This window comes from Megalobrama amblycephala, linkage group LG24, assembly GCF_018812025.1.
Source record: "Megalobrama amblycephala isolate DHTTF-2021 linkage group LG24, ASM1881202v1, whole genome shotgun sequence".
NCBI classification, from domain to species: Eukaryota; Metazoa; Chordata; class Actinopteri; order Cypriniformes; family Xenocyprididae; genus Megalobrama; species Megalobrama amblycephala.
This window is the reverse complement of record NC_063067.1, coordinates 4,802,089-4,946,267: the sequence shown is the minus strand read 5'-3', so window position 1 is coordinate 4,946,267 and position 144,179 is coordinate 4,802,089. Positions and strand designations below refer to the sequence as shown.

Here is a 144,179-nt window from a genome sequence, read left to right as displayed (position 1 = left end):
GAGACCAGACAGGAAGAGGCCCCAGGGTGGAGTCGCAGGTGGGAGGCAGAATAGCGCCCCATTGGAAATACAGGGTAGAATCACCTCTCCAAAAAAGTCTATCAAGATCACTTCAACAAATCCTTCAGTTCATCAAAATATTTGCCAGAGTTTGACATACACATTTCCACAGCAGTGGTGTTGGGGGCAGAGTTTTTTTCCCAGCCCTCAAACTCCACAATCACTAACTCAGTGATGAATGGTGTTGCCAGCTTGCACACCTGGTCAGACTCTGTAGTTGGTCTGAGCTACAAAACACTCTGTCCTTATCATTGGTATGGGCTTGTCTCTCATGGTGGCCGGTCTCCACTGTCTGCGGTGGGCTCAAACAGCATCTCCGTCACATCGTTCATCGTTGGTGGTGGTTGGCTGGCCTCTGGCACTGGAGTGGGACTGGTGGTGAAGTCAAACAAAGGAACTAATAAGGGAGTAAATGAACACTGGAGGAAACTAATTACATAATTAACAGACTGACAGAAACTAAGTCAAACTAAGAAACACAACACAGCAGACATGTGACACTGTAGTCATGTTGACAATTTTATTGATGCTATTACTACTTCTCTGGACCTTGACTGTTGCAACTTTGTTGCTTTCAATGGAGGATAAAAAAAACTTTTGGATTTTGCATAAATATCATAATTTGACATGAAACAAATGTGATATTTGGGTGAACTAACCCTTTAATATAACTCTGATTGTGTTCATCAAAAAGACAAATGTCATTGAAAAGAACATTCCTCCTCCTCTCAATGCTATAACAGGTGCCACTCTCCCACTCCAGCATGAGATGCAGCCTGTAACACATCAAGCAAAATTTTTGCATTCTCACGAAAATAGCATTCCCCTCCTCTCAATGCTGTGACAGGTGCCTCTTACTTGCTTCAGTGCGAAACACAGCCAGTAGCACTTTAATAATTCGCCACTCAACTCCGGGCATGGCAGGCCATCCCCATGCTGTCGAGCTGGATATCAGAAATAACAGAACGAGTCTACTAGCTCCATTTCGCTCGCAGACCACCACGCTTCTTGGGCATGATTTACTCCTCAGTCTCAGGCAACAGGTCTCATGTCCTCCAAGCCAAAGTGCAGTCTCTGCTAGAAAAAGGTGATTTGGAGATAGTTCCCTCAGAATGTAGAGAGTCAGGCTTTTACAGCTGCTACTTCCTCGTTCCAAAGAATGATGGTGGTCTCAGGCCCATTCTTGATCTGTGACGTCTGAACCGGATCCTCATGAGATTAATTTATATTGGTCAATCTGAAAGACTCTGACTTTCATATCTAGAAAGCCCCCCACAAAAGGCCATTCTTGAGATTTGCCTTTGAGGGAGTGGTATACGAATTCCTAAATTCCTTCCATTCATACTCTCTAGAGCTCTGCATAACTTTATGAAGTGTGTAGATGCGGCCCTCTCTTTTTTGCAACAGAACAGAAAATCGGGAGCATGGCAGCCTTTTTCAAGTTGGGGACTATTCTTCCCCTCAATAGATTTCAGAAGCTGCAAGACCATTTGCAACCACTACAGCACTGGTTGAAAGACATGTTCCACCTCGTGAGTGGCACACAGGCCTGCACCTTCTTAGAAATCGCCACCACTGTGTTCTTGGTCCCCTTGAAATCGTCCCATTTTTATTAGAACAGGATAATGCTGGGCTCTGTTTCCAGAAGGAAAGTGGTCATGACAGACATCTCCAAGATGGGTTTGGGGCCCTGTGTGACTGCAGAATAGCCTTCAGCTCATGGGCGACTCCCTTGATGAATTGGCACATCAACCATCTGATGGGATACGTTGGCACTAGATGTACTAGATGGCACTTTGATATTTAGGGTAAATTCGCCTTTAGTTTTCTCCCAAACTGTACAGTAAAAATATATGACAATAAGTACAGTAATAGTCAGGGTGACCCTGAATAAATATCAGTTGACAGAATGAGCTAACCTATAAAGAAAAGATTTTTATGAGTGTTTGAATATAGGCTACAGTGCAAGTGCTTGAATGCACTTTGATATTATAGGTGAGTTTGACTTTAATTTTCTCCCAAACTGTACAGTAAAAATATATGAAAATGAGCACAGTAATATCCAGGGTGACCCTGAATAAATATCAGTTGACAAAATGAGCTAACCTATAAAGAAAATATTTTTATGAGTGTTTGAATATGGGCCACAGTGCAAGTGCTAAAATGCACTTTGATAATATAGGTGAGTTTGACTTTAATCTTCTCCCAAACTGTACAGTAAAATTATATGAAAATAAGTACAGTAATAGCCAGTGTGACCCTGAATAAATATCAGTTGACAGAATGAGCTAACCTATAAAGAAAATATTTTTATGAGTGTTTGAAAATGGGCCACAGTGCAAGTGCTAAAATGCACTTTGATAGTGGAGGTGAGTTTGACTTTAATTTTCTCCCAAACTGTACAGTAAAATTATATGAAAATAAGTACAGTAATAGCCAGTGTGACCCTGAATAAATATCAGTTGACAGAATGAGCTAACCTATAAAGAAAATATTTTTATGAGTGTTTGAATATGGGCCACAGTGCAAGTGCTAAAATGCACTTTGATAATATAGGTGAGTTTGACTTTAATTTTCTCCCAAACTGTACAGTAAAATTATATGAAAATGAGCACAGTAATAGCCAGGGTGACCCTGAATAAATATCAAGTTGCTTTACATTTACTAATATTACTAATATTGACATAAATTAGTATATATATATATATATATATATATATATATATATATATATATATATATATATATATATATATATATATATATATATATTGCCATTGAAATGACTGGGAACACACACCCTACACCCTACACACACACATCCCAGAACATTATTTTACCTACATAGCATTACAATATTATCTAATATAAATATATGGTTAAGAATATTCAACTGTGTGGTAACAGTAACATGACATGTACCTGAACACTTAATAAACACATTTACAAAGTAAAAAATAATAAGACAAGGGACGACAAATGAGTCAAATGAAATACTAACATCTGTTAAATCTGCAAGCAGCGATGAAAAGGCCCTCGCACCAAAGTGCCACACTTCCTGCTGCCAACAGGTGGCGCCTTGACTGTAACTGAATATTTCCATGTAGATGTTTTCAGGCCAGGACTCTTATCACACATGTGAAGTTTGGGGCAGATCAGACATAGTATGCCTGAGTTACAACAACTTCATTGTTCATGGCGAAACATCAGATTTTGTCAGTCCACCACGGACATGCCAATAAACGAAAACTCAAGATCTTCGCAATTTAACGTCGCAAAGGCCTTTAGATTAGACTGACCGTTATTCATAGTGTAAAACGTAATTTCCTGTTGCCCCCAGGTGGCGCTATGACTGTAACTGAATATCGTCATGAAGATGTCTTCAGGCCAGGACTCTAATAAAACATGTGAAGTTTGGGGCAGATTGGACATTGTTTGCCCGAGTTACAACAACTTCCTGTTTCATGGCGAAACATCGAACTTTGCCAGGCCGCCACAGACACACCCTTCAGTGAAATCTTCGCAATTTAACGTCACAAAGGCCTTTAGATTAGACTGACCAAATATGATGTTGATCTGATTAAATCTCTAGGTGGAGTTTATTAAAGTAAAACTAAAAAACTAAAAATGGTAAAAACTGCCAAAATTTTAAATATATTACTTCCTGTTGGGTTTTCAGATTTTGCACCAGGGGCTTTTTTGCAGGTATTGGGTTACATCTGTCTACCAAATTTCATACCTGTACATGAAACATAGCACGAAGGGCGCTTGATTGAAATTTTGTAGGTGGCGCTATCAAACCATTTTGCCACACCTAATTCTGAAACCCATAACATATGTACATTTTCACCACTTCTGACGTGTGTGCAAAGTTTCATGAGTTTTTGAGCATGTTTAGTTCCTCAAAAATGTGATTCATTTCGGAGAAGAATAATTGGCCAAGCAATTACAATAGGGTCCTCACACCATCGGTGCTCGGGCCCTAATTACAATGAACAGGAGAATAACAAGAAGATAACCACATATATCAAATTAAAAAAAAGACAAGACTGAAACTGAATAGTTAAATACTAGGCAAACAAAGGAACAAACAAGATAATTAACAAGGTAATTGACAAGGCACAGGTGAATTGGATTAATGAATAAAATTCATAGGGAAAACTGGGTCAAAGGAAAAACTAACAAAGAAGACAAAAATCCCAAAACACAAAGGCAAAACAAACATAACCCTGACAGCCTCATTTGCTAGTGTGCAACTGTTTTAATTATATATATATATATATATTATATAGGGCACTCTGATTAATTTCCTAACAGTTGCCCTGTCCAAATACCCACACTTGTGGTCTTTGCACTTGCACTTGTCTACTTACATGGCGTATTTCCTGTATTTGGCTCAAGTGTTCAAGTGGGAGTGAAGATTGCAAGTGTGTGTAGAACTTTTGATTACTCGATGGGACACACTTATAGTCTTTGCTTGCTATATAATAACACTCACAATATGGTGGAATAAGTCCCTCATTCTAAATAACAGCCAATCGCTGACTGGTAAAGTCATCGCATCACTGCAGCGGCTGTTAGAAGCTCCGGTTCCTATAGAAACAGTCAGACACGCGCCTCTGAAATGAGAGCCAAGAGATGTGCATTTAGAAGTGCCCATGCGCATTGGCTTGATCAAGCCTGAAAAATACAGGGTTTTTTTTTTTTTTTTTGGTCATGATTCGAGCATTTAGAAACAAAATTTATGATAAAGTTGTTGTCAGATTTCATTGTTGCTTTCAAATATGAAATTTAATCGAAAGCTTGGCAAACAGCTTTGGAGAATTTGATGTTTCCCCATTCAAAGAGATAGGAGCTGCACTTGCATGCCCAAGAGGCGTTTCAAAGATGGCCGCTGAGTCAAATGACTTTTACGTCTTAAAGGGACTCACAATTTGAGTGGACTGCCGAGTCGCTTTCACCCCAAAATTGCAGAAGCGTAGGACTGCTGGTGTTGCAATGGAACCTTCTATTGGCTTTGCCTTCTTGTCAATATAATTCTTTGGATTGGGTTTAGTGTGCATTAAGGGCACTGCATTTTAGCATTTTAAAGACATGGTACAGTTTTGCGCACTTAAGTAAGTTTATTTATATAGCACCTATCACAGACAAGGAGGGGTCACAATGTGCTTTACAATAAAAACAAACAAATAAATAAATAAACATAAATATACTCTACAAATACCATCAATACAAACAGGCAAATTGAATTGTTAATTAAAAGCTTGTCCAAAAAGACAGAACCCATAGTTCTCAATTTTAAAGGAAGAGAGTTACACAGCCTTGGAGCAACTACACAGAAAGAGAGTGTACAGGGCCTACTCAGTGAAATGGATCCCCAGATTGAGAGGCAAAAACACTTTTCTTAAATTATTGGAATCTATCAATCTATTTTGATGTCCTTACTATACTGTGACAAGCTATCCTGCTAGCTAGAAACAACAAATGTTAGACAACAGATGTACTTAATGGAGCAAGATGGCGCCAGTGTGTCGGTCGGCTTGCCGTCAGCTCCGATGTTTGTTTGTGTTGTCACTTACGCTATTTTGGTACTGTTCTGTTGCTGCTACAAGGTCCTATGATCGGAATACTTTGCTGGATCTCAGATATGCGCTGGTGAGCCCTGCTTTCTATGACGGATGTCACCCTCCGTTTACCTGCCCTATTGCTGATTGCGTCATTCGGTTACCTTGCTGTATCTCCGACCGGAGGAAGCGTCGGAGGCGTGCGGGTGAGGTTTAGGAGAGGAGCGAGTGCTTCTTCTGTACAGTTGGGTCCCTGCCAGCGCTCTAAAGACATTCTAGGTCGGAATGATCTTTACCTGGCTCGACGTTCGTGGGATTTGAGGTACTCTTGGCATGTACACATTGCCCTGCATCAACCCCAAATGCCCGTTAGCCCTGTTCAGCCTAGACTGCGTGTTCGTAGTGGTGGGGTAAACTTGCGGAATATCCGCGCTTTGCAATATTCTCGCTGCCCCCAGGCTGCGGGTTACTCAAATGCAAAAGTGGCCTTGGTCAACAGTAGGTCAGTGTCTAACAAGACTTTTATTTTGAATGACTTTTTTCTCGTCACAACTTGGATTTTCTGTTTTTAACCGAGACATGGATTAGTGCTGGAGTTGGCCAGTCGTCTGTTTTCGATGAACTTTGCCCAACTAACTGTTCATTTATTAGCACGCCAAGGTGTGTCGGAAGAGGAGGCGGCGTGGCTCTTGTTTTTAGGAACAATTTTAAATTACGGACACTACCTGCAGGGAGTTTTTCCACCTTCGAACTGCAATGTGTAATTATAGAATCTGTTATGTCACCATTGGTTTGTGTACTGATCTATAGGCCTCCTAAGCCTGACAAAGACTTTATAACAGAATTCTCTGATTTTATTTCTCATTTTGTGTCACTGTATGATCGCCTACTTATACTTGGTGACTTTAATATTCATGTCTGCTGTCCGGATAGACCCATGGTTAGCGAATTCTGTGGTGTAATAGATGCATTTGGCCTTACGCAACATATAGATAAAGCTACGCATAAACTGGGACATACACTTGATTTAATTTTATCGTATGGTTTTAAAGTTGATAATATTGTGTTTGAGGAGGCCACTTTCTCTGATCATAAGCCCATTACATTTGACATCACTCTTGACATCACTCTCAGTCCCCTGCAAACTGTCAGAGTTCAGGAACATTACTCTCGTCAGATAAATTCTCTTACTGCAACTCAGTTTTCTGATAGTTTTTTGAGTGGAAATGTTGCATCTATTATTGCAACAGCGGCATCGTTCTCCTCTAGTCCGGATGAATTGGTTACCCTTTTTCACTCATCTTGTTCTACCATACTTGACTCTGTAGCACCTTTCACATACACTCGCTCTAAATTAAAATCTCATTATTGGTTAGATGAGGATACGCGCTCTCTTAGGCAAGCGTGTCGTAAAGCTGAAAGGAAATGGAAAAAGGATCATCTCAATGTTTCTTTTCAAATTTTAAATCTGCATTAGCTTCTTTTCAGGCAGCAGCTAAAATAGCCAGAGCAAAACACCTCTCTGATTTGATCAGTAAACACTCAAATAGACCAAAAATTTTATTTAGTACGATAAACTCTGTTATCAATCCCGTAAATTCTCCAGTTGTTGATGTATCTACCGATACCTGTGAGAAATTTCTTATGTTTTTTATTAATAAAATTGAGAATCTTAGATCAGTGTTTACACCTACTTCATCTGCTATTTTGTTTGTTAGCTCAGGGGTACTGGCTACTTTTAACCAATTTCAGCCCATCTCTCTCACTGAATTGAGGGATTTAGTGTCACATATGAAACTTACCACTTCATCTTATGATTCTATCCCTTCATCTATTATAAAGGATGTTTTTGATGCAGTTGGCCCCTCCATTCAGGTCATTTTAAATTCATGTCTTGCGTCTGGCACTGTCCCTACATGTTTTAAACATGCGGTTGTCCAACCCCTGCTTAAAAAACATGATCTCGATGTTAAATGCCTAAATAATTATCGTCCCATTTCTAAGCTTCCTTTTATTTCTAAAGTAATGGAAAAAGCTGTATTGTCACAGCTGCTTCCCTTTTTGACCACTCACAATATATTAGAACCTTTTCAGTCAGGTTTTAGATCACTGCATAGTACTGAAACTGCTTTGCTTAAAGTAACCAATGATCTTCTCCTTACACTAGATTCAGGTGATAATGCCATCCTGATATTATTGGATCTTAGTGCTGCCTTCGACACTGTCGATCATAACATCCTTCTTACTCGCCTCGATCAGCAGGTGGGCATTAGGGAGACTGCATTACTTTGGTTTCGGTCCTATCTCAATGAAAGGACTTTCTCTGTCTCTATTGGCAATTTCTCCTCATCCTCAGCTTCTGTCTCATATGGGGTCCCTCAGGGGTCCATCTTGGGTCCTATTCTTTTTAGCCTCTATATGCTCCCACTGGGCGACATCATAAGGAAGCATAACATCTCGTTTCATCTCTATGCGGATGATTCACAGTTGTACCTGCCTCTAAAATCTAGCGATTCCATACAGTCTCTTCTGGCCTGTCTCGAAGACATCAAAACTTGGATGGTTAACAACTTTCTCCGGTTAAACAGTGATAAAACGGAAGTGATTGTGTTTGGTTCTCCCAAGGCAAGATGCACTGTGGTACAAAATTTAGGTCATTTCACCACATTTATCAAACCTTATGCCAGAAATTTGGGTGTCATTCTTGACTCAGAACTCTGCCTTGAAAAACAGATTAGTTCTGTTGTTAAAAACAGTTTTTATCAGCTCAGAATGATTTCACGCCTGAAGTCATTCTTATCTTTTAACGATCTTGAAAAAGTTATCCATGCCTTCATTACATCGCGGCTGGATTATTGTAATTCTCTCTATCTTGGCCTCCCACAATCATCACTTAGACGTCTGCAGTTAGTACAAAACGCAGCAGCACGTTTGTTAACTGGCACTAGGAGGCGCGAGCACATAACCCCTATTTTGGCTTCCTTGCATTGGCTCCCAGTTCCTTTTAGGATCCAGTTTAAAGTTTTATTGTTTGTTTTTAAAGCACTTAATGGGCTCTCCCCAACTTATATCACTGACCTTGTACAGCCATACTCAGTTCAAAGGTCACTGAGATCCTCAAACAATGGGCTCCTGTTTGTGCCACGCTCACGGCTTAAACAGAGAGGTGATAGAGCATTTGCAGTTGCTGCTCCACGTTTGTGGAACCAGCTGCCCCAGCATATTAGATCTGCCCCTTCCATTGATGCATTTAAATCCAGGTTAAAAACTTATTTTTATTCTTTGGCCTTCCCTGTTTCTTAACCTGGTATTTCTGCTGTTATGTATTTCTGTGTTGTGTGCTCTGATATTGAAGATTTCATTTCATTTTATTTTATTTCATTTTATTACTTATTATTCTTTATTTATCGATTTTATATGTGTGTTTTCATTGTACAGCACTTTGGTCAGTTTGCGCTGTGTGTAAATGTGCTTTATAAATTAAAATTACTTACTATCAAAACAAGACAGATTTAAATTCATAGACATTAATGGTTAAGACAGTATGAGGAAAATACTGTACATGAAATCACTTTTATACCTAAAAAAATTAGTCTTTGTAGAAAAACAAGTATGATTTAAAAACTTGTCTTTTGTCATGCAGAGAGGGATCTCCACAGAGCACATGCAAAATGAGTTTCATGGTTCTGTCTCGTTTCTGATTGGTGTAATTGAGATGTTATAACTGCCCGTTACATTTGGCCCTTTACAGTACTAAGTGGCATAGTAGCTAAATAAACTTGCAGCATGCTATTTGATGTGCAGGTTTGCCTAGACATAGGCGCTGAAAAGATTTGGCCAGTCATAAACCTTCATTCCAGCCATATTCCTACAGAAAAGACCTTTTAAGAGGTTTATGACTCATTGGAATGTATGCAAAAGACAGCTTTCCAGGTGAAGCGTTCTTTAACAGAGTTGGATATGTAGGTCTGTGCTGTCTTATTCCTCCATCTCTGTTTGAAATCCATGGATCACCACTCTGTTTCTGCTTGTTCATACACAAAAATACAAATGTATGTTACAAATGAATAAACAACTATATCCCGTCTCATATAGACTACTTATAATTTATCAATAATGTTATTTATTTAATGATATTATGCACTTTTGCAGAAAGTGCCATGGTTGCGGAGTTCTTGCATTTGACCAGCGGATGTCGCTAGCGTGTCAATGCTCCACTGCTTTGCGCATGCGTAGAAGTTTCTCATTATTACGAGAAAGTTTCATTATTATGAGAAACTAAGTCATTATTACGAGAAAGTTTCTCGTTATTAAGAGAAATTAAGTCATTATTACGAGAAAGTTTCTCATTATTATGAGAAACTAAGTCATTATTACGAGAACGTTTCATTATTATGAGAAACTAAGTCATGATTATGAGAAAGTTTCTCGTTATTAAGAGAAATTAAGTCATTATTACGAGAAAGTTTCATTATTATGAGAAACTAAGTCATTATTACGAGAAAGTTTCTCGTTATTAAGAGAAATTAAGTCATTATTACGAGAAAGTTTCTCATTATTATGAGAAACTAAGTCATTATTACGAGAAAGTTTCTCGTTATTATGGGATGTTAAGTCATTATTACGAGAAAGTTTCTCATTATTAGGAGAAAATAAGTCATAATTACGATAAATTTTCTCATTATTCTGACATACTAAGTCATTATTATGAGAAACTTTCTCAATATAATGAGATACTAAGTTATTATTATGAGAAAGTTTCTCATTATTATGACTTACAGAATTATATTTTTTTACTCAACTGTGGCGGAAACGGGCTTCCATAGATTCGTAAGTATGGCGGGCCGGAAGGTCCAAAAATATGGCTACCGACTTGTCGCGGGAATTCACTATACAATTGCCAGTAGCCACTGAGTTTACCACTGATAGGCCGGCGGTGCATCTGCATACACACTCTCCTCACGCAGCGAACGACTCACTTTCCTCACGCAGCTGACCACTGACTCTCCTCAGCCGGCGACTCACTTTCCTCACGCAGCGGACGAATCACTTTCCTCACGCAGCCGGCGACTCACTTTCCTCACGCAGCGGACGAATCACTTTCCTCACGCAGCGGACGAATCACTTTCCTCACGCAGCCGGCGACTCACTTTCCTCACGCAGCGGACGAATCACTTTCCTCACGCAGCCGGCGACTCACTTTCCTCACGCAGCGGACGAATCACTTTCCTCACGCAGCGGACCACTGACTCTCCTCAGCCGGCGACTCACTTTCCTCACGCAGCGGACGAATCACTTTCCTCACGCAGCCGGCGACTCACTTTCCTCACGCAGCGGACGAATCACTTTCCTCACGCAGCGGACCACTGACTCTCCTCAGCCGGCGACTCACTTTCCTCACGCAGCGGACGAATCACTTTCCTCACGCAGCCGGCGACTCACTTTCCGCAGCCGGCGAGTCACTTTCCGCAGCCGGCGACTCACTTTCTGCAGCCGGCGACTCACTTTCCTCACGCAGCATTAACTCTCCTCACGTTTCTTTTCAAATACTGTGATGGTGCAATAACTAACTACATCTAGTAAAATTGATCATTTTTGTGTTGTAAATGTAATTTATTCTGAAGCAGTATTCCCATCAGTGTTCTGTAAACTGTTACTGTTAAGATGTAAACTGTTAATCATCAGATTTGTATATGCCCCCTTAAAGGGATAGGTCAATCAAAAATAAAAATTCTGTCATCATTGACTTACCTTCTAGTTGTTCCGAACCTGTATGAGTTTCTTTCTTCTGTTGAACTAAAAATATATTTTGAATGTCAGTAAACAAACAGCTGACTGTAGAGAGTGACTTTCATAGTAGGAAAAAAAAAAAAAAATATGGAAGTCACTGGCTACCATCAACTGGTTACTGACATTCTTCAAAATATCATCCTTTTTCTTTCTTCTGTTGAACTAAAACTCATATAGGTTTGGAACAAACTAGACTGTAAGTCAATGATGACAGAATTATCATTTAGGTTTAACTGTCCCTTGGAATTGATTGTCATGGCATTTTTTAATTTTTTTTTTACCTTTATAAAAAGGTAATTTTCCCCTAACCTTGGCTATCAATCTCATGTTAATTAGAATAACTCACTCTAGGGCTTTTATTATTTTTTCCACGGCAGAGGAAACAGAATCTGCATCAGAAGTGGCATTTAGATGCATGTATAAAATTGAATATGAATGTGCAAAACAAGCATGAAAAACACTGTTTAACAACTTTACAATAAAGATCTATAAAGCTTTTGTGGATTTTACAAATTATCTTTATACAATATATACAATATTCTGAAAAAGTGACATTTCCCTTTTTGCAAAGTTCAGATGTTGATAAAATATATAACTTTAACTAAAGATAAATTTTTGATTTGCAGCTGTCATGCTTAAACACTGGTTCTGCAGATTTTTGACATTTCAAATTTGCATTGTTTTTGTAACCATCACATTAGTTTATGGTATACGCTACTTTCATGTTTTTAAAAAAAAAAAAATTTAATCAGCTTACAACAGATTCCTTATTTGATAACACTATTCAAAAGAGCATTCACTACAAATAACATTTTAAACAAGGCACCAACAGCTATACTGCTTGGGCCCCTAAACAGTGACTGTTTCACTGAGTCTAATGTGATGGTTACAAAAAAAATGCAATTTTGAAATGTCAAAAATCTGCAGTGTTTAAGCATGACAGCTGCAAATCAAAAATGTATCTTTAGTTAAAGTTATATATTTTATCAACATTTGAACTTTGCAAAAGGGAAATGTCACTTTTTCAGAATATTGTATATTAAAGATAATTTGTAAAATCCACAAAAGCTTTATAGATCTTTATTGTAAAGTTGTTAAACAGTGTTTTTCATGCTTGTTTTGCACATTCATATTCAATTTTATACATGCATCTAAATGCCACTTCTGATGCAGATTCTGTTTCCTCTGCCGTGGAAAAAATAACGGTAAAAGCCCTACAGTGAGTTATTCTAATTAACATGAGACTGATAGCCAAGGTTAGGGGAAAAGTACCTTTTTAAAAAGGTAAAAAAAAAAAAAATGCCATGACAATCAATTTCAAGGATCGTTAAACCTGTGATAATTGATGATAATAATGATAATGATAATTCTGTCATCATTGACTTACAGTCTAGTTTGTTCCAAACCTATATGAGTTTAGTTCAACAGAAGAAAGAAAAAGGATGATATTTTGAAGAATGTCAGTAACCAGTTGATGGTAGCCAGTGACTTCCATATTTTTTCTTTTTTTTTCCTACTATGAAAGTCACTCGCTACAGTCAGCTGTTTGTTTACTGACATTCAAAATATATTTTTAGTTCAACAGAAGAAAGAAACTCATACAGGTTCGGAACAACTAGAAGGTAAGTCAATGATGACAGAATTTTTATTTTTGATTGACCTATCCCTTTAAGGGGCATATACAAATCTGATGATTAACAGTTTACATCTTAACAGTAACAGTTTACAGAACACTGATGGGAATACTGCTTCAGAATAAATTACATTTACAACACAAAAATGATCAATTTTACTAGATGTAGTTAGTTATTGCACCATCACAGTATTTGAAAAGAAACGTGAGGAGAGTTAATGCTGCGTGAGGAAAGTGACTCGCCGGCTGCAGAAAGTGACTCGCCGGCTGCGGAAAGTGACTCGCCGGCTGCGGAAAGTGAGTCGTCGGCTGCGGAAAGTGACTCGCCGGCTGCGTGAGGAAAGTGATTCGTCCGCTGCGTGAGGAAAGTGAGTCGCCGGCTGCGTGAGGAAAGTGATTCGTCCGCTGCGTGAGGAAAGTGAGTCGCCGGCTGCGTGAGGAAAGTGATTCGTCCGCTGCGTGAGGAAAGTGAGTCGCCGGCTGAGGAGAGTCAGTGGTCAGCTGCGTGAGGAAAGTGAGTCGCCGGCTGAGGAGAGTCAGTGGTCAGCTGCGTGAGGAAAGTGAGTCGCCGGCTGAGGAGAGTCAGTGGTCAGCTGCGTGAGGAAAGTGAGTCGTTCGCTGCGTGAGGAGAGTGTGTATGCAGATGCACCGCCGGCCTATCAGTGGTAAACTCAGTGGCTGCTGGCAATTGTATAGTGAATTCCCGCGACAAGTCGGTAGCCATATTTTTGGACCTTCCGGCCCGCCATACGTAAGCGACAATGGACATCAGGACGCAAGAATTGATCGTTAATTTCATCTCGTATAGTGTGTCATAGTAAGACAGAAAGACTAGCATGTTGAATTTTTTTGCGGTCCTTCACGACGGGTTCCGTCACATGGGTGACGCTGACCAATCGGAGCACAGACGCTTTTTGTACACAACTTTCAAACATGGCGAAAAGCAAGAGAGATGATGGTGTGGCTAGGTGGAATTACGAAATGGAGGAAAAGTTCGTGGAGCTGTGGCAACAGTACTCCTGCCTGTACGATGTCTCATCGAGGGACTACCACGACAGATTAAAGAAAGAAAAATGCTGTCGAACGATAGCGGAAGCCCTTCAGCAACCCGGTGAGTACTAAAATTGGCTGTAACTTAAGCTAGAGAGAGAGAGAGAGAGAGAGAGGAACGTGTCCATGTTCGGGTTTTCTTTCTTTTTTTGCGCTTTTCTAAACATAAGACAGCCAGTACAAAACACGCCGCAATGTTTACGCTCTTGTTTCTCATGCGCGTCGTGACAACAAACGACAATTGGTCGCGTAGCAACGTGTAGTCTGACATGTTTCAAGTCCAGGACACGACAAGATTTTTGGAGTCAACATTGCGTAATCTGACACAGTGACTATCGTAACAGACAAAAAAAAAATCGTGTATTCTGAACCAGGCATTAGACTGAGCCCAACATACAGCGATTGTTTTCTGCGACTGAAGCAGATTTATATACTTAAGCAGGGTTCACACTGTGCGATTTATGAGTCATTCTACGAAACGGGTGCCATTTGGGTCCGCAACGTTTGATCAGATGCATAAGGCACAAAAAATGTCCCAAAGTCTGTTCCCAAAGCTTAAGGTCATTAATTCAAGTGTTCTTTTTAACATGAGTTGCGTCCCAAATGACGCACTATACACTATGCACTTATACACTATGTACTTGTGCACTATGCACTCATCCATGTAGTGCGTGAATTGTATAAGGTTATTTTGTCATTTAACAACGGAGTCCGATCCTCCCTTCCCCTCCGCTACGTAATTAAAGCTGCGACAGTTGAGTGCACGAAGTGTCCAACATTCCACACTTCAGCTGTGTCCGAAAGCGCCCACTCGTTCACTCATTCACTAACCCCTATATAGTGCGTGGCAGTTGAGCGCACTATATCAGCAAAGAGTGAACGAAAATGAGTGAGCGAATTCAGACGCTGACGTTAATAGCATGCGCCAGACAGCGCGGACAATTTCATCATTAACATTTCCTATACCCATCTGTAATATGTCCTGTTTAACTTAATGAATTGTATGGTACTGTTTATTTGTCATGTTTATTGAGAATAAAGAGAGAATAAAAACACCTGTATCATGTTTATTTAGTTTTCAAATTTATATTTAAAAATAACAGAACAAAAACACTACACTGTCACATTTGTTTATAAAAAAATATAAAATATAACATTAAATAAATACAATATAAACACATTAAAAATGTTAAAAACTGTCAACAAGAACACCAGTGTATGAACCATGGTATGAACATATATACTTTATTTAAACATTTTCGCGGGGTTTCCAGTCAGTGTCCTCCAGCTGACTCCTGAGGTAAACCTGGCGAAATATGTACTCCATCTTGTTAGTTTTCGTTCTGATGAAACTTCTTTTCCTGAGGAGAAGAAAACGAAATTTATCAAGAAGAGCAACAGCTCAAAGGCGTGATTTGTTAGCTCGAAGATGCCACCTATCGGTAAGAAGATGTTATACAGCACACATTTAGCTATTAACTGAAAAACCTATGAGGTACTTCCAAATCCTCAAAGAAACAAACGTTTACCAATTCAGTAATCATTGTTTCTTATAAGAATTGGGAGAACTAATCTTCTTATTTTTTGCAGCTGCCCAGGTGAAAAAATACTATAGTAATTTATAGTAAATAAATACTATACTACAGTATGGTTTAAAAACACTAAAGTGATTGAATTAATTTGTTGTGCTAATTCTATAGTTGCTGTGATAATATAAAACTATAGAAATATAATCAAATTACTTTACCCAATACTGTACAAAGTTTTCTACAACTATAGGGTATATTATACTACAATACACTACAGTTTACTGTAGTAACATTATTTATTAGTTTATCAGTTCACTGTAGTTAATACTACAGTATGCCGTAGCATTCATTCACATAATATATACAGTATACTACAATTTATTATAGAATGGTTAAAAAACACTATAGTATTTACTATAAATGAATATAATTTTTTTTCACCTGGGTGGATGTAGCTATTTTTCAAATATATAAAATCTTTAATTTTATATAACACTTTTTAACATTATCTGTGATTAGTGAATCCTTTTATGTTGACACGTTTCATTATTGACTATTTTAGTACATTTACCCTTTCAGTCTGGCACTCGAGCTCCATACTGCCTGCCGAACCAATCAGTGCCTGTCCTCAGGTTGTATCTGGATGGGCAAAGTGACCTGAGGCCAGACTTCCGACTCAACAGGCAAACACTGAACTACCTCATTAACACCCTCCGCGAGGATCGTGATCATGGCTGGGGTCAGGATCTAGAAATTCTAGTTTTCATATTCTGGCTGGCAAGTGCAACCTCATACCGAGTGGTTTGCAGAGCATTTGACATGCCCCGTTCAACAGTTTATATGATTGTCCACAAAGTCTCCAAGCTGCTCCTCCGGATAAAATGCAACATAATCCACTTCCCATCTTTAGAACAGCTTGGGGAAATCAGCACAGGCTTTGCAAACCTGGCTGGCAATCCTGTCTTTAGTTCAGTTGCTGGTAGCATTGATGGCTGTCACATTAGAATCAAGCCTCCATCTGCTGATTCTATGTGCTACTTAAATCGAAAGCTATTTTATTCCATCCAGCTACAAGCGGTCTGTGACCATCAAGGCAAATACCTGGACGTTTTTGTGGGTTATCCTGGATCAGTCCATGACTCCAGGGTGCTCAGAAACAGCACTATCTATTTGAAGGCACTGTACCCACCAGAGGGATACCACATTTTAGGAGATGGAGGTTACCCCTGTCTTAGCCACCCAATCTCTCTCATCACTCCATATAGAGAACCACTACAAAATGCAAGTCAGCGTCGCTTCAACTTACACCACGCAAAAGCTCGATCCATCATTGAGAGATCCTTTGGCATTTTGAAAACAAGATGGCGGTCACTTTTCTTCAAGGCCCTTGAAGTAAAGCCTGAATTTGCTCCAGAGGTCATCACTTGTTGTACAATCCTGCACAACATCTGCATCACAAATGGTGACATCATGGAGCCAGAGGAAGGACAACTGACTGACGATGATCCTGATGACCTGCAAGTGAGAGAGCCACAGAGTGGAGAACACACCAGAGACCGCTTGGCTGCAGCTGTTTCTGCTCCAGATGATGATCTTCCTCCAGCCCTAAGGCATCATGATTATTTATAAAATCTGTTAAAATACACAACCACTTACATATTATAGTTAGACATAACTACTATATTGTTAGTATGTAGTTAAAATAATTAAATAGCGTAATTATTTTAGGTTATGTACTTTTTTTTCCAATTTTAATTTAAATTACAGCTAATATAAAACATGTATTACAGTTCAGGGTTATAAATACCATGTGATTGTACTTTAATTTCATGTTAATATGTTTAGATGCACATGATATTGTTAATTTGCACTAACAGTTTATATTCTTAGTATAAATAATCCTGTTTTTTTTTTGTTTTTTTTAAAAGCAAACATGACAAATCAATTATTTGTTTAAAATAAAAAGGCTTATTTTTTCAACAATTTTAAAGTTTACTTTTTCAAACAATTACTTTTTCTCAACAATTTAACAGTTTACTTTTTCCAACAATTTTTTTTTTTTTTAACAATTTAAGAGTTTTTTTCCCGCCAACAATTTAATGATTTTACATCTTTTCGACAATTCTTTCTAGAATTGAGAGAAGTCTCTCCTCTCGCATATCTTCTCTTCTCATTCTCTCTTCTGTTCTTTCAGCTTCTCTTTCTAAAAATTCAAGCACTGGATCTGTTTTCAGCCTCTTCTTTGCTGGCCTTGCTTCCCCACTCTCTCTCCTGTCCTGCTGCTCTGACTCCTTAGGGACTGAATCAGGAGAACTTACTGCAGGAACAATGGAGTTTTCCTCTGATGAGGCAATTAGGATGGGGGGCTGGATAGATGGCCTCCCACCTATTGCCTCATCCATGAGGCTGAACCACTTCCACGTTCCTGCAGTAGACTCCCCTGATTCAGTCCCTACCCCAGTCGGTGGCTTCCTTAGCTCCTAAAAATAGTTTTATAAGCAAATGATGTACAACACAAAAGATTTTATATAAAAAAGATCTGACTGGGTAAAGTATGAATTATGAATACTTAAAGGGTTAGTTCACCCAAAAATGAATCACATGAGCTATTTTAAATATGTTTTTAGTAACTTTCTGGGCATCTGAAAGTGTTAATTATCAATGGAGGCCTCACTGAGTCATCAGAAATCAAAAATATCTTAATTTGTGTTCTGAAGATTAACGAAGGTCTTACGGGTGTGAAGCGACATGAGGGTAAGTAATTAATGACAGAATTTTCATTTTTGGGTGAACTAACCCTTTAAAGTATAATGGTGAGTAAGAGTTTTATTATGATTATAGACCAAAACAAATCCATCTGCTTCAGTCAAATGAATTTTTACAATCATCTGCCATATTTGTGACCATTAGTGGGGCAAAATAATTGCAGTCAGTTCAAAAACATGTGAACAGAGATGCCAAGGGGAAAAGTTTTATCCCTGGATTTGATACATATTAGGTATCAGAAAACATTTTTACAGATCTCAAGTTATCACAGACCTGACCAAACATAACATTATGCACATTTAATCCACAATCCATCTCAGTATAGTGGAGTTTTCCATATGTTGGCACTATACAGAGATGGATTGTGGATTAAGGCCCCGTTTACACGTATGGTTATTTTGAAAAACGGAGACATTTCCCTTCGTTTACACGCAAACGGAGAATTCGCCTCTGAAAACGAGTCTTTCTAAAAACTCCGGCCAGAGTGGAGATTTTGAAAATCTTCGTTTGCACGTTTGCTTGTAAACTGAGCCAAACGGGTGTTTAGGCAGCCAACGTCACAGTATGCGCCAGAGTTCGCACCTATGTCAAAAGTGCGACCTATGTTTACATGTGATCATGGAAGCATTTAGAGTAGCAGTCGCATTTATGTTGGTGCAAACTCTTCTTGTGTGTTTGCATTTGCAAATACAGCTGCTCCATTATGTCGAGGAGCAGAGACGAATGAGTGCTCGGAGATCAGCAATTTTGCAACAACTTCGAATCACTTCAAGAGGAATTCGGGATTCTTTTTCGGGATTCTGATTGGCTTACGTGGGCTTGAACTGCTCGTTACACTCTTGACGTCATATATACACGGGTACGTGTAAATGAACACTTTTCTGAAAACTGACATGTGTGCACGATGTTATTTTTGAAACAGGAGAGGTTGAAATGTCCGTTTATGAAAATAGCCGCCCATGTGTAAACGTAGCCTAAATGTGCATAATGTTATGTTTGGTCAGGTCTGTGATAACTTGAGATCTGTAAAAATGTTTTCTGATACCTTATATGTATCAAATTCAGGGATAAAACTTTTTTGGTGTCTCTTCATATTTACAAATGTATAATTCATGAATTATTAAAAAAAAAAAAAATAGATTCCACAAAGGTGTAAAGCAAATCTGTATAAAATAGCTTACCTTGTATGTTTTCTTTAGGTTCTCCCATTTTTTGGCCGCTCTAGAGGGGGATACCACACCCAGCAGGCCCATCTCCTTCAGTACTGTTCTGTAGTACATGTAATGATTTAACACATTAATAAATGAACATTAATAAAACCTCAACTGTATTAATTTATGAAAAAAAAAAAAAAAAAAAAAAAATATATATATATATATATATATATATATATATATATATATATATATATATATATATATATATATATATATATATATATTCCTAAAACTCACTCCCATCCTTGCTGGGCAGCGTTTCTCCGCCCAGAAAACAGCTGACCAAACACAGTTCTTTTTAAAATTAGCTGCCTAACATCCTCATCCGTCCCTAAAACAAATAAAAATCCGTCAATACATCATATTCTAAGACGTAGGTTAAATACACTGTACAACAGTTCACTAACATATGAGAAAAATCGACCAAATTATCATATGATAATATTTATATATATTATGATATAAACGTGTATCATTTCACTTCAAAATATCTTTACAAAGATGTTCTAATTAATAAAAAATTACACTTACATTTGTAGAAGTTGCCGCCTCCCGTATTGTCCGCCATATTTATTTTTCTTTCGCGCTCGATATCGGGAAACGGTGCTTTAACGAGTGTACATCGAATGTACACTCAAATTCAGAGAGGATTGTGGGTAAAAGTAGTGAACGAATGTAGGGAATGCAGTTGTTCACTCAGAATTCGGACAGCACTACAAAATGGCCGACACCCGATTTAGTGCACTATATAGTGGATAGGGAGCGGTTTCGGACACAGCTTTCGTTTTGTCCGTTAATTTAGTGCATCATCCGGGTATTTAAAGTGCACTTTTTCTTTTTGGAATTTTCAGTGTGAACGCACTACTGCACTATTTGTACTTAAAAACATCATAGAATAGTGCACAAGTACGCGAATTGGGACGCACCTATGATATATGATAAAATGCTTTTTTTTTAAGATTAGCATACTATTTTTAATTAATTTTCATTATTATATAGCTAATTTCACATGTCCGTGTTAACCAACATGACATTTGCATCTAAAATATCACCAAATAAGTCATATATTTTTTTCAAACATATACTATTTTCAGGATTATATGTGTGTCCCTGTTTACACAATATATACTTATTCACAATAAACCTTATTTTTTTTGTAAATATTTTATGTTTTGTGCGTGTCCCTCAGTTTGACTTACCACCCCGTCACACTAACTTGTTTTATCTATAAATAATGCTCTGTTCCTTTAAATGACATCACAAAGCCTAAGTGACATCATTTGTGCCTTATAGCCACCAAGAACTAAAGCAGGCAACTATGTACATTTTTTTTAACATTGTTTATTTGTTGCTTTTTCATGTTAGGCAGGGCCCGTCAAGCTTAACCTTACCACCCCGTCACGCAAAATAGATAGGGAAAACTGTTTTTTATTCATTTTTTCACATTATTAATACAAAGAAAATTAAATTTCAGGTTGAATGCATGTATGCTAGGTGAGAAACTTGACCACATGGGAGATTTGCAGACATTTTGTGATGAAATTTACCATTATTGTGACGTAAATTTCATCCCAAAATGTCCCTCGATAAAAATCACATTCTGGGGGGTAAAACTTTTTCTTTTTGGCAAGGTTCCCGTGGTAAAATGTGCATTCCAAGGGCTAAATAGCATGTTTTTTGGGCTCACTTCAACCTGTGGACATGAAAAACAACCCGCGGCAACCGTGTAAAAGTAGCCTAGCCCAATTTTGCGGGAAAAACACAGACTTGGCAACACTGTTTGGTTCATTAATTCACTCATTCACTCACTCACTATATCACTCTCACACTTTTTACTCAATTTGAATGTCTCCCTCCCCCAGTTTTTAAAGTTTAAAACCAGCAGATCATATAGAGAAACACTTTGTCCATACCACCCCGTCACATCATTTACCACCCCGTCACAGGGTCATTTTGTTAAAAGTTTATGGAAAGAAAATGAAATAGTACATAAATTAATGTTGAATTATGTTCTTGTTGTGTGGACTAATCAGATTAAACTTTATTGGACGGACTAAACGGACTAAACTTTATTTGAATTTTTTCAGTGAATTAATTATTTCAGTACAAACAATGAGGCCATTGAAAAGGTCAAATTCATATTTCAAGATTAAAAATCTAAGAATTAAAAAAAAAAAAAAAAAAAAATTACAGACTTTCCATTGATGGTTTCCAAAAAAGGGACATTTTACTATTAGGAAAACATTAGATTTTAAAAATCTATTTCTTCTTTTATTACTCCAATGGCATACATATTGTCCGTGACGGGGTGGTACAAAAATGTCTGTCTTGCCTAAATAAAAAGGATAATATTAATAAAGATTTTGTGCCTGAGGTGGGAAAATGTGTTTTTTTGGAGGATTAACATATCTTTCAAGTTGTATGTTTGTTTAAAAAAAAGTTTGCTCTTAATGAAAATTTTGAAAAGTGCAAAGTGGAAATGGCACCCGTTTCGTAGAATGACTCTTATAATAGTCCTTTACGATGGTTGCTTGTCAGACTGCACGAACATGATCCTCGTGTCACACTGTGGGATCTCAGCTGTCATTAATGTCAGACTGCACGACAGTCAAAACGCGTTAAAAACGGACACGCAAAAATTGTCCGGAGTTTTACATTATCAAAACATACACATTCGGTGACTGTGAGCTGCGTTACACACGGGACTGAAGTGGTGGCTAACAAACACATCTCTATCATTAATTTTGATCAGGGCTTGTCTTGAAAAACGAAGACAATTTGACGTTCGTTGTAGGAGAAGTCACACTAGTGGATTGTGCACCAAATCTTCTGACACTGCCAGAATTTCGTTGGAGGTAAAATTTGATCGCAGTGGTTATTAACAGGCTGTCGGTGAACATGTCAAACTAGAGATCAAAGACTACAGATTTTAGGCTAGGATTACAGGAATCTTTTAGGATTTGCAAAATTTGTCTCAGACGACCAAATCATGGCCAAAATCGCACAGAGTGAACCAGCCTTTAATCGTCAAGTGTGTGTGCAGCTTAAGGGAGGCAGGGCAATGCCTCATTTTGAGTCCGTGCCAGAAAAAAGCAAGGTGAGTGGCCTCCTGACATATCAAACCTTACTTCTCAATAATTAGGTTAATAAATCAATAAAAAACAAATGGAGATTTAGAAATAATGATTCATAACCCATGTCTTGATGGCCTCGAGATAATGCTGATATGAAAAGTGCAAACTACGAAAACGGAAGTAAAACAAGCGAATTGCACTAAAGATTGGACTCGAAAGTGTTTCTTACAACTTGTCAAATAAATCTAATCCATGGATATTGACATGCAGCCAGGAGTCATGTTTCCTGACATTTATATGTGCCTGATTTCAACGCTGGAGAAATACAAAGCAAATCTGTCTGTGAATATTTTATATAACTACAATATAGGTAGGTTTAAATCCGTGTAATCATTTATATCAGTGGCTCTCAACCTTTTTTGGGCCAACGCCCCCCTGTCCATTATCCAGGTCCTTTACCGCCCCCCAAACACCATTAGCCTACATCATGAATCCATTTTCCAAACCTGTGTTTTTGTCTTATCCTGAATCACTATGACACACATATAATAAGAGTTTATATTTTTATTGGGACTATTAGACTGGTTCGAGTCAGCACCGCTGCAGAGTACAGTACAAGACGCCTGCAATTTTGATTATTTACCGCTAGAGCTCCAAAAGTTACGGACTGCAGCTTTCATAATTAAAAAGCATGTCACTGAAAGCCAAATAACAGATTTGATTTGACTGAAAAGTGGCAGGCAGCCGGGACAAGCTGGAACCGGAACCTCCAAAATCTGATCCGGCACCTCATTTGGGGGATCCCCCTCTCATATAACACCAAAAGTGGTCCATGCCAGGTTTTGTGTTTTCCAACACATAAGCAACATATAAAGCAGTGGCTGTCAAACTTTTTTTTTTAAAGAACGACCTTTTTTTTTTTTTTTTTTTTTTTTCAAGTCAAGCATAAGAATACTAAAATGTATAATATACATATACAGAACAAGAATAAAAACTTGTAAGTAGCTATAAACAAGCCCAAACGAATTAATTTGAAGCGAAACTGAAAGTAAAAACCGGTGTTCTCAAGCAGCCTCTCGTTCATATTAGCAATGTATTTGGATGCTGAACTTTTATTTATTGTGTCAAATAGGATTTGTACTTCACTCCCGTTTCAATATCAACGAAAAAACTCATCCTCTTCAAATGAGCAAAAATGTGTTTGGCAGGACCAGTTTCAGCGGTGGTCACGCTGAACGGCACAGATAGGATACTACGGAGTATGTATGAGCAGTGTAATTTTTTATATGTTTGGCTGACGGTATTTTATTTTGATAATGAACAGGCTGCGATGTCAAGTTTGCAATGAATGTGTTGAGTGCGCACGCGAGGCGCCGGCGCGATCACTTCAACTGGTTTCCTAGAAACAACTTAAATACTCCGTAATTTACAGATATGAGTAAGACATTATTCGATACTGCGAAGTTTACTTTTATACACTCACACTAAAAACAGAACATGCTTTTGCAAAATAAAGAATACAGGATGCGCTTTTTGACATCTCGGTTTCCTTTCCTTGAACTTGTTTGTGGAGCGCCGCGCCTCACAAAAATGAATCAAACTCAGCAGTATATAGGCTACTATTGGGCACATTTTTTTCTTTCGCTTTGTTAATCAATTGAGTCAAATATAAAGAATAGGCTACATATAAATTATATAATTACATGAATTATAGACATATAAACTTCGATGACGATGTTTTCTGAAACAAGCGTGCAAGTCGCTTTGCATTATGAAGAGAACTTGTGACTACAGAGAGAGCTATTTGTTTGTTGTTGGATATCGTTTTATTGAAATGCTGTGAGGAGACGCAGAAGAACTGATGAAATACTGGTTAAACATGCCCATACACTGGCAGTTTCCACATGAACGCGCTCGCGCACAAAATAACTACGAGTTTAAACATCTGATTTCTATGTTGAGGGCTGTTTGTCAGACTTTGTTGGGCCTAATACATAATGCCATGGTGTTTTACGCACAAATGGTCACTACACACCATGAGTATGCCAATGGTTTCCATCACCTTAACGCGCATTTGAACTAACGCAAAACTCAAGATAATCTGCGTCTGCCTATTGAATTTCTTTGATAATTCTGGACAGTAAAAACGACCATAAGCTGCTATACGGTCATTTCAGCGCTAATGTGTGCACTTAGGATAAGTAAAAAAAAAAAAAAAAAAAAAAAATCTTCTAATAAGAATAAATACTATGAACAATTATTAATGTATTATTAATTATTTTTAACTAGCCTATCTTGAAATTATCCAAGCAGCGTTTTGCGCTCAGATGTGACGGCGAAATGACCTAAATGTGATTACAGAATATATTTAAATTAATTATCCATCAAATTGTCAATTGTCACTGTCTCCTTACAGTCTTGCGAGTTAACAATAATGCCCAGTAAATTGCTTTGTGAACAAAGAAAACTTTTTGGCATTAGGCATTAAAAATGTAAAAGTTTTACCTTACAAATATAATTTAGTTTCATTCATTTTAAAATTCGTCACCGGAGTGAATGGGAACATGATTTATTGAAAATATTTGAAAATACAAGTGGTTCTTAAGTCAGTACTTTTTTAATGGCTTGTCAACTTTCCATTCCTCGTTGCGTGGTTCTAGTCAGCGCTGGATTCAAGCCACCACCGGATTGTTGTCAGCGCGAAACACATTTTTGTGCACTTGAATTCATGTCAGCGCTTGAGCGCTGCTATGACTGGAAAAATAATTGTTGCAAAAGAAACGATACATAGCCTAGCTTACATGTTGCGTGAAACTGGCAGATTTTAGAATGTTGTAGGCAATTCTTTTGCAAGTAATTACACGTTTAATCTTGTCTTGCCTGGATCTTTAGTGTAAACTCGTGAACGCCCCCCAAGAACACCCGAACGCCCCCCTTTTAAAAATCTTGCTTCCAACGCCCCCCGTTGTTCTCTGAACGCCCCCGTTGAGAAACAATAATTTATATCAATGTTATATCGTCATATTGTCCAGCCCTAAAAACATATAGTTTTATAGTATAGTTTTTGTCAGTGTTGTTTATTTAAAAACACCCAATTATGCAGAATATAAGATTGAAAATATTTAATTGATGAGTTGTCAACATAATATACAACAATACAATGCATACGGTATGATTTTACCTCAAAATCCAACATTTTGACACAAAATGATAACTGCAAATCCATGTTTCTCTGCTGGAGTCCAGCTGTTTCTGTGAATTGCAGTGATCCATTTGCTTTTTTTTTCTGTTGCTTTCTGCAGTTTTTAAATATATACCTCAGGTTTTGTGTCAAAGCTCTTTCCCGTTTTGGATGTTTTGTGTGTTTTTCGTGACATTCACGCTGAAAACCAATGCTGCCACTCAGTCTTTTGCCACTCAGTGGGCGTGACCACAGTCTAACGGTCGACGGTGACGTAACGTGCATAACCTCTATACATTTTTTGTCATTTTCCCCTAAATTTCAACAGCATTAAAACTTTGTACACTAACAAAATATGAATTACTTTGCAAAAAAACTTCACCCTAAAAAGAAAAAATGATAAATAAAATAATGATTCTGATCCCAAATGTGAATCCACATTCCAATATTCAAATACACTTGATCACAAAAACAAATAACTTTTATAACACTTTTCTTTTTAATAAAAAAAACTCCCATAAAGATCTTTTATAAAAAAAAAATAATAATAATACCTTAAATTTAGAAGGGCTCTACATAGAATTTTACTATATAATAGTAAATCATCATATTATGCAAAATTTCATAGTCAGGGATGCAAACAGGTAAGGGGGGAAAAAGGTGAGAACATTGCGTGGGGCAGGGGCATGGTTTGCACAATATGTTTTTTTTTTTTTTTTTTTTTTTTTTTTAAATCTGCTTTACATGCTCATTTGTAGTTACTTTAAGGGATTTTTTATTTATTTTTAATACCGTATCCAAAATTGTAATGCAGGATATTTAAGACAATATTGGCTGATTAGATGGCAATACTGAGCTAAACTGCAAACTGTTTGCCATCTCTCTTCACCGTTCCCACATCTCAGAACTCAAATACATAAAATATTCCCCTTTAAAGAGATTAGTTTTTAAAGTAAGAGTAAAGGAAACAATGTACAGTACTTATTGAAACAACCAAGTACCCCCCCCCCACACCCATAAAAACACTTTCTCATTGGATGTACAGGGAGTGCAGAATTATTAGGCAAGTTGATTTTCTGATCATATTCTTTTTTCCAGTAACATTTTACCAATTCCAAACCACATTAAATCTTAATAACTACTATTCATTTTGTATTTAATCATTTATAAGTGATATATAATTGTTCATGAAGGCTGGAAATGAACCACGCCTTATATTCAAGTGTACATAATTACGAGGCCCCTTTTCTATTACTGATACAATTAGCAAAAAGAGATTTAACTCAGACTGAAAAGTCAAAAAATAAAAAATTAAATGTCCATGAGAAGGATGCAATACTAATGCAATACTAGAAATTGCAGTTAAGGCCTAACCATTGGACAGTGAAATGCTCATTGGGTCAGCGGGGTCAGACAAAAAGCAGGTAGAGAAGAAAATAAATGTTAACTGCAAAAGAATTAAGAATTAAGGTGAAGAATTAAGTGTGTAACCATCAGGAACAATTTAGTCTCCAGCACCACCATTTTCCAGAACTGCAACCTACCTGGAGTCTCCAGAAGTGCAAGGTGTTAGGATCTCAGAGACTTAGGTTAGCTAAAGAATCCTAAAAAATGACCTGCACTTGATAAGATTCACAAGCTGAAGTGTTATAAAATACATGAAGACTGGGTTTTTATAGGGCTTATAGACAGACAGCTTGAGAGTGACTCCTGAAGGACCAGCACCACATCCTCTTGTACCACTGTTTGAAGAATTTATCCAGAATCTGGCAGTAAGGTGTTTGAGTTCACTTTTAGTCCATCTCTTATCCTGAAATGTCTGTCTTGCAGAGATGGACTAAAAATGATCTTCCAAAACTTACTGCCAGATTCTGGAAGATAAATTCTTCAAACAGTGGTACAAGAGGATGTGGTGCTGGTTCTTCAGGAGTCACTCTCAAGCTGTCGGTTTATAAGGCCTATAAAAACCCAGTCTTCATGTATTTTATAACACTTCAGCTTGTGATTCTTATCAAGTGCGGGTCATTTTTTAGGATTCTTTAGCTAACCTAAGTCTCTGAGATCCTGAGACCTTGCACTTCTGGAGACTCCAGGTAGGTTGCAGTTCTGGAAAATGGTGGCGCTGGAGACTAAAGGGTTCCTGATGGTTTCACACATAATTCTTAATTATTTTGCAGTTAACGTGTCTTTTCTTTTCCACCTGTTTTTGTCTGACCCCGCTGACCCAATGAGCATTTTGCTGTCCCTTGGTCATGCTTTAACTTTGCAATTTCTAGTATTGCATTAGTATTGCGTCCTTCTCATGAGTATTTAATAATTTTTGACTTTTCAGTCTGAGTTAAATCTCTTTTTTGGCTCATTTTGCCAAAATTTAAGATTGATGTGGATTGGAATTGGTAAAATGTGCTTGGGAAAAAAAATATGATCAGAAAATCAACTTGCCTAATAATTCTGCACTCCCTGTATGCAAATCCCATAAGTGACCTATTTTAATCTCAAAAAGGTGAGTTGTCACTAGTTGCATAGTACATTTGAAAATCAAAAGCAAAGTAACTGAAGTTAAGCAAACAAATCATTGTGTTGATTATAAAATATAGACTCTTAATTGGCCATTGAAATGTAACTGCAATGAAATATTTTTTCACACAACATATAACAAAAATATTTCATTATAGTTTGTTTTTGGAGAGCCATTTAATTTAAGTCAAGTCAAGTCACCTTTATTTATATAGCGCTTTTTACAATGCAGATTGTGTCAAAACAGCTTTACATTGATAACTGGTACATAATTTGGCTGCACAGCAGCTCTTAAAGAATAGTGTCAATGCAGGCAGATCAGAAGCACTGTTGAATAAATGTCAGGAATACTATTGAATATCAAATGTCAAGTCAAATGTCAAGTGTCCCCAACTAAGCAAGCTAAAGGCGACAGCGGCAAGGAACCCAAACTCCACTCAATTTACATATTCTAAAAATAGAAATCTTTTCAGATTTTATTTTATTTATTTGTTTGTCTCAGTTGACAGGTGTGATGATAAGTGGGTTTGAGTTCTTACCTTTATCATTATGGCATGGGCCAAAAAATGGATAGAGTTTGTCAGTGAAAGTCTGACTAGTGAAAGAGTAGATATGAGATCTGGAGTCCACGTCATAAAAAGAGACCAGACCCTCCTCATAATCCACAAACACTCCCACCTTCTCAGGTTTCGCTCTCAGAGATAAAGGGACAGATAGATTATCAGCAGCTATATATTGATTCTCATTCCTCAGAATCACAGTCCAGTATCCATTATCAGGACTCAGTGTGATTGACCCCTTCCTGTTAATAGATTCTCTGGCCACTCCTAAATCCCACTCAGTCTTTCCCTTCACCTGCACCTCATAGTAAAATCTCCCTGAACTGAATCCCTCTTTTGCCAGAATACAAAGACTCTCAAATCTCTTTGGGTTTTTTGGGACATTCTGGTTAATGTTTCCATGACTGACTTGTTTTCCATCATCAGACAGGATGAGATATGGATTTGCTGTATCAGGATCCAGAGTCACTTCCACTGAGAGAGATCAGACATTATCAGTCAACTTCAGAACAAACATTTTCAGATGTAATACACGTTATAATAAAGTATTGTTGTATTGTGTATTGAAAAAAATGGTGTCAGTCACACTATACCTGCATACTTCTGTACACACTTCAACCCTGTGAACACAGATGACAATACAATGATGAATTATCTATAGGAATAATTCACATTCACATTTCAGATTAACAGTGAGTTTATCTATTAACATCAGTTAATAAAACAGAATGCAGAATGTGTTTACAGTAAATATACTATAATGGATGTCTATGAGACAAACATGATAAGGATATAAGAGAATGTGAAGCTTGTATTTTTTAATCAAAGCTCTATTAATAATTCAGTAAAAAATTGATTTGAGCTGTATTGTCCTTTTGAGGTGCGAAATCTTTTTAGACAGATTATATATTTTATAGTTTGTCACACATATTTACATCCTTCCCTTGTAATTAAAGTAATACTGCTCTAACATGAGTTAACATTGATAGAACTTTACACAGACGGGTTAGTTGTGTTATGATTACATTTTTGACAGTGTGATCCCTTACAAACTAAACTTAAAGTTGCAGTTCATAAGTTTTGCCTCTTTGTCGCCATCTCTGTTTGAAACCTGCAGTTATTTGTAGAATTATAATCTTTACATGGGTTGTGCCTCGGCACGGCTCCTCAGCACAGATTTATTTGATGTCAGTAACTACATCGGTGTGGATATTGTACTTTGCAATCACAGATTCTATGTCTTGGAAGTATGACCCAAAATAAGAATTTTCACTGGAAAATGGCATCTGAACAATTAAGTAACAAATCTGCCATTTTTGTTTTTACTAACTGAGAAAAAAACAAAATAAATTGTGCTGTCAATGATGATTAAATCTAAGGATCACTTAGCTCAGATAACATCAAGCCGTGCAAATTATTATTACTGTTATACTTTGTTCTCAAGTTGTTAATGTTAACAACAGCAGCATTGCCTTGACGATATGTATTTAGTGTGTATTGGCGTTACCTGTAGATTTCAATTTCAGTAGTCATTCCGCAGTCCAAAGTCTTTTGCTTTTGACTACGGGTGAATCTCCAGTTGTCACTGATGATTTTCATTTGGACTTTTATGGATTACAATTTAACATCATAAAGCCGCCTGCAGCCTCCTCACATGATATAGCCAACTAGCTGGGACTCATTCTTTATGTAAACAGACGCAATGTAATGGTGCAAGGATGAATGTCAGCATGCTCAAATTTCCTATGGAAATCCACCAGTGATGGTTTTATTATAAAACCTTATTTCAAGCTTACTGTTGTGAATCAGGCTAAGGTAAGGAGATTTTAAACACTGGCTGGTTATGTACTTTTTTTACCAAAAAACGTTATGGATTGCAGCTTTAATTTGGACTTAACCCAGAATAATCCTTAAAAATAAATATTTTCATAGATACTGACAAAAAAAAACTACTGTATTTGATATTCACATACCAGTTTGACTGAGTTTTTCAATTAGTGTCCCTTGAGTTTTCTTCAGTAGAGTCACAGCTCTATACAGCAAGTTCACATTCGCATCAGAGTCAATCCTGATCTCAGTCCAGTTCTTGGTGTGTGGACGAATGGACAGGGATAACCACATCTACAGCAGGAGAGAGAGAGAGGACTGTTAAATATGTAATTTTTTTATATTTAAAGTTAATGTTTTACACAGTACCTTTAAAACACAGTTAACGTCTCGGTTACGTATGTAACCCTCGATCCATGAAGGAGGGAACGGAGACGTACGTCAGTAGTGACCGACAAATTGGGATATCGCTAGAGAGCCTTATCAGCTTTGAGTGAACTAAAACAAGCCAATGGAATTGGAGTGCGATATTTGCATAATGCGCACCACCTCCGTCAGGTGTATATTAATAGGAACCAGATGCAATCGCACTGTGTTTTTCGCTGAGGAGACAAATGGTGTCCGCGCAACAGCGAGGGTACAGAAACTGTAGCGACGGGACGTACGTCTCCGTTCCCTCCTTCAGGGAACGAGGGTTACATACGTAACCGAGACGTTCCCTTTCAGTCGGTCACGTTCGACGTATGTCAGTAGTGACCGATGAATTGGGATCCAAAATACAGTGCCACAGTTACGAAACCCCTTCCAGTGCCCAGCGCAAGCTCTAGCCACCCGTCGCACCAACTGGGACGGTGAAGGGGGCGAGCTTACGCCGAGAGAGTTTACTGCTGTTTTAACCGAATACCCACTAAGTAAACTAAACTACACTGGGGAAGCGAACCCGTAGGGAACGCTGCGGAGGCCACTACCTACCCAGTGGGGGAGGAATTATGTGGAAAATACACATATGGACTGGCCCGGGGGGAAGTACGCATATGGAGTCCCTGGGATGGCTCCACCTGGTGGGGGGAGACGCATCTGACAGGTGACAAGGGAAAGAAACAGGCTCACCGTAGGGAGTTAGACAGTGGACAATTACACATATGGGCCCGCTCACGTAGAGGAGTCACAACATATGGAACCCAGCCAACAGACAACGTCAGAGACGGATGTTGGCCTGGCATCAGACACTCCGCAATGTCCGAGCCGAAGGGGGAGGCGGAGGAACTCGACAGGGTTTGCCAAGCGGGGAACACGACTGGAGTCAATAGATGCACGTATCCGGCCCAGGGGGCAGGAGTGGCATTGCAAGCTGACACTTAAAGCGGCTTCAACGCGTCTACCGGCTGGTGGAAGTGAGTAGACGGGAAGATACCGGCTCTACACATAGGCTATAAAACCTAGCGAACGTGTTAGGTGTCGCCCAGCCCGCAGCTCTACAGATATTTGTCAGCGAGGTGCCCTGAGCCAGTGCCTAGGAAGAGGCCACTCCTCTGGTGGAGTGGGCTCTCAACCCCAACGGGCAAGGCACGCCCTGGGATTCGTACGCCAGGGCGATGGCATCCACTATCCAGTGGGCCATCCTCTGCTTGGAGACAGCCTTTCCCTTCTGCTGGCCTCCATAACAGACAAAGAGCTGATCTGAAGTCCTGAAGCTTCGAGTTCTGTCAACATACACACGCAGAGCGCGGACGGGACAGAGCGACGCTAGGGCTGGGTCTGTCTCCTCCGAAGGTAGCGCTTGCAGGTTCACTACCTGATCTCTGAAGGGAGTGGTAGGAACCTTGGGCACATATCCGGGCCGGGGTCTCAGGATAATGTGAGAGTCACCGGGCCCGAATTCTAGGCACGATTCGTCGACCGAAAATGCGTGCAGATCCCCTACCCTCTTAAAAGCAGCCAATGCAACCAGGAGGACGGTCTTAAGAGACAGTACTTTTAACTCAACTGATTGCAGAGGTTCGAAGGGATGACCCCGGAGAGATGTAAGAACCAGGGTCAGATCCCTAGAGGGTATGGAGGGAGGGCGAGGAGGATTCAGTCTCCTCGCCCCCCTCAGGAACCTGACGATCAGATCGTGTTTCCCCAGGGACTTGCCATCAACTGCATGGTGATGTGCGGCGATAGCGGCAACATACACCTTGAGGGTGGAGGGAGACAGCCTTCGCTCCAAGCCCTCTTGCAGAAAGGAAAGCACAGATCTGACCGAGCATGATCGGGGGTCCTCTCGGCGAGAGGAGCACCATTCAACGAATAGGTTCCACTTCAACGCATAGAGGCTCCTCGTGGAAGGAGTTCTAGCAGAAGTGATGGTGTCTACAACCCCTTGCGGGAGATCACTCAGAACCTCCGCATCCCGTCCAGGGACCACACGTGGAGGTTCCACAGGTCGGGACGCGGGTGCCACAGGGTGCCCCGTCTCTGAGTCAGGAGGTCCTGTTGACCCGAAGACCCAACCGGCTGAGGTGAGCTAGAACCATGTCCCTGTGTTCGCACAACTGCTCTCGCGAGCTGGCCAGGATCAACCAGTCGTCGAGGTAGTTGAGGATGCAAACGCCCTGTTCCTTGAGGGGAACAATGTCCGCCTCCGCAACCTTCATGAAGACGTGGGGCGACAGGGCCAGCCCGAAGGGTAGGAATTTGTACTGATATGCTCGAGGCAGAATCGAGACATGAAAGTACGCGTCCTTCAGGTCGATCGCTGCAAACCAATCCTGGGGACGGACGCATTCGAAAATGCGCTTCTGCGTGAGCATCTTGAATGGCGGGCGCCCTCTTGTGACCTGGAGGTTGGGGAAACTGCTCTTTTTGTGAGGAAGTGGGTACCGCTGGTCTCCGGAGAGCCAGCGGCGGTAGACAGACAGACAAGTTCACAAATTCCCCCTGGCCCTCCTCCGGGGGTGGGAGAGATGATGGAAAACTCTCCCGAAGAGCAGGATCCTTCCCCTCCAGGTCGCCCATCTCAGGCCCGGGACTTCCTCGACTGCTTACCAGCTGGCTTGGTTGAGAAGGGCTGGGCACCGCGACCGGCACCCTGCTGTTTGGCTGGTGTAGGCTGCTGCTTGGACGACTTAGCAGGGGCGGAGGACGACGCGGGCTGGCGCCCTCAGCAACGAGCGGGCTGAGGCTGAGCCGCCGACGGCAGGGTGGAGGCAGCAGCGGACCGCCGGGGCATGACATGCTTGATAGCTGCAGCCTGCTTCTGTGCGGTGGAGAACTGTTAGGCGAAGTTCTCCACTGCGTCACCGAAAAGGCCGACCAGAGACACGAGGGAGTCCAGGAACCGATGTTTGTCAGTTTCCCTCATGTCCGCCAAGGTCAGCCAGAGGTGGCGTTGCTGGACTACCAAGGTAGACATTGCATGACCAACAGAATGCGCTGTCACCTTAGAGTAGAGTGGAGCGGAGCTCGGCGGGGAAGCCCTAACCGTGATCCTCAGATCACCCTGCACACAGGGAGTGACGCGATGTTTTATATGGGAAATTCAGTTTTATATGCGAAATTCAGTTGCTGTTAAAACAGCAGTTGAGAGCTTTAAGCTCAGGCTCCCCGGGAAGCTCGCGACCTCGCTGTTGTGCCTTCACACTAACACAAAAAGACGCTGGAATCTTCAAAGATGCTCTTTTAGTTTCACTTTAGTGAAGTCTGAAGCAGGACACCAAACGTTTGGCTCCTCAGCGAAAGACAGAGTGCGATTGCATCTGCTTCTTATTTATATACATCTGACGGAGGCAGTGCGCATTATGCAAATATCGCACGCCAATTCCATTGGATTGTTTTAGTTCACTCGAAGCTGATAGGGCTCTCTAGCGATATCCCAATTCGTTGGTCACTACTGACCAGTGATGGGAATAACGTTATAACTAACGCCGTTACTTTTTTCAGTAACGAGTAATCAAACGAATTACTTTTTCTCCCGTTACAACGCCGTTAGCGTTACTGACCAAAAAAATGCCGCGTTACTATAATTGAGCTCACTGAAGCGGTTTTCATCCGAGTAAGCTCTCTCTCAGCCATAGGACCTGCAAAGTTTTTTTCTCTGGTGTGTGCTGTGGTTAGTCATACACAAATATAATTTTAAACTGATGATAATGTATGATGCGCTGTGTGTGTGTCTGTCAGAGCATGCGTGCGAAGCGCGATCTCAAACCAGAATACCATTTTTGATGCTTGATCAAAAATATGTGAAATGAGTTTTTTTCTAGTCGACTAGTAGTTGTTCGTTTAAGCTATTAGTTGACTAATCACATTTATATTAATTTAATTTCTTAAATACTGGAGAGAATAAACCATAATAAGGAGCGTTTACATAGGCTATATAGCACTCAAGGGCACGCATATGTAGGGTCTGCACAGTCTCAAGGATGAGCAGGTCCCACCATAAACTGTGTTTAAGCCTCAATTCACGGAACTTTGGTTTGTAAATCTTACATCGATTCCGGCCCGGCAGACACTAATGGATCACGAGACTCTTTTTATGACTGTTTCGATAAGTCCCCTAACCTCTCCTCCGCGACTTCAAAGGGGGTGCAACACCACGGATCGGATTTCTAGGGACCAGGTCCAAATTCCAAACGGTCATAAAAGGAAAATACACGCACACACCCACAGACACACACACACACACGGCTCCCCTACATATGCACAAACATTATACCTACAAATATGAATGTATCTGCCATTGTAGTGCTCGCTGCATGTATGTGTTACTAGTGTAGAATTGTAGAATTGACTATAGTAGGTTAGTCTTCATGTGAAACTGTAGTAATAGAGTGTAAAGGGTATCTTCTTTATATGACGAGAGACACCTGTCGAGTTTGATTTCTCCGTAAAGCTGTGAATCCGAGCTATTCACTGATGTACGTTACATTTCTGTCAAATGCATCGTTCAATGTTTAATAACACTATGAAGAAAATGCACTGATTCAACATACCATAAATTTATTCGGGAGACAGGACAAAGGAATGTGGAAACCCGCCAAATTGCAACGCTAGCATTGGAGGACGTTATCAAGAAGGCGTTCTGGTCTGTTGTCTTTAAAACACCATGACACGCGTCTTTTGGTGGCACAAGTTTTCTGCACGAGTTCCTGCCAGCAAGACGGACTCTCTTCTTTATTTTCCGGTCATATTACAACAGTTAAACCTTCGTTTGAAACTTCGCCGAAACAACCTCCGGAAGAAGAAGCAACTATCAAACCGAGCGCTCCGAAACTCCAAGCACCCTGACTAACCTATGCAAGTATAAAGTTTTTACGATTTTAAATACTGAGTTTCCTTGCTGGCTCTTAAAGGTGAACTGTTGCAATTTGACCTGCTTTGATCATCTCTTTCGTTTCTGCCTCTCCTTCTACTTTGTATGTATTTGTATTTACTTGTGTCCATTTAGCCGTATAACCTGTGTATTACCCGTTTCGTATATTAAACTCATTATATCCATGCTTTTTTGTTCACTTGCTCATTTTAGCAACAACCGAGTCACTTTAACGTTCTGATTCTAATATCCTTGCTCTATATTTGGAGGCTATGATAGAAAGTTAGTCTCCCGGCCCGAGAATAACATTTCTGTCGTGATAATCTGTGGATAATTTTCCGTTTCGGTGGACGAACTGATAGTTTTCCACATAATTATTAAACCAGAACTAATCATATATGTGATTGATTATAATTCGTTGTAGTTAATTCACCATATATGTTTAATTCCCCGTTGGGTCGATATATGAACGTCATAAAGCTTTCTGAATTATGATATTCATATTTCATCCATAAATTGATTAATAACTGTACATCGCTACACATAATTGCCATAAAGAACCGGCAAAAGTAATGATTATGAGTGTGACAAAAACAGCAAGGATACATTTTAATTGTTTATTAATAAAGTAATGTTTTCTGAATCAGTGTCGGCTGCAAAGATGAAGTTGACATTGCTGATTCTCATTGCTGATCATCTGCTCATATGGACGTGCCTAGAGAGATAACGCACATTTCATTCGGATTAGGCTATATAATCAGAGTAGCCTCTTTATTTTCGTGTTTAATTACTTCATTTTCGTTAAAGTGGATATTTCAAGCATTCTATAGATATATTTCTCATGTCTGCGAGGCAAGCAGCCTCTGAGTTTTGGTTCATTTAGCCTATAAGACGCGCTCCAGTTCACGCGCCAGTGATCGCGCCCGCGCCTCCATGTCATGATTTTATTGTCTGCTATATTTGCTTGTTATATATTAAATCCAAGCAATTGGTTGATGAAACATTGATTAAATTAAGATACAATTTTTACAAAACGAAATTCACTTTAAAGAGAGGCTTTCTATAAAACAAAACTTAATGAAGTGTTTAAAATCATGTCTGACCCACTCCATGTCTCCCGATATATTTGCGCATCTTATGATGCATCTTAAAGGGGGTCGCACACCGGACGCGAAGCTCGGCGCCGCGCCGCGCCACGCCGCGTCTCAGGTATCTCACACCGGACGCGCACATTCTATACGCGCAAGCTCAATTTTGAATCGGCTTCTGACAGAAGAGCTGCACGATGAGTTCTTATTTCTTTTTTTTTTTTTTATTTATTTGTATTGAATAATAGCTGACTTTTGAAGGTTCATTAATGAAGATCACATTATGTCTGTTATTGTTTTGTTGTATCGGTTGTCTAGGCAACTATGTTACATTGTAGCAATATTATTTAACTAACGTTAAAGTCCCTGTAAAGTCATTTTAAAGTATGTGTTTTGAGTTTGTCACACCACAGAAAAATGTGTTATTAACCACCCTGCCAAATTTTAATGATTTAAAAAAATCTGCAAGTAAATTAAGTAAGTTATCAAAATCTCGAAAAAATAGGCAGCGCTCTCTGCTCTCAAACGCTGGGGGCGTGTCCGCTGTCGGCGCTGAAACCACACCCACTCGCGAGAGCTGCCGTCTCAACTTACTTGTCTAATGAGTCAAACATACTGTGATGCATATAAACAAAAGAATCACAGCCGAACTGTTGTCGAGTTGACAAATGACGGTGCCGCGAGACGGGAGGATAAAGGCCGGGACGGGAGAGACTCTGTCCGGCCCCATATATCATCGGTTATCGTCGGGACGGTAAGAAGGCCGAGGCGGGAGGGGGGCCGAGGTCTGTTCAGTCACATTCACCAAAAACAGCGGATTATCTGTGAATCCCAGCTGTCTGATTAAAGTTTATAAATAAGGAGACCGAGCATATTGTATATTTTAACAACCATGTAATATGCATTTGCGTGACGAAGGCATTATTAGCTAAATGTGCAAAGGGCTGTATAACTGTAATGACACTCGAGATTGAGCGAGTGAACCGCTGTAGAGGCGGCGCCACACTCGGTGCGTCATCGACAGTTATATAGTCTTAGGGGCGGGGCCATGCTCGGGGGACGATGTGCGTCATTAGACCCCCGTTTTAGCTCCGCCCAAAAAATCCTGAGCAGAGACTTGGTGAAAAACTGTTTAACGCTCTAACTTCACAATTAAGCATTACACAATTCACAGACTTTGTAATGTCTTTCAGCAATACATTTGTAACATTTATAAAGTGTTTAGAAAGAATTCTCAGAATTGACTTTACAGGGACTTTAACTAGCTAGTCCGAGTAAAAACGTTAGCAAAACAAGTTATTTCGGTAACACTTTACAATAAAGTTTCATTTGTTATCATAGTTAATGTATTAGGTTAACTAACATGAACTATGAGCATTTGTTACAGTATTTATTAAGCTTTGTTAACTTAATGTTAGTTAAAAAACAGTTGTTCTTTGTTCATGTTAGTTCAGTGCATTAACTAATGTTAAATACAACTTTGATTTTAATAATGTATTAGTAAATGTTGTCATTAACTTAAACAAAGATTAATAAAGGCTGTATAAGTGCAGTTCATTATTAGTTCATGATAACTAATGTATAATAATATATAATATATTTAATATTTCGTATTTTGTGGGGATTTCACAGTACTAAAGAATATTAACTTCTAAATTATGCAGTATTCAACAGACATAATTACATTATATTATATATTTATCCAATGTAGACTATGAAGGTTTTTGAATGCCCTGTTTTTTATGTCCTCCTCAAACAGATCAAATATTGACGGACAACAAAAAAACTGCTGCACTGCTACTGCTACGTCGAAGACTGAAAAATAGAGGCAATCGAATTTGCCTGTGCTTTGTTATTTCGCATCACTGAGGTTAGTGTATGGAAAAATGGCACAAAAGAGCAAAATAATATATTAGAAAGGGCTACGTTTATTATACATTTTCCCCAAATATGTTTAGACCCCCCTTAAGGGGGTCGCACACCGGACGCGAAGCTCGGCGCCGCGCAGCACCGCTCCACGTCTTTAAAATTCGAACACATTGTTTTCTATGAGAGTACGCACACCGGCGGCGACATTCGGCGCCTGTCCGCGGCGCCCAGCTACGACTCAGGAAGTTGTTCAAAATCGTGCCGCGCCACAGAGCGCCATTTCAAGGTTTTATATTAAATTTATATTATATTTACCTCAAATCGTCAATGTACATACTGATTTCACCCTGTGCTACAAGATACACTTGTTTTACATTCTGAGTTCAACAGCTTGAGTAAGGTCTAAACATATTTGGGGAAAATGTATAATAAACGTAGCCCTTTCTAATATATTATTTTGCTCTTTTGTGCCATTTTTCCATACACTAACCTCAGTGATGCGAAATAACAAAGCACAGGCAAATTCGATTGCCTCTATTTTTCAGTCTTCGACGTAGCAGTAGCAGTGCAGCAGTTTTTTTGTTGTCCGTCAATATTTGATCTGTTTGAGGAGGACATAAAAACAGGGCATTCAAAAACCTTCATAGTCTACATTGGATAAATATATAATATAATGTAATTATGTCTGTTGAATACTGCATAATTTAGAAGTTAATATTCTTTAGTACTGTGAAATCCCCACAAAATACGAAATATTAAATATATTATATATTATTATACATTAGTTATCATGAACTAATAATGAACTGCACTTATACAGCCTTTATTAATCTTTGTTTAAGTTAATGACAACATTTACTAATACATTATTAAAATCAAAGTTGTATTTAACATTAGTTAATGCACTGAACTAACATGAACAAAGAACAACTGTTTTTTAACTAACATTAAGTTAACAAAGCTTAATAAATACTGTAACAAATGCTCATAGTTCATGTTAGTTAACCTAATACATTAACTATGATAACAAATGAAACTTTATTGTAAAGTGTTACCGAAATAACTTGTTTTGCTAACGTTTTTATTAGGACTAGCTAGTTAACGTTAGTTAAATAATATTGCTACAATAACATAGTTGCCTAGACAACCGATACAACAAAACAATAACAGACATAATGTGATCTTCATTAATGAACCTTCAAAAGTCAGCTATTATTCAATACAAATAAAAAAAAATAAATAATAAATAAAGTAAGAACTCATCGTGCAGCTCTTCTGTCAGAAGCCGATTCAAAATTGAGCTCGCGCGTATAGAATGTGCGCGTCCGGTGTGAGATACCTGAGACGTGGCGTGGCGCTGCTCGGCGCGGCGCCGAGCTTCGCGTCCGGTGTGCGACCCCCTTTATACTCACGCTGTTCACTTTTCATAATCGAATAAATGGATTTAAAACATAACATAGGACTATTTAAACATAAATATGAACCTACGTTTTCTTTAATGGCTACCAACACAGTACAGAGAAATTTAATGTCGTGAGCAAGAGCGGATCATGAGTCAGGAGTCGCATCAAGAATAATTTATTCTTAGACTTAAATGTAATATTGGGGGCATTCAATTTATTTGGCATATTTTTTTTTTTTTTTTTTTTTTTTTTAAGTAACGCAATAGTTACTTTCCCTGGTAATTAGTTACTTTATAATGATGTAACTCAGTTACTAACTCCGTTACTATTTGAGAAGTAACTAGTAACTATAACTAATTACTTTTTTAAAGTAACGGGCCCACTGCTACTGACGTACGTCGAACGTGACCAACTGAAAGGGAAATAATCTTTTCAAATGTGACTTTTTTTTATTACATTATATGTTTCTTTTGTACAATTTCTAAAAGACTGGTACAAACAAAATGGTCAATCAGCTCATCAGGTTTGGTAACAGTGTTTGTCCTGTAATGCTGTAAATGATTAGAAAGATGTTCAGACCTGTATGACTTGAAAATGATCGTCAATGTGTGAGATCTGCTCCAGCTCAGTGTTTCTCTTCTTCAGCTCAGTGATTTCCTGCTCTAGCTCTTTAATTAGATCTTCACCCTGTTTCTCTGCTGCTTTTTGCTGTTTCTCCATCATCTTCAGAAGCTCAGACTGACATCTCTCAAAGGAGCAGATCAGATCAGTGAAGAGCTCAACACTGGAGGATTTCTCTTTCTCCATGTTCTTCTGATGAATGAGAACAAATGATAGATTAATCTATTAAGTTTTTATCAATTTAATTGAGAACATTAAGCAGATTCAAATATTATAATGCATTATCAATTTAACAATGTTTTAACTTCCACTCACCTTTCTCAGCTCTACTGAGTCCTGGATCTCTTGAATCTTCTCCATTCTGTCCTGGATCATCTGATAAATGTCAGTATGTCTCTTAGCCAGATTAATCTACATACAGAGAAAAACAGATAACTTAATCCTCTGAAAAAAAAAATTCTCATTAAAAGAGCAAATGAATTTAACATTTGCCTTTTAGTTATTGTCTTTGAGGATAACATTTTTATTCTTAAAAGTAGACAATGGAAAAACAGCTTTAAGCAGATATATATAATAAAAAACAATTTGCAGGGTAGTTGATTTGCTTCCAAAACATTTTTTGTTGTCGAGATCCCGATAGCAATCACTAAGTTAAGTAGTCTAAATGTATTTATATGTATTTATTAGGGCTGAAACAACTAACTGATAATAATAAATAATAATTGATAATGAAAATCGACAATGATTCTCATTATTGATTAGTCGTGTCTTCGCACTGTGCATGGAAAACTTCCACCAGTTGCGTCAAATTACAGCACTGAATTACGCATTTCTATGAACAAAATGCATCTAAAAATAGTGGAGGAAACAGAATGAGCTGCTGCGGGAATGGTACGTGATCCAAGCTGCCCAAAACATGAGAATTCTTTATTTTAAGCTTCAAGCTAATGCATTAGCGTAATGTTTAACATGGCTTGTCCTGCCAGCGCTTTGACAGATCCGTGTTTCCTCAGTACAAAGCTTTCATTGCACAGCTATATTCTTATCTATAAAATTCACATGAATGTTTAAATTTTGCATGAAGGCTCATCCTGACAGTCTGCGTGAAACATCAAACTTTATTGAATAAGTAAAACACATAAACACATAAAATTAAGTGCCAAAATATAAACTTAACTTAAACAAACTTTTTGGAAATATCTGTTGTTGGATGTTAAATTTAGGTTTAAAAGTCAACATGTAATTCAAGTATTTTATGAGAGTATAACTTAGTAATAATTCAGTTGGCACATTTTATGAGAGTAGTAACTTAGTAATAATTCAGTTGGCACATTTGTTTGAAAAACTGCATTGGGCAGGATGTGGAATAGTGTGTTTTGTCAAGAAAATAAAATAAAGAAAATTGGACCTTTTTTTATCCGAATAATTGAATAATAAGACAACTAATTGATTATCAAAATAAGGTATAATAATGTTTGTCCAATCATACCCCTCAGTCTGTGTTTCAATGGTAACACTATCAACACAGGAATGAATCTGTAGCAGTCAGGTGGTACAGGTCAGTGCTCTTTTAGTTGTTTACATTCATTATTATGTTATGTGCTTTGAGACATGAGGTAGTTTAACACGTTTGGAAATCATACAACTGCAGAGAGTCGGCATTTTTAAAAAAGGTTGATAAAAACAACACAAACACAAATGCAGATGGCCGGCAACACACACTGGCCATCTTGCTGCATGTCATAATAGTGCATATATAGAACGTCACGGGTTGCCATCTCGAAATTATGGTCACAAACTGTCACACTCATCAGCTGGAGTGCATTAATCTCCACATTGGGCACTCTTTCTGACTTCTGGGCTTGTCCTTTATGAACTTCACTTCCCAGTATCTATGTTCTGTTCAAATGTTTGTTTGATTTCGTTCAGCTGTGTTACCCTTGTTAAAGTCTAGAGTGCATCAAGCTTCGTTGGCCAACGTAGCATGGTTTCCAGCAATTCCAAGTCCAGTGCTCACAGCGCTTCCAAGTCTGGTGGTCCCAAATCCAGAATCTTCAGCCGTCATAGAGACAGAGCGACACGCGTCATAATCTGAAAACCACGCCCACCGGGGGGGAAAACAATCCAACCGTCTCCATTGACTTTATATTGCGTGAGGCTGCCTTCTTGTCTTTTCTGACTTATTATAAAAAACAAAACAATGTCTAAAAGCTGGGTCCGTGTACGTTTTGATAGTTTGTTTTCCAATTTGAAATGAAATACGCAGAAACGAGAAAACGGTCGTTTCCCGTTTTTTTGTTTGTTAAAAAAAACGGAAAAACGAGATTTTGACTCGATTTTCGTTTTTTCGGGTCACGGATAGAAAACGGAAACACGACTTCAAAACTCGTTTTCCACATGTGGGCGGTCATTACACGCCCCTTTCAGCCGATTGGTCAATCAAATCTGAGCCAGTGACGTCATCTTTAGTTCGTTCAACAAAATAACAGTCCTCTGCCGCTATATCAGTAGATGTCATAAATCGGCTTTCTTCTGTGCAATAACGCGTATTTCACAGAAATATTTATTTCAGAAATGTTAATCAGCACACAGACTGTTGTAATGCTGTTTGTAGTTTAATATGCATAGTGAAACTGCACTACCCACACAGATTTAAAAAAAAAAAAAAAAAAAAAACTAGTTTTTATTTTATTCTATTTTGAATAAATAGAATAAATCACAATAAATAAGTAGTGTAAGCAATTTTGAAAAACGAACAATAGCTCATCTCTCTTTATTTATTTATTTTATATAGCCTAACATTGCCTGCTGAATATAGGCTAATGTTAATAACCCTTTGGTTAAAAGATTGAGGGAATATGTAAAGATCAAACATTAAAGATCAAAATTACAGCTACATAGCTATTTTAGTTATGACAAAAATAATATATAAATGTTAAGCCAAAACGAATTAATTTAAAGCTGAATTGAAACAGAATCCGGCGTTATAACTACCTCTCTAATTTGACACAAATCCAAATGTTTCAATATTCACGATTCACTATTTATTATTTAAACGCTTTTATTGTAGCCTACACAGACTACTTAAAATGAGCAGTATAACTTTTTATATATTTGGTTGAATGTAGCCTATGTTATTTTGACATTTAACAGGCTGTGATGTCAAGTTACTAAAACTGATGTTGCGCGTGAGGCGCCGACGCGTTCACTTGAATTTTCTTATCCTAAAAGCGGAAACAACTTAAAATACTCAGACATTTATGGTCAAATATATGCAACACCATTCGAATCTGTGAAGGGTTAAATAGGCCTATTATTTTTGTACACTCACAATAAAAACAAAACATTGCTCGTAAAATAAACAAATAAATGTTCTGCCGTCTCGGTTTCCTTTCTATGAACTTCTCAAAAATGAACCGACACTCATATTGTCGCATTTTTTCCCCCTTTCATTTTGGTAATATGTTAATTACTTAAGTGAAATAAATTTCGCGCATAGACATAGGCTATTTATTCATTTTATATAATTGAATCCTTTGTTCTCCGTTCACAGAAGCGCAGCAGGTGCGTGATGATGATGAATCCTCATGTTCTGTTGTTTATTCTGCTATTTGTTCATGTAGGCTAAAACTAAACCCCTGGGATTTTTTAATGATTCACAGACATTTATCAAATTTCGTTTAATTCTAATTTAATATAATCTTGTCGGTTAATGAAACGATGATCGCATCAGTTGAAAGTCAGGGGGGAAAAACAGAAATTATATTGACAAAGCAACAATAATTTTCGTTTAGTTTAAGTTTTTCAAAACATCCACAGAACTGCATACAGTAAATTTTCCCGCTGTTTAAGCCACGAATATTTACAAAATAAAATAATTACAAAGATGATAAAAGATAATAAAATAATTACAAAGATAATAAAAGTTCTATGTTTAATATACAAGAGTTTTTGTTTTGCTGTTGTCCACTAAAGCAATTGACGCAGAATCGCCAATAGCCGTTAAATCGAAATTGAAAGTAAAATGTTCAGGGCCATTTATAGCTAATTCATTCAAAAGCGAAGGAAAGACAGAAAAAGTGAGGATAGCAAGTAAACTGTGACATATAATAATGTTCACTGTGTTCATAAAAGTGTTTAATTTAAGAGATAAAATCTGTATGGCCATTTATAAGCTAAGGTAAACTAAAAAGCCCCCCGATGGTGATACCGTTATTAGGTGTTGCCACCTAGTGCCTATTTTCTAATATGACTGCATAGTCTACTGCAAGGAATGCGTCTGCTAAATGATTGAATTTAAATGTATAAAATGTAAACAAAACATTAAAATAAGAAAAAAAAAATGAGTGCAGTAGCCACTGATCTATAATAGAGAATAGTCTATCATTATGTAGGCTATTGACCTTATGTAGCCCCGCCCCTTTTCAGCGTTGCGCTCGTTGTCTTTTGACTTCCGGTTTGTATTTCCACAGCGATCTTACATTTATGAATGAACTGCTCGTTTTAAAATCCTCCGGGTCTACTGACATTTGTTAAGACATCTGCTTTAAATATAACAATGCTCATGATAACTTTCATTAACTCTACAACAAGTAAATCCACTTAACCAACTAATTATTCTTTGACAACGATGCCATAGAAATGTACAGAGCTACCGCAAAGCGGAAGTTCAAAGACAATTTTATAAAGATGGCGGCGCGCTTGTTTCTCTGGAAAATAAGGTCTATAGCCTTATTGATCGGTGGTAGTAACCCAAAGGATGTCATGCGCTTGGTAACAGATGTAGAGGCTTTTACATTTTAAAAACACAATGACAGCTTAAAAACAGACTTAATTAAATTTACTGTAGGTTTTTAATCTTTTTTTTATCTGTGCAAACATATTTCTGTGAAATACGCGTTAGGTTGCACAGAAGAAAGCCGATTGATGACATCTACTGAGGACTATTATTTTGTTGAACGAACTGAAGATGACCTCATTGGCTCAGATTTGATAGACCAATCGGTTGAAAGGGGCGTGTAATGACCGCCCACATGTGGAAAACGAGTTTTGAAGTCGTGTTTCCGTTTTCTATCCGTGACCCGAAAAAAAAGAAAATCGAGTCAAAATCTCGTTTTTCCGTTTTTTTTAACAAACGAAAAAACGGGAAACGACCGTTTTCTCGTTTCTGCGTATTTCATTTCAAATTGGAAAACAAACTATCAAAACGTACACGGACCAAGCTGCTGTGTGACAAGGTGCACAGCTAACAAGCTAAAAAAAACAGAAATACGTTTTTATAAGCTTTCGACCCCAAAAAACGAATGTTTAAGGACACAAAAGTGGATACAGGCAGTGAGACAGAGCACAACGGGTCATATTACTATATGAAACGCATTGGAGGGGAACATAATCGGCGACAGGTGAAATAATTTTTTGACATGGTTAAAGGGGTGGTTGCATGCGATTTCACTTTTTTAACTTTAGTTAGTGTGTAATGTTGCTGCTTGAGCATAAACAGTATCTGCAAAGTTACAGCGCTGAAAGTTCAATGCACACGGAGATATTGTCTTTTAAAGTTATGGCAGTTTAATGCCTACAAAAACGGCTGGTTTGGACTACTACGAGCTTCTTCCCGGGTGACATCATAAACCCTTGCTATTAACATAAACACTGCCCCCGGGATCACGCAACAAAGTGGGTGAAGCCATGTGGCGCAGAAGAGTTGTTTACACCGGACGCGAGCGGCGCGATGCAACGCATCAAAAGATATAGAACCCATTATAATCCGTGATATTTTCTACACTGGATGTGCTAAGGAAGACAGCTTCCAGAATCTACACAAGTTCAATGCTGGATTTGCACAAAGGCTTTTACTGAAAGATGGAGCAGTTCCCACTTTAAAAGCAGAAGGTTCTGTTTATTGGCTTCAAACTGTAAGTACGTTTTATTGTTTATACATGTCTTTTAAACGTATAGTTCTGTTGCTATTTTTAATGCATCAAGCACATATACAAAGAGCAACTCGTTTCTGCTAGCCAGTTAGCTAAGTTCTAGTGCAAAAAACACCAACAAACTTCTATGTTCATAGACAAACAGTTGTTCATGCTATAAATTAAACACTACCTTTACAAAAATGCGACTACTCAGTCATGTATTCGGCTTTAGTAAAGCTTTAATCAGGATAAAACTGTATATTGAAAGCTAACAAACAGCAGTGACAGCATATCTAAACACTTTGACACAAATACTAAATGAAATAACATGCATAAACTTCCTTTAAAAGCCGCGATTGCAGAGGTTCTGCTTTTTCCTCTTCATCTGGGTCTGATTCAGCTCAATTTGATACAGCAATATAGACACTATTATTTATATTTCCTCTGAAGCGCTAACTACAAATGGTAAGGGGCGTGGCGTTTCCGGACGGTTCAGCGAATCACGATACACTGGGCCAGTTACCAACCTGCTAACCAATCCGAGCACATTGCGTATGTTGGAAGGAGTGGCTTCATAGAAGCAGGAAGTGAAATGAGCCGTTCATATGACAGTGGAAACAGAGGTGTAGAATAAAGGTAAAATATAAGAAAAATACAGCGTTTTAAAAAAAACGAAGCATTAAGACATGTTAAACTGTGCCCCCAAAACACAATCAAGCCTAGAAAAAAACCACTGAACCACCCTTTTAAAAATAATGAATGGTTTGGTTTTGTTTGTTTGTTTAGCATATGTTGTCGCCGATTACGTTCCTCTCCAGTGTATTTCTTATAGTAATATGACCCGTTGCGCTCTGTCTCACTCCCTGTATCCATGTTTGTGTCCTTAAACATTCGTTTTTTGGGGTCGACAGCTTATAAAAACTTATTTCTGTTTTTTTTTTTAGCTTGTTAGCTGTACACCTTGTCACACAGCAGCTTTTAGGCATTGTTCTATTTTTTGTAATAAGTCAGAAAAGACAAGGAGGCAGCCTCACGCAATACAAAGTTAATGGAGACGGTTGGATTGTTTCCCCCCCCCGGTGGGCGTGGTTTTCAGATTATAATAAATGCGCTCTGTCTCTATGGCTGCCACACCAGAGTCTCAAGCCATCATGGCCGCCACACCGGAGTCTCAAGCCATCATGGCCGCCACGCCAGAGTCTCTAGCAATCATTGCCGCCACATCAGAGTCTGCAGCCATCATGGCCGCCACACCAGAGTCTCAAGCCATCATTGCCGCCACACTAGAGTCTCAAGCCATCATGGTCGCCACACCAGAGTCTCCAGCCAACATGGCTGCCACACCAGAATCTCCAGCCATCATGGTCACCATGCCAGAGTCTCCAGCCATCATAGCTGCCACACCAGAGTCTCCAGCTCTTCAGCTCTGCCATGGTGGTCACCAGCCTCATCTACACCCCGTTCCAAATTATTATGCAAGTGATATATCAGTAAGATTTCAGTACTATAACCATTCAGATTTCAGTTTTTCTAAGAAAATGTTTGTTTGTTTATTTATCCATGTCTTTTAGATAACTGGTATCAATCTTAGACAAAAAAAATTTGCCAGGTCTATGGAAACCCTACTTAGAGGTTGTTCCACATTATTAAGCAAGTCACAGTTCTTATGCAATATGGGAGGAAGAAAGTTCTTTCTGCATTGTTGTGCAAAAGGCATGAAAACAACTAATATTGTGTGAAAACTGAATGGAGATTATCAAATTATCATAAGATTTGTGAATGATTTAGAGCACAGCAGAACTTGGTCAGATAAAGGCTTATTAATGAAAGTTCCTGTCAAAAAAATGAATTGTATTAAAAGGTCAGCTAAAAAAAAGCCAGTGTTGAGCAGCAAACAGGTATTTGAAGCTGCTGGTGTCTCTGGAGTCTCAAGAAGCTCTCCATGCAGGCTGGCAGTTGTGCGTAAAGATGCATTTTAGCCACCATTAACCAAACCTCACAAAGAAACATTTACCGTGATAAAAATGTGATAGAAATATTTTATGTCAACATGAAATGTACAGAAAACACAGACTAAGGATTCTCGTCATATGATTAGCTTAGATCATTACAAACCAATCACCAGAACAAATCACAGTGAAGAAGACATTGATATTTACTCAACTGTAAGACTTAAATGTGCATGTATCTTTCTATTCATGGAGAATCACTCAGTTGTTGTGACGAGTGATCTCCTGGACACAAATAAAACTTCATTTCTGCAAAGAGTAACTTAGAAGTTGTGTCAGGTATATGCTGCGCAGCTAAGAATTAGAAGATCCTACGCTTAAAAGACAACAAAAGTAACAGCCAAAGTGTGACTGAGGTAGTGATAGTAGCTTCTTGACGGGACGCCGTCACCATACTTCAGGGAAATATTGTATTGTATTGGAAGTATTCAGGAATTCAGGGAATTACCTTGAGATACTGTAGTATTATATTAACAACTAGGAGTTGTTTCAGTTGTCAGTGGTGAAGTCAGATTTGTATTGAGAATTTCCACGACAGTTTTGGCGAGCCTAGCCAGGAGGCCTGAGGATATTCCCTTCATCGGCAGGAAAAGGAATGTTGTTTTTCTTCCTCTTTTATCATTGATTTAAAGGATTAGTTCACTTTTAAATACACTTTTCCTGATAAATTTACTCACCCCCATGTCATCCAAGATGTTCATGTCTTTCTTTCGTCAGTCGAAAAGAAATGAAGGTTTTTGAGGAAAACATTCCAGGATTATTCTCCTTATAGTGCATTTCAATGGCTACCAACAGATTGAAGGTCCAAAATGACAGTTTCAGTGCAGCTTCAAGGGCTTTAAATGATACCAGATGAGAAATAAGGATCTTATCTAGTGAATCGATCGGTCATTTTTGAAAAAAATACAACTGTTTATGATTTATAAACAAAATATCACCTTGAACGTACTTTCCGCTTCCGCATTCTTCATAACGCTTATGCTGAATGTTCTATGCCTTCCCTATTCTACTTGCGGAACGAACGCGGCGCCAGTTTAGTTTTTTTTTCCGTAAGTAGAATAGGGAAGGCATAGAACATTCAGCGTAAGCGTTATGAAGAATGCGGAAACTGCAGTTTGGACCTTCAATCTGTTGGTAGCCATTGAAATGCACTATAAGGAGAATAATCCTGGAATGTTTTCATCAAAAACCTTCATTTCTTTTCGACTGACGAAAGAAAGACATGAACATCTTGGATGACATGGGGGTGAGTAAATTTATCAGGAAAAGTGTATTTAAAAGTGAACTAATCCTTTAAATCACAAGAGGAGACAAATAATAAGAATTATAAACAAATAATTATTAAACAGTGAGCACAAACTATGCAAAAGTGGCAGCCCTTCCAGCACGTGTGATGTCTGGGTGCGCAGAGGTATGGAAATACATATGTTGACAGGCAGGTGGAACATCGTATCAGGTCGAATACAATGATTAAATGAATGTTTTTCAGTCCTGAGTTTTCCACAGAAGAGATATGCATTTGTTGGTGAGGTGTGAATTAGCTTTATGATTGTTAGCATACCCGCAAACATTACACTTGTAGTAAAGGAATACCAAAATTTTACAAAAAATTGTTGGATAAAGTCCAAATAAATATCAAATTTTTAAAGCAGTTTTATAACACTTAACTCTTACTGTTCAAACAATAACCAGGAACGGCCATTGTGTCATCCTTATAAGGTTTAAAGTGTTTTGTCTGTATCTCTTTACCTTCTTGTCTCGACTCTCCTCCTCTATAGGAACAGTGTTGTGAGTCCTGTGTTCTCCTTCAGTGCAGGACAGACAAACAGTCGTCTGATCATCTCTGCAGAACATCTCCAGAGGTCTCTCGTGTTTCTGGCATATATAATCCTCCAGATTTTCAACAGCGTTGATCAGTGTGTGTTTCATTAGCCGTGGGACTCTGAGATGAGGCTCCAGATGATCATCACAGTAAGAGCTTTGACACGTCAGGCAGGACATCAGAGCTTTCTCCTTTCTTCCATCACAGATGTCGCAGAACACCTCAGATTCTTCTCGTTTGCGTTTCTTCTTAAAGTATTGCACAACCTCTCTGAGTGTTGTATTAATCTTGAGATTAGGTCTTCTGCTGAATCTTTCGTTACAGAATGGACAGAAGCAGTTCCGAGAGCTTGTCCAGCACTTGCTCAGGCAGGTACTGCAGAAGGTGTGTCCACATGAAGTGGTGACTGGATCAGTGAACACTTCCAGACAGATGGAGCACTGGAGCTCCTCATTTAGTGCTGGACCACTGGAGGATGCCATGACTGAAAAGAAAAGTAATGACAATATATTATCTACATTGCTGAAGAAAGGAAATTTCATAATACTAGTTCTGTGCACTGAGTAATTTAGTTCATGTTCTAAAATGGATGTTGCATGGCTAAAAAAAGTATTATAATTAAAAACTATTATAACAACTTAAACTATGAACCGCTGTCAAGCAGTCAAAGCAGGCATACATGACAGCAGTTTCTGACAGGAAGTGCCTAAATGACTAACCCTAACCTCACTGAGACTATAAGCTCTGACTCTAACTTCCAGTCTGAGACTGCTGGCCTTGTGCTTCACACGGCTGTAGTTAGATCTGTTGGGCTGCAGAAGAAGAATCTACTGTAAATACAGAAATTAAATATGTCTCTGGGAGCCACAGTACAGTAAATGTAACTGGTTTTTACAACAACATTTTATCATGAAAAGGTCTTTTTATATATAAACGACAACACAGAAAGGAGTGAAAGTGTAATTTTTCAAACAAATAGCCCACTAAATAAACATCAGGTGCCATTTTTCTTTAAAAGACTTTAATTCAGATTTTTTCTTAGGTGTGACATGACCCCAAATATTCAAACTTTTATTTACAGCCAAAAAAAAAAAAAAAAAAAAAAAAAAAAAAAATTACATACAGTACTTTTACCAACAATCTGATGCTGCTTCATGCTATTAAACTACTGAACAAGCTCTTACATTTCCATCACTTACCTGTGAGTGAATATCAGATCTAGTTGTTGATTTCAGAGTTACTGAAATGAAATGCTCTTTGATGAAGCTTCCTGTTCATCTGTTAATTTTACTTTCACTGAAGTCTTTTACACACTTGCAGCGACGCTATAGATCCGCCCATAATCATGAATATGGAACAATTCATAATTCATCCCTGCTGAGATTGTAAATGTGTTTAGAATATCAAGTTATCACTTGATAGAATCGACACACTAAACACTTTCACAGTCTTCTGTGATTTCCTGGGTCCTGTGCAAAGACAAAACAATGCAATTCATAAAGCCATTTGAAAAGTAGCAAAAAAAAAATGAAGGCATGTTAAAAAAAAAAAGTGTGTACACAAATTTTAATATTTGATAAGTTTACAAGTCAGTTTTACTTATAGTTATCAGATTATTCAGGTTTCTTTAATGTTGTTTTCTTTTCATGACATTTGTCTGCTGTCAGTACAAGAAAGATGGTTTCAAATCACTCAAGAGTTGCTTTAAAAGTTGTAATTAAAAAAAAAAAATGCTAAAGGCATATCTTTTTCGTCAGCACTTGACCCAGTAATAGTAGCACTTATTTCGATTTCTATTTTCTATTTGTGTATTTATAAAAAAAATATATATATTCCTTGCTACAAGCACTTTACTGATGTAACTGTGACTTCACACAACACTTACATACTTTTGTTCTCATGTTGATTTGATTGCTTCTCCTATTCTCATTTGTAAGTCGCTTTGGAGAAAAGCATCTGCTAAATGACTAAATGTAAAAGTCACTTGCTTTAATTACTATGCTATACATTGTTTTTCTTTACAGTATGTTTTTATTAGTCATTGCAGTCATAACATTTTTTATTTGAAGTCACAACAGTTCAGCAGGGTGAGTGAATGAAAACTATATATTTTGTGCATTTATCTTTATGTTTATTTAATGTGTAATTATATAAAATGACAAATGTTTATAGCTCTCATAGTTGACACAGGATGAAGACTGAAGATGAAATGTAGAAACATATTTATTAAAACAGAGAAGATAGGGAGCGCAACGGTGTATAAAACATACAACAACCGACAATCAACTGAGAAGAAAACGGTACTTAAGTACTGAATCAACAAAGATAATTATCAACAAATCAACAAAGATAACAAGATATCAATGAATGAATATAACAAGATAATTAATCAAACACAGCTGAAGTCAACAAACTCCTAATGACAGTGACCATGGCAAGTTCAGGAATACAAAGAAACACAAGAACAGGAACGATATCCCTGTGGCGAAGATGTAAACAGCCGATGGCACAGCCACAGACCCAGTGCTCCACGGTGCCAACAGCCCACAGCCCACGGAGTCAATGGAGGGAGGAGCCAAGATGTTGTGGTGGCTGACAGCATCTGGAGATGACCGACAAATACTGAGCTGGTGGATTCGAAGGCGCAGACTGAAGGCTGATGGAGCGGAGCAATGTCGCAGGCACTGTTGTGGCCAGTCTGCAGTGCTATAATTTGTTTCAAATGTCCTCTTAAAGAAAGCTCTGAGTCAGAAGTTCCAGGTCTTCAGAAGATAATCTATATTGCCAGGCAACAAAGATGCTAGCACCACATCTGACCTATACAGCACAAAAGAGCATGTTTTATATGTTTTTCTTATCACTATAATCCAATGGGGATCCCTCTAGCTATATTTTTCTTTTTTCTTTTAGCTCCACCCTGGCATTTTGCCACCACTGTTTATGAATCCTCATACATTTCAGTTATATTGGTGGAAAGTCCCCGGTCGTTCTATTTTTTAAAAACATTAATCTAATGGTAATTTTTGGTACTTTCCACAGCTTGTTATTGTTCCCATACTTTGAATACATTTGGTACTTTCCATGCAGTAAACCTGGTATTTTACAGTATTTCACACAGGCTATTTCTACGGTTAATACATCAATGAACAATGAATTTCCCCAACAGTACCAGGTACCAGCGATGAGCGTCAGAGGCAGAGCCAGAGTGCCCGAGGACTGGAGTGAAGACGGTGTGACTGAGGATAGAGGTGAAGCTGAAGGGAAAGAGAAATCCGCTGCAGCTATAAGGGTGGAGGGACGGAGCACAGCGAATAGTAAGCCCGTGGTGGAGTAGAGTGATGACTGACCAAGGGGGAGTTGGTGGACAAGGGTCTCCGGTAGAGCCGAAGTTGGGAGGAGCCAAGAGCATGACCGGTGTCTGAAGCACAAGTATAAGCACGACAATGAACTTGACATTGGCTGGCGAGTGCCTAAGATATCACTACTGATGCATCCGTGAGTAGAATACATCATCCACTTCTTGTCTGAAGGAGTTTGTCTGTGCAGGAATACTTGAAGCATGGGAAAGAGATAGTGTCTCATTCCCCTTTTCAGGGAACCATGGTTACATGCATAACCTAAACCATTCCCTTTCCAATGGGAACTCGCGACGCATCCTTTAGAGGACACTATGGGGAACAAATACCCACACAGCCACGCTGAAGGGATGAGTGCCCTATTGGCTGACATAAAGTCAAGACCTGGAGGAGTCCCCATCCCTAAGGTACACACTCGTGTCACGACTAATTCCCTATGGCAAGAGCCAGAGCTACAGATCGGCCGTCAGTCAGCGTCATTCTGTTCTTGCGTGGATGTTAAAAAAAGATTTCATTTTGCAGTATAGCTAGTAAGTCAACAGTTTTCTTTTATATGTATTTTTTGGCTTATCCTATAGTTGAGGGACATGTTGTAGACTATTTAATTTAGCCTATTTTTCTCTGTTATTTAACCTATTATTCTTTGTGACATTTTTTTCTGACATTTTTTTAGGGTGACAAATAACAAATACAAATCTTGTATATGCAACATTTTATATTTATTATCCCCAATCACTCTCTTTCTTTAGGGAAAGTTTAAACACGAAATTCTGGAAACAATCTTTATCGGGACCGTCGGGTCGGGAAGAAAATCACTATATGTGTATAGTGGGTGAACACAGAGTGAATTTTAGGCGGGAGTGGGTACGTGCGGAATAGAACCATTGTGGGAGCGGGTGGGAGCAGACCTCTAGACCAGAGCTTCTAAAGAACGGAGGCCTCAACAGGGTGACTCTAAAAGAGAGGAGGCCTAACTACATTTTATATTCAGGCCAGCTTCCAAGGAGGCTTACAGAGAACCTAACCACTCAGAACTTCTGTTCAGGTAGAGCCCTGAAGAGCGGAGGCCTCAAGCCTCAAGGAGGACTACTTTCAAGTAAGAGGCATAGCAACACTAACAAAAAGGCAGCAGCCAAGAGGGCTCAGCAAGAGTTGGCAACCTGGCATTACTACCGATTCCAGCTCTAAGGATGGATGCCTCAACAAACTGACTCTCAAAGTGAGAGAAAGCCTAGCTATGTCCTAATAGAGAACAGCTATCAAGGAGGCTACTGAGAACATCATAACCTGAGGAGGCCTGGCAACACTCCATACTAAGCCTAAGCCTAAATAGCCAGGTATACTCCCTGCCCGTGCTATAAGGACACAGGACCTTGCTTGGGGGAGCAGAGGCCTCAGCAGGATGACTCTGTAGTGAGAAGAGGCCTAATAATGCTCACTTTTTACAAGCAGTACCCAAGGAGGCTAACAGAGAGCTTAACAACTTAATCCCTAGCTGGACTCAGAGGACAGATTCCTAGTAGTATGTACAACACAACCTTATAATTAATACAGGCAGAGCTCAGGGGAGCGGATGGCCAAAAAAATTGTTGCTTTTTGGTTAGTAGAGACCTCAGCAGGATGACTCTCTATAGCGAAAGGAGGCCTAATAATGCTCACTTCTTACAAGCAGTACCCAAGGAGGCTCACAGAAATCCTAACAGCTTGGTCCATAGCTGAACTATTCTTGTAGTACGTCCTACACCTGCAAAGTAGGCTACACAGCGTCTTTATTAATACAGGGGAGCAGATGGCCAAAAACGACTAAAAATGCTCCCAACCTAGGGGCACCAAAGGAGGCTCAGACAGAGAGCCTACAACTCAGTGCTACTGCATAATCTGGCTCAGAGAACAGAGGCCTTAGCATGACTCTTTAAAATGAAATAAGGACTAAATATGTTCCAAGCTTTCAAGGAGGATCACAGAGAGCCTACAGCTCGAAATTGCTTTTCATGCAGAGCTCTGAGGAGCAGAGGCAAGGACAACTCTGAGGAGAGCCTAACCATTTTATACTACTGCCTAGTCGACTTCTAAGGGCAGAGGCCTCAGCATGATGATTCTAACGCAAGAGAAAGCCTACTATGCCCAACGCTAAGAAAAGCCATTAAGGAAGCGCAGAGAACATATCGCAACTTGATACTGCTGCCCAGACAGAGCTATAAGGAGTGGAGGCCTCAGCCTCACTCACTTTGTAAAGACAGTAGCCAAGGAGGCTTACAGAGAGCCTAACAACTTGACACTACTGCCTGGCCGAGCTCTAAGGATGGAGGACTCTGCATAATGACTCTCTAAAGCGAGAGCTTACATACTACACCCTACGCTCGAGACTGCTTCCCAAGGAGGCTCACAGAGATCATAAAGCCCCGGGCATATTTCACTTTCCATGCCCGGACGGGTCCGCGCATCTTTCAAGGTATACTAAACCACGGATGCGCCCAGATGACCGAGTTCGACACATGCGCAGTACAATTTTTTTCTATACTTTTACCTGACATTGTGTCATCAATGGGACATTCGCTGGGCAGGATCGGAAAAGAAAAATAGTGCATCCACCATTGCAACATAGTTCAGAAGATATACCAAGAGAACAGGAATCAAAAACGATGGAGAAGGCATGCCTTTGGGTTTACTTGTATTGTTTTTGAATCGTTCTTTACACACTCTTCTTCAAAGACTACACATTGTGCTCAGTACTGTGCGTATTGCCACCTAGTGGACTCTTCTGTCCTGCTTGTGCATGCGCTGTTGCACACGCACCGTCCGCGCGGTCTCGAAATTTGGGCTGCACGCGGATGGGGTGTGCGGCCGGCTGCTAGCCCTCCGCATGATGTAATTTTCGGTGCACGAACGCGGACGGCCGAAGTATACCCGGGGCTTAACAACTCAGAGCTGCTATCTCAGCGGAGCTCCTTCATAAGAGACCTATAAAAACCTGTGCATTTCTCTGAAAATGTGTGTTATTGAGCAATCCTTGTTTCACAGTTAAACGCACTAAATGTGAGCTGTGTGTATCTCTGTTCCATCCTGCTGTAATACAACATCAAGAAATACAGGCTGCTTTCATCATTTCAAACAAACATTTATTTCCTGTGGATTTGCATGTACATAAATTGAAATTTGAACTCTTATCTTTACAAAACACACCTTGGCACATTTTAAAACATCTGAAAACATTTAATTGTAGAACTGAGTCTTTTACAAGCACCTCAGTCCGTTTTCAAGTCATCTGATGGTGCGGTACATCATGAAGTCTACAGTGGTGCATCGTGGGAATTTGCCGATGGAGCTCTCCTCCACGGGCGTGTAGACTTTGATCTGCCGCATGTGCGTGTCTCGTCCGTTCTGGTGGTTAGCCAACACGGCGATCTGGATCATGAAGGTCCTGATGGGATTGTTCACCAGATCCAACAGAGGGATGTGAATCCACCCGCTTGGCTCCACCATCTCCAGCTGCTGCTCAAACACACACAAACTCGTGTTACAATCAAAAGGTTTATTCTGTGAAAATGCACATAATTCTGCTTATTACATGGTTGCTTACCAAATAAATGAAAGATTGATTTAAGTTATGAATAATTTTATTATGCAAAAACAACGAGAACATGTTAAAAAATACTGTTTAACATCATTACATAAAATTAATGTACCATAGAATGCCACAAATGAATCACAATCAACTATTTCAACTTATAGATTAAGGCTATAACATCTTCAAGTCAGCTTTATTTCTATAGCACTTTATGCAATACAGATTGTTTCAAAGCAGATTTGCAGTGATCAACAGAAAAACAACAGAATCAATTATGCAAACTTCATCATATATGAGACAGATCCAATTTCAGCAGGAAACCAGTTCTAAAAAAAGTCAATAGTGTTATTATTCAGCTTGAGTCAGTTCAGTGTTGGTTCAGTTAAAGGTGCAATATGTAAGATTTTTGAGGTAAAATATCCAAAAACCACTAGACCAGTGTTATATATTTTGTTCATTGAGTACTTACAATATCCCAAATGTTATTTGTAAATCGTGAGAAAATAGCAATTTTAAACAAGGCTCTGGGACGTGTGAGGAGTCGCCTGTCAATTGCATCATACCCGTGTTACCCTTGGTTTCCAGTTTTATTTTGTAGAAACCATGGAAACACCAAAGACACTTTAATATTTACATGTTTTAATAGACAAGGGAACAACTGTTTTGATAAATTTATAGACAGAAAACTAATTATCGTTATATAACAACACGTTTAGTCTTATTGTTTAAATCTTATTTTGCGAGTACCATGCTTTGCCATGCCTCAGAGAAAAACACTATTTTGTGAAGCAGCTAACATAACATAATCAGATGCAGCTTTATTTTTAGTAACAGTAATAAAGCATTTTCTCCATCATCCAATACATTTTAAAATGAATTGCATGCCATTTATCAACACAAGCCATCCAACATTTAATATGATATTCTAAAATCGATCTATCTTACTGCAGTGTGTAACAGTGTCTCACAGCAGCCGCCGTGCAAACGCACAGAGTAACATTATAACACTCTCAAATATATCTAATATGATAAACAGAGCTGCGTTACCTCATACTCATGACCGGAAAAGCGGAAGCAGCGCTGGCGACTGCGGCATAATAAAAGTTCCGCTGCTCGTGAGGCGTGTGTTGATCAATCGCTCCAGCTCCTCGTTCAGCTCAACAACACTCACTCCTGCTCTGCTTCATACTACAGTAACGTAGACCACATGTCCCAAGTTTCCGTGCTCAAACTTGGCGTCATCAAGCTATGCCTTTGTTTTGAATAGGCCTCTAGCGACCTCTAGCGGACAGAATTATTACATATTGCACCTTTAAGTTCAATAACTGTCTAAAGTTTTTGAAAAATCAGACAAAAAAATACAAAGGTACAAGACTGTGTACCAAACGGCTTTGGTGAGGGAAAGAACTGCAATCCCATGAAGCATTGCAAAGAGCATAATCGAATAAAAAAAAAACGATGGAGAAATATAAACCTACTCATTAAAAAGGTTGATTACATATATAAACAACATTTTAATTTTTTTGCAAAATATGCATATAGTCAAATATTTAAGTTTTTTGAGAGCGTAGAGAGATTGACACGATTACGTTCACGGTGCTTTATGGAGTGGGCGGAGCTAACAAGCTCTTTTGGAGCTTTCTGATTGTTGGAATTTTCTGCACAGCATCATGGGTAATGTAGTTTTTCACCATGATTTCTGCTGTTAAACAATATTATTTTAAAACTAAGTTGAAATAATGCGGGCTGGCAGCTTCAACAGAAGTAAATAATATCGATTAACAACATCGTAGCTCACAGTAGGGCTCTCTTTACAGCTTATAAGTTATCGTTAAAATTCCCCATGGAGAAACTGAATAAAGTTTTTACTTCCAGAACCCGACTGTTGCACTCAATTATGAAACAAGTTCAATTCAGCTATAAGCAGCTCTGTGTGTTTATTCAGCTCAAGTCAGTTCAGCTCGTGATCTGCGTCTCTCACCCGGATCTCCTGCAGGTTGTGGAAGTTGTTTCCCACTCTGACCGAGATCTTGCTGGGAGTGTAGCTTTCATCAGATTTATAATCGGCATAAATACACAGCATCTTCACAGTGTCTTCCTCCTAACAGGACGCAACACATTTACAGTCTTTCAGTATCTAGAACATTTAAGTTACAAACCCAAATATATATATTATAATATTCATCATAAATCACGAATGCATATTTTAAAATGTTAAAAAGACACATTTATTAGTATCAAAATGTCTAAATACTGCCAGATTAATCGATACAGTGGATCAATCAGGTCATTTAGTAGCTGTTTGAGACTCTACCTGAACTGAATGTTCACTAGATGTGGCTGAGAGCCATCGGACTGCCAGTACGTCTCCAGATTATCATCCCTCAACTGGTCGACTCCAAAACCTTCACACAGAAAGAGAATCAATGAAAAATGAAACAGAGGCAATAATCAGGTGTGCAATGAGATTAAATAAGACCCACACCTGGCTTGCACGAGGACAACGACCACACGGCTTGTGATCCGATCTCTCGGACGGTACCCGTGCGTTCCAGCTGCTTGGGGTCGGCACCTGGGGGGGTTTTAGTGGCGGTTGCCATGGTTACTGAGGAAGAAAATGAGGACAGACAGAAGGGATGGAATTTAAAAAACACCCACAGACAGCATTAAAAAACACTTATTAATAATAATGCAATGTACAGATGCTTTACATTTACTACTAATACTAATATCGACATATATTAGTAGTTTTTACTTAGAAAAAAACATAGCTCCAGTGTCCAAAACACTTAAACTATGGCAATGCATTTTTAATTTAAAAAATGTTATATACTGATGAATGGGAAAGTGTCCCACCCAATCAACCTGAATTCACCCTACACACACACACACACACACACACACACACACACACACACCCCAAATTATTTTACCTACATAGCATCTTACAATATTAACTAATATAAATATATAGTTAAGAATATTCAGCTGTGTGGTATATATATATCACAGTAACATGACATATACCTGAACACTTAATAAACACATTTACAAAGTAAAAATATATTTGAGTTTTACAATAACACGGTAGTTTAATCAAAAATATCTACCTTTAATCTTTTCAACAAAACAAATCCACAGTTACTCACCGGCGCTCAAAAACACTCCCACAACTGTGTCTTCTCACATTTGTTTCCACAATTAAGGTACGTTTAGGGACATTTTCTTAAAATATAGGTAAAATATAATCGCAAACATCCAAGTACTGTTCGCATTTGCCCGGCATTGGCGCGTTCTAATCACGTCAGGGCACTTCGATTGCGTCGCGTCCCTTTAGCGTCGCGCGCTCTGGCGCCATCTTTGCTACCGGTGTTGTCTCGTGCGCGCCGGAGTAGCACGCGCTGGTCGTCTCTTCACACAGTAAGGAGGAATTCCGAGCTTATTAACGCGTTATACTGCGCTGTTCCGATCAGCGGGAGGTGAGCAGCGTTTTATTGGCATTTTATAATAATTTAATGGCGATTCATAGGTAGTTTGACAGGCAAAAATCGCAGCAGCTGTGTGCGCATGCCGCCCTACGCGCGAGGCCTTTTCCGTTTTTATTTAAATATTCCCGTTATCCACGAATATTTAATGAATGTCATTCTGAAGAACAAAGTGTATGACAACTAAACAGACATTTTTAGAAAAAAATCAGTCACATAATGTGACGTGTTGGGGGTAAAATACCGGTGGGAACTCTCTGAGGTAAATTCTGGCGTCATCGTTATTCCCACAAGTGCGCGCGATAGAGGCACGACGAGTGCGCGCACAATCTCCACGTGTTCGAAATGATTAAATCCATCGATTTCTGATCATTTATAACCGTTTTAAACAGAACTCTGAATGTAATTTTTGTCCATAATGTAAAGGGGGAATACTAGTCTTATCAGATTCAAAGTGTGCTGTGGTGTGGTTACAAATTAACGGTCTGATGATTGAAAGATTGCAGGTTCGAGTCCCATCAGGAGGCTCATGAACTGACTATTGTGTGGTTTTTTTAAGACAATAAACCTCAGGTTATTATAGCAGAACTTTAATGAGCGCACAGTGAGTCACTGCATCTGATAAATGACTAATAAGTAATCAAATGACTAATATCTGTGTTCAGTAGGATGACAGTGCAGTCTATGTATGTTTAAACGAGCTGTCACGTGATGCCAGCGCTGCACTGTCAGAAATGGCAACTCAGCAACTTCATTCATCCAGATGGTGAGCTGTCTGTCAGTCTGACTCATGAAACCGTACATCAGACCAGGTTTTGAGATGGTTTTCTTGCCAGACTTATTCACGGGCACCATAAGGAAAGCATTTTGTGAGCGTGTAACATCTGGTTTCCATTTTATCTGATCATATTCATGAGATCGTGTGTTAACTAGTGATAAACTTGGGCGGTCGTTTCTTACTGGTTCAAATGAAAACTCCAGTCATCATTTCCTGCGCACTGTTGGCATTAATCTTTATCTCCTTCTTTCTAGTGAGGTCTAGACCTCCTCAGTTCCTGTAGATCTCCGTCGCCAGTGCGCGACATCAAACCAGCCAAATGGCCGACAAGAACACCAGAATCGCTATTGTAAACCACGACAAGTGTAAGCCCAAGAAATGCCGTCAAGAGTGCAAGAAGAGCTGTCCGGTGGTGCGCATGGGTAAGAGTCGCACGGTGAATTCGCTTGATTTCAGGTTTTGTGCGTTATTTATGTGTGCTCGTGTGTTTTCTCAGGTAAGCTGTGTATTGAGGTCTCACCTCAGAGTAAGATCGTCTGGATCTCAGAGTCTCTCTGCATCGGATGTGGAATCTGTATTAAGGTATTTGAAGGACCCAATCACACCTCTCCAGCATTAAACTATAGCTTAACCCTGTGAAGCTTGATATATGTGGGCAGTTTCCCAAACAGGGTTTGAATTAAGACAGGAGTAGGCCTTAATCTAGAATAGTTAGTCATGGCCTTCTGAAACACAGATTAAGTACAGATTAAAGGGTTAGTTCACCCTAAAATGAAAATAATGTCATTAATTGCTCACCCTCATGTCGTTCCACACCTGTAAGACCTTCGTTCATCTTCAGAACACAAATTAAGATATTTTTGTTGAAATCCGATGTCTCAGTGAGGCCTGCATAGCCAGCAATGACATTTCCTCTCTCAAGATCCATTAATGTACTAAAAACATATTTAAATCAGTTCATGTGTGTACAGTGGTTCAATATTAATATTATAAAGCTATGAGAATATTCGCGTGTCAAACTGCAGAAATCATGTGACTTTGGGGCTCCGAACCGCTGATTCGACACACTGATTCATTTATGATCCGAAGCTTCCTGAAGCAGTGTTTTGAAATCGGCCATCACTAAATAAGTTGTTGTTTTGTTTTTTGGCGCACCAAAAATATTCTCGTGGCTTTATAATATTAATATTGAACCACTGTACTCACATGAACTGATTTAAATATGTTTTTAGTACATTAATGGATCTTGAGAGAGGAAATGTCATTGCTTTGAATGCAGGCCTCACTGAGTCATCGGATTTCAACAAAAATATCTTAATTTGTGTTCTGAAGATGAACGAAGGTCTTACGGGTGTGGAACGACATGAGGGAGAGTAATTAATGACATAATTTTCATTTTTGGGTGAACTAACCCTTTAATAACATCTGGACTATGAAGTCCTGAACTAAAATAAATTATTTTTTAAATTAATTTAATACCAACTGTGCTAATCTGAATTAGCATGACCAAGGTTGTAAACCGAAGTTGCTTCAGTCCAATAATTGTTATTCTTATGTTTACTTGATGAAAATTAGGGCTGTCCCCGACTAAAGATTCTTCTAGTCGGTTAGTAGTCATTCATTTAAGCCATTAGTTAATAATCGCATGTTTATATTAATTTAATTACTTAAATATACTGGGAGTGGAATATATATTCGGAGTCAGTGTCAGCTGCAAAGATGAAGTTGACGATGCTGACTCTCATCTCCGCAGAAATCCACCTATAGAGAGAAATGCACCTTTCATATGGATTACATAATCGAGATAATTTGTTTTTGATTCGAATTGGTTCGTTTAAAAGTAAATGTTTCAGACTTTCTGTTATGATCAATATATTGTATTATCTATTATGATCTGTTATATTATCTATATTATATTATCTATATATTATGATCTATTACTCTTATCTGTATGACATAAAATGACAGAGTATTTTAAGTTGAAAAAAATTGCAAGTGATCGCGCTGGCGCCTCCATATCTTGCAGTAAAGCGCGTTATACTTAGCTTCTACACTTCGCACGATCACTTGGATTTATAATAGTGCATATTTATCTATGTTAACATTAGAGCCATGTAAAGTTGCTGCTACTTGCTTGTTTCAAATGATAAGCCAAATTTGAGGTTGCTGGATTATAGAAAAATCTTTGGATTTCCTGCCCGACATGCACTAGGACCCACTATTAACTATCTCTCCCTTACAGACTGCATGATTCGCCACTTCCTATGGTTGTTTTTTTTTTTTTTTGCAGCTAACTGACTCTAAACTATCAATCAGACAACAGAAGGCAAATAGTAGATTGTGTGCAGCAGTTTTGATAATGTTGATCATTCATTTAGAGGCTTTAGAAATGTATCAAATATGATTCAATAGGCTCTATAGGGTTAAACATGCAAATCAAACTACATTTTTGTTTTTATGCCAAATGCTCAACAACAACCATATACTTAAACAATTTCTTTAATAATATTTAATCTGGTTTTAATTATTTGTTTCATTTAAGAAATGTCCATTTGGTGCTCTGTCCATCGTGAACCTGCCAAGCAACCTGGAGAAGGAAACCACACACAGATACTGTGCCAATTCCTTCAAACTGCACAGGTACAAACATGCATCTCCTCTGAGTCATCAGAACCTTAATTATGATTCAGCGTGTTGTGAGTTTAATCTGAGTGTTTGTGTTCTTCAGGTTGCCCATCCCTCGTCCAGGTGAGGTGCTGGGGCTTGTGGGTACTAACGGTATCGGGAAATCCACTGCTCTCAAAATCCTGGCCGGAAAACAGAAACCAAACCTGGGGAGATTTGATGTGAGTTTCTTAACACAATCCAGATCTGATCTAGTTCATATGTGTATTGATGTTGTATTTGAGATCATGTTTGTGTATTTTTTTTTTAGGCTCCTCCTGACTGGCAGGAGATCCTGGCGTATTTCCGTGGCTCAGAGCTGCAGAACTACTTCACTAAGATCCTGGAAGACGACCTGAAGGCCATCGTAAAGCCGCAGTATGTTGATCAGATCCCCAAAACCGTTAAGGTCAGTATCAGTCAGCTTTTATTTTAGGTTTAATAATATTTTAAATTAGACTTTATTTTTAATATGTTATTCAATTTTTTTTGTAATTTGATGTGCTTTTGTTTGCTTTTTTTTATTATTATTGTTATTTAAGTATAATTTATTTTAGTTTTTATTCACTTCCAGTTAATAATTTGTGATTCAACTTAAGTTTCGCTTTGTTTTTCATTCGCTATAACTAGTATTTAATTGCAGCTTTATTTCAGTTAACAGAAATGTTAATAATAGTTTTAGTTAATGATGATAACCCTGGTCAGTATGTAATTTTTGTGTTTGACTTGATTTGTGTTGTAATTCTCTATTTTGTCCTGTAGGGGTCAGTAGGCTCCATCCTAAGCAGGAAGGATGACACCAAGACAGAGGAGCTGGTGTGTGAACAGCTGGGTATGTACACATGGGTTTCTTTTTGTGCAGTATTACCAAAGTAAATCCCTTTAAGGCAAATCATTTCACTCGGTGGCCATCTTTGAAATGCCTCTCGGGCAGTTCTTTCAGTCATGCAAATATCTCTTTGAATAAAGAAACATCAAATTCTCCAAAGCTGTTCACCAAGCTTCATATTTCACCACAAATCTAACAACAAGTGTCTCATAAATTGCTTCTAAACACCCAGATCATACAAAAAAAATGCATTTTTCACATGCGCATCTGTTTTTTTATAGCAACTGGAGCTTCTAATGGGGATTGGCTTTTATTTAGAAAGCGGGGTTTGTTCCGCCATATTGCGCGTTACAGTTTTTGCCATTCATAGACAAATGAGTGTGCTGTCTTTGTATATCTAATGTCTTTGGTATTATTAATATATTTAGAAATGTGACTGAATAATAGAGTTAGTTTGGTTGCATCATGTGCATCATGTGACTGGTTGTTCTGTTCCCTGATTGGTTAGATCTGTTGCACTTACGTGAGCGTAATGTTGAGGACCTATCAGGAGGAGAGCTGCAGAGATTCGCCTGTGCAGTCGTCTGCATTCAGAGAGCTGATATGTGAGTCCCTCCCTGTGCTGAAAGGGTTATTATCGTTAACTACAGTGATTACGAGCATTTTTGGTAACTGAAATGAAGCGCAAATAATTGAGAATATAAATATTAGATGAAAAACTAAATTGGAAATGCTGCCTTGGCAACTAACTGAAATACATTTTAAAGGGTTAGTTCACTCAAAAATGAATAATGTCATTAATTACTCACCTTTGTGTCGTTCCACACCCGTAAGACCTTCATTCATCTTCAGAACACAAATTAAGATATTTTTGATGAAATCCGATGGCTCAGTGAGGCCTGCATAGCCAGCAATGACATTTCCTCTCTCAAGATCCATTAATGTACTAAAAACATATTTAAATCAGTTCATGTGAGTACAGTGGTTCAATATTAATATTATAGAGCAACGAGAATATTTTTGGTGCGCCAAATGAACAAAATAACGACTTTTTAACAATATTTAGTGATGGCCAATTATTTTTGGGTGAACTAACCCTTTAAGATTAAACACTAAAATTACTAATTGGAAATATAAGTAAAGTAAAACATATAAATAAAAAATAAACCTAAATAGTAAAATTAAAAATAATAAAATTACAAAAGCACTAAAAAATGAGAACTGAAATTGTTAAAAAAAAACATAACCTAAATCAAAATAAATTATAATAGTATATAAATTTTAAAACAACACTGCTGTGCTACACACTTAAAGAGACAAGTTTAATAATTAAATTATATTATTATAAATAATTACATTTTTTATATATATTTATAATATACATTTTGGTTTTAGTAATTTTGTTTTGAGCTGTCATGTAATTTTTATTAGGTTTTTTTTAATACTTTTTTTGGTATTTTAATTCTTTTTGTAATTTAGTTGCGAAGGCTGCATTTCTAATTTTTAATGTGTGTGTGTTTATGTGTGTGTGTATATATATATATATATATATATATATATATATAAAAAATTAGGGCTGACCGATATATCGCATGCGATTGTCACGCGCATTTCGTCAGTAAAGCCGGTTCCCTGATTACCGCTAAATCGCCATCACCTGCTTTCAAATGGAGCGGCATTTAATAGACAGAGTCGTAGTTCACTGACAAACTACGAAAATCGCGTTCATTATCGCAGATGAAACGCCTTCGATAGTCAACGCGATATTGCGTGGCTTGTCAGTGAACTACGACTCTGTCTATTAAATGTATTATTAAATACAATACAAATGTATAATTTATATGTATAATTAAATATATATATATATATATATATATATATATATATATATATATATATATATATATATATATATATATATATATATATATTTTTTTTTTTTTTTTTTTTTTTTTTCAGCTTTATTTGACCAATTTTAATAGTTTTGTTTAACAATAACACTGGTATCAATGGTGTTTCTCTCTCTGTAGTTTCATGTTTGACGAACCGTCCAGTTATCTCGATGTGAAACAGAGGCTGAGAGCTGCCATCACGATCCGCTCCCTCATTTCTCCAGACAGGTGAGTCTCCTTTCATGTTGAGAAAGCGGCTCTGAAGCTGTCATCGTTACTGCTCTTTACTAGTCCCTAAACCTCGTATTCCTCGGGCTGTGCAGGTACATCATTGTGGTGGAGCACGACTTGAGTGTGCTGGATTACCTGTCCGACTTCATCTGCTGTCTGTATGGCGTTCCCAGCGCTTATGGTGTGGTGACCATGCCCTTCAGCGTCCGAGAAGGTTCGACCCCTTGCATGTGATGTTCAGAAATGTCTCTTTTGACTGATCTTAAAGTCTTACATTTAGTTTTATCGAATTTGAGGTCATTAAAAGTCTTTATATAATATTTTAATTTAATTGCTTTAATTGCTTAATATTTTAATTGCTACTTTTAATTCTTAAAATGATTTCTTTAATTCAACTTTAATTTCAACTTTGTTTTTTTACATGTGCATCAACAATGCTTCTATCGTCTGTTTCTATCGCCTGTGTTTTGATCCAGAGATACTCTTTCAAAAGATGTGTATCGTATAATATTTAAAACACTGATTGCCGGATATTTCCGTCAATGGCGGGGAAGAGTTGTCTCATAAATGAAGGGTTTTTTATTTTGACAATAACATTCTCTTTTTTTATTTCAGGAATCAATATTTTCCTGGACGGATATGTGCCGACAGAGAACTTGCGCTTTAGAGAGACGTCTCTGGTGTTTAAAGTGGCTGAGACGGCCGCTGAAGAGGAAGTGAAGAAGATGTGTCGTTACCAGTATCCCAACATGAAGAAGTGCATGGGAGAGTTCTCGCTCAGCATCACGGAAGGAGAGTTCACAGACTCCGAGATCATGGTCATGCTTGGAGAGAACGGTGAGATGAGAATGCATGTGGGTTTGTCCCCACACAACAGGATTTCTGATCGTAAATATGTATTTAATGTTGTATATTTACGATTTTAGATCTGTGCTGCCCCATCGCCGAGCACATTCAATCACTCTAACACACTTCACACCACTGGAGAATCTGATAAGAGAGTCTGTAGAACCATCAAGATAATCAGGACTTTACCTAGGATTTTCGGAAGGGAAGAATTGGGCCCAAAATCAGCCTGGTTATCTTGTAGTGTGTGGCTGCCTTTAGCTTCAGACACAGATGATAAAGTTCCACTCTCACCTGTGCCGTGTGTCGTTATTGCCTGAGGGCGACACACCTGCTAGCCTAATGTTGCAGCCTAGAAACATCCCGAACACAGGAATTCAAGAAGTTAATATGAGAATACAGGCACTGGGGCAGTGTCTCTGTACATACAAACACCACCACACATTTTTACTGGACCATAAGAAATTATTGAGAGGAATTGTTTTTTATTATGAGTCAATACTTAATATATTTGTTTAAATCCTGCATAGTGCACATTTTAAGGAAGTGATTATTGTGATTTGCATTTTCCTCTAAACAAGTCTTCCTATTTCAGGAACTGGGAAAACCACGTTCATCAGAATGCTTGCAGGCGGCCTCAAACCGGATGGAGGAGGTAAAAATCACCACACACCAATCCAATAGTCAACATATTTCATTTGTTTTAACCACAATTTTTTTTTTTTTTTTTTTTACTAAACCTATTTCATTGGGTTGTAATATTACTACTAGATTCTATTAGATTTTTGATTTTTAATCAAGTTAATCCAAATTTAGAAAAATGGATCTTGAATGTCATATTTAGTCCAGTATCTCTTAAACATCATTTATTAAATTGTGCTGGTTTAAGTTCTCTTGGGAAATTATATTATTACCCTTTTTTTTTTTTTTTTGTTCCACAAGATAACCAAAGCATCTGTCATGGTGTTAAAAAACATTTTTTCATTATTCTATTATTAATGCAAAGAATAATTACTAGAGTCTAATACAGCTAAAATACACTTTTTTTGACTTATGGAGCATTTATTATTTCTTTTTCTTTTGGGAAGTCACAGATTTTATTTTGTTTTTTGGGAGATTTGGAAATTTTCATCCCACAGGAATAGCAAATCTACACACAAACAGGTTGATTTATACATGCAAACAGATATACACACATTTTTAAATTTCTTTTTGTGGTTTCTGAGTGTCTGTTGTGTTTCTCAGGTGAGGTGCCCATCCTCAATGTCAGCTACAAACCACAGAAGATCAGCCCCAAATTTAAAGTGAGTTTGAACTGAGTTTATGAGTGTTCATCTGTACACTATACATCAAACTGCAGGAATCCTCACTCTGTGTGTGTGTTTCAGGGCAGCGTACGAGCCCTGCTGCACGATAAGATCAGAGATGCGTACACACACCCTCAGTTCGTTACTGACGTCATGAAGCCCATGCAGATCGAAAGCATCATTGACCAGGACGTGAGTACACCAGGGTTATTTATAATTCAGTTTAGGGGTGTAGCACCATTGTAGTACACTGCACAGACAGGTTAACTCAAACACAGGGTCACAGGTCACACTGGTTTCGTCTCTGTCTGCGTGTAGGTCCAGAATCTGTCTGGTGGTGAGCTGCAGCGCGTGGCTTTGGCTCTGTGTTTAGGAAAGCCTGCGGATGTGTATCTGATCGACGAGCCGTCGGCCTATCTGGACTCTGAGCAGCGTCTGATGGCTGCCAGGGTCATCAAACGGTAACATCTACAACACTTTCATGTCTTTTGATGCGGTTTGTGCTTATTTTTATATATTAATTTCTTTAATTGCCCGGCAGATTCATCCTTCATGCCAAAAAGACGGCATTTGTGGTGGAGCACGACTTCATCATGGCCACTTATCTGGCGGACCGAGTCATAGTCTTTGACGGAATTCCCTCCAAAAACACTAACGCCAATGCGTACGTACTTCATAATGTGCATTGTAATGGATTATATATTTTCATAAATGATTGTAACCAAAGTTAAAATGCATGTTAACGTGTAGGTGATTATGAAACTAATGTTGAGATGTGTTTATCATCAGACCACAGAACCTGTTGGCCGGCATGAATAAGTTTTTATCCCAGCTTGGGATCACGTTCAGAAGAGACCCAAACAACTTCAGACCAAGAATTAACAAACTCAATTCCATTAAGGTAAACATGCATTTTGAAACAACACTTTACCAAATAAACTGGCAGATATTTTTCTTTAGGATTACATTTAACCCAAAATTAATCACTTTTAAACTTAATTGCCATCAACTCTTGATAATGAAGTTACAATCAGCTTTATTTCTTTAGTGCTTTATACAATACTGATCGTTTCAGCAACTTCAGTGATAAACAGGAAAATAATCGATGCATACTTCAAATATTCTGCTGTCATTATTCGGATCAAATCAGTTCAGTGTTGATTAATTTCAGTAACTATGTAAAGTTCAATCATGAAACAAGTTCAGTTGAGCTTTAATTTGCTCTACAGAAAATGTTATTTAGCTCAATTCAGTTTAAGTTTTGTTCTCATCCGATAGTGTCAGTGCAGTCAAATCGATAATATTACTAATTATAGTCTTTTAATCCCTAGCAAAGATTTTTTTTTAAACATTTTTCACCGTAATATGTGACCCTGGACCACAAAACCGGGTCAATTTTTTTAAATTCTGGAATCTGAGGGTGCAAAAAAAATCAAAATATAGAGAAAATCAGCTTTAAAGTTGTCCAAATGAAGTCAATGGCAATGCATATCCACTCACATTTTTGATATATTTACAGTAGAAAATTGACAAAACATCTTCATGGTACATGATCTTTACTTAATATCCTAGTGATTTTTGGCATAAAAAAAATTGATAATTTTGACCCATACGACTTATGAATGGTTTTGTGGTCCAGGGTCACATATTAGTATCAATACTTCAAAGTTCAGTTGTAAAGCAGCTCTGAAAAGACTCATTATTTGGCTCAATTCAGTTCACTGTTGATTCAGTTTAGTTCAGTAACAGTGTGAATGTTGCAAAGTTCATTATTTATGAAGCGATAGATAATAGTGTCATTATTCAGCTCGAGTCAGTTCAGTTTTGAAAGTACTGTCTTTGATCCAAACTGTTCCAGACTTCAATGTTTGGATTGTGACCATTTCGAAACCTAGCGTGTTGCCTGTTTATGCATCATAATGGGGTTTCACACTTCTGTGAACTCTAGAAATGCTGTCTAAATAGATGCCTGTGATGGATCAATTGAACCAATTGCTTCACAATATGATTCAAATGATGTTTCAAAGTGCTTGAAATGCCACACGCTGGTGATGCTGCTGGTCAAAATGGTGTAAATGCAACTCAGCCAAAACATGCAAACTAATTGCAAATGTTTAAAACCAGTAGCCATCATTGTAGCCAATCACAGACACATCTGTTGAGCCTGTGAACACAGTGGCCAATCAGAATCCGCTTAACAGCGCTCAAAATGCTAGGCGGAAATCGCAATTTTAAAATTTCAGTACCGACTTGGTACCAAAGTCGGTAGTTTTGAGAATACTATAGCCAGTATTTTTGTACCTGTTCATTAAAAACACTTTTTCTGTTGTCATTTTCAAGGATGTGGAACAAAAGAAGAGTGGAAACTACTTCTTCTTGGATGACTGAAGATCCCAATTCACAGAATTCCAGAAGTTTAGCCGCTCAGTATGACATCAAACCGGCAAACGCCGGCACTGCGGACTTACATGTTTGACTGAATTACCACCACTATCACTCTGCCCAGCGGTTCCGTTTCAAACATACAGTTCTGCTCTCTCCTCTCGTTCATTGGTGCGATTCAACAAACAGACAAGACGGATCCTGTGAGATGAAAGCTAAGCTTGTGAAATCTTGCCAAAGAGAGGAGAGGACATGATTTGAGAATGAAACCTGGAAAATATGTACGTTTCTGGGTGAATTATTGTTGTCATTAACATAATTGAAGCTCTTTTCCGGTCACAAAGCGGAGTGAACGAATTTACACACGGCAAACATGCAACTGTATATTTTGAATAAAATATTTTAATCATGTTACACGTGTTACATCATATTAAATAACCTAATTTGGCTTTTGAGTTCAGCAGTCTTGTGAAGATGCAACTGAAGCTGAAATTAAAACCAGCTACATGAAATCTGATGTCTCAGTAATATTGGGTGACACGTCTGTGCAGTGAGAATGTTTACGAATAAACTGACTTTAAAAGGAAAGACCACAACTGAGAAAGATGTTCTTTGGCTTGCATTTGTTTACTTGGTGTCAAAACTACATCATTGTTTTTTTTGTTTTTTTTTCAAAAAAAGGATTTGCAACTAAAAACTGACCTCAAATGGAAACATAACAAAAAAAAATTTTTTTGACTTGGAATTGTTTATTTGGTTTCAAAACCACACAGGGTGAATTCTGGGATACCTTTTTCCCAGTCATCTCAATGGGAAAAAGTGCCCCATATGTACTCCATTAAAAAGGAGTTGCAACTAAAATCTAACTTAATGTAAAGAATACAGAGATGTTCTTTGGCTTTTATTTGGTGTCAAAACTAGACTTGATATAGAAAGATGACAACTGAGAAATATATCTTTAGGCATTTGTTTATTTGGTGTTAAAACAACATCTTTGGATCAGAAATTTAATTTATTTAGAGGCATCAACGTTCATTCAGCAGACCCCAGAGCCCTCTGGAGGTTGATAGTGCACAATAAAGAAACTCGAAGAAAATCAGTTATGTTCAATATCCCAAAAAATACATGCAAAACTTGACAAAAAGGCACTTTGCTGTGTCAGGTGAGATGCCAACGCCATTATACTCTTCACTTTGAAGCACAAGTTGAATTGTTTACAAGCTTTTAAGGAAAATTCAGATTTTTAGGACAGTCTTCTAAGAACCGGAAAAAAAAAAAAAAACATGTTAAAAGATGTAGAACATTCTTGACATACAAATAAAAAAAAATAAAAACTGGAAAGTAATCTGAAAAACTGTAATCAGATTCACATAGATCTGATTAGTTTTATACATTCAAAACAATATGATGGGTAATATCTTTTCCCTTTTAGTGAGCATGTTGGGGGCATTGCAGTCTGTGCTCAAGAAAACAAAATATTGATTAGATTATTTATTAGATTTTATTACAACATCTATGCAAACACATTTTCACTTGGGATTTGTGAAATCAAAACAGGTGAAAGCAAGAATGTGGGGGGGAAAAGACAGAAAACAGTTAAAACCATTGGATATATTACTAATCAACAACATGTACCAAAAGCCGCCCAGAAATTCAAACAACAGATTTTGTGTATCTGGCATCATTGTAAACCAAAAAAAAAGCAGTGTATATCCAGCATTTCAACATCACTGATATGGTGTCCCAACCCTTGGCCCTACACCTCGTCTCCCATACTGTCTATAGGATGACTGGTCATCCGGTCTACCTCGGCTAGGGTAATCTTTCCGCCCACGCTGGATCCGGCCTCGATATCCTCCTCTGTCATCTTGGCCACGTCTTCCTCCAGCCCTGTAGGACTGGCTGTAGAAGGACTGGCCAGTTCTGAGATCGACACTGGGAAACTCCATCTCTTCAACGGACCAACTGTCATCGGGAGAATATGCGTGGATGAGGCGGGAAGGATCCTCTGCAAATTGTCCTGCATGGAAGCTCTTTGCGAAGACTCCCCCGTGTCTCCCTAAGCTCCCATTGGCTAGGGAGGTCAATCCTGCCATATCTCCTTGCAGTGGGCCAAGCTGAAAAGGTTGTCCTAAAATAGAACCATAGGGTGGAGGTTGCATTGTGGCCATTGAAACAGGAATATCTACAGCACCACTCAACTGAGGTTGGCCTCCTGGAAAGCCAGCAATCTTCTGCAAGGACCCATACTGGGGGTTCACAGACCTCTGGCCATTCTCTTGACCTCTGTCCAATGTGAGATGAAATGGTGAGACATCCATCCGACCATGAGGGCCATGGTTTAAGGCTTCAAGAGGCATCGGTGGAGGCGGCATATGGTACCCAACTGATGATGGGGGATACATCTGATTCCCAGGAGGTGGACAGGGTGGCGATGAAAAATGCACTGGAGGGGCAGCTGGGTACGTCCCAGCATAGGCACTTGGACCAGAAGCAGCTGACCAGGGCATTGGTGGTCTTGGTGGCACTTGCATTGGAAGGGATGCAGGCTGATCATTGTACCCTCTGACCTCTGTGGGACCAACAGGACTGCTACTAACTACTACAGGTGCAACGGGAGGAGCATGGCTCTCCATTGAGGTGTCAGGGATGGAGCTCAAATTCTGAGGAGGAGAAGGGTTTTCTGGTTGCCATGAAGTCGGTGTGGGGTTAGCGGAAGAGTCAGAGGAAGGAGGAGGCCCTCTAAGGTTCATCTGATAGGCTTGGTTCAGTGGACCCAGATAAATGATGGGAGGAAACATTGGCTGAGAGTATGCCTGAGGAGAATTAGGTGTATGTTACACTTCTACGTAACTCCATAAACAGGGATAGCCATTAATAAATCAACAAATGCAAAGAAGAATTCTCAAAACTGTGTACCTTGACACCGAGGTTGAAGAAGAACTTGAGGACATTGATATCTGAAACATTACAGAAAGCATTTCTAAGATTAAAAAACATTAAGAAGAGAGAAAGTGACATTGAAGGCCAAGTATGGTAACCCATATTCTGAATTTGTCCTCTGCATTTAACCCATTAGGAGTAGTGAGTAGTAAACATACACACTGCAAACTTTGGACACACCCAGAGCAGTGGGCAGCCTTTCTTTTTTTTTTCTTTTTTGCTGTGGCACCCAGGGAGCAATTGGGGGTTAGGTGCCTTGCCAGTCTGACTCTAACCATTAGGCCATGACTGCCCCAACAGACTCAAATTTACTAGCCATTTAACCCTAAATAATGGGCTTCTGAGAGGATATTGTAATGTCAATTGTCAGATGTCAATGTCAGACAGGTAAATATCAGATCTCTGGGGTTTTCATTACCTTGTGGTAGGTCTTCTCCTTTTTGGGAGAGGGAAAACGGAGGTAGTGGTTCCACCTCTCCCTTCTCGTTCAGAGGGAACCCTGGATAAACCGGGTCCTGAAGGAGCTGAGACCATTGGAGATGAGGATAGGGGAGTTGTCTGGGTTGGGATGGGTTGTCAGGAGCAGGTGCTACACCTGGCGGCCAAGAGATGCTTTGTGAGAACTTGGTTAAGTTTACTAAAAAGCGAACATCTGAACCCAGATTTACTTCTGTAATATAATGCATTTCAAGCAATGTCATGTCTGAGCTTGATCTTTGTCATTAGACAAAACTTACCAGAAGCAGGTATGGCTGATGTTTCAGAGGGTTGTGGATCTGATACATTGCATGAGGATTGAGGTAAGTCTGGAGGTGGAGCTTGGGTGGGACCAGAGGAAGGGGAGATGGAGGGAGGAGGAGCATGGAGAAGGGGGATTGGTGTCATAGTGGTATGAGGATCTTCAGTCTTTGGGGTAGTTGATGGACCACTGCTTACATCAATGGGAAGGGTGGTAGAAGGGGGTTCTGGGGTATCTAGTACAGGGGCAGCTACCGGAGCTTGGACAGAAACAGGTATTGTAGAGGCAGGTAAGATGGGTGGAATGGAAATAAAAGCGGTTTGAATGGATGGGGTTGATTGAACAGGGGCATCTGGGACTGAGCCACAAGATGCCAGAGTAGTTTGAGTTGGGATAGCAGCAGGTAATTGGACAGGGGTGATCGAAGATTCAACCACTGTAATCTGAGATGGTGCTTGATTGGGCTGGGGAATATGTTCAGATGTGGGGAGCACTGCAGTAGGCACTGGGGCAGTTTGCAAAGAGGGTTGGGTAGGTTTCAATGAAGGGGTAGATTGAACAGCAGCAGGGGTGGTCACTGAGACTGCTGCTGCCACAGATACAGGCTGTGAAGGGGCTAAAGTGGACACCAGGGCAAAATGACTGTTGTAAGGGTTTCGAGCAGGGCTACTCTTAGGTTGAATAGGGGTCTTTTTAATTGCCTCAGGAGCAGACTTATCAAGACCAGGGGCAGTAGTAGATTCAGGCTGAGATGAAGATGGGACTGTTTTGGGGACAGATAAGATAGCAGGAGGTAGAGATGGAAAGGCAGGAATGGGTTTCTCTTGTAATTTTTCTTTTATTGTTGGAGAATGTCTCTGCCCTGGTTCATCAGAAGCCCTTATCTAGAACACAATATAAACCAGCGACAAAGAATTTACATTAACATGGAAGGGGTAGGATATATATTGCTTGTTTTGTTGCCATAGACTTGGGCATGGTGACTACAACACTTTTTTGTATACTTGGTTATATCTTGAGCCGTGTTTCCACCACATGACATTTCCCCAAGAACTAGGGACTTTGGGGTGGTATTCGGTGTGTTTTCAATCGCAGGAACCAGGGTCTAAATGAAGTTCCGGGTAAAAATTTCCCCCTCAGAAAGTCCCTACTCATGAGGTAGTACTTTTGGACTTTCGGGGGTGGGACTTGGGTGCTGAATATGCTGGTTGGTTGAGTTCACACAGCATTTTGATTGGTTGACTCCATGCAGCATTTTACAACAATGGCATTTTAAAAATCCGACCGATGGACCAACCACAAGGTTCAGGCTTTATTAAGCTTATATGCGGAGTACGAAATCCATCAGGAACTGGAAAGTCACATGCAGTCCTACATCACCGGACTAATTTGACTAATCTTCACGGTACTTTAGACCACAATGGAAATGCATACATCAACAGGTCTGGGGGAAAAAGTTCCTGGGACAAATTGTTTCAGGTAATTTCGTTGGAAACACGGCTTTGGTTATCTTAAAGACTTAAGTTGTGTCCCAATTGATACACTATGCACTTATACTATGTACTCAACCGTATGGTGTACAAATTTTATAAGGTTATTTTGTCCTTCAGCATCAGAGTCTGATAGCCCCTCCCCCTTTTGCTATCTTATTAAAACTGGGACAGTTGAGTGCCCAACATTAAATATTTTTCGGTTAATTAAGTGCATTATCTGGGAATTTAAAGTACACTTTTCACACTACTTGCACTATTTATATTACAAAATGGCATAGAATAGTGCACAAGTATGCAAATTGGGATGTACATATGTCAACAGTTTAAACCATAACAAATAGGCCTGAATCAGTTTAATCGACTGTTATCTGTGTAAATGACTCAATGTAACTCACCCCATGTTTTTCTTCAGTGGCGCTCTTCTGTCTCTGTACAGGCCTCTGGGACGTTTCTGAAAGCCAAAAACCAAAATAAACTTCAGGATAATCATTCCATTTATAAAAAATATATATATATGATTAACCATATTAGCAATATCAAGGCAATGCAATTATTTTTTTTAAAAGTGACTGCTCATGGTGCGGTATATTTAAGCTTATGTATGAAGCATATGTATAAATATACATTATAAAGATGCAATCATGTCAAGGTAGGTGACATCACCCAGAAGCCTAGAATTTCTTCATCCTGGAATTTTGTTAAACCGGCATATAATGGGGCAGAGCTTCACCGCTCACCTGTCTCCGAGACACACTCTTTCTGTTCCTTCTTCCGAGAGCCTCTCTTTTCCCCTCCTTTCTTTATCACCTCACCAACAGTGGCCTAAATTCAGAGGAAACTATTATAGTTCAAATATATGCATTTATATATAATGCATTTGTATTAATTGTCATTAAGTGAAGTACTTTACACAAGTACAAGTACTGAACTGAATCAACACTAAACTGACTTGAGCTAAATAATGGCACTACTATATTTTTTAGAATATAATTGATTCTGTTATGTTCTTTTTACTGTAAAGCTGCTTTAAAACAATCTGTTTTAAATAAAATGCTATATAAATAAAGGTACGTGAGAGAAAATAAGGGTGAATTGTATGTCAAGGCAATGAACTATGACACTAATTGACTTTCTTAATAAATGTCTCCATTTGTGAATGTACATTATTAAGAAAAGAACATTTGTTGTTATTGTTCTTTTTATCAAAATGTTTATTATCCTCAATGACATTTTTCTGCTGACATAACCATGGCCACGCAATAATATCACCATGCACCGGACAAATCAAACCCTCCCAAACATTACTTCTACCTGAATATCAAGATTCATCACACACTATAGAAGGTAAATGTGTTTGTAATGGCTGCACCGTTTGAGGGCTTGCTCCGAGTGAGGGGAAGTTGTGCTCGTCTTTGTGCAGAAGCTCCAATACGACACTTTCCTCTTCCTCCTCTGGAAGAACACCGACAGGACTGCTGCGCTGATCAGACCGTCTGCAAACAGTATTGTTGAGGTCAAACTCTTTACACAACATATCAAGTGTCTTTAGAAGCCACAAAATGTAGCCATTAAAATTAAAATGTGTCATATTTTTAAATACATGCCAGTGAAGCACACCTGAACTTGTTCCGTCCACCCGCCTGCTCATCTGGGAAGGCCTGCGGAGGCCAAGAGTTTTGCTTATGCATACGACCGCTGGATGCTGACTGAGGTGCGGTTTTGTTTGGCCTCCGACTTCCTCTGTTCTCCCACTCTGTGTAGAGAAACCGAGACAGTGAGTGTGTGGGAGTTGAAGTCTTTCATGTGCGTTTTTGATTTGGAGAGGACGTACCGGAGGGCGTCTGCGCGCCGTTATTTGGTACGCTATGTCTTTTGCCCTTGTCTGAGACCATCTGCCATGACGGCTCTTCAGATGGGAGACGCAAACTCAACAACGGCACAGTTTGTCTAAACACACAAACACAAGGGAATGTACATAAGTAGGGATGATCAATACATGAATATTGGATATTGTTTATATATCAGTCAGTCTCAAGACTTCGGCTATGTATGAAATTGATGATAATGTACTTAATGAAGTACATACTGCTATAATAAATACTGCATATTGCTTTTTTTGAAATAGGAAGGCTGGGACAATATATATCGATGCATCGTGATCTGATATTTTCCAAATGCATCCAAAAAAAAAAAACTTTTTAAACTTAGTTTTTAACAGCTCTAGGCTAATTTTGAAACTGCACACTCAAATGCTCACAAAGAAGAGTGTTCGTGCATTCGGCTGAGTCTAAGAATGTAATTGCACCTCAGAATGATCATCACCTTCATGATGCATCGATGTATTGTCCCAGCCCTATTAAATAGTGTGCTCTGGTTGTATACTGCACATTCACAGACCATGCCCAATATACATACTGCATACTACTTTTTCAAAAACAGTAGGTAAAATGCCTTTCCGAACAATGCCTTCCCAGAAGTCTCTGAAAGCACCTTCAATTATATATAGAGATACACAGAAACACATACGGTCTTTTGAGTTCCTCAATAAACACAGTGACTGGCCCATTGTCAGGACTGACTTCCTGAACGTAGGCGTTATAGAAGCGATTACTGCCACTCAGCTGCACCTGAGAAAGACAGAAAAGAAAACTAAATCAATATTGTAGATAATAATACATTTGATTGGTAGAGCATATTTCATACATAAAATGGATCAAAGTACTTTATAAAGGGTTTTGAACAAAAAAAAAAAATGGAGTGACTACATTTAAAAAAGGCAAATAAAAATTAAAATAATATAAGAGTATCAAATTAATAAAAAAAGTAAAGCAGGGAAATAAATTATAAATTATAAAAAATAAATAACAGCAAATACACAGACTATTGTTCAAAAGTTTGGGGTCAGTAAGATGTTTTGTTTGTTTGTTTTTTAAAGAAATTAATACTTTTATTCAACAATGATGCATTAAATTGATCAAAGGTGACAGTAAAGACATTTATAATGTAGCAAAATATTTGTAATATAAAATATTAACACTGTTCTTTTGAGCTTTCTGTTCATTAAAGAATCCTGAAAAATAAAACGAGTCATGGTTTCCACAAAAATATAAAGCAGCACAACTGGTTTCAACATTGATAATAATCAGAAATCTTTCTTGAGCAGCAAATCATCATATTAGAATGATTTCTGAAGGATCATGTGACACTGAAGACTGGAGTAATGATGCTGAAAATTTAGCTTTGATCACAGAAATAAATTACATTTTACTATATATTCACATAGAAAACAGTTATTTTAAATTGCAATAATATTTCACAATTTTTACTGCGTTTATGATTAAATAAATACAGCCTTGGTGAGCAAAAACATTGAAAAAATCTTATCCCAAACTTTTGAAAGGCAGTGTAACAGTATTAATCAAATGCTACTTAATCAAACACACGCTTGAACTTGCACTTGCACAACTAACCTTGCACTTGTCTCCGATAGAGTATTGCATTCCTGCGGCTATGCAGAAATCTCTCTGCTGCTGAACTAAACACACACATAGTTATTAAAAAATATGTAATTATTCAAATCAAGATGCTAACTACATTTCAAAACAGTAACAAGAAAAATAGATGAAGTACTTCGCTTAGAACGGAGCCACACATCATACTCCACGTTCCTGTAGAGGGCGGGGTTTAGGGACTTTTGCACCTTAGTGGACAGAAGGTCACGCCCCCTTCCTCGAGAGTGGCCCCTCCCACGACCCTGAAGCGCAGACAGATCTGTTATATATCATCCCACAAAGTCATCGAAAGTACTGAAACAAGCTGATTTCAATCTTCAAGAGAGAGGAAATCACCCTCTGCGGCTGTCTGACGTTCATCCCATTGGTCGACTTTTCTCTGCCTTCACTGGACCTAGTAAGATCAAACACACCAACGTTTTTAATAAGACTAATTATGAAACAATGTTTTTAACCTCTGTAATGTGAAGCAGAACAGGATTTGATTTCATGCACTGGAACTGACTGAATGGTTATGTTTCCATGCAAAATTGTGAATTTAACTTGCAATATCGCATAAAACATTTGTGAATAAAGCACTGTTTCCATCTCATGTGTTAAAGAGAAAAAAATTGTCACTTCCTGGGAAACTGGCACAAAATATCAGCAATTAAAATGGAAGTTGCTGCAATCAGAGAAGAAATTGTATATTATAATCCTCTAGATTAAGATATGCCAAAACCAGCCCAATATGGCATCATTAGCTCATTAACAACCATAATCACATTGCCCAAATCATACTGCGACAGAAAAAGTCTCATGCAAACATGCAAATCTGTACCAGAACTCATCTTCCTCCAGGTCAGACTCTTCTCCGCTCTTGCATTCTTCTGAGTCGAGTTTATCTCGTCCTCTTCCTCCTTTCATACATGAACCTATAACCCCGCGGTCGGCGCCACACACTCGATCATACAGCAGCTCGTACAGGATCGCTAGAGATGGAGAAACGGTTTGGTGTCATTCTGATAATGAAAGCATATCACAGCATTATATCAGTGAAGAAAGAAGAAGCACTCACACTGACACACAGCAGCACTTTTCTCAAAAGATTGTGGGTAAACACTGTCATAATGGTTTCCGTTGAGGAAGCACAGTCGCACCTGAGAGTGAAAGAGAGAGAGAGAGAGAGAGATATTTGAGTGTTATGGTGATTACCTTTTTTTAATATAAAGACTAATAGTCTTGCATGTATGATCGTCTGCACCTTATCAGCGAAGCCGTTCTCTGTGATGTTGACGGGAGGTTGATCAGGCTCCTGGAAAATAATGAAATCATGCCTGGAAGAAAGAAACATTACATTGCAATTTAAGGGTGTCGAGCAATGCAACAAAGTTGAGACTTGTTTAACTTCATGCAAATCAGCAGCAATGCGGTGCCTACCAATGGGAGTGAAGATATTGGAGTTCACAGTGAAGTTAAAGTGCACTTATTATGCTTTTTAATGTTTAATAAAGAGGTTTGTAAAGGAAAAAGGTCTGCAAAGTTATTGTCTCCCAAAATAAAGAATTGATTCTGAACTGCTGAAATGAGTCATCAGTAATTCCAGTCTCACTTCCTGTTACAAATCTACGCAAGTTTGTAACAAATTTGCATAAGGCTAGACTATGGTCTTCATTGGCTGTCGGTGAACAACGTCTACTTTGACCCTCAAACACTGTAGTTGTAGCTGAGACTGGACAAGGAATCGATACAAAAAATTGACGCCATTGTTACTGTTCGTATCACTGTATAACAAGTGCAGAGTAGACCAATCACAACAGACTAGGCCATCTGACCAATCAGCGCAGAAGTAGACCAATCACAACTGACCAAAGTCCCTTTCAAGGAAAGTCTGTTCACTCGGCAGCCATTTTGGGCATCCAAGACCAAGTCCTATCTATTTAAATGGGGGAATCCTGAAATCTCATAAACTGCTTTGTGAACTCACAATGGGCTATATGCATGGAGCGTTCTTTAGCTGGAAAATTTCCCAGTGAGATGTCATTTGTTGGTGTGTTGAGCATCAGTAGTGTAATACTTAGATTATAATCAGAATATAGTCACTTAAATATTCAGGCATAGCATTAATTTACTTATTCAAACGTAAGACAACATAAAAAATAAATAAATAAAGACGTACCTCATTGTTCCTCCTCGGCTAAATTCAATTCGACCATCAGTTTTTACACTTTTATGTGAAAAAAAAAGCTTCAAAAATTAAATATTTATTGTGCACTTTAGTTAGATTAATTGAATAAAATGTGTGTTTTCACAAGTGTGCTGAAATCATTGATCTTGCACTGACAGCTGCTGTGATTATAAAGAGAAGCGCGGTGCTCGCTTTCTGTGTCATTCATTCACAAGAAAAGTTATTGTTTTTCAGGAGATTTTTTTGGAGTATTTCATACTTCACATTGACAAAATGTATTTTTAAACCTAGTTATTTTATAATGTTTATCATTTGGTCAAAAACGGAGGAAATGGCTGATATGTGCGCAAATAAATGCTAATTTGCCGCCACCTGCTGGTTAAAGAGGTAATTATTGTCTTTTTTTTGTGTGTGTTCTATCAAATGTTGAATTTCCTACATTTTTAAATGTTCCGTTTTACAATAAGGACAATCTCAGAAGGATGAACAAATAATATTTGTGGTCATCACATTAAAAATAACATTTGAAGTGCTGAAGGGAAAAAATGCATGTGTGTGTCTAATTACAGATACGGCGTTTTTAAACAGTCCCAATAGCTTCGTCTTTATTGCAATCGATAAAACTGGTTTATTGAAATTAGGTAAATGTGATAACTGCATTAAAATATGAATACAACATTAAAAAGTCAACCACTGATGGCTTTGTGTTGATGTACAGCGATTACAGAATGAACGGCTAACAGTTCACCGGAAATTCCCGAGCTGGCTTAACGACATCCAGGAAGTAACTGTGCATATAGCCTATTAAATAACATATTTCAAAACGGCAACAAAATCTGACATGAAATGTCCCATAAATGTTGTTTCTTATGCTTAAAAAAAGCTTATTTTTCAGGCTAGACAAGCTAAAGTGTATGTGCAGTCCTAAGCGGGAGTCTCAGGTTTCTATGGGAACCGGAGCTTCGCAATGACTTTTTCAGTCAGCGATTGGCTCTTTTACTCAGAAGGCGGGACGTATTCCACCATATTGCGCACTGCAGTTTCTCCCATTCATAACTAATAGGAGTGAACCGTCTTTCTATACATCTATAGTCTTTGAACAGACTGGATCATCTGACCAATCAGAGCAGAGCAGGCTCCTGGAATGGCGGGGTTTAGAGAGATCGAATCGTTTCAGACACTGTGAAAAATGAGCTGATGCTGCAATGAATATTATGAGAAAATTGTTTTTTTGACCTTAAATGCATGTAAATCTATTGTAGGAGACTCCAGAACAAAACCTTTAAAATAGCATAATAGGGGCACTTCATGTTACTGTTTCATTGTTTTATATGATTGGTCTCACCCACATGCAGGTATGTCATTTAAAAAAAAAAATGATGCATGGAAAACTGTATCAGAAATCGCTTCCATTCATTTAATTCATGCACTGATAATCTTGTTCATCATATGATGCATTTTGCACTGCTGTAACTTACATGCAAACACTTTTCCCTCGAGGATCATCAACAAGAAAACCGAATCCTTGTCCAATTATAATTACATTTTATAAATCCCATTTCGAGCAAATGAGCATAATGCACAACTGGCCATAGCTTTTCAAAAGCCAATAACATCTAGCAGACAACCAATACTTGGTGACCGCAGGCGATAAAATCACCGTCAGACATCATTACAGTTCATGCCTCAAATTATGCGGTTAAAATCCATAAGTAAATGTAATATTCTCACTTATAGAGCTCAGCCAAAGCAGTGATCTCCACCTGCCCAACCCAGCTCTAAACAGATGGAGAAGAGAGAGTGTTAAAAACATCTACGTTTTAACATTAAAAGAGTCAATCACAACCAAGTGCAAACTGAAATGAGAAACTAAAGCTAAATCACTTTTAATAAGAGTGTCTGTCTGAATGAACAAAGTTTTCTTTATTGCAGTTGTTACCTGAGGATCCTGCAAATTCTCCAGGTACTTCTCAAAATTGCCTTCGATAAACTACGTCACACATTGAGAGAGAACAAAGACACCAAGTTTAATACAACAGGTCAGAGGTCGACTGACACTTCTGATGTGTTCATGATGGAATGTGAAATATAAATATATATGAATGTAAAATGTATTTCATGAAGTCTCACCAGCTCATAGGTAGATCTGTTCTGTCTCAGGTATTTCACACAGGCCGCCCGCACTTTTGTGTGTAAACCCTGACAGTGCAACACCTGTCAAACACACACACACACACACAGTCTGTTTATACTAAGAAAAGGTGTCTGAGTCATACGCATTCAACCATCATAACCTGGAATAACAGGTTTATCAAAACAAAGTATTGAATTCATTCAGAATGCAAAACGCAAACTTCAGGAGTGATGATTCAGCGTTACTTTAACTCTTTAATATTAACATTTATATTATTTATATTAATATTTACATTTATATACAACTGCCTCAATCCTAGAGTCCATTATATATTTTTTATTGCATTAACATTATTAATAATTTAATGTGAATAACATTAATATGAACTCAAATGCATACAACAGTTTCCAGACATATCCTTAAGTTCATCAAACAAATAATCAATGCTGTAAGGTTATATAAAACACCTGAAACTGCATAATAACTTCGTATATGAATGAATATATGTTGAATATTTAACATTCGTCTCGCATAATTTCATAAGAATGACGATTTTCTTCAAATAAAGAAATTAGTAATTATAGTGAGGCACCTGATCAATGATTATTAAATAATTTATTTCCTGCAGGGATTTAAAAACCTGCATAATATCTTAATAAAAATGAATATTTAATAAACAACTCATATCATACTTTATGAGAAATTAAGTAAAAATCAAGACGACAATCGATAATATCTAATGAAACATTAATAATTATAGTTTATATACTCAATTCATGCCTTTTAGAGATTAAATAAGTAATCATTTATTCAAATAAGTAAACATTTATTAGTATTTAAGAATATATAAACCACAACTATGTTGTTGTTATTATTATAAGTGCATATGTTAGCATAAACTGCTAGTATGCTAAAGCTAATTAGCTTCAGATAAACTAAAAAGTGATTTTGACAAACCGAGGAAACTACAAACCGTGACATTTAGATCACAAGAGGTATGAAAACAGGGCAATAAGTTTTACTTTAGTGACTTTGTGTGACATTTTAGATACTTTAAGCACACGGCGAGACACATTTAAGGCGTATTATGAACGTTTTAAGTGTTTTTAAGTAGTAGCTGTGTTTAAAATCGTGACACATTAAAAATTGGGATTATAAAGATCAGTATCGGTCTTCTGACCTGTTCTGCCACGGCCCTGAACAGACATGACCCATCCTTGGCGATCTTTTTGCGGTAAAAGCCCAGCGACCGCAGGTACTCGTCCATGCGGGACTCATGCGTCCTGTCACCGGCCAGCTGCTGCTGCGCGTCCGCTGATGACGCCCGGAGCTCCATGTTGATCCACTCCAACACAATCCCGATATATATCACACTATATCTGAAGCTTGAGTTTCCTTACCATCCCTGCACCCCAGCAAGCTCTCGTGAATGCTCCTGATGGACTGGATTTACTGGATTCGCTTTTGATTTCAGTGCAAAGGAAAGTTGCAAATGTTTAGTTCAGTTGCATCCACAATACGCGTCCGATGCTAAATATTGTATCCCAGGTGATCACGAGGCCGTAAAGCAGGTAAATGTGCAATTTCTTAAGGCATTATAACACAATTGAGAAAATAAAAGGAACTGAGTGCATTGTAGGAGACGCTGGGAGATGTAGGCGAAAAAGAAAGTGAAACTACACAACCCATCCTGCATCTAAAGGAGCAGAACTGAAAGAGAAACTAACAAGTAAATAAATAAATAAATATATATATATTTATAAAGCATTTATTTATGTATTCACAATAACGCAGTGACACTAACATAAAAAAATGGAGGAACAGTTAAAAATGATGAACAGTTCACTCCTATTAGTTATGAATGGGAGAAACTGCAATGCGCAATATGGTGGAATACGTCCCGCCTTCTGAGTAAAAGAGCCAATCGCTGACTGAAAAAGTCATTGCGAAGATCCGGTTCCCATAGAAACCTGAGACTCGCGCTTAGGACTGCACATCTGCTTTAGCTTGTCTAGCCTGAAAAATAAGCTTTTTTTAAGCATAAGAAACAACATTTATGGGATGGTTCATGTCAGATTTTGTTGCTGATTTGAAATATGTTATTTAATAAGCTATATGCACAGTTACTTTCTGGATGTCGTTAAGCCAGCTCGGGAATTTCCGGTGAACTGTTAGCCGTTCATTCTGTAGTCGCTGTACATCAACACAAAGCCATCAGTGGTTGACTTTTTAATGTTGTATTCATATTTTAATGCAGTTATCACATTTACCTAATTTCAATAAACCAGTTTTATCGATTGCAATAAAGACGAAGCTATTGGGACAGTTTAAAAACGCCGTATCTGTAATTAGACACACACATGCATTTTTTCCCTTCAGCACTTCAAATGTTATTTTTAATGTGATGACCACAAATATTATTTGTTCATCCTTCTGAGATTGTCCTTATTGTAAAACCGAACATTTAAAAATGTAGGAAATTCAACATTTGATAGAACACACACAAAAAAAAGACAATAATTACCTCTTTATCCAGCAGGTGGCGGCAAATTAGCATTTATTTGCGCACATATCAGCCATTTCCTCCGTTTTTGACTAAATGATAAACATTATAAAATAACTAGGTTTAAAAATACATTTTGTCAATGTGAAGTATGAAATACTCCAAAAAAATCTCCTGAAAAACAATAACTTTTCTTGTGAATGAATGACACAGAAAGCGAGCACAGCGCTTCTCTTTATAATCACAGCAGCTGTCAGTGCAAGATCAATGATTTCAGCACACTTGTTTTACACACACATTTTATTCAATTAATCTAACTAAAGTGCACAATAAATATTTAATTTTTGAAGCTTTTTTTTTCACATAAAAGTGTAAAAACTGATGGTCGAATTGAATTTAGCCGAGGAGGAACAATGAGGTACGTCTTTATTTATTTATTTTTTATGTTGTCTTACGTTTGAATAAGTAAATTAATGCTATGCCTGAATATTTAAGTGACTATATTCTGATTATAATCTAAGTATTACACTACTGATGCTCAACACACCAACAAATGACATCTCACTGGGAAATTTTCCAGCTAAAGAACGCTCCATGCATATAGCCCATTGTGAGTTCACAAAGCAGTTTATGAGTCAAAAATGGAGGAACAGTTAAAAATGTTTTAAATAATAGAGGCTAAATGCGCTTATGTGAATATTTTGAATCAGATCTCTTCCATTTTATAGTTTACTTATAGTTAATCATTAACCCTACTTTGTTTCTTATAACATTTCGTAATACATATATCAATCATACATATAAATTAAAAATATAAGCTATATAAAATGGCAAAGATAACAATGTTTTCTGATAATATAATGATCATGATAAAGACTTCGTATTTTGTATTATATATATATATATATATATATATATATATATATATATATATATATATATATTCGAATTTATAAAGTTTTATATATAGATATTTTTCTTGCAAAAACGCATCCCTTCGCTTCAAAAGGCCTTTATTAACCCCCTGGAGCCGTATGGATTACTTTTGTTATGGATGGATGCATTTTTTCTGTCTTCAGAATTTGGGCTACCATTCACAACCATTATAAACCTTGGAGGACTAAGGATATTTTTACATATATCTCGGATTGTGTTTGTCTGAAAGAAGATTGTCATATACACCTAGACTTGAGGGTGAGTAAATCATGGGATAGTTTTCATTTTTGGGTGAACTATCCCTTTAAAAGGGTGTGCATTGACGTCACTTTCCCGCCAGAACACACTCCCTCAGCTGGACTGAGTGGGAAAATAACTTGACTGGATTTAATAGGGGAAACTGCGAAAACTCGAGTAAAACAAACGATTACACACTAAAGGTTGGGCTCGAATGTGTTTCTTATAAGAGGTCAAATAAACCTAATCCATGGATATTGGCATGCAGCCAGGAATCGTGTTTCCTGACATTTATATGTGCCTGATTTCGATGCCGAGGAAATACATAAAGCAAATCTTCCTGTGAATATTTTATATAACTACAATATAGATAGGTTTAAATCCGAGTAATCACTTATATCAATGTTATATATCGTCATATCATCCAGCCCTAAAACTTGTATAGTTTTTTGTCAGTGTTTATTTAAAAACACCTAAATATGCAGAAAATAAGATGGTAAATATTTAATTGATGAGTTGTCAACATTATAACAATACAATATATAGGGAATGATTTTACCCCAAAATCCAACATTTTGACACAAAATGATAACTGCAAATTCATGTTTCTCTGCCTGGAGTCAAGCTGTTTCTGTGAATTGCAGTGATCCAACTCATCAATTAAATATTTACCATCTTATATTCTGCATAATTGGATGTTTTTAAATAAACACTGACTAAAACTATACAAGTTTTAGGGCTGGACAATATGACGATATATATAACATTGATAAGTGATTACTCGGATTTAAACCTACCTATATTGTAGTTAAATAAAATATTCACAGGTAGATTTGCTTTATGTAACAGTTATTTTCCCGGCGTTGAAATCAGGCACATATAAATGTCAGGAAACACGATTCCTGGCTGCATGTCAGTATCCATGGATTAGGTTTCTTTGACATGTCATAAGAAACACTTTCGAGCCCAACCTTTAGTGTAATCGTTTGTTTTACTCGTGTTTTCGTAGTTTCCCCTATTAAATCCAGTCATGCAGCAGCTTCTTTTGCCAGTTGCCACTCAGTCCAGCTGAGGGAGCGCGCCGGCGGGAAAGTGACGTCACACGTGCATACCCTCTATTGTTCTGTTGCTCAGTACTGGTTGTCAAAACAATTCAAAAATTGTTTCGTCGATTTACTTCGAACTGACTGATTCGCACATTTTACTGACATTTGGCTTATTATTCTCATCTGAATCTGACAGTATGAATGAGAATAAATCATATAAATGTCTTGATAGGCGTGACTGTGAGCAGATCAGGGTGTTTTCTCGGAGGTCGTGGGAGAAGCACGAGCAGCAGCGCGAGAGAAGCGCGACCACGTACGCGGCGGAACATCCACATAAAACAATGGACGAGCCCACAGCCGGGCGCGCGCGCCCCTGCTCGCCCACGCGGAGACACAGACCTCATCCCACACGGTGGTTATTAAATGAACGTATTGAATAAACGTCTTTTGTTGCAGATAATGAGATTGATTTATCTCATTTCAGGTCCCTGTACATGATCAAAGAACCTCCTCATAAAACACACGCTACAGGTAAAGAGTGTCTGTGAAAAGTATCATTTTAGAGTCAGTGTTTGGGTTCATATTAATCTTTGGAAGCTAACGTGTGTGTCAGTAGGTGAATGCTATCAGGTAAACAGCTATATACACCAGGTGAGCAATAATAATCTGTGCATTATTTTTATTGGTGATAATATCAGTGTTTCTGATGATAATAAGCCTTCTGACTTTGACTGACAGGCTTTGTGTTCACGTGCACTGCCCGAGTGTATGCCAGCTGTCAATCACTGGCTGAGAAGAGCAACACAACAGGGTACATGCTGTACACACTCATGATGCTCAAATGCTTGATATATTATATAATAATGTGCTTTATTGAATAATTTGTGTTTTGTTTGTGTTTCTCCAGATGTGCAGCTCTTGGAGAGGATGTTGAAGAATCTCTGATAAGAGATGAAATGTTTTTTGATCGATGTAAAATCAGTCTGAGAATAAAGTTTGACTCGCTGAGCTCAGTGTGTCTTTACTGGAGTCCATGAGATGGGGATTGTGTGTGTGTGTGTGTGTGTGTGTGCGTGTTTTTGTTAATTGTGTGTGTGTGTGTGTGTGTGTGTGTGTGTGTGTGTGTGTGTGTGTGTGTGTGGAGGAGGAGGATGTAGTAGTTCCTGGATCAGCAGCTGTTGCACATCCTGGACCAGAGAGAGAGAGAGAGAGAGAGAGAGAATAAAAGACATCAGGGTGAAAGGCAGAATTAGAAAAGAAAAAAGCTTGAAGTTGTGGGAAGTACGAGAGAGAAGAAGTTCCAGGATTGAAACTTTAGTGTCAGTTGTTTGTTTCGCAGACAAGCTTCTTCAGTGTAAGTATGTATTTCATTTATATCATTGATCACCTGAATGCATCATATGATATTATAGATGTAAATGTTTATTTTATATTTCTTTGATAACATTTCTTTGATTTAACACTAAATCTACAAATGTAAAATCATATATAATGTGATTATTTGCATGCATTTAGTCAGTTCTTATACTTTTGTGAACATTTGTGAAAGAATAAAGATATATAATACATGTAAATGTATATTTTTTCAAATATTTGTGATGAATTGACTAAATGGCTTCTTTTTTTTTCAACAATTTATCAAACTTTTACCATTAATTTCTGCAAGTGCTGTAACGGTTTGATTTTAGAATATTCTAACATATAAATGATATATAAAATAATAAAAAAAAAAATCAAAATAAATACATTTGAAAAATATATTTAAATAAACAAATAAAAATGCTGAGATGAATTTCCAGGGAATTCATAAAGTCATATTCATTTAGCAGACGCTTTTATGCAAAGCCACTTGCAAACATGTAAATGTGTAGATAGCAATATGATGTAACAAAAACACTAATGTACACACAGCTAATATCAGTCAAACACAGACTGGTCATAATGATGATGGTGTGTTTGATATTTCCTGTAATCACCAGAAAGCTCATGATGAAGATGATGCTGATGAAGGCAGTGTTGGCTGGATGTGTGATTATCTGTGTGTTTCCCGGCCGTGGCGTGTGTTTCTCTCGAGGAGCGAGCGTCTCGTCATGTGTGAACATGAAGCCCGGACACATCAGCTCCTTTCCACAACACACTCGCACACACTCCTCCATCACCATCCGCAGCAGCCGATCAGTGTACCTGCCACAACACACACTCACAGGTACACACAATATCTATCTATCTATCTATCTATCTATCTATCTATCTATCTATCTATCTATCTATCTGTCTGCTTACATTTGTCTATCTATCTATCTATCTATCTATCTATCTATCTATCTATCTATCTATCTTTGTCTATCTATTTTCCTTTCTATCTATCTTTCTCTCTATTTTTCTTTCTATCTATCTTTGTGTCTCTATCTATCTATCTATCTATTTGGCTATCTATCTTTCTGTCTATCTATCTATCTATCATTCTGTCTATCTATCTGACTATCTATCTATCTTTCTGTCTATCTATTTTTCTTTCTGTATGACTATCTATCTATCTGCTTATATTTCTGTCTATCTATCTATCTGTCTGTCTCTTTTTCTTTCTGTCTATCTGACTATTATTCTGACTATCTTTCCGTCTGTCTGTCTATCTATCTATCTATCTCCTTACATTTATCTATCTATCTATCTATCTTTGTCTATCTATTTTCCTTTCTATCTATCTTTCTCTCTATTTTTCTTTCTATCTATCTTTGTGTCTCTATCTATCTATCTATCTATCTATCTATCTATCTATCTATCTATCTATCTATCTATCTATCTTTTTCTTTGTCTATCTGCTTATGTTTCTTTCTGTCTGTCTATCATCTATCTGCTTATATTTCTGTCATTCTATCTATCTATCTATCTATCTATCTATCTATCTGCTTACATTTGTCTATCTTTCTATCTATCTTTGTCTATCTATTTTCCTTTCTATCTATCTTTCTCTCTTTTTTCTTTCTATCTATCTTTGTGTCTCTATCTATCTATCTATCTATCTATCTATCTATCTATCTATCTTTTTCTTTGTCTATCTGCTTATATTTCTTTCTGTCTATCATCTATCTATCTATCTATCTGACTATCTATCTGTCTTTCTGTCTATCTATTTTTCTTTCTGTATGACTATCTATCTATCTATCTATCTATCTGCTTATATTTCTGTCTATCTATCTATCTGTCTGTCTCTTTTTCTGTCTGTCTATCTATCATTCTGACTATCTTTCCATCTGTCTGTCTGTCTGTCTGTCTGTCTATCTATCTATCTATCTATCTATCTGCTTATATTTCTGTCTGTCTATCTATCTATCTATCTATCTATCTATCTATCTGCTTATATTTCCATCTGTCTGTCTGTCTGTCTATCTATCTATCTATCTATCTGCTTATATTTCTGTCTGTCTGTCTGTCTGTCTGTCTATCTATCTGCTTATATTTCTGTCTATCTATCTATCTATCTATCTATCTATCTGCTTATATTTCTGTCTGTCTGTCTGTCTGTCTATCTATCTATCTATCTGCTTATATTTCTGTCTGTCTGTCTGTCTGTCTGTCTATCTATCCATCTATCTATCTGCTTATATTTCTGTCTGTCTGTCTATCTATCGATCTATCTATCTATCTATCTATCTATCTGCTTATATTTCTGTCTGTCTGTCTATCTATCTATCTGCTTATATTTCCATCTGTCTGTCTGTCTATCTATCTATCTATCTATCTGCTTATATTTCTGTCTGTCTATCTATCTATCTATCTGCTTATATTTCTGTCTATCTATCTATCTGTCTCTCTTTTTCTTTCTGTCTATCTGACTATCATTCTATCTATCTGACTATCTATCTATCTTTCTGTCTATCTATTTTTCTTTCTGTATGACTATCTATCTATCTATCTGCTTATATTTCTGTCTATCTATCTATCTATCTGCTTATATTTCTGTCTATCTATCTATCGATCTGTCTGTCTCTTTTTCTTTCTGTCTATCTGACTATCTTTCCGTCTGTCTGTCTGTCTGTCTATCTATCTGCTTACATTTGTCTATCTATCTGCTTATATTTCTGTCTGTCTGACTGTCTGTCTATCCATCTATCTATCTGCTTATATTTCTGTCTATCTATCTATCTATCTATCTATCTATCTATCTATCTATCTATCTATCTATCTGCTTATATTTCTGTCTGTCTGTCTGTCTGTCTATCTATCCATCTATCTATCTGCTTATATTTCTGTCTGTCTATCTATCTATCTATCTATCTGCTTATATTTCTGTCTGTCTGTCTGTCTATCTATCCATCTATCTATCTGCTTATATTTCTGTCTGTCTGTCTATCTATTTTTCTTTCTATCTATCTATCATTCTGTCTATCTATCTGACTATCTATCTATCTTTCTATCTATTTTTCTTTCTGTATGACTATCTATCTATCTGCTTATATTTCTGTCTATCTATCTATCTATCTATCTGTCTGTCTCTTTTTCTTTCTGTCTATCTGACTATCATTCTATCTATCTGACTATCTATCTATCTTTCTGTCTATCTATTTTTCTTTCTGTATGACTATCTATCTATCTATCTATCTGCTTATATTTCTGTCTATCTATCTATCTATCTATCTGTCTGTCTCTTTTTCTTTCTGTCTATCTGACTATCATTCTGACTATCTTTCCGTCTGTCTGTCTATCTATCTATCTATCTATCTATCTATCTGCTTATATTTCTGTCTGTCTGTCTATCTATCTATCTGCTTATATTTCTGTCTGTCTGACTGTCTGTCTATCCATCTATCTATCTGCTTATATTTCTGTCTGTCTGTCTGTCTATCTATCTATCTGCTTATATTTCTGTCTGTCTATCTGACTATCTATTTTTCTTTCTATCTATCTATCATTCTGTCTATCTATCTATCTATCTGCTTATATTTCCGTCTGTCTGTCTGTCTATTTTTCTTTCTATCTATCTATCATTCTGTCTATCTATCTATCTGTCTATCTATCTGTCAACAAAGTGACTAATAGTTATGGTGTTGTTCTGTCAGTGACGGTTCAGAGCTCCCGGCCATTTATGGGGTTCCTGCTTCAGGCTCGCTCTGTTCTGGAGGACCGGGTCGTCGGTGGAGAATTCACGCTCCACCCTCCCAACACACACACACTGTCCTGCCTCAGCACGGACGACACCGTCACACACTCAGACAAAATGCTCAAGAGGAACCTGTCCTTCAGCTGGAGGGCCCCGACACAACCCAGCGGAGACCTGCGCTTTTAGTAAGAAAAACATCAACATGGCTGCAACATTGTGACTCTAGTTCAACCAGCTTAACCAGATAGACATGTGCAGCTTTGGATAAAAGTGCATGCAAATGCATTATTTTAAATGTCTAAGCAAGAAACACACGTCATGTCTTCATCTGCACAACATAAAACACACACAAATGTGAATTTAATTCATTTTTCAATCTCTCTCTGTAGCATCACACTGGTTCAGTCTTATTTTGTGTACTGGTCTCGAATCAGATCGGCAGTGGTGCATGATGGGACACGTAGTTCACAAATCACAGACAGCGTTACAGGACAACCGACAGTCAATACAACAGGTGATTATGACCAACACATAATATATGCACACACATCCTGATTAATTAGTGGCTAGTAATAAATAAGCAAGACAACTTAATGATAAAATGTAGTTTATATGTAATGCTTTGTGTGTTTATTTATTTTGCGCAGCTTCAATAGTGGAACAAACAGGCAAACACACATCCCTCCCAACATACACAACCACATCTACACACACTAACACACATGCACCATATAACACAAACACTCTCTCAACATATAGCACACACACAACCCCTTTATTTAACACACAATCACTAAATGACACTCAAACATCTCTGCCCTCATACAGACACACATCTACACAAACTTTCCCAATCACGTCTTCATCTCAGAGCATCTACAGCTCTACAAACGCTAAAACAGACACAAACACACACACAACAACTGCTACCAACACACACACTCTCCCGAGTCTACTGCCTCAGACCCACAGCACAGATACACACACATCCATGCAACAAACACACACGTATACGCCTTCAGCACACACTCGCAACACAGGGATCTTCACAGCATCCCTCCATCCTGAAGCTCTCCGTCGAGCCCTCTCAGACTTTCTCCCGTCACGTGAGCCGACAGAGGGCGCTGTTTCTCTGACCCAGCGCAAGAAAGACACTTCTAATCTGTATGGGGATGTTGTCAAACCGCCCAAACATGCTAAAGACCCGTCTGGAGTTCCGGAGAGAGGGGGCGAGAGGCCGGAGCGTGTGCCCGGGCAGAGCGCGTCCGAGCTGGGCCTGCTGCTGGGACTGTCGGCCTCGCTGGGAATGGCCGTCGCCGTGGGTCTCCGATACCTGCAGAGGAAACACTGCCGCAAACGCACCGCTGTGTCGCTTAACGACTGTAACCATGAGGACAGAGGCATCATCCACGTGCAGGAGTGTGGAGACCTGGTGCAGGTGCGCAAAATACGGCAAAATAGCTTCCTGGTGCTGCAAGCCGAGTACAACCTCATAACACCGACCGGAAACTGAACAGGCATCTTATTCTCACCACAAGGCTGCATTTATTTGATCAAAAGAAACTAAAATAAAAACAGTAATATTGTGAAATATAAAATAACTAGGGATGTAACGATTCACTCAACTCACGATGCGATACGATTCACGATACTGGTTTCACTACACGATTTTCTCACTATTATTTTTTTTTTTTTAAACAAAATAAGATTTAAAGGATTAGTTCACTTTCAAATTAAATTTTCCTGATAATTTACTCACCCCCATGTCATCCATGTTCATGTCTTTCTTTCTTCAGTCGAAAAGAAATGAAGGTTTTTGATGAAAACATTCCAGGATTTTTCTCCATATAGTGGACTTCAATGGCCTCCAAATGGTTGAAGGTCAAAATTACAGTTTCAGTGCAGCTTCAAAGAGCTTTAAACGATACCAGACGAGAAATAAGAGTCTTATCTAGCGAAACCATCGCTCATTTTCTAAAGAAAAAATTAAAATTTTATACATTTTAACCATAAATATATATGCTAATGCAAGTATATAACAATTAGTTCAAACTTTGACCTCTGGAGGGCAGTAATACACTTAGCAGTGTCTACACTGCTGGAATTCTAATAGAGAAGAAGAAGAAAGCTAGTTCAAGATGAGCATTTATGGTTAAAATGTATAAAATTTTAATTTATTTAGAAAATGAGTGATGGTTTCTCTAGATAAGACTCTTATTCCTCGTCTGGGATAATTTAAAGCTCTTTGAAGCTGCACTGAAACTGTAATTTGGACCTTCAACCGTTTGGGCTCCATTGAAGTCCACTATAAGGAGAATAATCCTGGAATGTTTTCATCAAAAACCTTCATTTCTTTTCGACTGAAGAAAGAAAGACATGAACATCTTGGATGACATGGGGGTGAGTAAATTATCAGGAAAATTTTATTTAAAAGTGAACTAATCCTTTAAGAAAGATTTTAAATGAAAAACTGTTCTTTTATTATTTCTAAGACCAAATGCTGCATATTTTGTGAAATTTAAATATCTTGGGTCAAATAACAAAACTGAATTGAAGTTTTAGAACTAATCCCAAAAAAAGTTCCTCCAGTTAGATCTTCCAATGCTGTTTTCTTGGGAGGTTTGTTTCAGCTCAGCTTCAGTTTCACATCGTTATAAAGGCAAGATTTTAATATTTGCTATAATTTGTATCTTTACACTTTCAATAATTACTTTTGAACACATTTAGAAAAATATGCTATAATAATAATAATCTACTCTACAGGGTAGAGTGGGGGAAAAACGCCCCCTTGGGGTGAAACCATAACCCCAACTGTTTTTTTTTTCTCCAAAATAACCACTAGATGGAGTCAAGATGCATTTTGTTGTTGTTGTTGTTGCTATGGACTACATTGACAAGAGTGATGTAGAAGTATTGACTGTGACCCTTTGACTGGTGACGAACTTGAGAGAAAACGGATTTCGTGTTAAGTGATCTAATTTTCAGCAGTAAGAAAATAAGTGTTTTAAAGCTTGATGTTTTACAGAACATAGTAAGGCCTGTAGTTAGGAACAGGGTGGCCAGGTTTTCACAACAAAACCCACCCAATTTCCCCTCAAAACCAGCCCAAAACTAGCCCAATCGCGTTCCGGGGAGTAAAATCCGTTTTTGGCGGGGCTCCCCTGGTAAAATTCGTATTCCAGGGGATAGATATCACGTTATTTGGGGTCGCTTCAACCCGCGGACATGAAAAACAACCCGCGACAACAGTGTAAGAGTAACCCAATTCCGCGGGAAAACCGCTGACTTGGCAACACTGGTTATTAAGTACATGTAATTTAAGGAAAATATATTTATATTTTTAGAATGACAATTTTTTTTTCAAACACTGTCTGTGGGGTAAAACGCCCCCTTCGCACTATCATAATTAGTTACTCTGTTCTGAACATCAAATCCTTTGTTTTTACAATCTAAGGTGGTTGAATAAAAATAGACTTTATATTTAAAAATTACCTCAAGTTAGTATCAGCTAGCTAGTTAGCTTGCATTAGCTAACAATACTTTTCAAATAGTCTATTATAATTTTGTAATTCATAATTATTGGTTATGGTTAAGACTTCATGACTGATTTAGTTTATATTAGTTAGTAGTAGTAGATTTTGCTGTAAATAAAGCAAAATTGTTTTAACATAGTGGGGGCTTTTTACCCCACCTGTGGGTTAAAACGCCCCCTTGATACAAATTTCTTTTTCATTTTTTTTTTCTTTTTTTTTTGCTACAAGTCTAATAACATGAAAACTCTGGACATTTTTCATACTTGGTTTACAATTTATGTAATTATGATAACTATTCTGGTCACTTTTGTTTCATAGAGAAAAATTACAAAGTCTTTAAGGGGGCGTTTTCTCCCACTCTACCCTAACATTTACAGTAAGATGTCATTTGTTAACATTATTGAAATATATTAACTAACATGAACCAACAATGAGCAATACATTTGCTGCAGTATTTATTAATCTTTGCTTAATATTAATAAAAAACACATTTTTTTCACTGTTTGTTTATGTTAGTTCACAGTGCGTTAACTAATGTTAACAAATGCAAGTTTTGATTTTAATAATGTAACAGTAAATGCTGATGATTAACTGAGACTAATAATAATTGCTGTAAAGTATTGTTCATCCTTAGTTCATGTTAACTAAAGTAGTTACCTAATAAACCTTATTGTAAAGTGTTACCAAAACTCTCTGTACACATTTAGAGAGTACAATATATACTTGATAAAGCACAGCTTTCTCCTTCAGTGGTTATTAGGGTATATTAATATAATCTTGCGGTATCTTCACCTCAACACTTACATTTTTAGTCTTTGTAAATGCCAAACCTGTAATTTTAATGAGGATGGGTCGTCATCAACGTCAGTGCTTCCCGCTGCTACGCTTGACGCTCGACTTGCTCGCTGCTCTCGCGCCTGTAAAGCATGTAAAGCGGCATCACAGTAATCCGCTTCAGCGCCCCTGCTGTTTAAAATGTGTATCGCGATTCGGTTTACATCTCAACTGACTCGAATCGTCACAAATTTTCATCGATTTTCAACTGACTCTCGGTGTATTGTTATATCCCTAAAAATATTGCACAAATAACTGCATCATTACTCCAGTCTTCAGTGTCACATGATCCTTCAGAAATCATTTTAATATACTGATTTGCTGCTCAAGAAACATTTCTGATTATTATTAATGTTTAAAACGGTTGTGCTTTCAGTGTAAACCGTTATTGTTCTGTTTTTATCTTCTGGCACTGTTCGTGTAGCGGTCAAAAATGACCTTGTTTTTGTGCACAATACCAATGTGCTTATTTTTGACCGCAAACAGTACAAGTGTGGCTATTTTTTTCAGGACCATTTAACCTTTTCGAATCATGTCCATGATTTTTTGTGTTCACAGAGCAAATGCCAATACTTTTAGTTTCATACCAATCCGATAAAGTAAAAAAATCTTAAAAAAAAAAAACAACAGCACCAGAGGGTTAATGCAGCCTTGCTGAATAAAAGTTTGTTTCTTAAAAACAAAACTTAAAAGCATACAATTAAAACACAACAGTATACAAGTAATCCTTTCCTTAATGACTGCAAGACAAAAAAGCAGATAGTGCTTTTGCCCTTAGTGAAGATAAAACGTGTAATAACCATAAATGATGCATTTCAGTCTGAATACTAGTTTAAAAGCTCAATTTTAACCATAAATAAAAAACACAATAGTGTCTTTTGAAAGGTAAATCAGGGTTTAATTATTTAGTTTCAGTGTTCTGACCAATTAGTCTAGATATGTTAGATAACTAAACTGTGATTCGAAAAAATAAATTTATTAAAAATAAGTTTGTTTTGAAGTGTATTGTGTATTTGTGGTCAGTTCCACTCCTTTTGTTGTCATTTTTTGCATGATGCACCACAAAACCTCATTTAGACAGAATTTATGACACTGTTTATTGTCTTCAGTAACAGAACATGGCACAGTTGAACAGCTGATCTTTGCGTTTACTGCACCAAAACAAACGACCAATGAGTCAGTCAGTAATACTCATCACCAGGTAAATGTAAAGGATGTTAGCAGTGCATTAAACAGTTTTACTGCTACAAAATACATGAACGAACTCCCTGGAAGTCTAAAGAACAGAAACAAATCCATTTGACAAAGTCTGAGTGCTGCTGGAGTAAGAAAAGATTTTACACTTCATATAAAAATAAAAAATATACATTCAGGAATCTGTTTAAAAAAAGCTCATGGAATCATTTTCCGTCCCTGCCGTGACGTCTGAGGTCCCGCGGTCGCGTTAAGGCACTTATCTCACTTATACGTCCAACGAGAAAACCTCCTGTTATCGGCGTCTCGGTCTGGTTTGGTCTCGTTGTTTCTGGTTTGGTTTAGTTTAGTTTGGCTCAGCCAAGAGTTTCACAGCTTCCAGTCGACAGTGTAGTTCAGATGGGTGTGAGAGTCTGTGAAGAGAGCCAATCAATTCATTTTTCCTCAACACAGAACAATAATATCTGTCATTGCAACATCTTATGAAACAGATGGAATACAACTTATCTGATATGCACATCAGAACTGAGTTTACACAGTGTAAAATCAAATTTTCTGTGTGTGTTACCTTCTGTCTGCCGCTCATCCATGTTTTAATGGAGGGCAGAAGGATGCTTCCCAGCAGGATCTGAGCGGGATGGTAGATCAACAGAGGCACTGATATCAGAGACAGATGCTCATAACCCTCAAACACGATCTTCAGCATGGGGATACCTACACACACACACACACACACACACACACACACACACACATTAAACCAGTGTTTTCAATTAGAGAAGGTATGAAACAGTTAATATTTGCGTCATCCAGACAGAAGCTTGTGTTTTACCTAAAGTGAGGGATTTATGAGTCGCACAAAACATGATCGCAACTGAATCCGCTGCCGTGAAACCTGAAGATTTCCTACAAAATAAGATATATATAAACACCTTATGTTGTCTGTCACAGATCAGAGAGTGAGTGGATCAGGTTTAGCCAACATTGTGAGGATCAAATGAGCCCAAAATGAAAGTAAAACCTGAAAACACTTACAGTACCATGAAGAAAAAAACGCAATAAATCACACAAACTTATGTTTTAATCTAAAAATGCACAATTGTTTGTAAGAGGGTTACGTTTATGGGTAGAAATATCATTGGCTCAATATCAAAAGGAAAGTTCCCTGCATGACAGAAAATTGAGTGTTTCTCACCTTGTAGACAGGAAAAATATCAGGGACATGAAGCTCAACTGAATGGAAAATACTGAAAAAAGGAAACAAGAACAATATTATTATATATCTTTACAGTCAAGTTTTCTTGCACCACAGACAAATCACCCCCTTTTTGAGCACAGACAGGAAAATTCAACATAAAAATGAAAAATGCATCCAAAAATAACTTGTAAATAATGAATGCTTTGGAATACAGACTTGTAGGTTGGTCTCTTTATAAAGAATTATTGCTGAAGTTAAAAGCATAAAAATAAAAGTTTAAGGTTACCCTAAAGCAAATGAACTAAATATTTGTTATTTTATATGAAATAAATATTTTACAAAATAAAATTGCTAACCTTATATGTAACTAAGTTTTGTTCCAATTTGAAGTTCATAACACAAAAATTGAGGTTCTTGTGAAATTTTCGTTCAGGCACAAAAATAAACACCCAAACTACATTGGAAATTTTGAAAATTGATGCTTTCTCTTGTCAAAATTAATACTTTCTGTCATAATATCACTTCTATCACCAAACAGTGGCCAAATATGGAACCTCTACCACAATATGTTTTGTCAAGATTTGAAAAAGATTTTATTATAAAATAATGTAGTAAAATTTGCAATATTTTAAACATGAGATCATTCACTAGGGGGAGGAGCTACTAAAAAGTTTTAAATTATCCTAACAATGTTTATGTATTTTTAATGCAAATTTTGGGATACGGCATAAAAAACACACGGGATGGAAATGCCATGATGTGCATAAATTCTAAAAATGCACATAAAAATTGAGGCAGATCTTTTATTTTTCCAAATAAAGACATGTTCATAAACTATGATAAACACAACAACAACAAAAAAATGTGACTTTCCTCAGCAGAGGCTGTGATTGGATAACTGGACTAACCAGCGGACCAATCGCTTTACATAATCTCAAATGTTGGTTTGGTGTTTCTGAAACGTCAAAGTCTGTCATCAGAATGATTTGGTTTAATTCCTCCAAAAGCGTCTCACACAATTGTGTTCCCAAACACCAGCATCTGAACTTAAAGATGTCGAAGAACATGTTTTCAAAAGATGTAATATAAGTTTAAGGTGTCCCCTGAATGTGTCTGTGAAGTTTCAGTTCAAAATACCCCATCGTTTTTTTTTCAATTCATTTTTTTAACTGCCTATCATTATAAATGCGCCGATTCAGGGTGTGCGGCCCCTTTAAATCTCGTGCTCCACGCCCCAAGAGCTCACGCTTGCCTTAAACAGCATAAACAAAGTTCACACAGCTAATATAACCCTCAAAATGGATCTTTACAAAATGTTCGTCATGCAACATGTCTAATCGCGTAAGTACAGTGTTTATTTTGATGTTTACATTGATTCTGAATGAGTTTGAGGCTATACTCTGTGGCTAAAGCTAATATTACACACTGTTGGAGAGATTTATAAAGAATGAAGTTATGTTTATGAATTATACAGACTGCAAGTGTTTAATAATGAAAATAGCGACGGCTCTTGTCTCCGTGAATACAGAAAGAAACGATGGTAACTTTAACCACATTTAACAGTACATTAGCAACATGCTAACGAAACATTGAGAAAGACAATTTAGAAATATCACTAAAAATATCATGTTATCATGGATCATGTCAGTTATTATCGCTCCATCTGCCATTTTTCGCTATTGTTCTTGCTTGCTTACCTAGTCTGATGATTCAGCTGTGCACAGATCCAGACGTTAATACTGGCTGCCCTTGTCTAATGCCTTGAACATGAGCTGGCATATGCAAATATTGGGGGCGTACATATTAATGATCCCGACTGTTACGTAACAGTCGGTGTGTTATGTTGAGATTCGCCTGTTCTTCGGAGGTCTTTTAAACAAATGAGATTTACATAAGAAGGAGGAAACAATGGAGTTTGAGACTCACTGTATGTCATTTCCATGTACTGAACTCTTGTTATTCAACTACGCCAAGGTAAATTCAATTTTTGAATCTAGGGCACCTTTAATATCACATGACAGCTTTTACTGTGTTTCGTCTGACGCTCTGAGACAAACTCATTTATGATGGAGGAAAAAAGAGCCACAGTTTCTTCCCAAATTGCAGCAACTTCCATTTTTATAACAGCTATTTCAGGCCAAATTCCCAGATAGTGATGATTTTGTTCTCTTGAACACATGGAATGGAATACCATATTCGCAAATGTTCAATTCCGAATCACAACTTTGGATGGAAAGCTCACAGGTTAAACACAAACTCACTGATGAAGACGACGAGGAGCAGGCTCAGATGGTCCAGCTCAATGTTGGGGTTGGAGAAGGTGTCGCAGAAGGTGGTGTAGATTATCATGAGCAGAACGACGCTGCTCACCGTCCCGAACGGAGGCTTCCGGCGGTCCAGACACTCTCTCAGGAACCTCCTGCAAACCTACATACACAAAAACATGTTCAGTATCAACTGCTGTTGTGAAATTATTCAGAACAGAAACTCAGATTAATGTTCCTAATCCATTCGCTTACAAACGCCATTTGCCATTTTTGCATGTGAAATTAGATAAAGATAAACAGTATAATTTACAATCCCACCTGTCCAACTATGAGCGGGACGACCACCGTCATGAAGAGCTGTGAGAAGATGGAGGTGAACGGGACAGAAGACGAGGAGCCCAGCTACACACACACACAGTGAAAAACAATTATACACACAATACCTTCAGAAACAAACACTGAACAATCAATGGAGTATACAGTATATCACACCCATTCAACATGCTCATTGTTCAACACAGAAAACAAATAAAAGAGCAGTTTAACTCACAAACACCAGCAGCAGGAGAGGAGTGACCACAATCCCCTGCAGACAGGACAGAGAAATGAGACTCTTTCACATTATACTTCTTTTCTTTGCTCTTTTGTTCATCTATTTCTGTCTTTTACACTCCATTACCTGTTCTCCCTTTCTTTCTCTCTCTGCATTATCACACTTACCAGAAAGCTCCCAAACGCAGAATTGAAAATGGCTGCAGCCTGTAAAGAAAATAATATATACACTTTAACATTAAAAAATACATTAAAAACAAATTATTGTTAATTTTGATGTTTAACTATGATGTACACCAAATATTGTGATTGTTCTGTTGTATAGTTATGATTGTGAATGTGATCATAACAATGGTCATGATTTTGTAGTGAGGTCAGTTTGTAAAGTTCATGAAACATTTGTAAAGTTGTGATTGTTGTGATGGAATGTGACTGTAAAGTAGGGATGCACCGATGTATCGCCCGATTTTTGCTAAATTTACAACCATCGGCATATCGGCTGTAGCAGAAAAAAGGCTGATATAACAAACTGATGGTTTATTAATCAAATGGTTTACTAATCAAATATCAAAAGATCGCAGACTATTCTTGACTAAATAACTTTTGTAACTTTCATAAGTGCAGCGGACCCCATCCGAATGATGTCCAATGATGTCTTTACTGATGTTTTATAAAGTTTATTGCATTCGTTTTCACTCCAAACAAATCACCACAAAAGCTAAACAATACAGAGCACAAGAAGTGCGCATTAAACTCTCTCTCTCCATTGCATTATCATCAACATACAGCAAATTATGCAAAACACTTATTACAACTAACAGTAAACAAATACATACAGATCTTATGCCTTTTCGGGGGATGCTTAATAAACTGACAAACTTTAAATCTGCAAAATATCTCTGAAGAACTGCATGCTCTCCTTGTCTGTCCGTAGGCTAGAACACCCATCAAAATAAGAGTCCTGCCTTAGAAAAGGTGATAGTGCAGATCTCATACATATTTAAACTTACAAAAAATATTAAAATGTATACAAAAACAAATTAGAAGATTGGTCACAATAAAGTCTGTTACAATAAAGAAGGATTAATATGTATTTAATTTATACAGTGAAGAATATGCAGTGCTATTTTACATTTGTTTACTTTATTTCTGTACCTGAAAACTATTAAACCTACCTAAAAAGCACTGTTTTATTTCATATGTATCTTTGTTCTGTTGTCCTTATGTAGGCCTGCTGAATGTTAAATGGATCAATCCATGTTCATTAAAAATGATTTGATGATGCAGCAATAAACCTGCTAGTATATTTTAATGCAGGTATTTTTGAACTTTGCTTATTTAAAACATGATCAAAATACTATCTATTTTGATGACAAAATTTCAAATAAGAGAGGAAGTGACAAATATCGGCATTGGCCAATAATTGTTTGTTAATATCGGTATTGGCCCAAAAAAAAAATCATATCGGTGCATCCCTATTGTAAAGTGATAGTTGTGATTGAATGTGACTGTAAAATGAGTGTGTTTGTAAAGTTTAAATTTGTGATGAGATTAAGCTTGTAAAGTTCTGATCATTGTGATGAAATGCATTTGTACAACGTGGGATTTGAGTTTATTATGTACCTCCGAGGACATCTGGATCAACATGCACATTCCCAAATTTCTATATAACCCAATTATTGTTAATATGCAATTCATTTTTCCAGGTGCTCATTGCTTCTTCCTTCAATTAAACTGCTAACAGTGATTGTAAATTAACTGCCTAAATTATTACATTATTATATAAATGCATCTCTAAATTTTAATGTTGACATGCATTCTCTGTAAAACTGCTTTGAAACGATATGTATCGTGAAAAGCGCTATACAAATAAATGTGAATTGAATACGTAGCACACCAAATTTCGATATCTGTTGGAAAGTTGAGATTTTTCTATAACAAATTGTGATTATAACAGTGATCATGATTTTGTGGTGTGGTCTGTTTGTAAATATTTGATAGAGTACATATGTAAATTGTTGTGATGGGAACAAGCTTGTAAAGATTTGATAATTGTGATTAAATGCATTTGGAAAATTTGGGATTTTAAAATAAAGTAAGTTTCTTTTATACCTCATTTCCTCCTACAGATTTAGTGAGGATGACAGCAGAGGAAACAGGAGGAGGCATACATGCCACTGTCTGCAACCTGAGAGAGAGAGAAAGTTAATTAATAATAACACGCACAACTGAATTTAAATCACATTTACTCCCCTGTTTTCCACACTGGATTGAGCAAGCCTCTACTCTAAATACTGTCCCTACCCTGAGTCACTAATTTCAGCTAATGCTACAACAATAGTGACTCATAAACTCCAACTTTATAAAAACATGAATGTCTTTTCTGTCTGTGAAAGGACGTGTGGAGGTTGCAGGTGAACACAGCGACTCTCTTGCAGGAAAATAACCTAAAGCGCCAACACAGAAGACCTCTGAGATCCAGTTACCCACGGAGCAAACCCACCGACAGAGACTTCATTCAGCCGAGCAGTGAACAGGTAGAGAGGGTGATTGTGTACGAGAAGGAGGTCTGAAAACACGCGCGCACTCACCCTCTGAGAAGCCATTCGTTGATCGCCGTCAGGGCCAGAACTTTGAGAAGCAGCCAAATGGCGATGGGGAAAAATACTAGTGTAAACGTCTGGACGAAGAAATGCAACTTTACGTGCATTAATGCACTTGCTAGCTCCTGGAAAACAAAGCAAAACAGAAGTTAGTTTTAATTTAAATCTGTAAAATCATAACAAAAACCAAACAGGTTCCAGTCATACCTCTGTTTTCAAAGACAAGCCACTGTTAAAGAAAATAACAGATACTGCAACATAGGTGATGGTGATTTCTGGCCGGAGAGGACCTGAAAGAGAACCGACTTTAATGAATTATGATCGTATATATTGGTTAAATTGGATTACCATGTTTTGGGACAATAGGAAAATTGCACTAAGTTACTAACATGGCAATTTGGACAGGAATCATAATAATAGGTTGTAGCACCATATAAATACCATGGTATATGAACATGGTAATTATTCAGTACCATAATATTTGGGGTACAATATTTGTCCCCAATGACCTTCTAAAGTGTAATGTTATGTGATATTTTTTTATATTCTTGTTGGTTGAAAACAATTTTTTTTTTAAAATATGTGATGCTTGACCACAAAACCAGTCATAAGTCGCATGGGTATATTTGAAGCAATAGCCAACAATACATGGGTCAAAATTATCAATTTTTCTTTTATGCCAAAAATCATTAGGATATTAAGTAAAGATCATCTTCCATGAAGAAATTTTGGAATTTCCTACTGCAAATATATCAAAATATGCATTGGATATGCATTGCTAAGGACTTCATTTGGACAACTTTAAAGGTGATTTTCTCAATATTTTAATTTTTTTGCACCCTCAGATTCCAGATTTTCAAATAGTTGTATTCAACCAAATATTGTCCTATCCTAACAAACCATACAACAACTTACATCTTTCTCGTAGTGAATTTTGAGCTATTCTAAATCTCATTTCAATTGCATGTCCTGATTTTGGCGAATTAGAATTTGAATATTTTGATGACCCTGGAACAACATTCCCGTTTGAAAATTTAGTCATAACCCTATCCCCCTAAACCTAACCCTGCCCATAAGTTATCCCTAATATCAGAGGGAAATGATAGGTGAATATCACTGATGTAGAAGCACCTAACCCTGGTTGTAAACCTAAACTTGACAAACTGTAAACTTGTCCCTCAAGTCTGATTGCAATGTTGTTCCAGAATCAACAAAGATGTACTTTGTGAAATCAGGTTCTGCATTTCTGTCTATGGACTATATAACCTTCAAACTTCAAATGGGTGTTAAACTTCAAACAAGTCATTGTTAAGCCAACATTCAATGTTCTCACACATGTATAAACAGGAAAAACAGACTTTAAGGCAATTATGCTCTACCCGGACAGGATTATTCAGATCCGGGTGTTGCAACGTGTCACAATGACAGCTAGAGTAAAAACAACCATCAACCTGTTGCCTGTTTAACCCACTTCATGACCCATTTCAGATCAAGTCTCCATCTCTATGCTGAAACATTTACAAGCAATAAATATGACCTCATCCCTCATTATAATTACTTCCATTTTATATCAATGCAACTGATCAATCAATCATCGATCACACCCCTTATTGTGTCATATTCACGCATGATCATCCCAAACATTTCTTAATAGCGATCACGGCATAATTCTTTATTATTTGCGCATTAACTGGTTTTAAAGTTTAAAGCATGGACAGGAATGTGTCCAGGTGTGTGTTTGATCATTCTCACCTCCTTTCACTCCCACGGACGGCGCGAGCTTGGCGCACGTGATGACGAGCACTATCCCGATAATAAACCATTCTTTCCGCACGCGAGCGAACAGACCCATCGCCCATCAAACCGACGAGCGTCTAAAACCGACGAGCTCAGAGAGTCCGTCGAGCCTCGCTCTTCCGGACACATATGCGATACCGTAACGACCGGTGTCAGCGCGCAATCGCTTTGTCAATATACTACAGCAGGGTTGCCAGGTTTTCACAACAAAACCCGCTCAATTGCTCCTCAAAACTAGCCCGAAACTAGCCCAATCGCATTTCAGGGGGGTCCCACGGTAAAAATGGCGTTCCGGGGGGTAAAATTAACGTTTTTGGAGGGGTTCCCCTGGTAAAATTCGCATTCCAGGCATGGGCGTTGGAAGCAAAAAAAAAAAATAAAAAATGTACTGGTGTGTGTGTGTGTATATACTTTAAAACCATGTCAACAAATACATACATTCATGCACAGTTAAAAAAAAAACACCCACATACAATGGTTCTGACACCCAGGAAATCGCGGACTTGGCAACACTGTACTACAGCGAGCGCGATGAAAAAAGGTAGCCCTATGCTCATGAATATTCATTACTGATGCGTGTTGAACAATCAAGTAACGTCACGTTTGTATTTAATATTCATAAGCAAAACGGCTAGCGCGACAATACCGTAATGACTCATATCAGAGCGCACAACGTCTGCAAAGAAAAGAATAAATAGCTAAATATTCTTATCTTTATTATCAAAGAAGAGAATAAATAACTAGATATTCTTATCTTCTGCTTTACATTTGTGTTTTTAACTGTGTTTTGGTAAGCAATCCCTCGCACCCACAAACTTTCTGCATTAGTTATTCCTTGATATAAAATAAAGATTTAATAATAAACCATCAACTCTAATTCAGGGATTCCCAACCTTTTTTGTCAGCCAAACCCCTCTGAGCTAAAAGATTAAGTCCGCCTGAGATTTTATATTCATATTTCAATAATTGAACAACTCATTTGCATGCATGTTCACGGTTCTCTGATGGTCACATGACATGCAGGTAAATAAATAAAATATATTACATTTTTTAGTAAGTGCTTTATTTTTAATGGTTTTAATTTTTTATTTTACCTTTTAATTACTCATTTAATTTAATTGTTTAAATTTTTTTTTGGGGGGGGGGGGGGGGTTGTCTGAACAGTGAAATTTCAAATGCAAATGCTGAAAAGAAATTAAACATTCTTTTTGTGATCATCTTTTTAATAAGTGATCACAGAAACTATTTAATACAAAGTGAATAAAAACATGAATTTCTAGTTCATTCTTCTGTGTCTCGACTCTTAAACCCGCTGCTCTTCATCATCATTGCTCACACTCATCCTCTGTGTGAATGAACATGGCCGCACTGAACTCTGGGCCTGTTCTGGTCGGGTCTCCTCTACAGAGAGAGGAACATCCAGAGACTGAAGATCCATTTCTATTACACAGAAAAGATTAACTTAAACACACTATACAGATCTTCATTCAGAAACAAATGATACAAAGATCATGTTTTGATTGTGAGTGTGTTAATAAATGAATAATATGTTCTTTAAAGAATAATCATACCCTCAGAGGAACAAACAGAAGTCATCATCCTCCAGACAGCAGACAGACAGCTGAACACTGATGGACAAACACACGTGACTGCAGAGCCTGGACATTAACAGAAACAGATGTTACTGACGCCATCTAGCGGTTCACTGACTATCTGCAACTGCCTGTCCAGCGCAACCTAATATCCCTTTTAGGACCGCAGCAGTTTCAGGACCACATTTCTAGGACCCTAGTTTTTGTGACAGCACCATCTAGTTTAAAATATTTAAACAGGCTTACCAACGGGTAGGTTTAGGGCTAGGGGTTGGTAAGGACAATATATAAATTAAACTTAATCAATTAAATAACTAAATCATTGTTATAGGGTCCTAGAAGTGCGGTCCTGAAGATGCAGCCTCTGGTATTGCAGGCAGATGCTACTCGATCGGGCGCGCAGCCATGTACAATTTAGTTGACGGAATGCTTTCATTTCGCCCTCATTTCAGTTACAGATACCACATTAGGCTATTTAATGTATTGGCAAACATGAACTAACAACAATATGTATATAAACAGCATTTATTAATCCTAATAAATAATAATAAAACACATTTTTAATGTCTGAATCAGTAGATGTTGACATTAACAAGAACTAAGATTAGCCTAATAAATGCTGCAGAATTCATCGTTATTAGAGTTACAAAAAAAAAAAAAAAAAAAAAAAAAAAAACTCAACTGAACTTATGGACAATAATTAAAAATGACAATAAATGGTTTTGGTTTTCTTGTGTGTGATTAACGTTGGCTCATTGAAAAAGTTACAAAATTAGAATTCAATCAAATAAGATCAAATCTGTTAATCACTCAGCATTAGGTATAGGCCTATACCTGCTAATTATTTATTATTATTATTTTCTAAATAGTTTTAATAGATTCTTATAGACTATGAAATATCTGAACGACTTACCTGTATTGGAGTTTTGCATTGCTCGATGTGATAAAAATTTATAATCAAGGGGTTCCTTTCAGCTATGCTATAGCGTTCAGTTCAGAAGTTACTGTGGTGTGAAGTTAAGTGAAGGAAATCAATCAGAGGCATTTCCATCACCCTAGGCGAGACATTTCCGTGTATAGGCCTACTGTAGCTACAATACTCGGTGTCCATTGGCTAGATGAACTGTCAGTAACTTCCGGAGCTTCACTTGTTTGCTTCTGTCACCCATTCCGCACCTAACGCCGAAGGTGGCCGCTGGCCAAAAAAAAAAAAGGCTTTTCGGAACGACATTTAAACATGAGTCCAAGATGTCTGCGCCCTTGTTGTCAACATCAAATAGCGAAGAAGAGGAAATTACGGCCAGACCTCCTTCAAAACATCGTAAAAAAGGATTTTAAATGCATCTCACGTCCATTAATAAAGATTAAACAAAGTATTTTACACGCACATACAGGAAATAGTGTCAAACGGTGGCTTGGTTTGCAGGGTAAGAATCAGATAATAGCAGAAACATACAGACATTGTCTAGAAATCGAGTTTGAAAATGTTCCCGAAGATGCTGGATTTCACTCCACTTGCTACAGGCGTTTCATTGATAAAAAGCGCTTGGATGCGGCAGAGAAAGTTCTGAAGTTCAAGATGCTACACCAGGTTCTTGACAAAGTCTACTGCAACAGTTACAGGTTCCTCAGAAGAACAGTGAGTTATTATATTGCATTATCAAATGATAATTAAAAATTGTGATACATTTAAAAAGTAAAGCATTGACAATCTACATAGTCTGTTTGTTTGTTTGTAAACAGTTTTGACTGCACAACTCACAGTAATTCACTATGATCAAATGTGTAGTGGTTTGTTAAGGTAGATTAAACTAGTAATGTTCTATTACCAATTATTATATTTTATATTTAAAATAGAAGCCATTGTGAAATAGTTATGGCACATAAAATATCTTTTCTGTTTTTTCTGTTTTCTTTTCAGAAATGAGCCAACCTTCGATGCCAGCTACAAGATCTTCTGTGAGAGGAACATCCACCATAGAATAATTGTAAACCAAGAGGTGCTGACATTGATGCATCTAAGAAGGATCTTTTTATATTTTGTGAAAAAATAAAAAAACATGAAGATCTCGATGATTCAACTACAGGTAATTTAAATACCACAAGTTTCTTTTAAATACGCAGCTTTGGAAAGAATGTTTATGCAACATTTTTATTTTTTCTTACAAAAATGGAATTTATAATAATGATAATCATAATCATATTTTATAATGTGTAGAAGCTGGTACACAGTGTATTTTAACTTGGTTGTTTTCAGTGGGAATATATCTTTATTTATACTGTTGTGATCATCTTTCGCTGTATCTTTGTTTCAGGCAGGATACTGTACAATCTGATTTCCTGGATTATTGGTGCAACTGAGGAACCAACACTGGCCCATTATGTTGATATTCCAAATGATTTGAACCTAAAAGTGATATCTGTTTGTCAGGACATTGTGTATCTCGCACCTAAGGACTGGAGGCAGATTGGAAGATGTTCCTGTATGTCTGCAAGACTTTCTTGTACTGATTTTTGTCAGTGCCAAAATTGTGCAAATGTTTCCCAGGAAACAGAGGAAAGAACTACATGTGGTAGGGATGATACTGATGAGTAAAGACATGCTGTGCATTATTTTAGACTGATTTTGAGCTGTAATGAATCTTTTGTAGAATTGTTCATTTTTAGCATTATTCATAATTAAGGGGGGTGTGGTCACATTTTGAGTCATTTCAGCCAACCTGGGCCAAAGTGTGCTGCTTCTTTATATTTGTGTGATTACACAGTGCCTATACTGAAAATTTTGATGTATAATACATCACAGTTTTGCTAAATTTACAATGTGTATATTTAATTTTGCTTGGTGGCAATCCGTTAATTTGAATTGTATTTTCTACAAATTTGCCATATTTCATGGTCTACATTCACACTTCAGTATATAATGCACCAGTACCTGTCTCAAATGTTTAGGTACATGTATAAAGGTCAGTTTGAGAGAGATTTTGTGTTGCTAAAATGAATATAAATAAAGTTATAAGCAAAACTAGCAGCATAAGATTTTCGTTTTTTAAATTCACAATTATACACATTTATGGATTGTAACAAAAAACTGCAGGATATTTTGTGGAGAACTTTTAACATAAAGTCCATAAGGGTGTTGTCTATGCAAAAATGCATTTAAAAAGTAGTCACTTTTTCTAGAGTTCACTTTATGGCTAAATATAACTAAATATGAGGTAAAAGTGTATTTCTCCGTATGTGTGCACTTTTGGACTAAAAGTATGCACTGTGATTAAAAATAAATGCGAGCAAAAGTGATTGAAGGTAGAGGTCTGTGTCTCGTTATTCTGTTCAAAAAAATCAGTAACTACCGATTGATTTTGCATTCCTATCAGAAATTAAGAATTATTAGTGTCATTGTGGCAAATATCGAAGCTATCTAATTGTAAAATGTTTCTGTTACAGGCAGCTGCCAAAAAAATAGTATAGCTCCACTATGGTTTGTGATTTATTTTCAAGGGGAAAAAATAATAATAAAAAAAATAATAAAAAACTTTTCAAAACATCACCCCTCTGTTTTTTTCACAAATCTGTATTGGCCTACACACACACACACACACACAAAGAAGAAGAAGAAAAAAAACCTAAACCCACCACCTTGACCTGCATATAGGCTACTAAAGTACACAGCAACATACACAGGACAAATCCAAACATTATTCTGAATGTGTGTGAAAACAACATGATACTGAAATGTGTCTGTGCATAAATACAATGTGTGATCAGCGCTCATACATGATTTATTTGTGCATCAAAATAACGGACTCACGCGTGCTTCTACCCGCAGTCGTCTTTACTTTGATGGTTAACTATGTAGGCATTACAGAGTTAACCTTTTTAATCAGCTGAGGAGAAACACAAGGAGAATAAGAAGGCTAAATTAGTTTAAATTTGCCTTCTGTTCTGCTTTGGTCAAAATGATTCTGCCCATAATAGACAGATCTCTCATAAACCAGTGATTAAGAGACATTTTTCACACTCTATTCACTTCTATTGTAGTGTTAAAAATTTCTCTTAATCACTGGTTTATGAGAGATCTGTCTATATATCTTCTATATTTAGTAATTCTAGACAGGTATTTCACTTCAGATTTGACTGGAATTGATCCTTATCACACGGATACAGAACAGGTCATATTTTTAAAATTCAGACCCATGCTCTTGAAAAATCATGAATATTCATTGCTGTTGCGTTTGAGAATCAAGTAGAAACGTCAACATTTAGATACGTCAGCATATTTTATTTGGCTATTATTTAATATTCATAAGCAAAGCTTCTGGCTTCCGTTAAGCAACAAGACTCGTATCAGAACGCAAATATATAAATGAAAATTTTTACATTTACTGCACATTTATATTTTCAAAAGTGTTTGGTAAGTGTTCCCTCACACCCATCTGGATTGACTTGCTGGTTCTTCCATATGCGAAATAAAGATTTGATAATAAGCCGTGTTTAGGCCTACATAGTGAAACTGGTTATTATAGAAATTCACAAACTTTCTTTTGTTGGCTGAGTTAAAATATTTACTTTGAAGTCCCACTAAGATTTGAAGTCACTATTTCATTAATTTAACAACACCTTACAGGTTTTCTATGGTTACATGACAAGCAGGAAAAATGTTTCAGCGTTTTTAGTAAAGTGCTTTGTTTTGAATCACAATATGAAATCAAGAAAATATGAATTTCTAGTTCATTCTTCTGTGTCTGGACTCTTAAACCCGCTGCTCTTCATCTTCATCGCTCACACTCATCCTCCTGTGAATGAACATGGCCGCACTGAACTCTGGGCCGGTTCTGGTCGGGTCTCCTCTAGAGAGAGAGGAACATCCAGAGACTGACCATCCATTTCTATGGCTGCAAATTTAAGAAATGATGAAGATGAGCTTAAACACACTGTACAGATCTTCATTCAGAAACAAATGATACAAAACTGTTAATAAATTAATAATATGTTCTTTAAAGAATAATCATACCCTCAGAGGAACAAACAGAAGTCATCATCCTCCAGACAGCAGACAGACAGCTGAACACTGATGGACAAACACACGTGACTGCAGATCCTCTTTCTGTAACAGTGACAGAGACACCATTAGTTATTTTGGCAGTCTAGCGCCATCTAGCGGCTAATTATTCGACTGATCTATGTCGCTCTCTAATGTGTGGTACTGTCACTTTAAGAGTGGAAAATCACTTAAGTCAGTAAAAATGTATATTTTTAATGCATAACAATGAGCAGCATTTAGCCAATTAATCTAGGTTAATAAAAACCCAAAGGTATGTGTATCAGTGGAATTCATGGAAAATAATGTTTTTTTGTAGGCTAATAAAGTATGCGAGTGTAGCTTTGGTTACACTCGAAACTGTTCATCGAAACTGTCACTAAATCAAATTTCCACCAAACAATGTCAAATCTCCTTTCACTCACTGATTATTAATAAAACACCAAACGTATACATGACAATAATAAGTTTTCAACATTCTTGTTGCTATTTTGGAAACGTATAATAATGGTATGTGCAAATAAAAAATAGGGTTGTTTAACAGGTCACGTTTTACAGTTTATTTGAATATTTACAATATGTTTTGCACAAAAACTTTAAACTTCATTCTATATTTAGGCTATGTTTTAAAAATAAAAGTATAAATGTATTGAAACTTTTAATAAATACAATACAATATACAATGTTAACTTACTTGTATTGGAGTTCGGCATGCTCGAAAATTGTCTTACTGTGCGACTCTGGAAGCTCTCATTGCGGGAGATAACTTGATTGTGAGAGGAACTCTGATTGGAGCTCAAGGGTGGAGCTTAACCTGTTGGAGAAATATGGGTTATGGGTTGGGTTAGGGTGTGGTTGGAGGATGCAGCTCCACCAGTCATGAGCACAGAAAATCCCCAAGCGCTGTGAATGACGATGGAAAGAAGACATGACACGAATAAAAAACACCACTTTTTAAGTTTCTCTATTGTAGGCTACTTTAAATGTCATTAATTATAGCGTTGTCATTAATAGTCCAGTGCCATTCAATTTAAAAGTTGTGTTTTAACATGTTTTGACACACTTTGACATAATTTGATGTTGTATTATAACCTTGACTACATTTTTGAGCAAGTAAATATACTTTTTACTGCAATACATTTGTGATGAGTATAGCAATTACACATTACATTTTGCATGGCATCTAATTTTCTGCAGCGTGTTTCTGCAAGTGCATTATAACAGGAAGTTGCAGAACTGCAAGGGATGCATTAGGTCATACAGCTGGTGGTGAGGCTGAAACCACAACATTATTTTATTTATCCGCTATTGACAAGACCATTTTGAAGGACATTGTTTTAATGAAATTATCGCCTTTTTGTGCACTAGCTTAACTGAGACTTAAGAGTTTGTAGACGTTTAAGAGGTAGTTGTGTCGACCTCGATTTATTGCAATATTGAGGTGTTCAGTTTAATTTTGATTTTAGAAAATAATCATGATTTCTCACCTTACAAATCAATCGATTTTTGTTTTTCACTGGCATGTCTGTTAGATGTTGTGGATTAGTGCATCTTTGAGCCTATAGTATGAAAGTCAGATATAAAGTATAAAAAGTATATAAAGATATAATAGGGCTGTAGTCAAGTCAACTTTTGTCGAGTCCAAGTCAAGTCCAAGTCCAAAAGGTTCGAGTCCAAGTCAAGTCCGAGTCCAAATGAGACAGTCAAGACAGAGACAGAAAAAAAAGAATCCTCTTCAAGACCACCTATTGATAATTTATGTGATGCGAGAGACAGCATATCTTAGATTCTAAAATAATAATTTTGCATTATTATTTTTTGCATTATTATTTGTTTTTAAATTCTCTACAACTGTGGTTCCCAAACATTTTACAGTCGGGTACACCCTGAGGCATTTAACATTCTTCTGCATACCCCCTCTCTTCCACTTAGACTGCTGCAGTCACACCTTTTCCATTAAGGGACAATATTTTCCCCTTTAAATTGATTGCGCATTAAAGTGCTTTTTTTTTACCTCTATAAATACCTTTATAAAATAAATAAATGTTTTAAATTAAAAATGTCCAAAAGAGAAATAAGCAATGATGTTAAAACGTGTGATACTTTTAAATATTGAACTAAAACTGCCAGTAGGTGGCGGTAAGTCACTGTCTTAATGAGTGAGTCATCGAGTCATTTATTCATTCATTCAGTACCGAAGCAAGTGGATGTATTTTTGAAAGGGTAATTGAATCATTGACTCTCACAGCCACAGATTCGTTCACAAAACATTGATATGAGTCTCAGTTCTGCTGCGGCTTTCGGTTGAACTAGAGATGCGCCAACTGCAATTTTCTTGGCCGATTCTGATTTCCGATTTTTGGATGGTGTGATCTGCCGATACCTATTTTTGCCGAATCTGATTTTCTTTCTAAGAACTATAATTGACAGCATATACAAACAAAATTCTACCTTTCTTCAACGCAAAGTTTTATTTTCATAAAAAAAGTAAAACTCAGTAATAAAATAAGAACAAATAAACAAAATTCCAAACAGCAAATAAATGCAATAGAATAGAGAGCTATGAAACTAAGTTTTTCAGGTTAAGTAGGTTTTTATTTAGATAAGAAATACTACAGAAATTAAAGTAATAAAATGTAAAATAACACATCCACGTTGGTTACCTTAATTTCTGTATTTTTTATTGTAAATATTAAATGCAGATTTATTCTTACCATTAAAGTAAAAACGTATTCAGTCAAGAGCAGAAAGTGATTTTCTTTGTCTTTTGCTCTTTAAATAACATGACAGACAGCAGCAGGAATATTGGACTGCTGTCCCTTTAAGAGTTTATGAACGGACCCAATACTGTTACACAACATGCGTTCTCTTTCTTAGCTATATAACGATCCAAAACTGACTGTGTTTATCTGAATAATTGCCAAGACGAGCATTTTGACATAATTTTGTATGTATTTGATCTTTTAAGCGCAGTAAACCACTCATTTTGGTAATTGTGACTCTGTTTGACTTCTGTCTCTGTTTGAGTGAGACTGAGCGTGGCTTATTCGCTCCACTGATCAGTGATGATGCTTTCGGTGTGAGCGCGAAACCTGCGGGAACCGGAGCGAATGAGACGAGTGAGAGAGAGGAGGCGCCCGCGCGAGTGTGTGTCACTTCACCGTGACAGAGAAGAGAGCGAGAATGCGCAGCTGACGTTATTGCCTGTGCAGCTGGTAACAAAAAAGATCGGCTCGGAATCGGTAAGAAGTGAGACTGACCTGCTGGACTCGGTCGAGACCAACTAGAACTTTTGGCGAGACCAATGACCAAGTCCGAGACAATCCGAGTGCAAATACCAACGAGTCCGAGACGAGTCCGAGACAACAGAAAAACGTCTCGAGTCCGGACTCGAGTACTACAGCACTAAGATATAAAGTATAAATAAATCAGATACTGAGACTTTTCAGAATCCGACTTTTACTCAAGTCATATTAGAATTGGTAACTTTGTAATATTACTTTGTAATGTCTGAAGAACGACAGACAACGGAGGCTTTGTTCTGAACTTTTAATCGGAACGCAGAACAACTGCAACACAAGCGCATCAGACTAACTAAATCTCTAACTGCTTCCCTTCTGGGCTTATTAACTTCCTGCATTAACCCTAGAACTGCAGGTGCAAAATAAAACAGCAATTTCAAAAACAATTATAAATATTCTGTGCACTACACTACCCTCCCCTTAAGAGACAACTGTCCAGTGTCCATAAAAGAACTCAGTAGCGCACACTAACTTCCAGTTGCAACAACTTTAGCCCTTCATCAGTTCTTATATATGAGCAGTGTCACAGGTGTAGTCTTTTAAGGGTCTTGACTTTCTCTGTTGTCGCTGTGGTCATCCTTCCCCCACCGTAGCAGGTGGGCTAGCCAGGGAATACGCTGCATATGGCATTGCGCTTGTCTGCGATGTCTCCTCTTCTGGATTCACTTCTGAAAGCTCCATGACCATGGGCTGATACGGAGCAAGTCGATCGCGATGGAGCACTACCATTCGCCGTCGTCGCCCTCCCATCTTGACCCGGTACACAACATCAGAAATTTTGGCCAGCACTTCACATGGGCCATGCCAGTGACAGTAATGCTTTGGAGAGTGGCCCTTTGTCTGGCGCTTCTGTCTGGCTGATGCAGCTCCCTGCCGGTCCCGGGCTCCCTCATGCACTCCATGCAGCCCTAACCAGGTACTGTTGCAGTGGGGCATGGGGTCGCCGTGTGGGTCCCTTCTTGGCCGTGTATGCGTCACAGCAGTGGATGTAGAGTTCGACGTCCAGCCGACATCCTGCCTAATAGAACCGGCTTCTCAATCTCCATAGGGTCTTTGCCACTCCAAAATGCCCCATCCCCACTGAACCATGCACGTGCTGTAGGACTTGGCGTTGCAAGGAGCGGGGAACTAGCAACTGCAGTAAGGTAGCCTCACCATCAGGTGTCTGCCACTGACGGTAAAGCAGACATCACGGAAAGTAAGGGTGGCCCACTGCGAGTAATAAGCTTTCAATTCTGGTCTGTAAGCCATTATTTCCTGCCGCTCAGGCCGCTGCCCTGCTACCAGCCACTTGCGCAGTCTCTTTAAGGCAGGATCTGCTTCCTGCATCGCAGGCCCCATCCCCTCCATCCACCTGCTGCACAATAGCTGGCCTTTTCTCGTTCTTCCTGCTTCCGACAATTTTGGCAGTCGATCACCTCACAGGGTGGCGGGACAGGGCATCCGCATTTCCATGTTGTCAGCCGGCCTGGTGCTGCCCGGTGCAAATTGCAGTTCTGCAGAATCTCTAGCCACCGAGCCATCTCTAGCCTTCTTCCTGTACAGGTAGGGCCGGAAGTGCCGGAGTGCCAGCACCACTGCTAGTAGCTCTCGGGGGGTAAGGAAGTAGTTTCTCTCTGCCTTCTTCAGAGCCTGGCTGAAGTATGCAACAACATGTTCTCCATCATCATCTTCCTGGGATAACACTGCGCCAATACCAACATTACTGGCGTCATTGTCGATGATGAACGGCCAGTCTGGATCAGGGAATGCTAACACTGGAGACTTGGTCAGTACTTCACGCAAGTGGTCCAATCCCCAGGAAGTTCTGTAGCTCTGCAATGTTCTTTGGGATAGGCCACACCTTCACTGCTGCTACTTTTGCCAGTTCAGTAGCGACTCCTGCAGCACTCACCACATGCCCCAGGAAGATTGTCTTTTTCCGTAGTAGATGGCATTTCATTGGACTGAGTCGTAACCCAAATTGGCGGATAGCAGCGAAGACCACTTGGAGGTGTTGCAGTGCCCCCGCACCGGGAGAAGGTTGCTGGAGCATTACAGAGGCAAAACGGCATAACCCGGCCAGTACCCACTTCGGAGGTCAAGGGAGCTGAACCAGCATGACCCCATGATATAGTCCAGGGTGTCGTCGATTCGCAGTAGCAGGTAAGAGTCTTTTCTCATGACGGCGTTTACGCGGCAATAGTCCACACAAAACTGCCAGGAGGAGTCCTTCTTTTTGACAAGTACGCCACGGGCTGTTGGACGGCTCAATTACTCCTGCTTTTTCCATCTCCGGGATCCTTTGTTCTGCTGCTGTCTGTTTGGCCAGTGCTAAACGGTGGGGTCATAGCCGGATGGCCGGAGGTTTGCTGGTATTGATGTTGTGCTGTACTAGCCCCGCTCGTCCGCAATTCTCGTCTCAAGCTGCAAAGACATCCTGGTTGCGGTCAAGTACTTCCTGTAACTGTCGACGCTGACTGAGGGCACATCAACTGTCCTTTGCCCCTTCTGTAAGGGAATGACTTCATGACCAATCTGAAGGTAAGCTCCAGCCACATTTATACAGGCCCCACTCAGTGTCAAAAAGTCTAGTCCCTTCAGTGTTCGTGGGGCAAATAAGCGAACATGCTGTCACAGCTTTTCCAGAAGCAGGGCTCGCAGGAATGCGTGGAGAGCCAGCTCATCCTGGGCAGCTGCGGTGTATTGCAGGTACCCTCGCCATACATAGAACTGCACATCTGCGGCCAAAGCACCTAAACTCTCCCCTTCTTTCCTCCGTCTACCAGCCAGCTGTTCCCGTCTTTGCTCTGCCATCTGCCACGCCCCAAACCGCTGTTCAGATGCCCCCGTAAGAGTTTCATAGTCTCTCTGCTCTGCTGGTGTGAGATCAAGCAGCACTTGTAATGCTGGCCCTTCCAGAGCCAATGCCAGCTGAGCCACTGAATCCTCCTTACTCCACAAGGCACGCCAGGCTGCCGGCTATACTTGTGCAAAATAGGGCTCAGGTGGCACAGATCTGTCATACCTGGGCAGCTTAAAATAGACCCGCACTGAGCTACACTCAACCCTGTTCATCTCCCTTCCAGGCAGAATTTCCATTGCTGCACCCAGATTTCCAGCTATGGAAGGATAGCACTTTCTCGACAATTCAAAACCAGCATATTCACTCTCACTGGCTGAAGCAATGTCCTCATTTTGGATCACCTCCAATTCGCATGGATCTCGTGCTATTGCCTCTAAAGAGTCCATTGAGCCATCACGGAAATGATCGCGGCACTCCCGTAGGCGGGAAGTTCGTGCTGGCCCCAGCCACTTCTCTGTCTCAGCTCGGGTGCATTAACCCTAAAACTGCTGTTGCAAAATAATAAAACAGCAATTTCAAAAACAATTATAAAGATTCTGTGGGCTACAACTTTTTAGACGTAAGTAATTAATTTAAACTATTTGCAAACAATATATTATTTTAAAATATGCATATTCACTCTTATTTGTAGCCTATGACTTACTATGTAAAAAAAAAACCTCAAAACATTTCTTGTCTCTTAATATTCAATTAATATGAATTACACGAATCCAATGCTATCTCACGACCAATTCGTACGTATTTTACGAGGTGTCTAATTCGTAGGCTATGAATTTGTCTAAACCCAAGTGATGGGTAGATTTAGGGGCGGGGTTTGGAGTAGGTAATTTGTATGAATTTATACGAATTTGTCAACTTGTTAAATACGTACGATTTAGCAAAAAATGTATGAATTATATGAGTGAGGTCGTATGGCCATGAGATTGGGTTGCAATTAATATCATATGTTCAATTAAAAACGGTGAAATTTCATGAAAAAAGTTGAGTAGTTTGCATCATTGTTGGACCGACGGTCGCTGAAAATTTCTGTTGTAAAACAGTTTTACAACTGCTTACATCTTACCACGCACTCTTTTACCATTAAATTTAAAGAGTTTTTAAAAAAAAAAAAAAAACTTTTTTACATATCCTTTCACTTCCTCTCTATTGTAGCTTATATTACTCTGAGCACTGCCGATAACTTTTATTGTGACCACTTCTTGTCTATTTGCATCGTCATGACGACTCGCTTGTTGTATTCCTCACTTGTAAGTCGCTTTGGATAAAAGCATCTGCCAAATGAATAAATGTAAAATGTAAATTCACATTTGACTTCATTCATTTTGACATTAATGAGCGCTGTTAGACGCTGAGGCTAAATATATAATTTCAAAACTTCTTGTCATCCTTACAACAAACAAAGTGGTATGTGATGGACTGCATCAAGAAGAGGGTGTGCTGAAGTGCAGTTACCACTCTTTCTTCTAAAACACAGCTACTACCATAGCTTCAACACAAAACTAAATATAGTGTTGTGTTCACTGAAATAGCTACTCTGTTGCCTGGGTTAAATGACCACTAAAAGGTAAGTTGCGTGTTAGTAAGAAAGAAGAAAATCTGCTTTCCATGCAAATAAACTGCTGTGATCTCTTTTGATTTTTCAACTATAGGTATAAGTCTGTATTTAACATTTATGATGTTACTCTGACAGAGTGAAGTGACGTTGACTAATACTAGTCAGATGAGAAAACACCAGTCAAAGCTGTGGGAAAATATACAAGTGAGACAAAAAAAATTATATATATATATATATTTTTTTTTTTTAAATAGTGTGATAAACATTGACAAAATCAAGCACAAAATCAACTGCGGCTTTCAACCTTCTTGTTGCTATTTTTTTCAAACTCAAGCTTTATGATTAATAATGGTATGTGCAGATTTTAAAACAATAAATAAAAATTGGGTTGTTTAACAGTTCACATTTTAGTTAATATTTACAATTGAGGTCAAAATATGTTTTGCACAAAAACTTTAAACTTCGTTATGTTATTACTTGTTGAATTGGAGTTCGGCATGCTGTGAGATTCTGGCAGTTCTCACTGTGGGAGGGAACTTGATTGTGGCAGGGACTCTTATTATTGCTTAAAGCAGTATGGGCTTTTTTTTTGCCATTATTTAAACAGGAAGAAACGACTTTCAGTTTTACTAGTCTGTTGCCACTAGAGCAGATATGAATTCTGTTATCATTTACTCACCCTCATGTTTTTCCAAACCTGTATGAGTTTCTTTCTTCTGCTAAACCAAAAAGAAGATATTTTGAAGAATGTTTGTAACTATACAGTTCATGGACCCACTGACTTCTATAGAATGAAAACAAAAGTCAAAACAATTGTTTATTGTTTTATAGATGTGTTTATAACATAATCATTTGCAAAAAGCACACAAAATAAAGTGCTCTTGTTTCACTTTATTCCACTTTAGACATATATTAGAATTTATATATATATATATATATAAATTCTGAATGCTTTAGTACTGCTAAACTCATAAGCTAAGAGTTCTATTGTTTTATTGTGACGAAGTACCTTATTTCTTTGTTTTACCTTTTTAAGTTGTTATTAATTTGTATTCATCTGATTTGATGGGTCTGTTTTGATTCATCATTTGTTGGGAACTGTAGGGAGGTGGGTGCCATTTTATTTTGTAATCCCCCGTTTTCTCCTGATTTGTGGCTACGTAGGGAGTGAGTGTAAATTCTGTTGTTGATTTTCTTTTCTTTGAGAGATTTAGTAAGAATTTAACTTCCAAGTTAGACACACTTCTGGTGTGAAAGAGCCTTTACATCTCTCCATCACTGCACGTCCGCACTGAACACTGGGCCGGTTCTGGTCGGGTCTCCTCTACAGAGAGAGGAACATCCAGAAACTGATGATCCATTTCTATCACACAGAAAAGAAGGAGATGAACTTAAAGGGTTAGTTCACCCAAAAATAAAAATTCTGTCATTTATTACATACCTTCATGCCGTTCCACACCTGTAAGACCTTCGTTCATCTTCGGAACACAAATTGAGATATTTTTGATGAAATCCGATGGCTCAGTGAGGCCTGCATAGAGAGCAATGACATTTCCTCTCTCAAAATCCATTCATGTACTAAAAACATATTTAAATCAGTTCATGTGAGTACAGTGATTCAATATTAATATTATAAAGTGACGAGAATATTTTTGGTGTGCAAAAAAACAAAATAACGACTTATATAGTGATGGCCGATTTCAAAACACTGCTTCAGGAAGATTCGGAGCATGAATCTTTTGTGTCGAATCAGCTGTTCGGAGCACCAAAGTCACGTGATTTCAGCTGTTGGCAATTTGACACGTGATCCGAATCATGATTCGATACACTGATTCATTTATGATCCGAATCTTCCTGAATCGGCCATCACTATATAAGTTATTTTGTTTTTTTGGCGCACCAAAAATATTCTTGTCGCTTTATAATATTAATATTGAACCACTGTACTCACTGTACTTAAATCTAAGATAACGATAGTAAACTATGGAGTGCCGCAAGGATCTGTATTAGGCCCTCTGCTATTTTCAATATACATGCTGCCACTCGGCAATATTATAAGAAAACATGGAATTAGTTTCCACTGCTATGCCGATGATACTCAGTTATATATTTCAACACAACCAGATGAAATCTCTAAACTATCCAATCTGACAGAATATATTAAAGAAGTAAAACATTGGATGACTAGTAATTTTCTTCTATTAAATTCAGATAAGACTGAAGTATTACTTATTGGGCCAAAAACCTGTACACAGAATCTCTCGGACTACAATCTGCATTTAGAAGGATGTACTGTTACTCCATCATCGACAGTTAAAGACCTGGGTGTTATATTAGACAGCAACTTGTCCTTTGAAAATCATATTTCATATGTTACAAAAACAGCCTTCTTCCACCTCAGAAACATTGCTAAGATACGGAATATGTTATCTATTTCTGATGCAGAAAAGTTAGTTCATGCTTTCATGACGTCTCGACTAGATTACTGTAATGCATTATTAGCTGGTTGTCCTGCTTCCTCAATAAACAAGCTACAATTCGTACAAAATGCAGCTGCTAGAGTTCTTACCAGGTCAAGAAAATATGATCATATAACACCAATTTTATCATCTCTACACTGGTTACCTATTAAGTTCAGTATCGATTATAAAGTATTGCTACTGACCTAAAAGGCTCTTAATGGTTTAGCTCAATCCTTCACTCTGGACTTCTGGTTGTACCTAGGATAGCTAAGTCCACTAAAGGAGGGAGAACGTTTTCACATTTGGCTCCGAAACTCTGGAATAGCCTTCCTGATAATGTCCGGGGCTCAGACTCGCTCACCCAGTTTAAATCTAGATTAAAGACGCATCTCTTTAACCAAGCATTCACATAATGCATCTCATATCAGATCAACTGCACATGACTATCTTTGCTTAATGTTATGAACAGCAGCTATGCTAATTATTCTCCATTTGCTTTTCTGATCTATCTCGGGACGCCCATCCCGAGGTGACTAGAGAGGACTTCAGCTTCAGTTTGGATCCAGCCTCTTAAGAAGACCTCAGATGACCAACACCTATGAAGAGACGGCGCCAAGTCCTGTGAGGACTTCAGAAGACGCAATCATCTGGATCAACATGCACATTGCCCAATCTCTATATCCTAATTATTGTTAATGTAATTCATTTTTCCAGGAGCTCATTGCTTCTTCCTTCAATTAAACAGCTAACAGTGATTGTAAATTAATTGCCTAAATTATTACATTATTTGCTAACTGCATTCTTTAAATTGTGATGTTGACATGCATTCTCTGTAAAGCTGCTTTGAAATGATATGTATCGTGAAAAATGCTATACAAATAAATGTGAATTGAACTGAATTGAACTTCCACTTCAACCCCAACCCACGGACCCATGCTGCAGCCATGAACCCAGAGACAAAAGGTAAGAAAATGAAGCTGGTAAACTATAAATAAAATAAAGAAAGAAAGCTCTTGGTGTCTTTTCTGTTGTAGGTTCAGGGATATGTAAAGTGGGAGGAGTTGGATCTAGATCCAACCCCACCATCTGGATCTTGTGTTCTGCAGCGAGGACCATCTCGGAAAGGTTGCATAGCTAAACTCCAGCGAGTTACACGAGCATTGGTATCTTTCATTTTGTCAATCCTCTGGATTGCTCTATGATCTGTTTCAACTAGGCCTACAAAATCTCATCCCAACAAATAAAAGAATCAGGAGCCCATTTCAGTGCCGAACACTCTTTTTCAATGACAGAATCCCCTTATCTCTCAAGGATCAGTTTCCTATTCAAGTAAGCCACAGGATGTAACTCACCTCCCTGCTCTTGTTTCAAGACCACTCCCAAACCCACTTTAAAAGCATCTGTCTGAAGCACAAACATTTTCTTAAAATCAGGACTGTACAGGACAGGATTAGTCACTAGTGCATCCCTCAAATCCTCAAAAGTTAGTCTGGATTGTTCCGTCCACTGAATCTGTTTTGGGCCTGACTTCCGTGTCAAATCTGTTAGGCAAAATGAGGTATAAACCTCCGATATCAGCCAGCTAGTCCTAAAAAGATGCTTTTTTTGTGCTCGGAAGTGGGCAGGTCTGAATTGCTTGTATCTTCTGGATCTGGTGTTTAATAACACCATTACCTAACACATAGCCTAAGTGCTCAGTCTCACTCTTGACTTTTGAACACTTGACAAGATTGATTGATGTCAAACCAGCATCCTTAATTCGCTGAAACACTGTTGCAAGATGATGAAGATGCATCTTCCAGCTGTCACTGCACTGTAAAAAATTAATGTGATTTTAACAGTAAAATATTGTAAAAACGGAAAACGGGAAAAAAATTGTAAATAGGTTAACAGTAAGTTCCCATATTATATACAGGGAAAAACTGTAAAAGCTCTTCCAGACATTTATGCAATTTTCACAGTAAAATGCTGTAAATTTTATAAGTAAAAAAGACAAAATCAATGTATAATTTACAGTCAAAATCTGTAAACTGATGTTCCCACAATTCCCTGTGTGACACTCAACATTTGAAAGCATTTTGTTTAAATAATCATGTTTCTTAATAGTTTTTGTTATCAGTTGTGTACATTAGGGTTTTATGTTACATCTTCTGTTGTTTGATGAATGTTTATTGCATTGTATAAGTATTGTGGGTTGATGGTGTTCTGCGTTTGCGTTAATGACTCTGCACACATATTAGTCTATACTTCATTCAGCTCGTGGAAAAGCTACTTGTGATGAACTCTGATTCTTCATGTGGCTTTCTCTTTTACCAATTCATTATTATGGTGTCTGTCAGTATATGTTAAAGGTGCAAAACAGATTGTAATAGTAGTGTGCATTGTTGAATTTATTGGTTTACATTCAAATGTTCTTGTTTGTAAGTTACAGTTTTGTACTGTAAAATTTACAGTTTGTTCTGTAAATGTGTTTACAGTTTTTCTGTATTTTTTTTTTTTTTTTTTTTTACAGTGTGCTTTCAGTTTGGCAAACAGATATGAACAGTGAAATTTCAAAGGCATGGAAATGTTGAATCATCTTTTTAATAAGTGATCACAGAAACTATTTAACACAAAGTGAATAAAATATGAATTTCTAGTTCATAGTTCTGTGTCTCGACTCTTAAACCCGCTGCTTTTCATCATCATCGTTCACATTCATCCTCTGTGTGAATGAACATGGCCGCACTGAACTCTGGGCCGGTTCTGGTCGGGTCTCCTCTACAGAGGCAAGAACATCCAGAGACTGAAGATCCATTTCTATTGACACAGAAAAGATGAAGATGAACTTAAACACACTGTGTTGAGTACAGATCTTCATTCAGAAAGAAATGATACAAAACTCATGTTTGACTGTGAGTGTGTTAATAAATGAATAATATGTTCTTTAAAGAACAATCATACCCTCAGAGGAACAAACAGAAGTCATCATCCTCCAGACAGCAGACAGACAGCTGAACACTGATGGACAAACACACGTGACTGCAGACCCTGGACATTAACAGAAACAGATACACGGTGACATAGCGCCATCTAGCGGCTGCATAATGATTCACATCCTGTATATGTCGACAAGGTGTCAAGGGATACCGCTGTGGACAGAAGTTAAATGCAAAATCTCGCCATAAAATAAAATAAATTAAGGGTACATTGCTTAAACCTATGCTTAAAACGGATACATTTTTCCTTTGAGTTTTCCGCGTACAACTTTGTCAAAACGATCCCCGTGAAAATGACTAAAAACGCTGTATTCTGCTGACAGGCCATTAGATGGCGATGAAACACTATAGACTGAACATTTAATGCGCATGTGCATGACGTCATCGTTTTCACAGATTCGCATTTTTGTTGTTTAGACTAAAACCGTTTTAAAAAACTTGCACTTTAAAACCCGTTTTCAGGCCACCAAAACGTGTGAATGAATGTCACAAACATAAAAAGCTTTACGTTTTTAGTTGGAAACAGTGATGTGTAAACAGTCCCTAAATTTGTCTCCTGGGCTGTTTACACAACATCATTTTCAAATAAAAAATGGAAAACTTTTTATGTGTTTGTGACGTTCGATAAGGCATGTGCGTTTGGCGCGAGTGCTCTGTAAAGGAATGCGTATGCGCAGACGCGTAATCTTTCTTTACAAAGTGACATCGCCAACTTGTCTGGTATGCGTAATAGAGTACCTCAGGTATTATGTGTTTACTTAGGCAAAACCCGGAAGCGAGTTAGAATTTTAGGACTTCCGGTTCTGTTGCCCCGAAGTCAATGTGTTTTTTTAATGTTTTTTTGCTAAATCTCCTGAAATAAGGTCTGTGGTTAACAAAGCCTCTAAATATTTTCACGTTTTGATCTATGACATAAAACACAGCAGTTATAACCCACTTGTGATTTTTTTAAACCTTTATTGTGTCTTAAAAACGGCGGTTGCTAACAAGTTGCGAAAAGGGACTACTTCCTTTGGCGGGGACAAACAGTTTGTCATCATGACAAACAGGACATTTGGACAGCATTTCTCATGAAAAAGTTCATACACAGCACAGATCATAATCATATTTTTAAATAAAGTTGTTTTTTAAATACAGTTTGAGGACGCTTGGTGGTGACAACGTTGATACGTGACCATGGTGTGCTGTAGTCCGTTTATAGCCTACTGTTAGCTTTTTATATCTGACCACGTTATTTAGGCTTCAAACTGTATAAATGTTGTGTTAACTTGTAAAGATTATCTTGATAGACAAAACGTGTAAGTGTGATAACCCTTACACGGGTTATATATATATGATAAACACAGAGCTTATTTTTTGCGATTTTCCAAAAGTCTATGGGAAAAATACATAGGCTTTCGAACAAGGGACTAACTTCGCCGCTAACTTCTGGGTTGGCCTACAAAAACACGTCATCCCTGAGGTACGCTATACAGCATTTTTAGTCATTTTCATGGATCTGTGTGAAAGGGGATAGTTTTGATAATGTTGTCATCTGTACAAAGAAAACACTTTTCTGTTTTTTTTATTTTTGTCATGTAAACGTAGGCCTACCCTCCATCTTCGAGGGTAAAAAATGCTAGAGTAATGTAGATGACAGGTGTAACCATAGCAAAAATTATGCGTTTTAAAACGAAAATGGACTGGTGTAAACAGGGCTTAAAATATAAACGACGGTCCGAAACCAAGATAATGCTCCTGAAGAACAAGAAATGTACAGTTCTAATTGCGATATACAGTTGCAAGAAAAAGTATGTGAACCACTTGCAGAATCTGTGAAAATGTGAATAATTTTAATAAAATAAGAGAGATCATACAAAATGCATGTTATTTTTATGTAGTACTGTCATGAGTAAGATATTTTACATAAAAGATGTTTTAGTTTACAAGACAAATTTAGATTTAGTTGACAAGACAAAAAAAAAAAAGAAAATAACTGCTCAGAACAAACAAGAGACTCATGAACAACCATCACAAAACATAAAAACAGTCGTGGATCATCAGGTAACCACACACAGTATTAAGAATCAATGGTTCACATACTTATGAATGGGGTTATTTTAATAAATTCAGCTATTGTTTTGTCTTGTGAACTAAATGTAAACATCTTTTATGTAAAATATCTTACTCAGGACAGTACTAAATAAAAAATAACATGCAGTTTGTATGATCCCTCTTATTTTATTAAAATTATTCACATTTTCACAGATTCTGCAAGTGGTTCACATACTTTTTCTTGCAACTGTAGCTATGTGTTAATTAAATTTGAGAGTGTCCACACAGCTTGCAAAGCATACTCAACTGCGGATGGTCGAGTTTGACACATGCACAGTAAAATTGTTGCAACTCTTCTGTCTTTAATGCTGTTGTAAGCGTACTGTCTGCACCGTCTCAAAAATTGGGCTTCACACGGACGGGGTGTGTGGATGTCCGCAAACCTTCCACTGTAAAAAAATTTCCTGTAGAAATTGAAAAATTTAACTTACAGTTAAAACATTGTATTAATATTTACAGTACCATTTAACTTGCTGTAAATGTATTTATAGTATTGTATATTTTTATAATTGTATGGTCTTTTCTCCAATAATATATTTTAATACAATCAAAAATGCATAATTTTACACTGTAAAATTTCCTGTAATTCATTGTCCATTTTTTCTATTGACTGTAAAGCTGTACAAATTGTAAATTACTGTATCAACAGGTCTCAGTAAATAACAATAAAAAGAAACAATGACAACTTTTTTAATTATGTTTTTAATTGTTAAATTGTACGGAAGGTCTAAACGACCATGGAATATTATCTTGTTTTCTCGTGATCAAGACTTGATCTAAATTACACAAATGTGCCAACAGATGGCAGTATATAACCAAATATAACTGATGGGGTGCGGTGAATATCCCTACTATGGAGTCAAATTAATGCCTTAAAGTTTTGCACAAATATAAAGTTTTGCAAAACAAAAAAATGAATTGAGCAATAAAAAAAATGTTTTGCAAACAAAAATAAAGAATTGCAAAGGAAAAATAAAGTATTGAGCGGAAAAAAATAAGTTTTGCAAACAAAATAATAAATTGCAAAATAAAATAACGTAGTACAAAAATAAAAATATAATCAATTACAAAAATCAGTGACAGTTGTAATCCTATTTTATCTTTGCCACATATTTTTCATGCTCAAACCTACTAAATCATTTGCAACGCTCATTTTATTCTGCGTTACAGTCAAGCGTGCGCTCACGATACCGGTTTTCTTTTGCGCTGCACTTTTCTGCGCGGTTCTCTTTATGGCACTGGTTTGACGTGGGGGTGGAAGTCAAGAAACGGGGGCACGTCCCCGCGAAACACGTCATCGGCAGGAGACGCAGATCGCAACAGAACAGATCAAAGGTGTGTTCGACATCGGCTGCGGCTGGATGTAACCGATCGGTGAGATTAGCCGCGTGCAGGCGGGGAGGAGCTGAAAACGGAGACGTGAAGTCGGACACTTTCTGCTTCCCGTAGTGACGCTCGCGCTGCGTTTGCATCGGTTTGCATACTTTATCACAGCTGAAGTGAAATAAATGCAATATTTGACTAATACACTGATGTTTTAGAGACCTTTTCATTCAAAACTTTATGTACTGCTTACAGCGTCTGTTTTTACAAGAATAAAGTTCAACATAAGCATATGTTATTTAAATAACAATGTAGTTGGGTCTTTGTTTTTTATCCGTTTTATTTTGATAAACATGACACAATACAACATCGCGACTACATGAAAAGAGCTTTAACTGTTATAAAAACACAGATTTTTGAGCATTAGTGGAGCTGAAGGCGTGACAATAAACACGAAACACACGTGATCGTTGTCATGCGGTGAATCCGGCCAATCATGAAACAGCTGTGTCGTCATCAGCGCTCGTGCAGCTCCTCTTGAGAAACTGCGCTGGCTAACTCAGGTGGCTGATCTCGAATCGCTCTCGCGGTACTTTAAAGCCATACGTCACAGTCACATGACGTCAGCGCTGTCTCAAGTCGGACAACATTTCTTACCGGCATGCACTGCTTCAAGTCAGCCGCCGATCGGTCTTTGCGGCGCTGCATCAAGTCGAACAAGCCTCAAGCACAGAGACAGAGCGCATTTATTATAATCTGAAAACCACGCCCACCGGAGGGGAAAACAATCCAACCGTCTCCATTGACTTTGTATTGCGTGAGGCTGCCTTCTTGTCTTTTCTGACTCATTACAAAAAACATAACAATGCCTAAAAGCTGCTGTGTGACAAGGTGTACAACTAACAAGCTAAAAAACCCAGAAATAAGTTTTTATAAGCTGTCGACCCCCAAGAAACGAATGTTTAAGGACACTCAACAGTGGATAAAGGCAGTGTGACAGAGCGCAACGAGTCATAGAAATGCATTGGAGGGGAACGTAATAGGCGACAGGTGAAATAATTCTTTGACATGGTTAAAAATAATGAATGGTTTGTTTTTGTTGGTTTGTTTAGCATATGTTGTCGCCGATTACGACCCCCTCCTATCATTTCTTATAGTAATATGACCCGCTGCGCTCTGTTTCACTGCCTGTATCCACTTTTGTGTCCTTAAACATTCGGTTTTTGGGGTCGACAGCTTATAAAAACTTATTTCTTGGTTTTTGCGATCTGCGTCTCCTGCCGATGACGTGTTTCGCGGAGGCGTGCCCCTGTTTCTTGACTCCACCCCCACGTCAAACCAGTGCCATAAAGAGAACCGCGCAGAAAAGTGCAGCTCAAAGGAAAACCGGTATCGTGAGCGCACGCTTGACTGAAACGCAGAATAAAATGAGCGTTGCAAAAGATTTAGTAGTTTTGAGCATGAAAAATATGTGGCAAAGATAAAATAGGATTACAGCTGTCATTGATTTTTGTAATTGATTATATTTTTATTTTTGCACTACGTTATTTTATTTTGCAATTTATTATTTTTGTTTGCAAAACTTATTTTTTTCCGCTCAATACTTTATTTTTCCTTTGGAATTCTTTATTTTTGTTTGCAAAACATTTTTTTATTGCTCAATTCTTTTTTTGTTTTGTTTTGCAAAACTTTATTTTTGTGCAAAACTTTAAGGCATTAATTTGACTCCATACCTTCAAGGGTTAGTTCACCCAAAAATGATCCCATGATTTACTCACCCTCAAGCCATCCTAGGTGTGTATGACTTTCTTTCAGCCAAACACAAACAGAGTTATATTAAAAAATATCCTGGCTCTATAAGCTTTATAATGGGAGTGAATGGTACTTTGTTTTTTGAAGCCCAAAAAAGTGCATCCATCAAGTAATCCATACAGCTCCAGGTGGTTAATAAAGGCCTTCTGAAGCAAAGCCATGTGTTTTTGTAAAAAAAAAAAAAAAAAAAAAAAAAAAAAAAAATCCATATTTATAACTTTATAAATGACTGACTTTGGGTAACAGCCATAAGCAAAGTCGAGTTCCAGCCTAAAATCTAAACTCTGACCCCACGCATTATGTATTGACAAATACAGAAGCACAGAGGAAAGAGCAAAACTAGACTTGCATATGACCGTTACTGGAAGTCAGTTATTATGGTTTATAAAGTTATATATGGATATTTTTCTTATAAAAACCCATCACTTTGCTTCAAAAGGCCTTTATTAACCCCCTGGAGTCATATGGATTACTTTTATGATAGACAGATGCCCCTTTTCACCATTCACTCCCATTATAAAGCTTGGAAAATCCAAGATATTTTTTAATATAACTCCATTTATGTTTGGTTGAAAGAAGAAAGTTACATAGACCTAGGATGACTTGAGGGTGAGGGGATCATTTTCATTTTTGGGTACTAACTCTTTAATGAAGGAGGACATGAGGGTTTAGACCAGAGTTCTTCCTTTGCACCATCTTCCCACTTCTTTTGCTGACCTGGAACTTTGAGGAGGACTTGCTGTTGTCGGGGTTAATCCTTACAATGAACCTTTACATAAAAGAAAGAATTCATGAGATCATTTGAGGGGTAAAATCTAGGGCTGTCAAACGATTACATGTTTTTATCTAATTAATTACACAATGTGGCGATTAATTAATCTAATTAATCACAATTTAATCACATGTCAAATTTGGCTGAGAAATTACCCCCAAAAGATCATCTAAGAGACATTACAAAAAGTAGCTTTAGAAAGAAATATTTTTTTTATTCAACATGAGGGTGAGTAAATTATTATTATTATTATTATTATTATGGAAATACGATTTTTTAAATGAAGTTATACTCAAAAAAACTGCCAGTTCATTCAATTCGTTCAAACGGCTGATTCATTCAGGAATTAAGTAAATGGCTTTCTTTATGAGTGCGCCCTGAATCACTGGCGGACTGGGGCAAAAAAGTGACCCTGGACTTTCTGGCACAAAGCGGCCCATCACACCCGGCGGTCAGCAACACCTCACCATAAAACTCACCAGCTCATTATTGTCATGATCACCTGCTGGAGCCCTTGATAGCCACCAGAGGGCACTCCACCCCGCACTATTGTTACTATCACGGACTCCATTTCCCATCATCTGAAACCCCCATGTGATTTTTCAATAGAAACCCCAAATGAAAACCCATGTGATCGCATGTGAAACACCATGTGGTCATATGTGAAATCCCCATGTGAAAACCCATGTGATCACATGTGAAACCCCCATGTTATTTTGCACATGTGAAATTTAACATGTGAAAACATGTTAGAATCACATGTGGATCACATGTGAAACATGTTTTGCACACGGGAAATGTGTGCTTTTAGAACATTTCCTGTGTGAAAAATGTGTGAAACCCCATGTGATCACATGTGAAATTCGTGTGTTTTTTCTGTAAGGGGCGCCCGCGCCAACAATTCGCCTGGGCTGACGGAACGATATACTACATAAATTTACTATAATTCATTCTTCACATATATTTACGTTGCAACGGGTCGGCCCACATTGTCCAGCGGCCCAACAGGAAAAAACTCCCGTTACTCCCGATGGCCAGTCCGCCGCTGGTTCATACTTTGAGAGTGTGCGGGATTTTCCTTGTTTTTTTGTTTTTTTTTCATACTTTGAGAGTGAAATGTTCTTTAAAAAAAAAAAAAAAAAAAAGGAAATAAAAAAATTTTGCACAGAAAGGTAAGTTTTCTTCAACCTAAAATACGTGTTTTCGTCACAAAGCTCTTTCTCTACTCCGTTAAGTGTGATGTGACTGTGCGTCATTAAGTGACGTTTTTCTTTTCTTTTTTCTTCTTCTTTTAGTTAAACCAAAAATACAGATTATAAAAAGTAGGAATATTTGTACACACCTTTGCAGCTTCCAGGTTCATGCCTCTGTGTCTTCATTTTCTTCTTTCTCCAAGCGGAAGTAAAAGCCTTTTTTTATTTTTTTTATTTTTTACTGTATTTCAATTTACAGTAAATGAAAAATACTGTATTTAAATAGCGCCAATGGTTATTTCCCACAATGCAACTTTAAAATACAGTAACATACCATATAACTGCCTTACAGTAAAATACAGTTCATATAACAGTTAAATAATGTGTAATTTACAGAAATTGCTAACAGTGCAGCATTCAGCAAATGCGCATATAGACTATCATTTAAAGTAATATTTGAATATCTAAAACTTTTAATTTCACAAAACTTGCAGTCACAATATATTGAATATCGTATATTCTGAAGTGAGTATTTGTTGCCTGAATGAAAGCATGTTAGAGTGAAATTCACGCGCTGAATGTGAAGTGAGTTCAGTTACACTGATGCACTATTGACAAACTTTAAACCCTTATTTCAAACTATATTCAGTTGCCAATTTTACTTTATATATATATATATATATATATATATATATATATATATATATATATATATATATATATATATACTCGACAAAGATTTTTGGTGGAGAAAAAATATCATTTTGTGGCTACAGACAAAACAAGCCAAGAACCTTAATGAATTTGTTTTTTGTTTTTTTGTTTTTTTTACAGATTAGTAAAAGAATTAAGACTTAATATGGATTATTTCAGTAGCATAAAAAACAAAACGGTTGTTCAAACTGGGAATGCCGCCATTACATTAAGAAAACGATCAAGAAACACCGAAGCGGTTCATGACTTCAGTCTAATGTAAGCTATGCACATTTGCAAAAACCTCCCGATATAACTTCTGAAACTGTCTGTACTGCAAAATTAATCTCTTACTTGCATCTTTTCTGAATTTTGTTGTTTATGGTGATAAAAGAGAATTCGCTTGAGTTTAGATTCAGAATTCAGTCAGTGAGCGCATGCAACCCTCATGACACAGGCATTGCGCGGTGACTAATCACAACGCCTCTGATTGGACATTGCATTCCTAAACTCAACGAACACGTGTGTGATTGGTTATAATGCTCAACACTGCAAACCACGCATTACGGGTAGACTACTTTCTTTGATTTTTCTTATTTTATTATTTACTTATTTTGTTGTCCTTCAGGGGGGATCAAGCTTCCATTAGGGGGTCAGACCCCCCAAATCCTCCCGTAATTCGCACCCACACGTCTCGTTTTAATGTTATAATAATATAATATATTAAATAATAGCCTGTATAGGCTAATAATAATACAGGCCATAGCCTAATATTTACAATTATCAAATAATATTTTTCACAGAATACTTTAAACTGTTCAATCTAATTTACTAATTACCATTTTATGAAAATTAATAAATTAGATGTATGAAATTACTCACTTGTTGTTGATCTCTCCATGTTAGATGTACAGCACGAGCTTGATCGACTTGAAGCGCCAAATGGAAACCCAAAGCAGGAAGTGGTGATGTAGGCTTTTGATTTTTTTAAGAGTGTGCCACCATTATACATTTAAGGGGTATTTTACAAATATTACTGGTCCTACTGTCGCCTCTGTTTCATTAAACAATATATTTATGCCGAGTAAAATGCCCTTAAATATTAACATGACTCAAGATTAAGTTTTAAATGACTTCGACATTCTTACAAGGAAAAACATTTTGTAAATCCAAGATAAAAAAATGTTTAACCCTCTACCGCATGATGTGATATGGCAACATACTCTTTGTGTTCATTTCCTTGCCACTGTCTCTTGAAGAGAACATTCTGTTTTTTTTTTTTTTTTTTTTTTTTTTTTTTTTTTTGATGGTAAGAGAAGATCTTCGTTTAGCCAATGGTGTGCTTTGGTTAAGTCACATAACATGCATTTTTTTTTCCTTTGTGGCGCGATTTTTGACAGTCTGTCGTCTCTTGTCGGTAGTTGCTGAAAGCAAACTAAAACGTCAGTAACAAACAAGGACCCACCCATGTTACATTCACCAAAAATTGTTAACATCATCTCAGGTAAGTTATGATGACATATTCACCACTCAAAAAAGTTTTTATGAAATTAGTTTTTGGTAAATCGATAAAATGTCTGTGTTGCCATATGGCAACACTGTGCAATAATGGAATGACATTATTATAATAGGTTAGCTAGCTAGCAAAGGCCAGCTGCAGTCTGTTAAGCTGTAACAATAAACAACATTTATGCTAGTGATATAATGTTGATTAGTCGTATGTTAAGGACTGCCATGGCATTTGTATTATGGATTAAATCAACATCAGAGACCTGCCTGCCCACTGCCACCACAACAGTATTACTGGCCCAGACCATTGTGTCTCAAAAAGGCAGGTGCAAGTGGCTGTAAGTGTATAGGGTGAAGTGCACCAAATGTGATGTGCACCTGTGCCTCACCTCTGAAAAAACTCAAAAAAAAAAAAAAAAAAAAAAAACCTTGCTTTTTGAAGTTTTGTACAGAAAAAAGGTGAAGTTTCAAGGATTATGGGGGGTTCATGTTCATAATCTTCCTCTCATAAGATTGCGTAATGTTGAATTTTCATGAACTGCGATGTTTTTGGTTTTATATCAGTGTTTTATGATACATGATGAACAGTATTAGATTTGTTTTTAACTGTCTACATTGGCATAATTAAATAATAATCATGAAAAATGTAATGAAATTCAAAGAATATAAAGCATTATTCAGCAAAAGAGAATGGAATAAATAAAAGCACAAGATGTTGGAAAATAAGTATAAGGTGTTGTTTATAATTACTGCTAAAGCTTATAATAGCACCAATTGATTCAATACAAACAACATTTCTGAAGAAAAATATTAACTATATACACTTAAACTTATTCTAAGTTATTTCCACTATTGTATGTTGTTGCCGTATGGCAACATATCATAAAGTACCTTAAAATAATATTTTTTTTCAATTTTTTTTTTTTTACAGCACTTCAAGTTAAGCCATTCTAAGAAAAGAAAAAGAGTCAAATATTTTTTTTGTATAGGTCTATCATAATGCGTGCGGTATAGAGGGTTAAAAATGTCTTTATGAAATTCAAATGACATTTGAATATTGACTTCATGTTAACCTGTCAAGTTAATAAAAACATATTTAAAAAAAAACTAATAATAATAATAATAAAAAAAATAAAAAAATAAAAACCTGCATTTTTGACTAGTGGAGAGCGGGGCACAACCTAACGCTTTTTGACTTTCCCGGTTTGTGTCAATCTACTTTGGGTTCAGAGAATTTCTTTTGTTAATTTCACACATGTCTGGTACAAACATGTGGCTTTGTTTCATTAATACAGCGTATACCTTTTTCTTTATTTACTCCGAAAGAAGAGAAATAAAAACAAGTGGGGCACGTTGTAACATGACCAAATTAAAGCTAAAAAATATAAATGACAAACTAAATATTTTGTCAATAAAAGACAAATTTTTTTTCATATAAAATAATAGCATTTTTTTTATAAATTCAAATTTAAAAAATAATTTTGTTCTAATATAAATAGGCTAAAGTATAATGAGCAGAGTCAGCGATGAAATGACAGAAATAGATTATTTTAATGTCATCATGGAAGAAAAGAAAGAAAGGAGATGTGAGTTGGTTCAGTAAAATAGCTCAGGTCAGGATAATCATATTTTCCGTCTACACCTGTTGATGTTAGCCTGACTGAGCTAACATTAACATACACTGTTCTAGATAAAACCACAGCATTTTCTGTCATCAGCAGGGTTTTTCCTGCATATAGAAGAGGCGGCCACCTCGTCAAATTTCGTGCTGCCTCTGGCTGTTGACAAAACTCAGACAGGCAACCACATGCTCAGAATACCCCTTTTCCACAGATGCGGTTCTGTTGCGGGTTCCCGGCCTGTGTTCATTCCAAAAACCGTTCGATGATGCGCGGGTCGCAGTTACATATGCGCTGATACCGCGGATAATCAGCAGGTCGGGCGGGCCAAGAAATAATAATAAAAAAATAACATTCCAATTAATTGCGGGTGGATGAAAGATAAATCATAATTTGTGTTGCTTTTAATAAAGACACTGAACTCTCATTTCATAGTAAACGTTTTTACTTTCGTTTTCAACTGAAGGTATTTCAGGGAAGCTAATCAAGGAAAACATGTGCCTATAGAAACACTACATTATATAAAACAAAGGAAAACCCTACATGAGATAATGCTTTTTAACTTAACAGCTTTAACTAAAAATATACACAAACTTAACTAACAGATATTATTCTGATAAGAGTGTTTTCCAACAATGATGTAATGAAACGGATGTAAAGCCTGTGTTTAAGCTAGAAGGAAACTGTAATTTAGCCAAAGAAGAACTTTTATTTTAAATAAATGTTAATTTATAAGCAGCCTACTTCAGTGTGACATGTTACCATACCATCATGCTTAACACTGAGAATTTGAATAATTGTAATGTGATGATCAGGTGCAGATATCTAAATCAGAGAATATCATCGGGCGGTTGGCAGGTGGATGATTTATTTTTAACAGTGGATTCAGGTACAACTCAATGCACAGACTTTTTCTTTGTTCGATTTGCACACTGAACATGGATTGGAGCTCTTTATTTTGAACTCTCCAAGTTCACCAGATTAATGAATTTATCTTTAATTTTTTCTCTAATTTATTTACAAAAGTTCAGCTTCATTAACGCACGATTGACAAACTTTAAACCCTTGGTTTCAAACTATTTCAAACTTTGCATAGTATTTCTGTATGCAAAATTAGTGTAAAGCCTTGTTTAAGCCTCGTTTACACTGCACGCGTGTGCGTTGCATTGCGGCTTCGGCAAGGTTTTGTTCCGTCTTCTGAGCGGTGAAGCATTTCACACCAGAAGCATTTCAGAAGCGAAGCGGCTGGATTCCCGAGACCACGAGATTTACATGTCTGACTTTTTTTTAATTTATTTTTTCGTGTTTTAATGGCTAAATGGTTATATTTTGTCCGGTTTGATTGTGTTTATTGCTATGCCATACTTTATTTTGCTGTAGCCGAAGTTAACACACTTAAAATTCCAGATATGGACAACAAAAACAAAGAAATTTCAAGTTTTTCAACTTTGAATCTCTTGTCGTCAGTTTCTGGCATCGTAGTGATGTGAAATATGAGCAGGAGTTTACTCAGGGTGATTATTTTGACTTTATTTTGTATTTTAGCTGCGCGTCTTGGACGCGGCGTCCGTCAAAAATAGGCGAGGCGCCTATCTTTAGCGAAGCGGCGCGTCGAGCCACTTCTGGGACGCTTTTCAAACGCACCGCGGCGCGGCTGTTGTAAACAGCATATACTAGAGCATTGACTACCGCGTATCAGCTCCAGTAGCCGCATCGCAGCCGTAACGCGCCGCACACGCGTTCAGTGTAAACGAGGCTTCAGGCTTTAGATTCTGTGCGCGCGCGGATGAATGCCCTGTTGGTTAGTGTTTACTTCCTTTTTATTTATATTTTTAAACAATTTATTTATTTGTAAAAATACTGTTATATGATTACAGAATCAAGCAGTTGCCATCTAAAGGCAGTTTATTAGACATCATTGTTTTAATTCATTTTCAAATTGTTCTTAATTTATTAAATAGGTCATTCAATTATATATAAAGTATCAAAATCTCTGTCTTCGGTTGATTATTATTAAACTACAAACCTGCACACAACATGTTTCACATGTGAAACACACGTGTTTCTTTTATAAAATGGGGTTGTTTAACAGCAGGGGCGGCTGTGGGCTGGAGCCACGAATGATTTTTCAAAAGCCCGGAATCTTTCATGTTTGAGGTTTCTTAACAGTGCTGTCAAAATATAATTTTTCGATACATATCTCTTTACTAAAATATGTTAAACGGTTCAATACAAAAACAAATTAAATATAGGCAGTCTGTTTGTGCCGCTCACGCGATCAGATGATCTGATGTTAGTTTCTCAAAAATTAAAGCTCAAGAGTTTTTCTCTTACAAGTGCAGAAATTAGGACAAAAGTATTGTAATTTCCCTATACTGTGGTGTAAAGAAAAATATAGTTATGCAATATTCATTTTCATTTATTTTACAATATATGTTTACAATATATCACTGTCATAAGAATAATTATATAAAGGCCCCGACATACTTCAAATCGAAATTGCGGAACGAACTGATGTGACGTCATTTCGAACAAAATCAGGCCAAAACGAAGTTCGTTTTGGGAGTTTGGCAGTCCCCGGTCCCCTCCTGTGCACGCTACTGCTCCACGCTACTGCTCCACGCACATACACAATCTCTCGAAGCCAACACGATCACATGAGAATGCGTAGCAATAGTACGCATGTGTAATCTCGTAGAATATAGGCTATACGCCAAAATGAGTTTTGGCATGCATATGATACGCACTTTATGGCGTCTATATAACACGCTCGGTAGACTTGGGTATGATTAGTGGTGTGGGGTTCGTGCGTATGATACGCCATAAATTCATTTTAGCGTATACATTCCATGAGATTACACACACGTACCTCTCGAAGCACACCCACAACCTCTCGAAGCACACCCACAATCTCTCGAAGCACACCCACAACCTCTCGAAGCACACCCACAATCTCTCGAAGCACACCCACAACCTCTCAAAGCACACCCACAATCTCTCGAAGCACACCCACAATCTCTCGAAGCACACCCACAATCTCTCGAAGCACACCCACAACCTCTCAAAGCACACCCACAATCTCTCGAAGCACACCCACAATCTCTCGAAGCGCACAGTCTCTCGGAGCACATACACAATCACACCGGTGTACATACACAATCTGGTGACAGTTATATCGTTATCAGCATGTTGAAATTCGTCTCTGATAGAATATGCTCCTTTAAAGGCCGGAACACACCAAGCCGAAGCCGACGCCGACGAACTAGTGGCGACGAAAGCAGACTGCAGGGTTGGCTCACGGCGGCAGCGTCTGTGCCCTGAAACACCAAACCGACGCTCGACACCAGACGGCCAAGTTCTGCGCCTGCGTGAGATTAAATGCCTTTCCGAACCAGCAGGTGGCAGTATCTGAACAGCCAATCAGAATGATCAGATGGCCCGACTGACCGACGAGCTCCAACGCCGATTCAACATTTCGAAACGGCCGAAAAAAAGCCGACGAGGACCAACTTCAGCCGACAGTGTGGAACACACTGAGAAAACTTAGTCGACCGACGAACAAAAACTGCCATACGGCCGACCGTCGGCTTGGTGTGTTCCTGCCAGCGTCAGACAAATCCGTCACTTTTACTTTCACTTTAAATACTGACCGAGGTTAAGCTTTCACCGGCATAACTCTTACGCAAAGTTTCCACGTTGCTTCTTACGTGATATCCATGGGTTTCCCCTTCTTGGTTTAAAACGGAAAGATTTACAATAGCCTATTGTGACGAATCTCGGCTTGTTTGAGATGCGCCTCGCCTCGCCTCGCCTCGCCTGAAGTTCAGCCGAGAGCGGCTGCAGTGAGGGGAGGAGTGAAAAAAGTGCAGAAAAGACGGACAGTTTTCCGTTCTCGAAGTGGATCAGACACCTACAAGATCAAAGGCGGATATCGCGGGATTTACACTATAGGCGCTGTGTTGCTAATAAACTGGATGTAATTTAAGTTCTGTTGCTTTTATATGAAAACACAAATAAACATAATGAACAATACACCCAGAGTAGCTAGGCTACTTGTTATTTATTTCCATTCGGAAGGCGTGCATATCAATCATTTTTACTTTAATGTTTTTTTTTGTTTTTGTTTTTTGTTTTTTAAATAAATGACAACAATCACATAAAACATAGAGAGATCGCAGTGTCAGAGTTTGGGAATATTCACATATAATTTATACACATAAAAACATGATCTTAGATTTTTAAAATCTAACATTTTAAAAGAGATCAATACATCACAGTTGTTTAAACCATTAAGCATTAGCTGTGTCGTCAGCAAGTCACTTCGCATCGTGCTTTTGTCACTCGGTAGAGTCTAGGCTTGTTTGAGATAAGCAAATTCTGCGCAGAACCGATCACCGGTGATCACCGCGAGATGCATACCGGTTAGAAATGTGTCCGCGGTTGGGCCGCCTTGCTCTGATGTCATGCCGACGTGTGT

At 37.8% G+C, this 144,179-nt stretch overlaps 6 protein-coding genes and 3 long non-coding RNA genes across 12 annotated transcripts; 3 read left to right on the top strand and 6 right to left on the bottom strand.

The window, feature by feature from the left end:
• Positions 1-19,586: 19,586 nt before the first annotated feature.
• LOC125260397 lies at positions 19,587-19,913 on the bottom strand. The gene is made up of 2 exons (XR_007183037.1): positions 19,847-19,913; positions 19,587-19,661 (listed from the first exon to the last, which is right to left on the bottom strand). It is a non-coding gene; the product is annotated as an uncharacterized LOC125260397 (long non-coding RNA).
• Positions 19,914-28,770: 8,857 nt separating this feature from the next.
• LOC125260657 (E3 ubiquitin-protein ligase TRIM39-like) lies at positions 28,771-52,227 on the bottom strand. Its single transcript, XM_048179138.1, has 7 exons — positions 51,988-52,227; positions 50,716-51,272; positions 41,358-41,453; positions 41,001-41,234; positions 30,915-31,062; positions 29,535-29,561; positions 28,771-29,415 (listed from the first exon to the last, which is right to left on the bottom strand). The coding sequence occupies exons 2-7, from the start codon at positions 51,268-51,270 to the stop codon at positions 28,880-28,882; spliced, it is 1,596 nt and encodes a 531-aa protein (XP_048035095.1). The 5' UTR covers positions 51,271-51,272; positions 51,988-52,227; the 3' UTR covers positions 28,771-28,879.
• A 5,014-nt stretch (positions 52,228-57,241) lies between these two features.
• Positions 57,242-61,060, bottom strand: LOC125260765 (anaphase-promoting complex subunit 10-like). The gene is given in 5 exon segments (XM_048179280.1): positions 57,242-57,636; positions 59,694-59,806; positions 60,022-60,117; positions 60,198-60,317; positions 60,862-61,060. Coding segments are annotated over 4 exon segments (555 nt in total). The 5' UTR covers positions 60,313-60,317; positions 60,862-61,060; the 3' UTR covers positions 57,242-57,405.
• abce1 (ATP-binding cassette, sub-family E (OABP), member 1) lies at positions 61,055-72,714 on the top strand. Of its 2 annotated transcripts, none has more exons than XM_048179278.1 (18): positions 61,055-61,191; positions 62,230-62,397; positions 62,472-62,557; positions 64,518-64,615; positions 64,704-64,821; positions 64,911-65,048; positions 65,402-65,471; positions 65,977-66,073; positions 67,499-67,588; positions 67,684-67,805; positions 68,207-68,428; positions 69,033-69,092; positions 69,683-69,741; positions 69,826-69,936; positions 70,063-70,205; positions 70,286-70,408; positions 70,534-70,645; positions 72,085-72,714. In XM_048179278.1, the coding sequence occupies exons 2-18, from the start codon at positions 62,295-62,297 to the stop codon at positions 72,130-72,132; spliced, it is 1,800 nt and encodes a 599-aa protein (XP_048035235.1). In that variant the 5' UTR covers positions 61,055-61,191; positions 62,230-62,294; the 3' UTR covers positions 72,133-72,714. The 2 variants fall into 2 exon arrangements, with proteins under 2 accessions (XP_048035235.1, XP_048035236.1); XM_048179279.1 differs by lacking the exon at positions 61,055-61,191 and adding an exon at positions 61,941-61,963.
• Positions 72,715-73,079: 365 nt separating this feature from the next.
• otud4 (OTU deubiquitinase 4) lies at positions 73,080-86,819 on the bottom strand. Its single transcript, XM_048179277.1, has 20 exons — positions 86,295-86,819; positions 85,111-85,194; positions 84,920-84,970; positions 84,712-84,758; positions 82,057-82,129; positions 81,871-81,952; positions 81,634-81,784; positions 81,150-81,207; positions 80,932-81,055; positions 80,772-80,836; positions 79,828-79,928; positions 79,133-79,248; positions 78,919-79,054; positions 78,671-78,794; positions 78,039-78,123; positions 77,697-77,752; positions 75,807-76,692; positions 75,488-75,664; positions 75,046-75,086; positions 73,080-74,942 (listed from the first exon to the last, which is right to left on the bottom strand). Exons 1-20 carry the CDS (start codon positions 86,448-86,450, stop codon positions 73,854-73,856), a joined length of 3,702 nt encoding a protein of 1,233 aa, XP_048035234.1. The 5' UTR covers positions 86,451-86,819; the 3' UTR covers positions 73,080-73,853.
• Positions 86,820-89,837: 3,018 nt separating this feature from the next.
• Positions 89,838-96,606, top strand: LOC125260082 (reelin domain-containing protein 1-like). 3 transcript variants are annotated; one of them, XM_048178234.1, is made up of 8 exons: positions 89,838-90,248; positions 90,321-90,367; positions 90,453-90,487; positions 90,575-90,647; positions 90,744-92,042; positions 94,897-95,122; positions 95,327-95,451; positions 95,585-96,606. In XM_048178234.1, the coding sequence occupies exons 5-8, from the start codon at positions 91,736-91,738 to the stop codon at positions 96,448-96,450; spliced, it is 1,524 nt and encodes a 507-aa protein (XP_048034191.1). In that variant the 5' UTR covers positions 89,838-90,248; positions 90,321-90,367; positions 90,453-90,487; positions 90,575-90,647; positions 90,744-91,735; the 3' UTR covers positions 96,451-96,606. The 3 variants fall into 3 exon arrangements, with proteins under 3 accessions (XP_048034191.1, XP_048034189.1, XP_048034190.1); XM_048178232.1 differs by having other exon boundaries at positions 90,450-90,487; XM_048178233.1 differs by having other exon boundaries at positions 90,321-90,487.
• Positions 96,607-100,376: 3,770 nt separating this feature from the next.
• Positions 100,377-109,068, bottom strand: slc10a7 (solute carrier family 10 member 7). The gene is made up of 12 exons (XM_048178443.1): positions 108,871-109,068; positions 107,326-107,408; positions 107,107-107,243; positions 106,628-106,703; positions 104,684-104,722; positions 104,514-104,549; positions 104,282-104,365; positions 103,958-104,123; positions 101,694-101,745; positions 101,331-101,404; positions 101,067-101,212; positions 100,377-100,911 (listed from the first exon to the last, which is right to left on the bottom strand). The coding sequence occupies exons 1-12, from the start codon at positions 108,968-108,970 to the stop codon at positions 100,894-100,896; spliced, it is 1,011 nt and encodes a 336-aa protein (XP_048034400.1). The 5' UTR covers positions 108,971-109,068; the 3' UTR covers positions 100,377-100,893.
• Positions 109,069-111,737: 2,669 nt separating this feature from the next.
• Positions 111,738-113,733, top strand: LOC125260207. Its single transcript, XR_007182992.1, has 3 exons — positions 111,738-112,146; positions 112,429-112,594; positions 112,823-113,733. It is a non-coding gene; the product is annotated as an uncharacterized LOC125260207 (long non-coding RNA).
• A 1,036-nt stretch (positions 113,734-114,769) lies between these two features.
• LOC125260672 lies at positions 114,770-116,483 on the bottom strand. The gene is made up of 3 exons (XR_007183103.1): positions 116,240-116,483; positions 115,519-115,611; positions 114,770-115,399 (listed from the first exon to the last, which is right to left on the bottom strand). It is a non-coding gene; the product is annotated as an uncharacterized LOC125260672 (long non-coding RNA).
• Between the last annotated feature and the right edge of the window lie 27,696 nt (positions 116,484-144,179).

Excerpts from the sequence above, each read along its gene's own strand:
- LOC125260082 (XM_048178234.1), top strand. The coding sequence starts at position 91,736 with ATGTACACACAGCTAATATCAGTCAAACACAGACTGGTCATAATGATG. Across the intron at positions 92,043-94,896 it reads GCCACAACACACACTCACAG|TGACGGTTCAGAGCTCCCGG; the intron begins GTACACACAATA and ends TTGTTCTGTCAG. Across the intron at positions 95,452-95,584 it reads ACCGACAGTCAATACAACAG|CTTCAATAGTGGAACAAACA; the intron begins GTGATTATGACC and ends TATTTTGCGCAG.
- slc10a7 (XM_048178443.1), bottom strand. The coding sequence starts at position 108,970 with ATGGGTCTGTTCGCTCGCGTGCGGAAAGAATGGTTTATTATCGGGATA. Across the intron at positions 104,550-104,683 it reads CTGCGTTTGGGAGCTTTCTG|GGGATTGTGGTCACTCCTCT; the intron begins GTAAGTGTGATA and ends TCCTGTCTGCAG. Across the intron at positions 101,746-103,957 it reads GCTCCTCGTCGTCTTCATCA|TATTTTCCATTCAGTTGAGC; the intron begins GTGAGTTTGTGT and ends TCCTTTTTTCAG.
- LOC125260657 (XM_048179138.1), bottom strand. The coding sequence starts at position 51,270 with ATGGCATCCTCCAGTGGTCCAGCACTAAATGAGGAGCTCCAGTGCTCC. Across the intron at positions 31,063-41,000 it reads ATCATTTTCAAGTCATACAG|ATGTGGTTATCCCTGTCCAT; the intron begins GTCTGAACATCT and ends CTCCTGCTGTAG. Across the intron at positions 29,562-30,914 it reads TGAAAAACTCAGTCAAACTG|GGTTGAAGTGTGTACAGAAG; the intron begins GTATGTGAATAT and ends CTGTGTTCACAG.
- otud4 (XM_048179277.1), bottom strand. The coding sequence starts at position 86,450 with ATGGAGCTCCGGGCGTCATCAGCGGACGCGCAGCAGCAGCTGGCCGGT. Across the intron at positions 81,785-81,870 it reads AAGTGCTGCTGTGTGTCAGT|CGATCCTGTACGAGCTGCTG; the intron begins GTGAGTGCTTCT and ends CTCCATCTCTAG. Across the intron at positions 75,087-75,487 it reads AGGAGAAGACCTACCACAAG|ATATCAATGTCCTCAAGTTC; the intron begins GTAATGAAAACC and ends GTAATGTTTCAG.
- abce1 (XM_048179278.1), top strand. The coding sequence starts at position 62,295 with ATGGCCGACAAGAACACCAGAATCGCTATTGTAAACCACGACAAGTGT. Across the intron at positions 62,558-64,517 it reads GATGTGGAATCTGTATTAAG|AAATGTCCATTTGGTGCTCT; the intron begins GTATTTGAAGGA and ends GTTTCATTTAAG. Across the intron at positions 70,409-70,533 it reads AAAAACACTAACGCCAATGC|ACCACAGAACCTGTTGGCCG; the intron begins GTACGTACTTCA and ends GTTTATCATCAG.